The sequence below is a fragment of the Aquila chrysaetos genome, chromosome 3 (genome assembly GCF_900496995.4).
Source record: "Aquila chrysaetos chrysaetos chromosome 3, bAquChr1.4, whole genome shotgun sequence".
In the NCBI taxonomy this organism is placed as follows: domain Eukaryota; kingdom Metazoa; phylum Chordata; class Aves; order Accipitriformes; family Accipitridae; genus Aquila; species Aquila chrysaetos.
The window spans coordinates 24,129,914-24,233,721 of record NC_044006.1 but is presented as its reverse complement, the minus strand read 5'-3'; the positions used below and the strand labels follow the sequence as shown (position 1 = coordinate 24,233,721).

Below are 103,808 nucleotides of genomic sequence, written 5' to 3'. Positions count from 1 at the left end.
AGGAGCTGTCTTTTGAGGAACATTGCCTGTTTCAGTTATTGCCACAATGTTTGGGTCTATTAGCATCAGCTGTCAACACACCATCTTAGTAGGGCCACATCATCTTAATCAAAATTGTTTAATCAGACCATTGCCAGTGTAGAGGTACAAATACACCATGTGGCAGAATGGTTCGTTTCCCTTTCTTAATGGGGATGACATATTTGTACACCTGTGTACAAAGAGGTGGGTGGGAATTTGTGACCGGGTGAGATTTTGAGTGATCGGGTTTTTTGTCATCAAAAAGGTATATTTAGGTTGACTAAAATATCTCTGAAAGTGCCAAGTTGTTTGGGGGGGGGGGATTCCCCCCCTCCAAATTAGAGAAAAAAAAATGAGGAAGAGTCACAATACTTTATTCTGACAAGTTCCAGACAAAACACTGCCATTTTTCCTTTTTAAATGTGTCATTTTCAAATATACCTTTTTTTTAATAAATAACCTCTTCTTCTAACCCTTCTTCCTCAAAAACAGGCAGACTTCAAAGCTTAAAAAAATTTCCAGTAGAACTAAGATGTGTCTGTTTTGCTGATAGCAGACAGAAATTTTTATTTTTCTTTTCAGCTTGGTCAGCAAAAATATTGACACCCTCCACCAAAGTGGAGTAGTATTACTGTAACAGTGCTTGTGTATGCAGACATGTACAAGTGTGCGTACGAAAAACCTATTTGGCATTGCTCTGGCTCTCTCCTGCAGCAGATGGTCAGTGGAGAAAGAAAGGCTGTGAGCCAGAGAGTCCTCCAAAAACTTGCTGAGTTTGTACAGGAGAAGCAGCTGGAGGTGCTTGGTGAGGTCTGGATCAGCTCACTCTGCTCCATGCTCTGCTTTTCACTGCCGGCACCAAAGCCATACGGATTATGGCTTTGACAGCTGCGGCCTTGCACAATCGCTTAGTTTCACCAAAGCAGAAATCAGTGCGTTGCAAAACTCCCAGCAGGGCAACTCATTCATAACAACATCATCAGTGAGTGGAATTTTCTCACTCATGCTTTACGACAGTAATCATGGGGCAGAAAGAAGTAAAATACATCTCTTGTATATGGAGTGTTTGAGAATAAGACTATTCTCCATCTGTCCCTTATCTGATGCTTTTTTTCTCACCCTAAAACACTTAGGTTTTTAAGCCTTTGCTGTCCCATGCCTTCAGTACACAAGTGCACGGGCACCTCTCAGATAAGCATCTGACACTCCTTCGCCTAAGGGTGGAGAACAGAGAAGGATGCAAGCAAGAGTGAGTTAGAACAGAGAAATCACAGAAAAGAGGGCTGGATGGGACATGGGGAGATCATGTAGTCCATCCCCTGTCTTGAAGGCAGGGGCAGTGTCCCCCTGTGATTCTTGCCATGCGGTTGTTCAGCCTGCTCCTACAGCCCCTGCTTTCCCCTCAGCTCCTTCGCCAGACTCACTCCCCAGAAATTTGTCTTAATACTTAACCTAAAACTCTCCTGGTATGATTTGAGTCAGTTATTTATCTTTTCCATGGAGGAACAATTCCTACTTTCTTCTAGTTGCCTTAAAATATTCTAAGATCGTGTTTCCCTTTGATCTTAATAGCTCATATTCCATCATCTTTTTCCTTTTAGGTCATGTTTTCTAAAATGTTAATTGTAGCCACTGTTCTTCTTTGGCACCTGTCCAGTTTTCCTTAATCTTTTTTGCATCACAGTGCCCAAAACTAGACATAGAGCCCCAGCTGTGGCCTCACCGCTGGCAAAGCAGACTGGAGGAGTCACCTGCCTGGGGTGGCTGTCTTCTTTTGTGGTCACGTAGCACTGGTGATTCATGCTTCTCTTGTGCTGGATGCTGGCCCCCAGATCCTTTTCTCCAGAAGCGCTGCCTTCCCCATCCTGTGTTTGTGGTCTCGGCTAACCCTGCCCGTGTGCAGAAGCCAGCACTCGTCCTTAATGAACTGCAGCCCAGGCTTTTTAGTCTGTCAGGGTCCATTGGAGCAGCCATTCTGTCCCCCACTACATCTGCACCCCCTCCCAAGGTGGTGGCATGTGTCAAAATAGTAGAACCATGCACCAGCCCTTCATCCAGAGTAGTAACGTGCACGCTGGCTTGTGCCAGGGCAGAGCGCAGCCCTGGCTGCAGGACCCTTCTGGGCAGCTCTCCCATCTCTCCTGTCCAGCAGCAACCGCTCAGGAGTTTGACCACTTGTGCACCCACGTAAAGGTGGTTTGATACGCTCAGAAAGCTCGCTAGCCCCAAGGTACAGGATACCACTGCTTTGCCCAGTTGTCACGAGGCTGTAACTGAGGCTGATTTGACACAGCTGCTCCTTGACAGATCTGTATCGGCTCTTATGCTTTTTATTTTCTTGCAGGCTGCTTATTCCTTCTCATGCTTTCCAGCAACTGTAATTACACTGACTGGCACGCAATTCCCTCTCTGGCGTAAGCTGATGTTTCCTCACCAGAGTATCCTGTGCTGGCTGGCTGCCCAGTGCTTGCCGCCAGAGCTTGGCATTGGCCATACTGGTTCGGAGCAAAGGGCCACCAGAGCCAGCGCCCTGCCCCAGCAGCACACAGTCCCAGGTGCCCCGCTCTGCAGAGGGGGCAACCTCGCTGCCCGGCCAGGCAGCCAGCACCAAAAACCACCGCGCGCCTTCCTCCCGAGGCTCGGGGCTTTCTTCTCAGGGCTCGCTGACCCGTCAGGTGTGAAGTCTGTGAGCTCCAGCACAGAAACCGGGCAGGATTCCTGCCACTGCAGCCATACCGCCTAACCCTGTGCAACGCATTTTGGCTCTGTGGAATGCAGATAAACCACGTGGGGCTGAGGTGTGGGTGAGGGCACTCAATTAGTTGCTCAGTTAAATGGCTAGACTGGTTCCTGGCGGGGTTTGGGCTTGGCCCTGTTCACACTTTCTGCCCTCCGGGAGCCACGGCATGCAGTACAGACCACCAGACTTGCTCCTGGGTGCAAGGCCGGTGCCCGGCCGTGGCCACGGTACCCCTGCAAGCGCTCAGGCCACACTGCCATGGCTGCACCGCTTCTGCCTCCCAGCTGGCCTCAGGCTGCACCGGCACCGGGGGCTGCGAGGAACCGGGGGGGGGGCTGCGTGGAACCAGGGAGGGCTGCGTGGTGGGAAATTCCCTGTGTGACCACTGGCACCCACGACTGCCTCTTGAGCCCAGCTCAGCTCTCGCCGCAGGAGCCTCCTGTGGAAGCCGCTCTGGAGGCTTATCAGATTTTAAAAGGAAAAAAGGGTTTTGACATTCGAAACCACGCTCTTAAAACAGGGAAGCCTGTGTGGTTTAAGACCAGGATGGTGACTCGGGGACCTTGGATCCAAACTGGCACCCTGCCACTGGCAGCGGGTCCCCTCGGAGGGGTCGCGTGCCTTTAGCGACGTGCCCCAGGGCAGGCGGCTCTCGGCACAAGAGCATCTCGCAGTGAAATCTGGGCAACGGTCCCATCCCGCTGGCACTTCCCATCTAGACGGCAGTGGCTACGATCTCAAAGCAGATGTCTGCACAGTGTTGTCCTGTCTTTCGCATTTTCCCCCAAGGCTCTGCTCTCGCCTGGGGTGTGAAAAGAGGCTTTGCTGGGGTGACACACAACTCCCGCAGTGCTGTGGTCCAAGAGAAGGTGTGAGGAGAGCTCAGCAACGCTGCTGATAAATCTCTCTCTGAGCCACTGGTAAACAGGAAGCTGCTGAACAGCTTTATTCTTTTTCTCGTTTTTTTAGGTTCCTTTCGTCTGTTTTTTGTAGCTATTCTTTTTGCTTACTTCATCTCAGGAAACAGATTTTTCTGCCACCTCTTGCAGGAAATATGCAAGATACAAAAAGTGTTGAAAACCTCATGGTTAGCTCAACCCGCTGCACAAGAGGTGGTGGTGAGTCAAAGGGCCTGGCAATGAAGGCATGGCAACGAGGGCATGGCAACTGCACTGGCATAAGCTGGAAGCCCACAGGTCAAAGTCACAGTGGTGAAAGTAAGGCTAAAAGGATTTGACCATGCAGAATAGAGACAGACTTTTGTGCTATGATTAGATGTTGCAACCCAGGGGCTTTTCACCGGTATCAGAAAATGCTTTCAAACCTTTCTGATCTGGAGAGCCAGGGGCATAGCTCTCTTTCCAGAGCTGCAGCACAAGGCTCTTGGGGAACTCATTTTCGACAGCAAAGACTCAGCAGGGAGCCTGCTGTCCACACCGGGCACATCCACCACCCACGCCATGCCACGGCAAACAAGCGCAGCCACGCTGAGCCCACCTGCCAGAGCTTGCTGGGGGAGAGGGACGGCCACGCGCGCGCTCAGCACCTTAGCGTGGACCCAGCGAGTCGTCTGGACACGTCAGGGGCAAGCAGGACAGACAGTGCTGCTACTTAGCAGGTACCCTAGGCTTGCCCTAGGCTGCAGGCAGCAGCGCAGGTACAAAACCTGCAGGCATCAATGCTCGCCGTGTTTAAACTCTCTCCTGATCTTGCATGGCGCTGCTTGAGAAAACGAGCAGATAATGAAGCCCCTGCTGCTTACAAGGAGACATGCCAAGGTTTGCCAGCAGTAATGCTGGCAGGATAGGGTGAAGCCGTGGGCAGCGGGGCGGGGGACAGGCATTCCTCCCACCACAGCCTGGGGCCGCAAGCGTGGCTTCAGCTGCCGCATGGCTGACCTCGCACTGACAGGAAGGAGTTTGCTTTACGCATCAGCCCTTCATACCTGCTCTCCGCCTTAGCAGCGAGAAGGATCCCTTAGGCTAGCCAGGGTAAAGCAGAGCTTGCACTCCCACTGCCTACACTGTCCTCCTCTCCTGTGGGCTGGGAATGGACATGCACAGCTCAATGAAGGTAAGAGATACAGCCCCAAATGTTCTGAAAAATACCAGATCCAGCGAGAAGTTGGGTTAAAGAAAAGGAGGAGTGTCTTTCCAGTATGTAGATGCACGGGGAAGGTTTTCTTCTCATTACCAAACTGCAGTTTCATGTTTTTCTGGTGTACTGAAAGTACCAGAGGGGCTCTTGTGGGTTTCAAATGAGTGGGACAAAACTGATAAACTTTTGCCACTGCATAGGTAAAATCTGTATTTCCTTTTACAACACACAGAATTTCTTTTGCTGACTCTTTTCTTATACACTCTAATAATTCCAAGAACCATCAATATTTCCTACCTCCCCTCTTATAAGTTTGTAGGCAGAAGAGTAAAAAAGTCAGAAGTTTCGTTAACCTTTTGAAATCGCTAGGTGTGAATGTGTCTTTCTAGCCAGGACCAAACAGAAGACCAGCTTTTATAGACAAGAATAATAGCAATGTGCCTGCATTTCTTGGACAGAACAAAGGACATCTGAGAAATCCTGAAGTCAAGAGCTGAGCCACAATGCTTTAGGTAATCTTTGAAGAAAAAGCAAGCTTTTGAATTAATCTCAAATAGTATTGAAAAATGAATGGTTTAGGTGTTTGTTCTTCTTTTGCCCCAAATGCTGATCTGCTTCCTTCATCTTTATTCTGTCAAATACATGCAAAGCCAGTAATTCCAAAACTCTAAATTCAGTAATTCTGAAAACCCTTCCCGGTGTGAGCTTTCCTTAAGGAAGAGTCCAGAGCGCAGGCGGGAGCAGTCAGCACTGGGAAACCTTCACACCTTACTTTGCCAAGGATAATTGTCGTAAGTTAGGACAAATAAGGCTTTTCTTTTTGATTACTTAAGACTTTTAACAGTAAAATGGGTCTGAAGATGGAACAGAACAACCCTCATTTATTCTTACTATATCTCATTCCAGTTTTGGAAAATTAAAAACAGAAAGTTAGACCAGAAAGCCTCCACTGTAGTGCAATAAAATAGATCCACAGCCCAAGGCAGCAAAGTGAAATCACATTGTAAAAAAAAGATGCACAATGTTTTGGGGTTTTCGTTGCCTTTTGAAATGTGAATAGGTATTGAGATAAGATATGAACCAGCAGCTGACCACATATACCACAGGAGGTTAACGTTTAATGTACTTCCCAGTAAGGCATTCTATTCAACAATACAAGTGTGCTCCCAACATGATTTCATTTATCTTCTCGGTGTTAAGCTTTGCATAAAACACATCTTTTTACTACCCCATTGCTCAGGTAGAGGAAGCGACTGCACAGAGAAATTACACATTTGCCTCCAGGCTCTCTAGAAACCTGCGACAAAAAAGGGTCATTAAATCACTTGCTGTGTTAAAAATTCAGCCCTGGGAATCATCTACAAGCCTTACATCCAGACATGCTTTTAATACAAAGTTGGGGTTTGGTATATCTTAGGTCTAGGGTCCTAAACTATGGTCTGAGGGTGCTGGTGGCCAACAAGATCATGCAAGTGGCCTTTAGGTGTTACAGAACCATGTCAGAAGTAGCATTCATCACCTGTCATCAAAATGCTGATCCCAAGGGTGCTTGGTAGTCCTCCAAGAAACTCTTCAGGAAATAAATTCATGTAGGCTTTTGGGTATGCATGCAACCAATGAAAAGCTAACTGATGAACCTGGAAAGGACTCGGAGAGGCTGGTCTAGCAAAACATAGTCAAAACTACAGTTCACACAACTCCTGTTACAGCACATCTCTGCCGTCCCGAACCACGCATTACAAGGAGCACAACAGAGAGGTCTGCCTGCTGTGTCTGACAATCAATCTAATGCAAAAAGAAAAGGCATCCGATCATCCAGTAAACAAAAAGTTTTCAGCGGTGTCAGCAAAGTGGCCGGCTCACTGTGTGGTGACGCAGTGGCATGGTGCAGAGCTGAGCCACAGGCAGGGGGAAAGAGAAGTGGCTGGGCTGGCAGCCACTGCCCACCGCTGCCCGCCGCTGCCCTGACATCCCGCTCCTGCTGCATGCCCGCAGTGCAGTGCATGGGGTGCCAAAAGGACTGGCGAGGGAATTGCTGCACATGGAGAGAAAATCATGCTCTCATAAAAGGCAGCCAGCTCTGCTGGCAGGCAGGGATACCAGGGGTTATACAGAGGTCTCGCCTTTCATTTGAAGCGTTTTCAGAGAACCAGCCAGGTGAGAAAGGATCAGCCCTTTGGCCATCACCAAAGTGTGAACATGCAGCGCCTGAGCTGAAAACATCCTCTATGCTGTTCCCTCCCTAGCGTGCCCATGTTTCAAATCCTTTCTCATCTCTGGCGCAGGTGCTAGTGACAGGATTACCAAAGGTGAGCAGTGCCGCAGGGCTGACAGATGCACCAGGTCACTGTCACCCAGAGCCATGGGTACAAAAATACAGGGATCAGCCGGGGGGGGGGAAGGAGCGACCAACTTTCAGCACAGCCGCTTCCAAGACAGTGCAAATACAGCTGTGGGAGGAGAAGACATGCAGTGGTAATTGGGCTTCACGGAGTCTAAAAAGCAACAGGTGAGCATGAGAAGGAAAAGGACAGGCTGACCTAAAGACAAAATACAGCCACCGGTCAGTCCCCTTGTAGTAAAGTGCCAGGGTTTGGGCAAGTTTTCCTCAATGCTGGGTAGGTAAAACAAATTCCCACGCCTGCGAGCACTACCTACCTCCCAGCTCAGCTCTGCTTCAGCCTCCTCCTCCTCCTCCTCCTCGGCCGGCGGCACACGCTTTGGCAGGAGCGGTGCAGGAGCCCAGGACAGAGCAGCTTTCAGTGGCGTGGGGCAGCAGCTGCTGGCTCCTGGGGCTGCCGGGATGCACAGATGGTGGGAGCTGGAGGCTGGCGTGGGGACAGCACGGGTTGCTTTTGGGCATCGAGGCTCCCCCCCTCACCGAATAGTCAGATATAGTCCAGTTTTCTGGAAAGAGTGCCTCTGTATGTTTCAATATATGAGGGCCGTTGTCTCCCTGACTGCTGCAGCTGTCAGCCAGCTTCTCTGCCTCTAATTGCGAGATGGGGTGCTAAAGTGCCCATGGATTTCATGTTACACCATTAAAATGGGTAAAATGCTCTATGCTGGAGCAATGCAGGAAGCACAGTGTGGATTCCCCAGTCCGGACAGCTACATGTTAGGTGTTTCTTCCCCTTGCACAGCCTCTTGCCCTGTGCCCCATCTACCCCCTTTGGGGACCCCTTCCATCTCCGCTGAAGGTGTCCCCCCTCAGGCTCTGCCTCACTGGCCAGAGCACCCCCCCAGCCATGAGAGAGGCACATCTAAGTCTTGCTCTCACCCAGGCCTCAGACGTTGGTCCTCCTCTCCCTGGAAGCCAGCACCAACCCCCAGCACGCCAAAATGCCTGGAGGCAGGGGCTGCCGTGGGATGGCAGGGACCAGCACAGGACATCAGGGGGAGCCACGAGGAGAGGATGGCAAGGGGAGTCCAGGCTCACCAAGAAGAGCAGCAGGAGGAGGGATACAGACAGCCTGTGCTGACGGCACCGGTCCTGGAGCTCACCAGCCCACAGCAAAACGCAGCCGAGAGGTGCCTCTGCTGCCTGCAGCCCTCCAGCGTGGGACGTCTCTGTGGCGCAGGGTGACAGTCCAGTGAGTGCAGCCGTTCCCCTGCCAGCCCCTCACGGGTGGGAAGAGGGGGCTTCGTGTGCGTACAGCTGCTCTGCTGCCTTCATTAGCACGGGTTCAGCAGAGGACTCAAAGGGACCTTAGCTCCTCTTTTCTGTCATCCAGTGTAGCATGTCAACCACAAATTGCAGACAACAGGCAAAGAGCTGAGACGAACAGTGAACCTGGGTAAAGAAAGTGAAGCAGCAGGAGCAGAAGCTCGGGGAGTGGTGGAGATCCAGGGAGGCCAGGACAGGGTGGGATGGGCAGCACGGCACCGAGAGGGAAACGGAAAGCAGGTGATGAGGATGAACATCTTGCATGGGCCTTAGCCTTGGCCATGCTTGAGCTGATCTTTCTTTTTTTTGTGCCCTGAGGTGCTCCAGTGCCTCTTCCTCATCTGCTGCACTGCACTGACCCCAGGAACCAAGCTCTGCTGCCAGTGCCGCCAGCTGGGCATGGAGCTGGTCTTCTGCGACTAGCTAATGCTTAACTTTACCTGCTGTAAACCAAGAGCAGGATCTGGCCCCAGAGCATCCGGTTCCCCTTTGTGCAAAGCCTATTTGACTACGTGCCCCCGCTTCCACTTTTGGCATTGCAGCTGCGTAGCTCTCTGGCTCTACAGAGCTGGTGGCAGGACTCCCGCACACCTTCTGCTCTGCTACCAGCTCTTGTCAGCTCCTTCTCACACACCCTGGAATTGCTACTCCATGTCCCTCCAGAAAAGAGAAGTCTTCCAAAACATGCATGCTTTTTCCCATTGCCCTGTAGCTCTCCAAAGCTATGTAGGCAAAGTACTGTGAAGATCAGACCTGCCCATGAGTGGTGCCCAGCAGGAGACAAGGGACCTCAGCTAGGTTATGGTAGCTAAGGGTGTAATCAATCCTGGGAGCAAGCCAAACTCCTCCTGTATGCCTTGGCCCATGGTCTTTGTCTCCCGTCCTTGCATCTCACTCTCAGCCATTCATTCTGCAGTCATATTTTTGTGGCACCCTTAAGACATACTCGTTTCTCCAAGAAAACATTAAAAAAAAAGCCAAGGTATCTCAGGAAGAGATGAATTAAGGATGTCTTTGCAAGGCCTTTGCCTTCGGGGGACATTTTCAGCTCACACCCCTATCCAGGATCCAGCTGCAGTCCCAAGGAACAGCAGGACATGGGGGGCTCCAGCCCTGACCCCATTTCCAGTGGCTCAAATTAACTGAGGAGGAAGAGATGGGACAGCGTGCAAATTAGCCAGATTTGGAGCCAGCATCTGTCCTGAGGTCCTGACCCCAAAACCCACCCTATTGAATTACCCTGAATGTTCACCATGAGGCATTAGACCCCGACTGTCGTCACAGGGCTGTTTGTGTTGCAGCACACAGCACAACAAGGAGCAGAGGTTACAAAACAGCTCGTGGGAAGGAAAGGGCCAGAGCTAAGTGTGGAAGGGAAGCCCTGGGAAGAGGAAGATGTGTTAAGGCCCAGATCATTCCTGCCCAGATTGTCCGTGCCTGGTTTTATTTTTGTAAAATTAAGAATATGTATTTTTGATCATCATGATGGCTCCAATCCCACAGCAGGACTCCAGTTCGCTCCTGTGTATTTCTCCTCCCTTTTCATTTTTTCCCTTGCAGCTCAGCAGGATAGAGACCCAGAGGGTCAAATTCGGCTGCTCCACTGACCAGAGCGGGGCTGCTGCACAAAGCACCAGGTGAAATGCTCCAGAGATCTTTCTTTCTGGCCTCATGTCATCTTCCCACCCCTGCTGCAGATCATTTACACCAACTTAGTCTGATGTGAGCAGAGGGCTCTTTGGGTGACTGTATTCCTGAGACAAAGCTGCCAAGTGGAAACAGCGGATTTGGAAGTCAGCATGCGGATGTGTTTTATTTACCCCAAAGGTGAGGGACTGACAGCCTCACTGATCTGATCCTTCTCCTTAACCCACATGCAGAACTGATTGCAACCCCAAGGGCTTTTAAAGGGCAGGTGATTCATACCTGAGGTTTCAACTTTGAGTTTCTCATTGGGAAACAGTGATTTGCTGAGGACAGCTTTTATTTTCCAATCCTCAACTCCTGCCAGCAGAGATTAAGGTGTCCCTTCTGTCCCGTGCTCCCCAGCACTGCCGTTTTGGACTGGCATGAGACCCTCCATAGGGTCACATTGCTCAATGGTGCACAAGCACCCTCTGCAGTCCTGGTCTGAGAGGTCAGGGCAAACTCCCAGACATCACCCAGAGCCTCAGTGGGACCAGCCAGGCTTCCACGACCCACCCTCCCCCAAAAAAGCCAACCCACCCCATAGGGACCCACCCTAAAGGACAGGGGCAGGTCGGGTGTGGGAGCTCTGGGTGCAGCCGGCCCCGTCCTCCATCACCAGCCCCACGTGCACAGCCTCACACATCCCCGGAGGGGCGAGGGAAGAGACCCCACTGCAGGCACTGGGCATGTTTCAGCCGAGCGTCCCCGCACTCCGCTGCGGGACAGCCTGCCCCATCGCCTGGGCAGTCACCGACGGCCAGAGGCAAGAAACCTCCACTGCCAAAAACTTGGCAAGAAAGATGAAAACAGGGCTCCCAAATCTGATTACATCCTCGCTTTATTTAACTGCCCAGGCAGAAAAGGAGAGCAAAAAGGGATAAGTGAAATAGGGTTTGACAACAACACATTGCTACAATTACAGTGACACTGTGTCAGGTCCTCATGGTGTCCCCTAAACAGGGCATGAGTCCTTTCTGCCATCTTTGGCACCTGGGGAAAATGGACGGGGGAGGAAAATGGGGAAACAGTAATATTTCAGCTAATTCTGATGCTTGGTTTCATGATGACTTCACTAAAAGTGCAGGAAGCAAACAAAAATGTACCCGCTCCAGGAACACGTGGTGACAATTTGACTCAGTTTCTAGAAAAGATGAGTAGAGCATTTTGTCTTCAAGCCAGCTTAAAAGCAGGTTTTAGAGAAACCTCTATACAAATGGTTACACTGAATCTGATCTAAATGTGATTTATATTAATTTAGCTTACCTTGATGGGAGGAAGGCATGAAGCCGGTATATACATACGTATGTAGCCAGACTTAAACCAAGATTTCACTTGCATGGTTTTGTGGTGCTTTAACTAGATCAGCTGGTAATTACCACCCATTTTGTTTATGGTCAAAGCTTCGTAACTTTTTTTTGCAGCAGTTCAAATTCCTGCATCCAACCCCCTGTGCCAAAGCAACAAAGCGGGGTGCTCAGTGATGGCTGGCAAAGCTGGGCACTAATTTTACACCTTTTCCTCACCCATTTAAGCTGTGCCACCTGACCTTTGCACAGCTGTATCGGAGATGTGAGCACGTATTTCATCCCACCGTGGGGTGGAGAGCCTGCCCAAGGGTCGCCCACGACCACCCTGGAACGTATGATGCTCCATCCATTCTCCTCTGACAGGGCGTGAAAGCCCCCAAGAGCCCAACGGGCTAAAACCCCACCGAGAAACTTTGAACGAGAGCTGCAGAGGCTTCTTGGGGGGGTGCTTTCTTCAAGGTGTAGCTTTATTTTTGGCTGCTGCCATTTTAGGAGTTTTTCAGGCTTGCCCACTCTCTGCCACAGCTATACTGGGATTGAGAAGTCTGGTTTTAACTAGGAGAGGTCCCTGCTTCCCCAGGCTCAAACCTTTCTCAGCCCCGAAGTGGAAATATACTCAAAACTTTAACAAACATGTTTTCTCCGAAGTGTTCCTTTGCCATTCGAGGTAGAAAGATATTAATAAAATCAACCTACATGCAGGAAAACCACTTCCCATCTCAATTAGTCATATTTCATTTGCCAGATATCAGAAGATCTCCACGCTCAGCTGCAGAGCACTTCAGGAAAACCAGAAGAGTCAAACCTGCCATGTACTGTGGACGCAGGCAGAATTTTTCCCCTCCTTTTGGCCTGTATTTAAATTTCTGAACTTTCTTCACATATCATAAGGACGTATATACAAGCCAGGGTGCAAACTTTGTCATTTTTCCTCTGCCATCATTAAAAACAAATAGACGTTGCTCTTTCAGCAAAAAAAAGGAAAATTATACCCTGTTGCTCAGATACCTACAGGTACAGTCTCATAAAATCCTAGATGAAGAATTGAAACAAAAATACCTAAATTTCAAATAGTGCTTTCTCTGCATTACAAATTGAGATCTGAGACTTGGTTTTGTAACCAGAGGATCACAGAAAACAAGACTTCATCAGTTCATCTAAGCTCTCCTCCACTTGAGCTCCAGTTGACTGCAGCAGGGCTATTTACGTGTTATCTCAGAAATCTTGCTGCAGCCGAGGGGACTGCCCTTAAGTGGTAGATAAAAAGCCTTAACAACTGCAGCTCTGACAAAATCCTTTCATCCCTTTTTGCCAGCTTCTGCACCCTTCCATCACCTGCCTCATGGGGATATTTAAGAACAACTGTCATTACTGTTAATGAGCACCATGGATGCACCTGGGTGGAAGCCAAGGGCAAAGTATCAAGGGTGTCTCTGAGAAAGAGAACGTTGAAACCTAAGTATCATGTTATCACATTAGGTGGTTTTTATCAGATAAAGTGTGAAAGTGGCTGTTGGTGGGGGAGCTGCAATGAAAAAAGCATGCTATCTTCTTATCTAAAATTCAAGCAAAACCATAATGCTTTTGTCCATCAGACTTAGCAGGTGGTGCCTCTCAGTTCAGACTCCTCCTTTTTTGAAACACCGCGAGTGAGTCGCTTTGGGAGGAGTTGCAGGTGGACAAGCCTGTGTTCCTCCAGCCTGGGGGCAAGCTGGGGGACTGGGGCATTGAGGCACAAGGGTGCACGACCCAGATGATGGAGCAAGGGTGCCTTGCATCTTCCACGGGGCCAGGGCGGTCTTTGCCTGCTGGAAGAAGGGGGTTCTGCTCCAGAGGGGTGCCAGGGTCTGGCCTGGGCAGGCGGAGGTGATGGGGCAGCTCCCGGCCTGAGTCGGTGGCATCTGCCACTGCACAGCTGCAGCCCTGCCCCACGCACCGCTGAGCCATTTCCAACAGCCTTTGGGAAGTCAGGGCCGGTGGGCGACACACATTTAGCAAAATAGCTTCAGCTGGAAAATAGAAAGAAAAAAAAAAAGAAGGGGAAATGTTATGAAAAGTCGACGTGAGGTTTCAGCTTCTAAATGCAAGGCTTGCCTGCCTTTGTGTTCTGCCCTTTGCGGTTTTGCTTTAAAATGATGTTTGCACTTTGAAAAATGAGAAAACCACCAGGTAATTAGAGTGCCCTTCTGCCTTCCCCCATGAAACATCTTGGTCCCAAACAGATGGGTGTTTTTCTTACTTTTTCACTAAGAACAAACCCCAAACGTTTTCATTTCAAGTGAACCTGAAAATACCCTGTTGCTGCCTAGGTTTTGGTCCAGCTTGACAAACTGATGCAGATGCAGATGCAGATGCAGATGCAGCTGGTGCTTGGAGCCTCTCGAGCACTTTCGAGGAGAGACTCCGCTGCCTGGGGAAGACCACAGGTCCCAGCGACCTCTCAGCCAGGCAGTTTGAAGGCAGCAGGGAGGAGGAGGCGATGCAGCAGCAAGACAGGCAGTCCCAGGCTGCTGTGATGGAGCTTCAGCCTGGATGGGCGATCGAGTCCAGCAGGGGCCCATCGAGGGCGACGGAAGGGAGCAGGGGAATGGAGAGGGAGACAAAAGAAAGATCTTGTCCTAACACACCACCAGCACCCCAGTGCCCAGCAAACAGCACGAGGGGCCTGGACTCACCTACAGCCACATGTGAGACCTACTCAAATCTGACTTCCCAGCAGCTCTGCTTACCTGTGGCTGGTGTAGATGTGGATGTTACCTGCCTGCTGAAGAGCAGATGCTCAGCTAAGCCTCCCTTCGGGTGTCTGCATCCCTTGCAAGGCATTTCTGGGGCTTCTGGGGGGGAAGGCAGGGGTTAACCCTGTTCAAGTGTGACACCTATTGCTGACCGGCACCCCTGCACCCAGCCCGCACCCTGCTCTCCTCAGCAGAGCCAGTGCAGGCAAGAGGTGTGAGGAGCTCTTCTCAAATCAGCTGGTCCTCTTGCAAAAAACAGACAAATCTTTTGGCTCACGAGCCTTTTTATTTTTCCAGCTCTACTCATAGATCTAAAAAAAAATCGATAATGTCTATAAAGATGCAGAAAAACTTCCTTAAACAGGCGCACACCTCACATCCTTAAGCTGGATGGAGAAAAGCGGTGCTGCTGCTGAAGGGCACGGGCAGGGTGGGTTGTTGCCGGTCAGGACGGCTATCAAAGCAGACACCCCAATAACCTTTCTGGATCTTAGGGTGTCTCCTACACTGTGCACGTGGTCTAAGGAACGGCATTACACCTGAAGTCCAGGGAAGCACAGTGCTACTGGCTCTTGCACTTCTTATTTTTACAGACTGATAAATATATTTCTAATTCTATAGGCGCTGCTTTCATCTTTTTTTTGCTTTTTTTTTCTTTGTTCATTTCCACAGAATTACTTTTGACTTGTATATGATTTAAGTGACTCAGGTCCCTGATTATTTTTCCCAGCAGAAAGGCAGCAGAATATGAACATGATAAAAAAGGACACTTTGCTAGCTGCTAGGAATCAGAAGGGGTCTGTTGAAGTCAGAAAAAATGCTACCAATTTACTTCAGCTGAGAAGCCCCTGGTAACTGCCTTTTAATGGAGGAGCTGCCCCAAAGTTCCTCCAAAAGCTGCAGTTAGTTACTGTCATGATTCATCCATACTAATTCATTCCCTATAGTCAAGGCTCTGTTTTGTATCCTGGCCGACATCTTCTACAGGCTGAGAAAAGCCTTTATCAGCCAGACTTTACCTGCAGCAATAGGTAGTATCTTCTGCTAGAACAAAAGACATTGGTGGGAAAAGAGACAATGTGGTGGACTGAGAGCTGAGCTGTTTGATATCTCAGTCACAGACGAGAGCTTGAAAGTGAAGGACTTGCTGAGGCTCACCTACAAGCAGGCAAGCTCTCCAAGCATCTTGGTTTTTCATTCTATGTCAGCTGGTCTTTAAAACCAGCTTCAGCAAACCTCACTTTGCTCACATCAACCACCTAGGGCTCCTGTCAGTTTTATACACCACAGGCAGCAGCAGCTTGCAGTACAGCTCGGCAGAAGTCAGGCTTTTCAGTGCTGGGGGAAATTCCGAAGTAAGGGAGAATTGCATTTTGTTTCAGGAAAAGAAGCGGTAGTTTGTGACAAAAAGGAAGAAAACAGAAATTGCTCTGAAATAATGCAGGTTTCAATGCTGGCTCCTTACAGCTGTGGTGTGCGCTTCCAGTGGGCTCTGGCATCCAGAGCTGAATGGGGGGCTTGGCAGCGCAGGGTCCTGACCCCCCTTAGGGCAGAGTTACACAAGAACTGAAACGAAGCTCAGAAGCAGTCCATAAAGTTTGCTTTACAAAGCAAATGCTTGCCCCATTTCACGCGGCTGTGATAGCACCGTGGTTTGGCTGCATCTGCTGACAAAGAGAGGCCACCAAAGAGCCCCGGCCCCCAGTGCTTTGCATCGCATATGTCCTTCATGCTTGGCTGCCTTGCGCCCAGCAAAGGAGCAGCCACCGCAGGCACACCGGCTGCTTTTGCAAATGCACGCTGGGTCCTGCGGGCACTGCGCAGCCTCGCAAGTGCCTGCTGGAAGCAGGGGTGAAGGTTTGCTCTTTGCACTGCAGTCAGCTCGGCTCCTGGATGAGAGGTGCAGACAAGTACGGAGGTACAGCTGGTCACTTGGGGGTGGTGGCTAAGCTATGTAGCAAAATCCAAGAGATTTGTCTCTGAGTCTCAAAGCATTTGCAGGGGAACCTGAAAGCCCTGTGCTCCCCAGGGCTGGGACACCATGGAGCTGCACCCTTACCCACACAGGGAGTAGGTGGGATCGCGTCCTGGCTTTGAAGAACGGAAATGTATTTATTAATCCTGTGCCCTGTGCAGATCCTTCATGTCATTCATGGATAATTAGCCTGAATTCACTTCCACATTATCATCCACAAATGTATTTAAAATCTGTTTTAAGTAAGGAACAATTTGAAAAGGGAATGTGTACAAGGAGACTACTTTCTAGATTATTTGGCCTTTACGCAAGCCTGGAGACTCATGCCAACAGCTCCTAATTGCATTACTGCCTTCAGCTTCTTGCCTTTTGGTTTTCTGCCCTTTAATTTGGGGAAGGAGTTGGCCACACTTCCCCGCTCACAAACTTGATGTTCCTTGAGACATGCAACATTGGTTGTTTAACATGGTTTGAGCGTAGTATCACTAAAGAAGACAAATATACCTCTGCCAGGTGAATTGAACAGGACAGATGGCCTGAATGACTGGAGCTACCTCAGAGTTGACGTAGTGCAATCTAGGAGCTAGGGATCGTTTTCGGGGAAGAGCGTGACAACCCTTGTTGCATAAAGTATTGTCTGCCCTCACTGCACTTACCGCAAGATCTCGCCAAAGGACAGATGGCCGGAGATGTTATGAAATGTCTCAGGAACTGGAATATTAAGATTTTGTCTCGGTTTGCCCATGCTTCACACACAGAGCCCCTGATGTTACCTCCTGCTGTGGAATGTGGGCTACAGCTGACTTTTTGCTAAATAACAGCCTATCTGGCAGGACTTGCTGCTGCTGGCCACCTGCTTGCTCATACTTCGGCGTTGAAATATGGGCGCACAAACTGCATGGCATGGGAGATGGAAATGTGCAGGTGTCTTCTGCAAAGTGCCATGGCTGCACAGAGGTAAAGCGCTTTGAGCTGCCTCTTACAACAACAGCGAATGTTCAATATAAGGAAATGAGCAAAATGCTAGAGAAAAAGATCTGGGAGTGTGAAAGCAAGCCAGGTCTAGCAGGATCTTAACTGCTGGGCTCAGACTGAATGTTTCAGCCAGCTGTATTTCAGCCCAAACCTTTGAAAGGAACAGCTGTGCTCACAGGGGCAGCCAAGGGAAAGGATTTCTTCTCTGAAAAGGCTATTGAGAGGAAAGCACGCACTGAGTCTGTCTGCTGGGAGGTGGGTCTTACCCGGCGGCACAGACCAAGCGCAGTCCAGTGCCACCTGAACTGCAATCACCGCAGGATCAGCTCGAGAAGCCATTGCTGCCACAGTTGTTCTTAGGAAGTGGGGGAAAATATTTGAGGGGATGGGTTCCCCTCTTCAGATGAAGCTTTTGCAAACGCGCCTTGCCCAGGCCGTGCCTCTGGCCTGCGAGCAGACATGCCACACCAGGAGGAAGTGCTGGGGTTTGGGGAAGTAGCGGCTAAACCAGCACAAGGTTGTTTTTGGTTGCGGTCAATTTTTTCTGGTGCAAGTTATTAATTGCCTCATGGTTAACGTAAACAGTGCTCTGAATGTAACTAGGGTTTGGGGGTTTTTTTTTCCATTAAATGCAATTTATTTTGCTTTGGCTCATCAGTGTATCCAACAGAGAGTTGGGAAACAGCGGCTGTTCTCTGGAAATGTCCTTGCCCAAGGAAATTCCTCCAGCGCTGTCTTCTGTAGAAAACGTCATTTTAGTTATGAAAAGCTTTGCTTCCACTAGTCAGTTCTCTTTTCCCAAAGTCTGACTGAGTCTTGGACTCTTCCCCCCACCACCATTTGAGATGCCTTCAGATTATCAACGCGACTAAGCCTCAGGCCATTCCTCTCCCCCTTTCTCCCTTGCAATCCAGTTGTTTTAAAAGCTCTTCTGCACCTGACCACCCTGCATTTCTCTCTTTTCTCTGACTCCAAATTTAACCCAAAGAACATCCCCGGCCTTTGGTACTCTCCAGAAACAGAGCCACCAGGAGCAATGAGGATTTTTTGCTGTATATGATTTTCTCCAAGACTCAAAGGAAATGAGCGGTCAGTGGTGGGCAGAGTGGTTTCTGGTTTTTTTCTTTCACTGTTTCATCTGGTTTTCTAGCATCACCCTCTTCACGGGCTGCGATGAGGAGTGGCGATTTTGGGGGGGTCAGTAACTCGGTAAGGGGAGGGCAGCAGAGCAGCAGCGAGGCATGCCCAGACGCCCCGTACCTCCATGGCAGCAGCAGCGCTTCGGGTCCGCAGCTTCACCAGGTCTGTGCCAAAAGTTGCCTCATCCAAACCACCGTCAGACCACAGAGCAGTTGCCGCCCTGAGAAAAAGCAGGGACAACGCGGCAGCCAACAAAGTTAACCTGGTGATAAGCAAACGCCGTGCGGTGACTTGCCCGACAGTGCGCTGCCTTCTCCCTCTGGGCACGGGAAGCTGCTCGTACATCAGGTCTTAGTCTTCACAAGAGCTGCAGCGTGTCCATTCAAGACAGCAGCTAGCAATTCGGGGTGGCAGAAGAGGGGCTGGAATTCTATAGAAAAATACAACCCTGTTCTTCAAGTTGTCCCTGAGCGATAAAAATGAGTTCATGAACTTCACGTGGAGATGTGAGCTTTGCTAAGCTTTAGAGGGAAGACATGCAATTATTTCTCCCAAAAGTGCAATGTGCTCCTTTGCCTTGATCGTTGTCTTTATTTTATGACTGTAAGAATTCGTGAGAGAATAGAATCAGCTTATTTACACACATTTTACTTAACAGACTTCTTACACAGCTTTAAGATTGCTAATTAAATATATGGTGTGGTGTCTGGTGAGTTCTCTTAAAGACAGCCCCATCTCGCAGGATATCGTTGCGAGGATACGTGTACATCTACACACAGAGAGACAAGGGGTGCATGTGGCAACATTCTGTTGGCAGCAGAAATCTGCAGATATGTTCTGCATTAGTAATCAAAATAAGAAATGGATTTGCTTGGTTTCAACTGCCAACAAACCCAGCTACTAAGAACCAAAGTGATGCTCTTTTCATGGCCAAATAATGGAGCATTTATATTCTCTGTGGAGCAGATGGGAAAGTGATAAGTCATGTCACTGCTGTCTGGCCTGCGATAAATGCGCTGGTGTTTGGTGCCTGGTAGGAGAGTTGCTATTAAGACAAATCAGAATTACATGTCAGATGCAGAGATCGATGCAATCTCTTTGCAAAAAATACATTTAAAGTCTCGCTTGTCTACATTGTAGAAATAAACTGACAATTTTCCCGCTCAGAAAACCCCAGAAAGCTCCAGTTTGCTGTATCCTCCCAGCCAGCTATTACCAGAAGGACTATTTCTTCTCGTCCCTGGGGTGCTCGCTTGCTCATCCCATCCTTGCATGAACTACCAGGAAAACCATGGCCAAACTCTGCCCAGCTGCAAGCGGGGAGTGATGCCCTCCTTTGCACCATCCAGCCAAATTAAGGGGCTGGATTGCTCCTTCCCCTTGCCCTTGGGGAGCATGGGGAATACCCACAGCTGCAACCACACTGGCTCAAAGCCTGTTGCGGGCAACCACAGGCTGGATGCCAACCACCTCCGCTTCCAGGCAAGCCTCTTTGGCCAGGCCAAGGTTGCTTCTGCCTGAGTGTAAATGCCAGATTTTTTTTTCCCCAAAAAGACCTCTGGAACAGAGGAAGCTACAGCGAAACGGTGATAAAGGGCCCAGAGGGTGTGCTTGCAGCTCTTGGGAAAGGAGAAGCTGGAGAGGGAGAGAACATCATAACCTCTTCCTCATTGTAAAACCAGACTTGGCTGCTAATTTTACCCCCATGGTGACTTTGGATGAGGAGGAGGGCTGCTGCTTCAGCAGAGCTGTGGCAGCGCTTCTGAAAAACACCATTCTTTGCATGGCATTGATTCTGTGTGTCTATGTAGATAACAAACATAAGCTGATCCTGCCTTGGCTGTAGTGGTACATAGTATGTAAATTTGAACTCGTGTATATCTTTCAGGAGTGGTGTCCAAGCTCTTAATTTGGGATGTTTCTGCTTCCCTAGACTGAGGTTATCACAGGGCTGATGACCAGGACTGAGGAGCAGAGCTCGAGGGGGAGCAGGAGACCACCAAGGAGCTTGGGTGATCGCCTGTCTCGTACCTGCCTTGTGAAACCTGCGGGGCGTGGGTGGAAGCACTGGTCTCAGAAAATCAATCCAACTCAAGAGCAGGTTTTGCTTTACAATAGGGTAAGAGTTTCATTGAGGAGCTGGGCTTCTTGGGGCTCTGGAAAATTGAACTGGGAAAGGGAAGTCCTACTGACTTTTCACTTTACCCATGGCCTGAAAGAGTTTGTTACCATGTGCAAAACTCCTCTAAGGCAGACAAAAATTTGTTTCACCCAGCAGCACAGACCACACTGTCCGGAGTATGTTTGTGCTCTGGGCCAAGTCTACATCCTGAGCGTGACTTCCAGGACTTTGCTGTTCATCTCCTATGTGTGACTCCGAGGGTGTGCTCCAACACTGATACCAGTCATAGTTAGCATAGGAGAAACATTATTTAACATGTTTTAACTTCCTTTAAATAAAGAAAGGCTGCTCCATAAACCCGTTTGAAAAACTAAAACCTCTTCCTGCCAAAAAAAGTCACATCTGGGATTTTATTTCCTATCCCAAATTGGAACAAGAGATTGGTTAAAGAAGCACATACCAGATAAATTCTAGTTTAGGGGAATAGAAATTCATTTTCTGATTCAACCTGTGCTGCCTGGGTAGCCAAAGTGCAAACCAGCCTGCAAAGCCAGCTAGCTTTTTTTCTCTTTTTACCCCCTTGAGAAACCTGGAGAACAAGCTGTGAAGGCCGGAGGCTTTAGCAGGGGTTTGAATAAAGTGAGTCAAAAATGCTTTCGAGGTAGCTGCCATCAGTGCATGCCTTATGGTAGGGGGGCTTCTCTCTACTATATTCCCCTGGTCCTTTCCAATTAAGGTGAACTTAACCTCAGTTTGTCTGTGTAAATGCCAGGAATCTTCTCAAAAGGAGCTGTCTCAGCTGGTAGAACACCCAGTGAGGGGAGACGGGGCTCCTGTCAGTGCCCCCACTGACTGCAAAGGGAGCAGACAACTCCTCCCAGCCACTCTTTCAAACACTCAGTTTAAAGAAGAAATAAACTGATGAACAATATGTATCTCCAGCTGACAGAGGAAGTCGAGCTAAATTTTCAAAGAAAAACAAAATTGAACTAGAGGCCGCTGATAATAGCACTTCCCCATTTCTGTCTTGATATCCCTTTTCCCATGATGCTCCAAGGCAAAAACCAGCACTGCTAGAAAATGACGGCTTCTGGAAAAGCAGTTGTTTCTCGCCAAGAGTGAAATGAATGTTGAATGCCTTGCTGAGTGCTCTTCACAAGGGCAGGGATGACTTTAAACTGTAGGATGTGTTTTTCCTCTGTTCCTATTTGTCCTGACAACAGAAACTAAGGTAATTTCCATCTTTCAGCCAACTTCTGCTCTCACTTGTACCATTATATACATACTGAAAACAGTTGCATGTTTTGTATTTCATGTGTGACGCTAACATGTTCTTAGCCTGTTGATTCAATCACATCAATTTTTTATCTCCTTTGCATATGTCTTAACTGAAAATCCATGCACAGCGTTTCTCATCTGTAGAGTAGAAACGGGGGGAGGTAAAATACAACAGAGAAAAAATACAGGTTCTGATACCAGGAGTTTTTTACCGAATCTGAAGGAAGAAGGAAAAGATCCAAGTGCCTTAGCGTCCCACAAGGCGCTCCTTCCCATCACTGACCTGATGGAGGGCTGCCCAGCTGGTACAAACATAATATCAAAGCACATACTTAGTCCTGACCAGCCATCCAGGAGGTCTGATGATTTCTAGGCTGGAGCCTCCATCTGTAATTGCTTGGAGCCTGCACCAGGCGACACAGCACAGCATGCTGCATCGTATAGATCAAGCCCGCGGTGCAAAGCTATGTTCACCCTGAGGACGATGAGCCATCTCTGAGGGCAGATCAGCAGCGAGATCCTCCATCGAGGTCTCACCTGCACTGGGAGCACTTGCTGGCAGCGTGAACAATGGTGGTGCCACACCTGCAGTGCCTGACACCGCAGCAAACAGGAGAGGAGCCGGGACGCACTATTTTGGATTCCTCAGTGGACAGGAGGTGAAGAGGAAAGCTGAGGACACCATCCTGGGAAAGGTGCAATAGCTGAGGGAGGAAGAGCAACAGCTGAGGTGAGTGGAGGCATCGCCTCCTCTCCAAGAGTGAGCCGGGGAGACGATGCGACCTGGTGAGGACAAGGCACCTGGGAGTCAGTGGGTGCTTGGACACTGAGGAGCTGAATGCGGTGGTGGATGCTGTGGTGCACCTTGGCCTCCCCAGGCTCCCTGGATGCCAAGGTGGTGAGCTCTTGGCAGCAGGGACTACGCCTCGCCATGTAGCTTTGTGCAGTCACGTCGGTGGCCCTCAAGTTCATCTGTCTGTGGACAGAGTGTCTTTCTCTGCTCAAATGCGGGCTGTCCAGATTTATGGCTTTGGCAGCGACACCGAGGGGGAAATCGAAGACAGACAAATGAACTTGTTTTGTGAGCTAGGGCATTAGCCAGGAGCTAATCTTGCAGCACTAAGAAGCAACCAAGAACAAGCTACTTCACAGAAGCATTTTTCTACTTTCTCTGGACATGCTGAGCACAAAATCAGAGGGAGGACACCTGGCCCCATGCAGCAAGTCCTCTGGCTCCTCCCAGAGAGCAAGGCAGAGACTTTTGAGTCAGGTGGGTAAGATACCGCAGCACAGGGAGATCTGGAGATGGAAACGGCAGGAGTTCCTGGCAGGGTTTCCAGTCTTAGCTATGTGCCTGCCTGACTCAAATGCTTACACACTCAGCATCAGTGCTCTCAGGGAAAATGGACACAGGAAAATGGAGACTGTTTGGACTGTAGAAACAATTTACCACCTGACCTGTGAAGAAAATAGATGGGTTCATATCCTTTTTTAATTTGGGACTTGACTGTCATCTGACATAATCTCAAAATACCTTTGCAAAATGGCACTTTCTGCCTTGCGAGCGTTGCTCAGCTCCTGACAGCGAGCAGGAGGGTGAGCAATGCTCCACAGTGGGTACCTGGCTCTCTAACCACTGCCTGCCCTTCAGCAGGGGTGTGAAGAGCAGAATAACATGGCGGGGCTGAGGGACAGGATGTGTGCGGGTCAGAATAATTCCCAGGCAGAGGCAGGGATCGGGGCCGAGGTCTTTGCAAGAAGGTCCCAGTGCTGGCGGCCAGCAGTAGTTGCGGCAGAGGCGAGGAGCAGCCCGGCTGGCTGTGTAGCTGCTGGTGGGTGGGCAGTCCTGCCCGGGGGCTTGCTGGCACTGGGCTGCCAGCATGGGAGGAGAGTGTGAGCGGTGAAGGCAGTGGTCAGCACTGTCATCTCATTGGCCTGGTTTCAGCTGGGATAGTTAATTCTCTTCCTAGTAGCTGGTATAGTGTCATGTTTTGGATTTAGTGTGAGAAAAATGTTGATAACACACTGATGTTTTCAGTTGTTGCTCAGTAGTGTTTAGTCTAAAGTCAAGGATTTTTCAGCTTCTCATGCCCAGCCAGCGAGAAAGCTGGAGGGGCACAAGAAGTTGGGAGAGGACACAGCCAGGACAGCTGACCCAAACTGGCCAAAGGGGTATTCCATACCATGTGATGTCATCCCCAGTATATAAACCGGGGGGAGTTGGCCTGGGGGGTGCAGGTCACTGCTTGGGAACTAACTGGGCATCGGTCAGTGAGTGCTGAGCAATTGCATTGTGCATCAGTTGTATATTCCAATCCTTTTATTATTATTATTGTCATTTTATTATTGTTATTATCATTATTAGTTTCTTCCTTTCTGTTCTGTTAAACTGTTCTTATCTCAGCCCATGAGTTTTACCTTTTTTTTCCCCAATTCCCCCATCCTACTGGGTGAGGGGGGCAGTGAGTGAGCGGCTGCGTGGTGCTTTGTTGCTGGCTGTGGTTAAACCACGACACTCATCCATGGAGAACCTTTACTCTTTGCAAAGAGGCCCCTCTGCTCCCTTGGGACAGCTGCTAAGGAGGAGCGGTACCTCCAAGCCGAGCTGAAACGGGACACGATGGTGGTCAAGACCTCAGTCTAACCCATGTATTGCTTAAGTGTCATCTGTACCGTCAAGTAAAAGCAGAGGGGATGGCTGTCCGGGCAGGGACTTGTCCTGCATGCCTGAAGATGGCAGCATGGTACAGACTAAGGGCCGCAAGCACAATTTCCAGTCAGGACTGTGACTGCTGATGAACGTGCCAGGGCCCCTTGCTATCTCAGTGCTAAATCCCACACAGCCCTCGCCTCCCAAACTGGGTGACCACATCCCAACGGATAGCTGGTCCCTGGCCTGTGCCTCGCTCTGGCTGACCTGAACCTCCTACCCCCATGGCTGGCGTTAAAGGCAGCGCTCCCGGGCATGCATTCCTGGTGTAGACATAACCCTCCTGATCGCCTAAGGCAGCATGTCTTTTCCTGGCCATGGTGGGCAAATTCTGCCTTCGCTAATCCAAAAAAGGAAATTGTCATCGGCACAATTTTGGCCCGAGTCGTGGAGTTTCTTTCTTGCAACTGTACTTCCAAAGAAATCAGTGGCAGGCCTCTTACTGGCTTCAGTCATATCAGGATCCACACACGATGCCTTCATCCAGGATAATGTTAATTTAGACCCCAAAACATTCATTGGAGTCATTACTGATTTTTCTATACCTATTTTTTAGCTTAATTTCATAAAGAAATGAGGCTACTGTGACCATGTCTGTTCACCTGACTGTGTGCTGTCTTCCAAGCCCCATGTCGTGGTTTAACCCCAGCCAGCAACTAAGCACCACGCAGCCGCTCGCTCACTCCCCCCCACCCAGTGGGATGGGGGAGAAAATCGGGAAAAAGAAGCAAAACCCGCGGGTTGAGAAAAGAACGGTTTAATAGAACAGAAAAGAAGAAATGAATAATGATAATGATAATGCTAATAAAATGACAACAGCAATAATGAAAGGATTGGAATGTACAAATGATGCGCAGTGCAATTGCTCACCACCCGCCGACCGGCACCCAGCTAGTCCCCGAGCGGCGATTCCCCGCCCCCACTTCCCAGTTCCTATACTAGATGGGACGTCACATGGTATGGAATACCCTGTTGGCCAGTTTGGGTCAGGTGTCCTGGCTGTGTCCTCTCCCAACTTCTTGTCCCCCTCCAGCTTTCTCGCTGGCTGGGCATGAGAAGCTGAAAAATCCTTGACATTAGTCTAAACACTACTGAGCAACAACTGAAAACATCAGTGTTATCAACCTTCTTCACATACTGAACTCAAAAACATAGCACCGTACCAGCTACTAGGAAGACAGTTAACTCTATCCCAGCTGAAACTAGGACACCCCAGTAACTTTTGATACTGTTGGCCAATTTCAACCAACCACCCAGTTGGGATTAAACTCCTACCTGCAGACAGGCAGGGGGCAGCACCCCCCAGAAAAGGGGTCTGATGTGAACTCTGTTCCTGTCCTGTCCTTGAGAATTGGCACACCACAGAGATGCATGGAGCACCCAACATGGGGATGCTTCCACCACAGCTTGGAGATCTTTAGATGTCAAGCAACCTCAAGACGAAAATCTGTAAGAAACACGGCTTTTCCCATTCTTAGTGCTTACGCTTGTTGATACTGGTACTGCTCAGCTTTTTAAGTTTATGCAGTGCTGAACCTTGGTGACAAAGAATCATATATATGGTGAAGTGTTTTGGAATTTGATACCATTCCAGAAAACTTAAAAAATAGTAGCAGATCCAAAAGTCTTAGAACCTGAGATACTTACATTAAAACACAATGCACCCTCAACCTTCACGTAGTAGAAGCTTAACAGTTAGCAGTTGTCACCAACTGTATTGGTTTAGAAACATCTTAGTTTCTGACTTCTTAAGTATTTAAGATCTTGATGTTGCTTTGAGGGTAAATCTTTAGTATCTACCTGTTCATGCTCTAATCATAAGAGGAAATGACTCCTTTCTCTCCCTAAAACAGAACAAATAAGGTAGTTTCACTGCTTCTTTTTGTCCCTTAAAACAGAAGCCCCCACAGCGGGAGTTTAGTTATTGGGTTGATTTTCACAAAAATTTTGGTTTGATTGTTGCGGTTCTTCAAAATAGCTGCTGGAGAACAGTGCAAGGTTTGCACAGACAAATGGATGAAGACCATTATCTACCCGATTCAGATGATAATTACTCATATGAATATTCTTCTAATGAAAGCAATATCTGCGAAATGGGTGACTATTTTGTATTTTACACCCATCTCACTACTGTCCTCTACACTCTGGCATTTTTGCTCAGCCTGCTAGGAAACACTTTAGTGCTATGGATCCTATTCAAATATGAAAATCTTACATCTTTAACGAACGTCTTCATCATGAATCTCTGTGTCTCAGATTTAGTCTTCTCCTGCATGCTGCCCATCTGGGCAGTGGACCAGTCCTTTGGGTGGATTTTTGGTGAGTTCCTTTGCAAAGCGATGAATGCCGTTTTCTCCATCGGGTACTACAGCGGTGTTTTCTTTTTGACTCTCATGACTATCCTGCGGTACTTGTCCATAGTGAACCCCCTTTCGACTTTGAGATCCCAGACACAGTGCTGTGGTTTTCTGGTGAGCTTGGTTGTTTGGACTGGTAGCATATTAATCGTGGTTCCTGAGGTGATTCACACCACAGTGCAAGAAGACTTGGAAGGGGACAAGACCTGTGATTATGCTGACTGGAAATGGAAAAAGGTGGACATTTATCAGAGAAATGTACTCTTCCTGTTTTCCTTTGGGGTGATCGTATTCTGCTACTTCAAGATACTGCTAATCCTGCTTGGAGCAAGATCTCGCAGAAAGCACAGAACTGTGAAACTCATCCTTATTATTGTGGTGGCTTTTTTCCTGAGCTGGGCACCTTACAACATCCTCAGCTTTATGATTACTTTTCCACCACCTACCTGTCAGTATCAAAAAGACTCCAACCTTGCCTTTCACATCAGCCGTAAAATTGCTTTCTCCCACTGCTGCCTCAACCCTGTGCTCTATGTATTTGTTGGAGTCAAGTTCAAGAGGCATTTGTTACGTTTATGCAGTCAGTATTTACCCTGTGGCAATGGTCAAGTCTCCAGTCCCAGGATCTGCTCTCAAGGCAAATTCCACTATGAAGGTGCGTCCATCTACTGAAGTGAGACCTAACTATTAGCACTGATCCTGGATGAACTTTCCAATTTTAAAAGCCATGGATAATCTCTAATTCTTAGAGGCACTTCCTTGAGAAAGACACACAAATTTACTCTTTGCAAACATGCTGTGTATGGAAAGTGATAAAAAAATGTATTTGCAGTGGGACGGAGAGCTGACACTGCTCAGAAATTACTTCATTGGCCTGTAAGTCTTATCTTTATGAGGTTTTGTGCAGTGAGATGGATTTTCTCTTATTTATAGTTTCTTTTCAAAAGCAAAAAAAAATTTGCTTTTTCCTTTGGGAGCTAAAACATCACAGTTTAATGTAAATGGTATTGCATGTTGCTTTCTTGCCTGACTTAAAATACTTGGATTGTATATAGCAATGGACACATACGTATTTCTGTAGCTTTTAATGCTTTACAGTGTTTATCAGTGCCGAACTCATTGGTTCTCTCTTTTTGGGGCTCTCAGGATTAACTGTCTTGACAATAGCTACAAGACCTCACAGTCTATGAAGTTCTCAGTGCAAACTTCTTTTATCTGTTGGTAGATAAATATATATAAAACTAGCTTAGTGCAAAAGTAGTCTTTTGGGTCTGAAATGGAAAGTTTGGGAGAGCCCTAGAAGGAACACAAGCTGTTAAGCAGATACTTCACTAGGATATTAGTTTTTCTCCTGTTACTGCTCCTGCTGCAGGCACCTTCCAGTCTCTGAACATCCCTTCAGGCGGTTGCAGTGGATTGGCAGCCCATCTCCGGAGCAGCGCAGGAGTCTATTTGCCTCTAAATGCTCTCTCCCTCCTTTTCTCCTTTTGCCATGGTGCTGAGAAGAATTAAGTTTTCTAAAAAGGTTGTAGTGCTAGAACAAATGGCTTTTTTTAATAGCAGGATAAAAATAGCTTGCTTTATTTGTAAAATTAATGTTTGGCCCTTTTTTTTTTTTTTTTAAGGAAGCCAGAGCAGCAGGTTTTATCCTATATACTTGGATGCTTGCTGCTTCACAACTTTTTAAAAACTGCTTCACACAGATGTTTAAGTCTCTGCCTAAAACCTGATCATCAAAGTCAGCCATGTGTTTATTTTTTACGTGCTTCGCGTCTGTCTAAATACCAGATATGCTCATATCTCTTAGGTGTATGAGCATCTGGTCTAACCAGCTGCCTGGCCACACGCAAGTCTTTTGTTTCATGCATGCATCTCATCTCCATGGGCAGGTGGGAAGGAAAGTGCAAATATTTGCATGAACCTAGCTATGGAAATGTTGGTAAGAGGGCTAGCTGTGTTAAGTGCAGGAGTGTTTTTACATGACCACTAAAACATGATTTCCCAACTAAAAGCAAGTTAAGGGAATTCAATTCAACAGCACACATTTTTGCAACAAAACTGTTCACATTCTGATTACACCAATCAAAGCTTGTGGCATTTTTTCTCACGGAAACTGATATTCTTCTTCCTGATAGCTTGGTGGGTTTTTTTTCCTCGGGCAGTGTAACATGTAGTGCGTACTCCAGTGTAGCTGAATGACAAAGCCTCTGGAAACCAGAATATTTTATTTCCTAGCATCTGTATAGTAAGGCAAGGTAGCTTTGCAGTGGCACAAAGAAATAGTTTGGCAATGGTTCTAAGCAACAGTTTGGCTTTTTGGGCAGCCATCTTAAAATGTCTGTGTTGTTTCTGCACTATTTCGTTTGATCTCTAAAGATCATCTGGAGCAGACAACAGATTCTTCTCAGCTGCTGTGTAGTTTATAAAAAGCAGAAACTCAGACATGCCCATAGTTCGATGTCCTATTTCTGATCATATCCAGAAGCAAGAATACCTAGGGAAAAGCATAAGACTGGGGCAAACACATATGACATATCCAAATAGTCTTCCTAGGGCTTGCCCATAGTTTTTAGCTTGTGCTTCAGTTTAGCTGCCAGAACAAAGTGATCATATCTTGTCCCTTATCATCAGATGCTCCTTTCTGAAAAAGTCAGTCCTGGTATCCTATTACTACAGTTATTGCCTAAAACTTAAAAAATCATCAAGGTTATTTATTAATCCCAGAGGGAACTCACTTGTGTTCAGACAAACCATGGAAAGGTAGAAGTTGTCATTTGTCTGGTTGTGGAGACCAGCTTTTGGCTCTTGTCTCCTGATAAGAGACATTTTAAATGAATGTGGTTGCTTTTATGCGCTTCAAGACACTCTGGACTGGGGACTCAATTATGAAGAGGCAACCTACTGAAGGACAAATGAGTCCAAATTCTTCTTCTGTTCTGGTAAGCCAGGACCACTTCACGGGCACCAGCAAATCTCTACAAGAGGAAAATGCTGTGACGATGAGTAAAAGAAGGTCTCGCACATCATTTCAACTAACTGTCATTCAACTCATTGTCCTACACTACCCTGAAATCTTTGCTGTCCATACATTTTACATTTATCTAAAAAAAGTCAGGAAATATAACAAAAGTGCAAGAGATTGAAATGGTCCTGCTCTGCCCAGTTTTTAACAAGTTATTTATATCTGTTTGTAGCTTGAGCATATTTTGTTATAGTATACCTGAACGTGTAAAGGGAATGCTTAATGTTACCCAGTTGTACTGCTGCCTACCATAACCAAAGTAATTCAGCATGTGGAGATTTCCCCTCCTGATATAATGAAGTGGTACTAATAAATATTCAGAAATTCAGTGGAATAGTACACTGTGACTATTGTTCTCTGCCTTTGATAACCACCTTTTAAGGTGTTTTCAATTGAAGAAGTAATTGTGAATTTTCATAGACTAATTTAGCTTGGAAGAGACTTCTGGAGGTCATCCACTCCTCCACCCTGCTCACAGAAGTTCTATCTTCCCAGTTCAACAAGGTTGCTCAGGGCCTTGTCTCGTCAAACTCTGAAAATCTCCAAGAACAGGGACTGCATAACTCATTTGGGTCCCTGTTCCAAAACTTGACAACTCTCCTGGTGGCTTTTTTTCCTTCCACGTGGACAAAATTTCTTTTGCTGCAACCTGGTGATGATGCCTCTTCCTTGCCTTCTCTATGTCCTTGCACGACATAATGGAATAGACCCATCAGATCTCCCCTAAGCCTTGTTTTTTCCTGGGGCTAAGCAAACCCCAGCCAATCTAATCTCCTCATATGTCATGTGCTCCAACTCCCTAACCATCTTGGTGGTCCTCCATTGGGCTCACTTCAGTCAGTCAACATGTCTCTTGTATTGGGGGCCCCAAAACTGGATATGCTACTGCAGATGTGACCACACGAATTTCAGGTAGAGGGGAATAAAGGTTTCCCTCAACCTGATGGCAATGCAGGCTCACACACAGTTAGTCTTCACTGCTGCAAGGGCACATGACTGAGTTGTGTTCAACTTGTTGTCCACTTGAATCCCCAGATCTTTTCCAGCAAAGCTGACCTCCAGCCAGGTGGCCCCAGCCCACACTTTTGCAGGGGGTTAGGCCATCCCAGGTGCAGGACTTTGCATTTGCCATTGTTGAATTTGCACGGCTCCTGTCAGCTCATTCTTCAAGCTTGCTGATGTCTCCTTGCATGGCAGCCCAACTCAATGTATATCAGCTGCTCCCTCTTACTTGGTTTTATGCATGAGCCTGCTGAAGGTGCACCCTGTCCCATTGATAATGAAGATGTTAACAAGTATCAGCCTCAGTATTGACCTTCAAAGCATGCCACTCACAACCAGCCACTCATTAAGATGTCAAACCCTTGACCACTACCCTTTGAGCCTGATGGTCTGGTCAGTTTTTCATCCACTTTGTAGCCCACCCATTCAATCTATATCTCCCCAATCTGGTTACAAGGATGGTGCGGGGGACTTTGTCAAAGGCCTTGCAGAAGTAAAGGTAAATGATATGCCCAGCTTTCCCCTCATTCTCAGAGCCAGTCATCTCATTGTAGAAGACAGTCGAGTTGGTCAGGCACTATTTTTTCTTGGTAAATCTGTGCTGGCTATTCCCAAACATTTTTGTCCCTCCATCTGTCTGGTAATGGCCTCCAGGAGGATTTGCTCCACCACCTTCCAGGGCACAGGGGTGAGAATGACCTGCCTATAGTTCCCTGGATTGTCCTTCTTGCCTTTTTTGAAAATGGGCATGACCTTTGCCTTTTTCAAATCATCAGGGACCTCCCCTGACCACCATGGCCTTTAGAGGCAATAGACAGCACCTTGCAATGACATTGGGCAATGCCCTCAGCACCATCACATGCACCCTGCCCAGTCCCACAGACAAGTATATGTCCAGTCTCCTTAAGCAGTCCCAAAGCAACTCTCCTCTGCTGTGGATAGTACCCTACCCCTCTCTCCAAACTCTGCTACTAGGCACAGAGACCTGTAAGGCACTTGAGCTATATCCATTGTCAAGAGGAAATATGTTGGTGTAGCTGCCATCCTTGTTTATACACATATGTTATTAAATATCTATATTGCTAAAGCCACAGGATATGCCCCGTGCAGGTCTGGGGATGGGCAGCCTGTGCATCTCTTTCGTTCTGGGAGCTCCAGATGCTTGGAAAATACAGACTGCTCTGGGTAAAACATAATGCTCAGGGGACCTTGAATCTTTAATTTCACTCAATCAATCAACTATTATGTGGTCTAAGCAAATGCAGAACTGAGAGAAAGAAGTTCGTAAAGTGAAAAAGGAGAAATTAATTGCTTTTGGAAACCACAGTCTATCTGGGGGATGGGAGCAGTGTCAGATTCAGTGGTCACAGTACTGCAACTGTGGTACAGTGCCAGGGGTGCCTTTACACAGGATGGCACCTCTAACCCTAATTGCAAGATACAGTTAAATGGACATACTCTTGCTGCTCTGATTAAGTCCATATTAAGTTCCACCCAGTGGGAATGGGAGAACAACGGCTTCTCCCACAAGCAACTTGGCTGGATTGGGCCCTTCTCCCTACCTGTCTTTTCAGCAGGTCAACACAAAACTGAGCATCACTGCTATAGCCTGTCAGAGCTCCCATGAAATTCTATTTTATCTTCTCCTTACAGTTACCCAGCAGTTTAAAATGCTCTTCCTCATCCAGTGTTTAAATAGGAAGGCCCTCTGTTAAATGGAGAGAAGTCTGACTGATATTTGCTGTACTGATTAGATGCCTACATGTTCTTCAGGAAGCAATACTAAAGCAAGCACAAAAATTGGAAAGGAAAATAATGTAAGTTAGCTGTCAGTCAAAATGAGAACAGACGGTAAGAAGCACCAGTAAAGATAACCTATGAAGACCAGTTGTATATCATCATAAAGGAGGGACAAACACAACAGTGCTTCACTTAGCAGCATAGAGCTGTTCTTGAGATGAATATCTCAAGGATACAGAGGATACAGAGAAAATGGAGACAGACTCTTCTTGGAGTTGCACAGCAATGGACACGAGCTGCAACATATTTCAGTTAGGTGTAAGCACTTGTTTTTTTACAAGGGTAGTCAAATACTGGAACAGGGACACAGAGAGGTGGTTCAAGAGTCGACTGGACGTTGAGCAACCTCATCTTATTAGACCTGCTTTGAGCAGGGGTTTGGAGTAGAGACCTCCAGAAGTCCCTTCAAACTTAAACTACTCTATGATTTTTATGATTTGTAGCTGAAGCAACATTAAACCAAGTAAATGCTGCCAAAAGATTGTTTTAGTGCAGAATTCAGGCTGAAGAACATAGTCCTCTAAGAGAACTGAACACAAAATTCAAAACTGAAAAACTAGGTTTTGATGTGCAAAATCTTCACTGACCTGTGCAATGAACACGTAATGGAAGTGATTCCTAGATGAGATTATGCCTGTTAAAGGATGGCAATACTTAAAAAGGTCTCATTTTGCTTTTCTATGTAGGTATAGAAATGGCAAGGAATACAGTTCCTGGAATAATTCATTCATGGAGATGTAAACCAGAAATTCCTGCCACATAGGGAGCAAGCATGTTTTATTGCAAGGGTTCAATAGGTACCATACACAAGGGAGAGGGTTGAAAGGAAGCCAGCCCCTTCTGACAGATCGTGGGCATTTTCAAAGAATGTTGAATTTCATAGAAGTTTTAGGCTCTGTAAATGTTCAACATATATGCATCTTCAGTTTTAAATCAGAAGTGCAGTGTAGACAGAAGATCCTGGCTGGAGTGAAGCAAGGAACTGAGAATGACAAAGAAAAATGCAGGGAGTGGAGTACTCTCTCCATATTCAGGAACTGCCAAGATACCAAATCCAAAATATTTTTGATTTTGTTTCATTCCTCCAAACAATGCTGCTTTCTGAGGTCAAGTTCTGTTTCTTGATGGTGATATCCTTCCAGCTATTTTAACCAGCTCTTAAACTCCTAAGCCTTAGTATGCTCTTTATCCACGTGCCACACATCTGTGTGTATATGTCGTGGTTTAACCCCAGCCAGCAACTAAGCACCATGCAGCTGCTCACTCACTCCTCCCCACCCAGTGGGATGGGGGAGAAAATCAGTAAAAGAAGTAAAACTCATGGGTTGAGATAAGAACGGTCTAATAGAACAGAAAAGGAGAAACTAATAATGATAATGATAACACTAATAAAATGACAACAGTAATAATAAAAGGATTGGAATGTACAAATGATGCGCAGTGCAATTGCTCACCACCCGCCGACCGGCACCCAGCTAGTCCCCGAGCAGCGATTCCCCTGCCCCCACTTCCCCCAGTTCCTATACTAGATGGGACGCCACATGGTATGGAATACCCCTTTGGCCAGTTTGGGTCAGCTGTCCTGGCTGTGTCCTCTCCCAACTTCTTGTGCCCCTCCAGCTTTCTCGCTGGCTGGGCATGAGAAGCTGAAAAATCCTTGACTTTAGACTAAACACTACTGAGCAACAACTGAAAACATCAGTGTTATCAACATTCTTCACATACTGAACTCAAAACATAGCACCGTACCAGCTACTAGGAAGAGAATTAACTCTATCCCAGCTGAAACCAGGACAGTATACAAAAGGCTCTGGTTCATTTAAACTGCACAGTCCAGAGTCTGTGTCCTGGTTCTCCCATATCATTGCTGTTCAGTTGAACCAGCACCGAACCAGCTCAAAATCTTGGTACCGACTTTGTCCACACAGGAGTGAAATGCAGGCAGTTGTGAGCAGCGATAGCTCCTAACCCTGATGTGCTCAGGTGGAAGTCAGTCTCAGAAGCTGACCTGGTATTAGCAGAATATTCTCCCAAGCCCCTCAGCTACCTTGTCTAAAATGCCAGATTTGCTTCTAGAGGTTTTCCAGAGCTTTGCTGTTTCTTTTCATGTTGTCCACTTCCAGCTTTATACCTACTGACAATTATTTGTCCACCTATTCAAAACAGAATGCAAACAAATGCAAAAAGTGCTTCCAAAGCTTTCTCCCCGCAGTCACAGAAGGTCTCTGATGATGAACAGCAGCCTGTTGTTCAGTCTAGCTACAATGGTATGTTAATCCCCTGAGAGTGACCAGGGAAACTGGGAGTTTGCTACTCTCATAAAATACCTCAAGTGCCTAGTGGAAGCAAAACCCTCCCCAGCTATTATATAACTCAATTAACTCTTAAAAAAAATTAAAAGAAAATATGTAGCACATGTAACAATAACGTCAGAGAGATGGAAGGAATGCATCCAATGGACACGTACTCAGACACCACTGTAAAATATTCATGGAATCCAACACCCACAGGAGACATTTTTTCTGGGTTCTTTTGATAGACCCCAGTTATTTAAGAAGGTTTAGTAAAGACCTGCCTAGTCAATGAGGCACCAAAGTGGTGCCAGCATGAGATGACTGATGACAATGTATAACTTTACTTTATGACTGTCACAGGAGAAGAGTCAGAGACCACTCAGACATATCCGAGCCACTAGTTCTAATCAGTAAATTTAGGTATGTAAATTGTTTAGTAAGTACAGATGGATTGGTGGTTAATACTATTTACTACACTTAAAGTTAGTATGGGATACAAAGATTATTGCTTAAGCGTACTATATGTATCTTAAACATTACATGCATGCAGAAAATGCCATTTACCAACCCATCGATGTCTGGTGTCAGGTCGGGGATCTCTCAGCCTCGAGGGGTGACCTTGAGGGGCATCCCTACCTAAGGGGAGATCCCTGCTGCTCAGCCAGCTGTTGCGGAGGGAGAGCTCAAGGGGCCGTGACGGCTGCAGGTATCTATAGTGTCAAGTGGGTGATTTGCTGTCAGGTTTTCCACTGTGTTAATGCTGTTTATCAGCCCAGTCTCCGGCCAAACTGGTTTTTGGGGGTTTGGTGCCAAGTTCTCAGGGATAGTCTCACACGATAGGATTAACTTTGATTAGGCCTACTTGCTGAGCATCTGCCTGGACCAAAGTTCAGTTAGTTCAAACAGGAGGAGTGCATCCATCACGATGAGCTAGACAGTGTGAATGTAAATTGGCTTGCCTGAATGGAGGAAACTCTTCCTGCATGAAAATACTAGCACATTTATGCATCACAATTAAAACTAAAGGATTCTATATTTATTTGCAAACTTTGGATAGAAATGGCTTCCACCAAAATGCAAAAAAAACCCAACCCAAACCCAAACCAACCTACATTCAAATTGTATTTTCAGAATCACTCTAAAAGAACTGCAGCTAGCATTATCTTTAACTTCTGATGTCAGAAGTTGATTTCAGCCCTTAAATAGTTATCCTGGCCTACATTTTAGCCATATGGAACAAAACCTACAGCATGATCCTTTAATGATCCTTAATAGACGTTAAGTAGCAATTTAGTAGTTTTAGTTGATTGAGTTGGGTACCTCTGTGGCATACATTTACAATTACAAGGGTAACATTCCACCAGCTAATGAAAAGATTTTACCCAGTGTCCTGGTTTCAGCTGGGATAGAGTTAATTCTCTTCCTAGTAGCTGGTATAGTGTCATGTTTTGGATTTAGTGTGAGAAAAATGTTGATAACACACTGATGTTTTCAGTTGGTGCTAAGTAGTGTTTCGACTAAGTCAAGGATTTTTCAGCTTCTCATGCCCAGCCAGCAAGAAGGCTGGAGGGGCACAAGAAGTTGGGAGAGGACACAGCCAGGACAGCTGACCCAAACTGGCCAAAGGGGTATTCCATACCATGTGATGTCATCCCCAGTATATAAACTGGGGGGAGTTGGCCTGGGGGGGGTGCAGATCACTGCTTGGGAACTAACTGGGCATCGGTCACTGAGTGGTGAGCAATTGCATTGTGCAACACTTGTTTTGTATATTCCAATTCTTTTATTATTATTGTCATTTTATTATTGTTATTATTATCATTATTAGTTTCTTTCCTTCTGTTCTATTAAACTGTTCTTATCTCAACCCACGAGTTTTACCTTTTTTTTTCCCTGATTCTCTCCCCCATCCCACTGGGTGAGGCAGAAGTGAGTGAGCGGCTGTGTGGTGCTTTGTTGCTGGCTGGGGTTAAACCATGACACCCAGCAAAGGCTTTCCTTTTGCTGGGATGACTGTCATTGCCTTTCCTGAGCTAGGAAAATTGACAATAATTCCCATCCAGCTTATCATAGTTTAAGAAGTTAATCGATAGACTTTATTAGAATAAAAATAAAGAAGAGCAAGACAAATGGAGCAAATAATGCTTTTTTTTTTTTTCAGGGCAGCTTCCAAAAACCAAAAATCTTGAACCTCTTTTGTTCCAAAGAAATGAAGAATATAGAAAATTCTAAGGAAGCATTGGTCAGCTACAGACCTAGTTGGAAACAGCATGCTTTTCTCTGAAGAAATTGATGTCTGTATAAACAGGCAATAACTCAATAATTAATGTCAATAATTAAACATTTCTGTAAGTAAATTGTCACTACATAATTAAAAGGAGGGATTAAAAGGGCAAATATTTGCCATGGCCCTAATCCCGCTTGCCCTTGTGTTGGCAAATCTCCAGCGGACAGACAGGTAGAGTTTTGCTGGCACATGGGGTGGCTGGGTCTGTCTCCAGAGCAGATTATTGAGTGAGAAGTAAAACTGCACAAACACTTTTTGAAAACATGTAAAAAAAACACCATTGCAGTGAAATTATCTGGGATTTATCATTATTTGCAACTGATGACCCTGAGGTTACTTTTGGAAAACACCCAGTTGTCTACAGACCAATGGAAAATGAACATTTGTTTTCAGCAGATGCTCCTGGCCCAGTACTGAATGATGCAGCAAAGCGGGCCAAGAGAAGTCAGCCTGAAGATTGCTTCCAAACTATGCAAGACATCCCATTGTGTCTCACAAGTCATGTGCCCACAACATCCTTAGCCCTATAACCTGCACTTCTGAGGGCATTAAAATGCTTTTGAGCTATTGAAAACCATACATTAGGTGAAGATTAGTCACCAAAACTTAAGGCCACTTAGTCATCCTGAAGTTGAGGATGAAAAAATGAGGATGATGGAGACATGTCCGTGACTGTGTACTACATATATTTCATCAAGTGTCTTTAAAATATGCTGCTTTGATCTTATGGCTGCCTAAGCTGAAGTTTATGATGCTAATATAGTCACAAGCATTGTGGCAAGAATTGATGGCAAACTGTTTGGTCACAAGTTTTATTTAAAGTCATTTATTTACCAAAGCAATGTGGAAAAAAAGCTAAGGAACTTAAAGTACACTTCCAAGTGCAAAACCAGCACAGCCTATTTCATATGCTGTGAAAGAAATGCCCTTTCAGAGAATCATATGCGTTATGGAAGGGTTAAATTTGAAGAGTGGAAGTGGCTTGCTTGTAGGAGCCTGCTGCTGGGAGATGGCGCGGGAGCCTTAGGAGCCCTGTGCCCCCCGTAGCCCCCCCACCCCGCCTCAGGAACGGACCTCTGGTTCCAGTTTCACACCCGCTTTCTCCCAGTCTCTTACCGTACGTGGCCTTTATTAATCCCTACCTACGTCTTTCAGCAGTGGAAAGAGAATTTTCCTTTCATCAACTGACGCGGACAGAAAGGAGAAATCTGCTGCCTATTGGATTTATCGAGCCTGGCTTTCATATTCACTTCAGCCGTCTGTGCAAAGAGCTTGATGAACTGATGTGCAAACAAACAAACAAAATTAAAAAAAACAAAACCAACAACATAGTGAACTGTCCTAAAAGCAACAGTCGGTACGATATTAAAAAGTTAACACTTCCTGACAGTAGACCTTGTTTGAGGGTACCAGAACCACCCCCCGCCCCGAGAGGAAACCGCCCCAAGCCCGCAGCTGGAGAGGAAAGCGGCGATTTTTCCCGCAAAGACATTTAAAACCCCTCTATTGTCACCACGGTGCTTTCCCTCAGCCAGGCCCTCCGCGCCCCGCTGAGGGGACAACGGCGGCGGCGGCGGCCGGGCCCGGCCGGGAGCCCATAGCGTTGCGCGCAGCCACCGCCCCGGGGTGGGGGAGGCACCTCCAGCGGCCTCACGGGAGTTGTAGTCGGCGGGGAGCGGCGAAGGGCTCCGGAGCCTCACCCCGACCCGTCTCTCCGCGACATGGCGGCGGGCCGCGCAGGTAACGTGCGACACCCGCCCCCCCGCCCTCGCAACCCCCTGAGGGAGCGCGGAGGGCGGCGGGGCCGGTGGGGAGCGGGAAGTAACTTCAGCGGCTTCCACTTGTTGCCGCTCGGAGCTGGGCTCCGAGGGGAGGAGCCCCGGCGGGGACGGAGAGAAGGGGGGGGAAGAGAGCTGCGCCGCGGCCCCTCACCGGAGCGGCCTTGGCGGGGGGGAAGCCGGGCTCGGCCTTATGGCGGGGTGAGGGCGGGCCCGGCAGGGTCACCTCAGCCCGCTGTGGGGTGACCGGCTCCGCACTCAGAAACCCTTGGGGTGGCCTGGATGGTGGCCAGCGCCTAGGCGAGGGCAGCCGCTATCCAGGCCTGGTCACCTTAGATGTCATGGTTTCCACCTGGCCATTGATGGTTTTAGGCCAACATAAACCCTGCTCTCTGTTTATTCCCCTGTCATCCAGCCCTCCGAGTCCTCCCCCCCAGTCACGGCAGCTGCAGGAGGAGCAGAGTCACCCGGGGTCCTGCTAGAAACCAAATACCCGCCCGTGTCTGTGCCCTCACCCGCTATAAAGTGCTGACGGGCAAATATTTGCCATGGCCCTAATCCCGCTTGCCCTTGTGTCGGCAAATCTCCGGCGGACAGATAGGGAGAGTTTTGCTGGCACGCGGGGCGGCTGGGTCTGTCTCCAGAGCAGATGCCGGGTTTGCAGCTGGCCCTCCTCCGGCTTACGTTGATCCCGGTAATCCAGAGTGAGCAAAGGAAAAAAAAAAAAAAAGGCAAGGCTTTAGTGAAATGGTCGTCCACGGCCTGTGGGCTCTGGATTCTCCTCGGGCAGAGGTCCTGTGGTGGTGAGTCGGGCTGTGGAGGGGCTGTGCTGTGTTTTGGAGGCTGGTGAGTTTGTTGCTGCTGCAGCTGCCCGTTCAGGAGCTCAGGGCCCTAGTGTTTTCTGCCTGCGGGAAGAAAACCCAGCCTCCTGCTGATTTTTGCCTGTGCAAAGGTTTGCTTGCTGTATGGAGTTGGTCAGCTGTAGGTGTCAGCTCCTGGTTCAGCTTCTCACTTGAAACCTAGTTACTTTGCAAGTGTAAACAAAGAGGGAAGAGTACCAGGCCTTTGCCTTTTTAATGCTGAAGAGTGAAAGTGGGTGTTTGATTTTATCCAGCTCTGACTTCCCGTGCCCATGGAGGCAGGCTGGAATGAAACATTCAGGGTAAAACATGGACTCTCTCTTGTCAGCAACATGGCGAGATGTTTTCTATTGGTGTTTTTCTTGTTTTCAGTTCTGGTAAGATGTTGCAGAACATGCAACAGCGGAGATAAAGTGTCTTGCAGTATTGAATTTTATGTTTTCCAGATATTATTGTTTACAAGGCAATTTCCTGAAGTCTTCCAATGATCCTCATGGGAGTCCTTGAATTTTAAAAATGTTCCAGATGTTCCAGTGTTTCCAAACATTCACATTTAGAAGACAGCACTGCAGTTAAAAAGTTGTGTCTGAGATACTGTGATGGAAAACAAGTGATAGTTGATTTTGCCTTTCTTGTTGTAGTATATATACTTGACAGTGTTTGTTGTGAACATGGTTTCATTACCTCTTCTGAAGAGCCAGTTAGTTAGTTATGGAGTCTGATTTTCATGTATAAAGGAGCCTCTTACGTACACCATCTGGTAACAGTGAAAGGGTGTATTGTATTTGCAGTCCCTCTTTCCACTGCTAGAGGGTTACATAAAAGGAACAGGAATTCGTACTAATATCCTGGAGGCCAGGGTCTGCTAAAACTTGGTCCCTGGGGGATCCAGACCTAACAGAATGACTAGGGAGAGAAAACTATCCAAAATGTAAAGAAAAGTGTGTGAAAAATTGCAGAAATTATCTAATAGACTCAAGGAAAATTAGTGCTGAAAATTGTTTTTAACTTGGATTGTTATTTGTTTTTCTTAGTTGATCACATTTAAAAATTAACAGTTGCCCATTTGTCAAATGAACACTGAACTCTTCTAGTATTTTTTAGATGTTGTTGAGATTATTAAACTGAAGGGAACTGTAAGACCCCTAAGTATTGTTACACATTATTACTTTTATTTATATTACTATGGTTTTTTTTCTGTTTGGTTTTGCTAATGCAAAGAAACTTTTTTTAGCAGCTTGTATCTAGCTTGTTTCTTTTTCATATTTTCCAGTAATAATTCCAGTTTGTCCAGGGAGTGGTGGTTGTTTGTGTCCAAAATTGCATAATAATAGTAATTTTAAATATTTTGCCCAAATGTATTCAGAAGAAGGCATTACATTTAGTAACACTGCTAAAAGGAGCAGAACCTTTTATGTACAGCATCTCAATCTCAGTGCTTGGAATAGTGCTAGGAAACTGTTGCTGCACAGGGCCTTGATTCGTACACCCTTCCCTTTGATTTAATACTTTCGTCCATCACAGTATTCTCTGGTTGCTGATGGGTATAGTGATCTCAGCAAAGATATTTGTAAACAGTTAACCCCTGAGTGTGTTCACCATGACATTTAATTTAGTGCTGGGAAGGAGGATGGGCACAGCAGAGGTCTTGCTACTGTTACAAGGCAAGTTGGGTTTTGAAGGTGAGCAGGTTGGATCAGGATATCCCCAAGTAACTGGGCTCATGCCAAGCCTGCCTCATCTGTGAGCCTGTCTGTTCCCAAGCAGCTCAGCAGTGGCAGTCTCATACAGGCCTCTCTTCCAACGGCTTTTAAATCCTTGGGGTTTGTAACTCTGAAATTTCCCCTTCCCCCAAAATGGTGACCTTCACTGGAAAACCCATGAGAAAAGAGGGAGAGAAGAAATACTCCCTGCTTCCTGCTGCAGAGGAAAGAAAACAAGAATTTTTGCTGTTGGCTCTGGGGTAGCATGATGCACTCAGTGGCCTGTCAGTTTGGGTTGTCTCAGCGTGGTTTTTGCTTAATGTGCTTGCCTCGCCTCCTATTTGATCTATGAGTGCGTGGCTAAACCCCATAATTTTCAGTGTTGCTTGTTGCTAGTTCACTGGGAACTACATATAGGCCAGGATTTGCCCTAGGGAGCCACCACTGCTGTTGGCTGGGTGGAGGGCAGATAGAGTGCTACAGATGGGCAAGTTTCAACACCCAGCCACCAAGCAGCCTTTTCAAGTACTTCTGAAACCTTGGCTTGGAGGGACAGTGTGGAATGGTAGATACAGAGGTAAAAGATCCTGCTAAGGAAAGGCCCCATTCAGAGTTAGGACGTAATGGTTGTTGCTTTTAACTATCCCAAAGTCTCAGGGGTGGCTGAGATACCTTAGTCAGGCCAAGCTTGCTGAGGAAGTTGACAAGGCTCGGAGACCAACTTCGGAGACCTGAAAAACATGAGATTTTTTGAAGACTCCAAGCTTGTACAATGAGCGAGTTGAGTGTCACGAATCACCAATGCTCCTTTGCAGCTGGAAGTCCTCTAGTGTTTCTACTTCTGTAGGAATCTATATGGTGCTCCTCAGAGTAGCGTCCAAGCATCAGGTGCCTGGCTTGAAGAACGTGTAAGAGATTTAAATAGCTGGGTGAGTTATGGAGAAGGGAGCAGGTTTTGTGGCAGGGAGGGTACAGAGAGACATGAGGAGAATGGCTTGGAAGGATGAGAGTGCGAAGGGGAAAAAACCTTTTCACTTTTGAATGAAACCTATCTTTTAAACTCACCATACAGGCACTGAGGCAGCAGGGGTACCTTTCCCCAGGGGGAGTGAAATAGGATGGGAGCAGTTGAGGAGAAGCAAGTCTCTGGGAGAGTTACGGTTAGGTTGATTTGCAGATGCTAGTAAACACAGTGCAGCATTCCTGACATGGGGCGAGGTCTGGCATGTCCTAAGGAAAAAGGGCAGATAAGTTTGTTAAAAGTGATACTAGTGCAATTCCTGTTATCAGAATAGTGCTCTTCTCCTTGTGAACTGACTGCTTCCTCAAATGGGCAACTTCTCTCATCATGAGACGGGGCTGATACAGGGCTGTCTTTGTGAGTTACGTACAAGCTCATCCCTGTGGTGGTGTTTGTGGAAAGTGGTCATTTGAGTTCATGTTGTTCAACAGTTACTGATGTAAGGAGTATCGGAGACAAAGTGCTGTGTTCTCCAAATGAGGGAACTGTGTCCCTGGTCTAACACATCTGTCCTGTTTGGCAAAGTTCAGTGTAGTGTTTTAAAGGGGTTTAAGTCAGTCAGGTCTTAGAATGGAGGTCCAATTCCTTAGGTGCAGCATTAAAAGAAGTTGTTAGGGTTGCCAGCTTTCCCCACTCAGGGTTAAAAATTAACTCTGTCTCATGGAGTTCTTATCGTGCCACTTGTATACTGGTATCTGTTGCTTAGTTTTGATCCTTTTCTAAGAGCAGTTTGCAAATACAAGGAATGGCGGGGGGGGGGGGGGGGGGGGGGCGGGGAATGCAGGCCAGTTGTCCACAGAATAGGGAAGTTTGCACAAAGATTATACAAAACTTTACTGATTCTTTTGTGTCAGTATCTCCTGTCAGGTTAGGGGTGCAAGCAGTATTTTGTGAATGTCATTAGTTTGTCTTCTTATGCTGTAAAACACAAATATCCCTAGATCACAAGGGCCTCCCCACAAAAGGGATTTACTGTAAGGAGTCCCTAACTATAAACATGCTACTTTTCTGCCAGGCATTTGCAAAATATGTGAATGTTTTTATGCACTTCATCTATTCTCTTCTGCTATGCTCTGATACTCTGTGAATTTGTTTTTCTGGACACATATTTTCTGCAAGATGTGTTTTATTACTAAATGTTTATACACCCGAACACTTCAAAACAAGGTTTGTGTGTATGAGTGTGTGGGAAATCCAGCAAAGGTTTGCAGCATGGTCTCCTGTTTGAAATACTGAAAGAAAAGGACAGGGACTTTTTACAAGGGCATGTAGTGATAGGACAAGGGATAGTGAACTGAAAGAGGGTAGATTTAGACTGGATATAAGGAAGATATTTTTTGACAAGGGTGGCGAGACTGGAACAGGTTGTCCAGAGACATTGTGGATGCTCCATCCCTGGAAGTGTTCAAGGCCAGGCTGGATGGGGCTTTGAGCCACCTGGTCTAGTGGAAGGTGTCCCTGCCCATGGCAAGGGGGTTGGAACTAGATGATCTTTAAGGTCCCTTCCAACCCAAACCATTCTATGATTCTATGAAATAAAAAATATTCCTCCAAAAATGTATTTTTGTAATTGAAATGTGAAAGTTTGTCTGTGTAGAAAATGAAGGGGGAAGATTAATTTAGCAAGAAAATTTCACTTCTCAGAATGGAACCAAGCTTTAAAACTCTGAATGGAAACCTTAGCTGACATTCAGGCTGTGCCTGCCTTTTGTTTTTAATCGCCCTATTTAATGTAGTCCAGTGTGCATTTTTATCAGTGTGCATTTACCTTTATTTGCAGTGTTAAAGCACAAAGGATTGAGTTGCCCAGTAAAAGCATGTGTGTGTGCATGACAGAAGAGTCACGCTCTCTTTTTTGCAGTTTGCCTCAGACCCTTATTTCTAGCAAACAGTTCTTTAGCTTTATGGTTGTGTAGCTTTATGTATCAGCATGGTACAAAGTGAGAAAAGCTAGCAGCACAGCTGCAGTAAATTCCACTGGGACTCTGTGTTTCCTGCAACAACAAAGTACAAAGTACTTTTTCCAGACAATTAGTGGAATGAAATTGTTTAAGTCAGTGGTGTTACAGTCCTGAGTGGTAGAGACTTCCTTTTCCCCGTTCTTCCTTCATCTTTGCCATGAGGTTTGTGTTCAGTGTTCTTTTGTCAGTGTGTCATTGTAGCCAACTGTAGGTCATTTATTCCACATGCTTTCCAAAAGCGTGCATTGCAGTTATCAGTCAGTATCTACTTTTATGGGACAAATCATGTTCACGTTACACAAGGGAATAACACAGTTAAAATTGGTGTCACCCATGAATGTAGGATTTGGCGCAGCATCCTTACTTGCCTGTTTTGCTTCATATAGAGTATTAGAATAGGTATAGAATTGTGGGCACTAAATAATTAAAGGTCTTGTGATACCAGTGGGGGTCATGTGATGAAGTGCCCTTGTTTGGAATGGCTAGACCAGAGTAGTTACGTTAACATGAACTATTTCCATAAGCAGTCGAGAGTGGTGGACCTTGGTTTCCACTGAGTTTGTCTTGCAGTTCCAGTTTATTTTTTAACTGAATTGCCCCAAGTCTTCAGTGTGAGCTCTGCTCTTAGTGTATGCTGAAAATGCACTTGGGTGGGGAGTGGATTCTCTGATACCAGACTATAGCAGAGGTCTCACTGCAGCCTTTTTATCAATTTATCACTCTGCTTGTGGACTTCCTCCCAGCTTCCTGTTCTGATTGCACGTGGAGGAATGTAATATTTTGAAGACTTCTACCTTCTGTCAAGATGGGCCAAAATTGACTAATGAGTTAAAAAAAAAAAAAAGTAGTTGCTGGAGATGCAGACATGCCTACAGTAACACAAAGAGGAATTTTATGAAATCAGATTAAAAGTAGGTCATTGTAGCTACCCCACTAACCAAGTTAATTACAGTCATTAAATTTTCATTACTGTTTTGTATGCGTCACACTCCCCTTCAGGTAAATCTTTTCTTTTCCTGTAAGTGGGCTGTTTCCTTTGCTTCTTTCTTTAATCTCCAGGATATCCTCCTCTGTAAAGAAGATTGTCACCCCCACACTAGTACTTATAGCAGCAGGAGAGAGAGCAGCCACCTTCAGACATCAGCAGGCACAGCCCCAGAGTGTGAGGAGGCACTGATGACATGCCCTGTCTTGCCTTCTCTGCTGTACTCTGTGCCAGGTCCTTAGTGTAACTGCACTGATGTCATTGCAACTCTGCAGCGTTGTGCAAGTTAGTGCCGTCAGCCTTAGTCAAATGCTATTATATAAGAAGTAGTGATGCATCATCTAAAAAGCTTTTGACCCAAAGCAGGTCACTCGTGCCTGGCACATGTGTAATGCTGTTCTCACATAGCAGATATTTGCAGGCATCCATAGTAGGATAGTAAATACTGGAGGAACAGGGTTGTGCTCTAAACAATCCTGGGCAGAATGTTCTGGGATCAGGAAGGACTAGATCAGGTGTTTACAGAAGCTCTTCCTATTTTGAAACCTTGGGAAACCAGTTAAGGTACATTGTTGGCTTGCTTTGCCATAAGAAGTGAGAGCTCTGCACCTTTCTGTGGGATGGATTGTGTTTTCTAAGAACACCTCTGGAAGGACCATGGAGGAGAGAAGTACCTTTCTCCCCATTTTGCAAAGGAGAATGCAGGTAGAAAAAGTTTTGGCACATTCTCCTTGTGCAATAGTCCAGGTCGAAAGATCCCCTTCACCTCTTGGAAGAATACAGAGTAAATGCATGTCTCATGGGTGGGAGCTGATGCAAGGAAGGGGGAAGCTGTGAGACCTTGCTCCCTGTACTGAGGAGGAAAGGGGTAACTGGGAGCAGAGAGAGAAGAGGAGCGGGCTGTGCAGCTACATGCCTCCAGCTGAGTTGTGGGCTCTGTTCAGGGTTCCCACATTCTGCCTAGGAGATCCTGACAGGAATAAAGATGCATGTCTTGCGCATGCTTTGGCACAACAGGATCAATCTGTTGGGAGCATGCTGTCTTCCCTTGCACACTATCGTTGAACTGTTGTGCATGCAGTAGTCATTTATCTGTGACTTCTGGGCAAACGCAGTAACTTAAGCAGTGCTAGTGGGGCTAGGGCAACTCTAAACTGCCTTAATCCTCCCCCAGTAAGTATCTGCTTGGGCAGTCTGCCAGGAATTAGCACTTGACAAGGTCCTGTGCTGTGCCTGTCTGCTGTAGAATGCCCCATGTCCTGCTCCGTGCTGGCTGTTGCAAAATAAGGGCTCAACTCCCAACTGCCTTCTCTTCCAGGCTCTCTGTACATGCCTGCAGTGGGCCTGTTCACTGTTTTCCTAGCATGCCTCTCACATAGTCTTTGTGCTTCTGGAGCCTTGAACTGGATCTTGTTCCGGCCTGTCGGAAGGACAGGCAGGATCCCCTTGTTGGTCCTTGCTCTTTTCCCTGTTTGTGTGAGGAAGAACATTTTGTTTGGCCGCGCATTTTGGTTTTCCATTGCCTACATTGCACAGTCTTCTCACTTAAGCTCCTTTCTGTGACATTTGCCAAACTGAACAGATATGGCTGATATTACTGTGTGTGCCTAGAAAAGGAAACATTGGCTCACTGGGTTTGTTATTCTTGCTTTTTTTTGTTGGTACCCAAACTCAGCAAGTTGCCAGCAAGTATGATAATTTATATGATCACTCAGTAGAATCAAGACAGGAATCTTGGGTATGTAGTATTGTTGATTTGGGGTAAAGAAAGTGTGTTTGTGTTTGGCCAGTGTATGCTGTGCTGGCCTTCTCTCCCTGAAGCAACACAGCTGCAGTGGGGATTTGGCAGGCCACGGCCCTTCCCCAGACAGCACATGGTCCATGTGACAGTTGTGTCATAACATAATGACTACCATCGAAATACGGAAATGGAAACTAGCAGGTAACAAAACACAGGTATTAAGAGAAACATACTAGTAAGCCTAGTTTCAGAGTTTTCTTTATACCTACCATGTTTCTGTCTCTATGGCTTTGTTAAGGTTTGCTTTCTTTTAAAAAAAAGAATACGGGATCGCATCAGGACCATTTCCAAACAATACCTCGACACATAGGGTAGAAAGAGGGTCCATTTGATTCATTCAGACACCTACTTCATGCCAATTTAGTTATTTTGGGAGTGAAAGAAAGAAAAGAGAAAGGAGATATAATAATTTGACCTAACCACATTTGTATTTCAAAAGTTTGTAAGATTTTAATTACAGCTTAATTTCATTGTAGTTCACCTTGAATGATAACAAAAGCACAGAAGTGTAACGGCTGATTTTCTAAAGATTCAGTACTTTGGGTGTTGTGCTTGCTTTAAAAAATTGGCTGTACCATTGCAGGCAGAATTCTTTGAACAGGATGCTTAGTAAGTTCCCTATGCAGTTTCTATGTGGTTTATTTTGAACGATTGTTCCCAGGTTAATGTTTCAAAGTTTGAATCCCCAGGCATGGTTTAGTAAAGTGTTTGAGGCTTTTAATTAATTTTAATTCATTAATTTTAATTAAGGAAAGATCTTCTACGAGTGCTAGGTACAACTCGCTCACTTGTCATTGTTCTAAGCAAGGGAGGTAGTGCAAAGTATATTTATCCAGCCAGGGATGCTGTAACAGAGCTTAAAATAAAGTGGTGTCCTCTTACATGTGTTAGGAACAGTGGGTTCTGAGGAGGGGATGAGAGATGTTTCTTGTGCTAAAACCAGACTCCCGTACTAAATCTTTCAGTAGCTCTTATGAGTTAAAAATATGCTCCAATGCCAGAGAATCAAACATGCATCGTTTTTTTTGACTCCTTGGCCCATGCCTAGTCCGTGTCTTGAAAGTCTCCCTGAGGTGGAAAAGTCATCGTATCTTTTTACTCTGCAGCCCGTAGGGAAGATCTGGCAGAGGGTTTTGGGAGGGAAAGTCCCGTGTCATCAGAACCTCCCTCAGGATCACAAGAGGAGTTGCATGAAATGCCAGCCTGAGCTGGGCTATAAGACTAACTGTGTTGTAACTCCAGCGAGAGAAAATTGCTCTCTGAGGTTTGCTCAGTAGTTTTGAAAGATGTAACTGAAAAAATAACTGAAATGGAAGGGGAAATCTAGAAGGAAATACAAAGGAGGTTCCTGGAAAAGAGTTGGCCTTTTGGGAATTTGTTACTAAACAGGATCTAAAATGCCAAAGCACCTCTCTTCTGCTCATTTGAGATGATAAAGACTTTCATTTTCTTTTTGACTTTTACAGAATTGCAGGTGTCACAGAGAAGAATAATCTTCGTCAGCCCAATGGTCATCAAGGATATGAGCTCTGCAGTTGTTATCTAGATGGATGAAAAAGTTAACAGCCCAGAAGAGGAGCTCCTTTGGTTTTCAAGATGGCAGCAACTAGTGGCGAAAGCCAGCTGCAGCGGATTATCAGAGACTTGCAAGGTACAGTGCCATGCTGACAGATTCATTCTGTAGGCTGGACTGCATCCTCCATGTTTTAGATAACAGAGAGTAGGAGTTGTGTTTTCGATTGGGTAACACTTTTGTGCAGCAATTGTAGCAGCATAGTTCAAGGTATGTGATGTGCTCAATAGAGATGTGACTGATGTTTTTTGAGAGATGTGCTGTACCTTCTGCAGGATCCTAAATTCTTAAATCCTGCAAATTTAAACATACAAGATGAGAAATAAGTTTTACAATTTAAAAAAAAGTGTATGTGGGGTGTGAATTGTGAGCTAGGACTTTGTTGGTATGAATAGAGCTATGCTGTTACAAGACTTCATGTGAGATAAGGAGAAGGCCTGATTTTTTAGACCCGCCCTTGATAGGAAGCTGTTGTGGAGTTGCTGCTAATATGGGAAGGGAAAAAAACAGGAGGCCAAACCAAACTGGGAATGGAGACTCAGAGGAAGAGTGCTGGAGAATTGGATCTGCTGTTCTTGCTGCAGTAGAACATGCTTTCTGTGCACCAAGGACAAGTTAGTCCTTCACTAGCAGGAGCCAACCTCATTTTCCACAGCTCTGTTGCAGGCAAAATTGGCAGCAGAATCATAACTGTTTTCCTGCTCTGTCTCTGTCCTGGTCAGCTGCCTATACAAAGATCCAGATATTTTTTCTTTTAATTTTTATTAAATATAAGGTATGATATCCACCAAAGCTGGAAATCTAGATTTTCCTGTAACATAAAAAAGGAGATCTACATGCCTGCTAACAAGTAGAGATTTTAATTCACAAAGGGTATCCAGTGGGTCTAGGAGCTAAGGCTCACTTAGGCACCTGAAATAAGTACAAAACCATGTGGAAAGCAAGCTCAAAATCAGTAATTTTTGATGCTGGGAAGTACACCCTTTTGGGGCCAGAGTGTCCAGGGAGACAACAGAGTTTGCTTTGAGATTTCCTCACCCACTATGGGTATAGGTTTTAGGGAAGAGGAGTTGCTGTATGCTTATTTTTATGTAAATTATTTTTCCCATTTCTGTTTGTAACCAGCACAAGCTGAACCTTCCTGAATAAAGCGTGGAGAAGATAAATGTGCTGACTGAACAACTGTTCTCGTGTTACTGATCCCCTTTAGCAGATTACATGCTTTGTCCTTTTTAATCAGAATTCTGTTTGTTCTGTGGCAATACCTTAATGTGCACATGAGACAGCAAAAAGTTAGTTCTCTTTCCTCTGCTGAAGAACCAGTTAGCAATTGTCTGTTAGCAGTTTTTGCTAAGTGTCAGAAGGAGGTTTTGCTCTTTTTAAGAAGAAGAAATAGTCCGTACAACAGATTGACATAACTTGAGCTCTAGTTTTTTTATAGGTGGTCTTAAACTGCAAGCATATCAATAAGTTTTTTGCACTGTCATTAAGACATTTCGACTGAAAGAAACTGAATACACATGCATAATGTCCAGGCAGAAAACCCACTTATTTAGTTGTTTATGGATTCAGTGCTATATATCTCTTGCATTAGTTAACAATTTTGGTGTCTTGTTTTAAAGATGCTGTGACTGAATTAAGTAAAGAATTTAAAGAAGGAGGGGAACCGATCACAGATGACAGTGTCAACTTGCAAAAATTCTCGTACAAGCTTGAGTACCTTCTACAGGTAAAAAAAGTGATGTGTCATTTATAATCCACCATCAAAGCTAGGCCTTGTTCTCTTTTATAGCCTCTTCAGTATGTGGGGTTTAGCTGAAATAATCATAAACATCCAATTAAGTCCCTCCTTTTTTTTTTTTTTTTTTTTTTGTTGGCAGTAAGTGGACTGAAATGTGTGCTGCTTATTGGACTTATTTCAAGTGAAAGTAAATAAATGTAATCAAAAGCCAGTGCTGGCAGTTTGATTGAAGAATGTAAGGCATTTTTTTATTGAACTGAAAGATCTGAGCTTGATTTTAAAGATATATCCTGCTAAATTATCTTGGAAAAACTGTTGTAATGAGATCTTGACCAACAGTTTAATGCAAAATAAATACTAGTAAGCTGTTCATGGTGCAAATATAGTAGTGTGAGTAATTTACAGAATTTTTAGCAATTTCACTTTGGAAATTCATTTTTATTGCATGGAAGGCTTAATGCAAAAGGCTGGTTTTTAAGCTGGATTTCTGCTTTTTGTCCATCCTCAAAATTTAAGTAAAAGGGGACACCGCTGGGCAAACCGAAATTCAGTTTGGGTAGTCTTGTGTCTACACATACTGTAATCATGTCACTGATTGCAACAAAGACATGCTAATCTGGCCTTAAACTAGGCAAGGGAGTTTTAATTGGGTTGCAGAGGCTTCAGCAGAGGCTGAAGAATCCTTTGGGATTTGAATGGTCCATGCTGCAGTCCACACCCTGGCTGCATTGCTGCTCTGAATGTGGTTTAGCTAGAGCAGGTTTTTCTGGTACGTACATGTGTGCTATTTCCACACTTGATTGCAGATCTCTCAGCGATTGGTTGTTAGTGCATTGCTCTTGAACAGCTGCTGAATCTGCTGCAAATCTTTGTTTCGGCAGTTTTGAATGAATGTCTGTGTTTTAACTAGACCCAGAACATTATTATCCCCAGAACATTATTATCTGTTATGTCTGTAAAGTAGCTTTTGTAACTGCTGGATTGCATTAGTACAGTACAGTATCTCTTTCCTTTGTGAATACATTGGCTTAAACTAAGAGGAGTCATGAATGCACATGTTGCTGGGAGAGGAACAAAATTCCAAGTAGCTATATATAAGTATATTTAAGTTTTGCTCATTGCATTTTTTTTCCTTGTTTAAGTTTGACCAGAAAGAAAAAAACACATTGCTGGGGAACAGAAAAGACTACTGGGATTATTTCTGCGACTGTCTGGCAAAAGTCAAAGGAGCTAATGATGGAATCCGCTTTGTCAAGTCTATTACGGAAGTAAGTATATCAGTTAAGCATCATCATATGTGGTTTATGTTTTGGTATGTCTTTTCAGAGAGCAGTAGAAACTAAAAGAATATAGACTGCTTTTAACATATGGCAAAAAAAAGTTGGGAATTTTTATTTTTAATTCTCATGTAAAGTATAAAAATGCAAGGTTCCTCTTTTTACTAGGGCACTAGATTATATAGAATTAGATAGCCTGACTCTTACTTAATTTGAAGACTGTTTACACAAGTGAATGGTCTTGTTTGTCTCTGGTTGTGCCCTGCTTTTTCATAAACTTAGTGCCATTTGCTCTAAAAAGGAATGAAAAATTAAGTGAAGGGTAGAGACTACCATGTTTAGCACAGCTTACAGCAGGACTTGGCTTGAAGTGTAAGAGGAAAGATTCACCATATCTGACATTTCTTAATACTTTTTCAACGGGTCAGTAGAGTTGAGGAAGACTGACTGAGAGCAGCATTTAATCTTCTGTCTCAACTTTGTTCCTCCACATTAAAATGCATAACGTAATGGCTCAGGATGGTTGTCATTATTTCCTCGGCTAAGCTGTCACGAATAGGACAAAAAGCTTTATTTTTATTAGATGTAGTAATAAAACCTTAATCTTGTAACAGCCATGTTATGTCTTCAGCTCAGTGAGTGGGTGAAATAAGTGCTGTGAGAAGCTTTCTGTGCTCATCCTGTCTGAGTCTTTAGAATCATTTGAAGAAGAGCTTCCCTTGTGGGTAAAAGAGGTGGTGGTGCCAGCTGGCATTGTCCTGATGCTCAGCTCTGTTATCTGTGAGCAGTGCTAAATTGTATTGGCAAGTTACTACTTACAGCAGATTTCCCTATTCTCTTAGCAATTCCTCCACAGCAGCTCTAGGTAATGTTTTGAGCCATCTGAAAGACAGCCAAGATACTCTAGCAGAGGCAAGCTCTGTGTTCTCTACCTCACTCTCTTCTCTCAGCAACTTAGGCAATATTGAGTTGTGTTGTTCCAAGGTGAACAAGCCAAAGAAGGGCTCCAGTCTGTTTTACCACTGGGAAGGGAAACAGGGGAGAGCCATGGGAATTGGGTTTGACTTTCTCACTACTTCCAGAAAGACTGGAGAAGTAAGGACAGTGACTGCTGCTGCAGGAAAGGTCCTCTGACTGTGGACACTGGCCCCTAAATTCTCAGTAGCAGTAGCCAGTCTGATTTCTCTGCAAAGGTGACTGTGCTGTAGCCTTCAACAGTCTGTTCCCTGTAGTGTCACCTGTATATTACCACATGTAAAGGCTGCTCTGCTTTTTTCTCCTTCTGCAGTACCTCTGACTGTTTAATGGTTAGCATGATATCAGAAATTATTGTTTGGAAGAAGGATATTTTCTATTTCAATTTATGTGCAGCCATAGAAATTAGCTTGTAGAATCCTTCTTTTAACTTTATTAGCTTGTAGTTTAGGAATATGAACTCTAAAAAAAATCACTCAACCATTTCAGATAAGGGAGCTGGCAGACTCAGGTCCAGAAATGAAATGACAGAAAAACATATTGGTTATTCTCCTTCATTACAGGTGGAAATCAGCAGCCAATTTTTGAACCTAGCTGGATAGAACATAAAGGTTTCCAAATGTCATTTATTTTCTCACTGAACATTTATTTTCTCACTTTCAAAGATGGAAGTGAACAAGGAGGAAAGAGTAATGGCAGTTGCGTTTTAAGAATGGTCAGACATTTGAGAGCATAATGCCTCCTGTCCTGCTTTGCTTGCAGTGCTACTAATACTAGGATGCAATGATATGCTAGAGAGCAAGGAAGCAAATAGGAATACCCTGGAAACTACCCAGCTGTTAATTGAACAGAGAGCTTTGTCCTTGAGCAGGGAGTTCTGCTAGTTCCCCTTTCAAAAGATGATAACGCAGAATACACATCTTTCCAAGTCTTTACAGCCATACATGGCATGTGCTAAGGTGCTACAGCCATACATTGCACCTTAGCTACAGTCTTTGCATTTTACATGGTAACACTGACAATACCAGACACTGCCTGCCTCCCTGAATTCTAGCAGGGCTCTAGCAATAGGTGGCATGGTTTTGCTTCCTAGTCAAATAGTCTTTGGCTACTTGTAGCTGCGTATATATAAATATTTTCCTCTACTTCTCGTCATGTCATTTGTTCTAGTATCTCCATGCTTAAAAAAGGCTTTGCTATTTAAATTGATAAACCAATGGCAGTAAGGATAGGATTAATTCAGTGGCTTCCAGTCTTATTTTTGGCTATTCTTAAGATACTCACTAAATACGCCTAGTTAGGAAAAACACTTACAAGCTTCTGTGCACAGGGCAGGCATAGCATCTCCCTGAAGAAATATTCAGACATCTACAGGGTGAATGAGGCTGAAAACCAGTTGGGCAATTAAATTTGCTGTTTCTGGGGTACTTAGCCTTTGGGGACGATGTTATTTCACACTGTGTCCTATAGAATTCAAAACAAAAAGCAGTAAAAGGTGTTGCTTCCATTGGTCCACATTTCATCATCCTGTTTATAAGGAACATTTTTGTATATAATGGATTGCTGAGATAAATGAGGAACCTGTGTCTTGCTTGAGCGTAGAAGCCCAGTAACAGCAAAACCAAGGAAACAGAGTTAAGGTATTGCTCTCACTTCACTACAGTGTGGAATACTGATCAGGAAAAAAAGCTTGTGTGGCCTTTGAGCCTTCTTTCACACTAACTTTTCAAGCAAAATTTACAGTAACCTACTAACTTGAGCCTCAGCCCCTCTAATATTTTTTTTGGCTGCTATTTTTAAATCATGAATATATTTGGTGTGTGAGTTGGATGAGCAGTTTGGTTAGGAGCATGGCTGACTGGTGAGAAATTCTTTTCATCACTTTCATTTTCCATTCCTAAATTGATTGCTGATTTTGATGGAAAGGCGAAATGAAACACTACTGTTTAGTGTTTCACTATTTTGCAGAACAGCAAATAGTTCAGATGTAAAAGACAAAACAAAACATCAATTCCCCAAGTCAAAAGCTATAACAAAATTTAGTGTTGAGTTTTGTGATCCCCCTTATGTTGATTTAACAGCTGTCTTCATAAAAAGAGCCATTAATTTCAGTCATGCAGCTGCTCTTGGTCTGAAGTAAGAATTAGATTTTTGTCAACTTAATGGCTAAGTATTAAGAAAGGCTTTTTGCATTGTCTGGGGTTACTGTGTCCATGGGGATGTATATTTGTATACGTGTACATCTTTGTTCTATGACTAGATCTGCCCTAAAGCTCTTCGCTGTGGCCAAATGCATCTTAAGTAACCTAAGCAGTCACTTCTGGCTTTGCTGGGCACATTGAGATTTTGCCTTATGTTGGGAATCATCCTTAGCATAGTCTGTACTCACGTACTCAGTGTATTAGATGATTCATTGGTCCGGTGATGCCTTTTATATTACTATAAAATGGACAACAGCCAGCTGTACATACAAATTCATCATTCAAAAAAGATTCCACTCAATGATGGTCTTGGGAGAAAGTGTCTCTTGGTGGCAGTTCTAACTACTTCCTTTACAACTAGTGGCTTATTGTGAGGGTTTTCTGTGTCGGTATGTAGACTGTTCTGGCCATGTGTCTACATGATTACAAATGATATTTAGGATTTTCTTTTCTTGTCATTTCTCCCTTCCAGCTACGAACATCTCTTGGAAAAGGAAGAGCATTTCTTCGTTACTCCCTGGTTCACCAAAGGCTAGCAGACACGTTGCAGCAATGTTTTATGAACACCAAGGTGACCAGGTGAATAGCAAAGTACCTTGTTAACTAACGGGCGTTTGCTCAGTGTGATCAAGCAACATAGCCTAGTAGCTATTGAAAGAAATTGAAACCCTTCCAAATGGTTGGCTTAGAGACCTGGTAATAGGATAGGAAGGATAATAGACCTTTTGGCCTTGGTCACTGGTTCATACCTATCTTAGGCTGGTAAAGGTTGAAAGTTGTTACAGCTAAATATGTATGGAGTGGGTGGTGCTGATGCTTCTATATGTTGATTTCAGCAGTGACATTTTTATAAGCATTGAAGGTCCTGGGTTTAATCTGCTGTGCTGTACATCGTAAGGGAGGATTACTTTGGATGTGTTGCGCAAGGCCCCAGAAAGCATTTGCATATATCTCTGGGTTGGCGCGCAGAGGAACAGCTTGCCCTGGCCAAGGAACACCAAAGATAGCTTGTAGTTGGTTGGAGGGGCACTAGTAGGGCTTTTTAGAAACAGTCAGGTATTTGCACAGTGTATTTAACTCTATTTGCTGCTTTCTGTCCCTCATTTTTGATGTATTAAGTGTGTGTTTTAGGTATTTACTGTGTGATTATCCAGTGTATAACAAATATGTTGTCTTGCCAGTGTTTTGCCCAAGCGCTGGAGCAAAAAATATTTGCTCCTCTAAAGATATGTATGTGGAATTCATTGAAGCTGTTTAATTTCATTCACATCAAAGGGATGGGATGTTGTTTGGTGGGTCTGGGTGTTTTCAGGTTTGCATTTAGAATAACATATCATAATTTTTCTGGAGTGGAGTGAATAATGATGTTGTGGGGTTTTTTGCAAGTGAAACTGCTGTTCTATTTTACTTATTCATAAGTATTACTTCTTTTTTTGTTTTCAAGTGACTGGTACTATGCAAGAAGTCCATTTCTGAATTCCAAAATGAGTTCTGACATTGTGGGACAACTCTATGAGCTCACTGATGTTCAGTTTGACTTGGCATCAAGAGGCTATGATTTAGATGCTGCTTGGCCAGCATTTGCCAGGTAAGATAGAACCACTTTGTCATTTTGTATTAACAGGGCCATAAAACATCTGCCTGCTACGGAATCTGTAAAAGCTTCTGCTTTTGAAGGTAGGAATACTTGTGTTAGAGCAGGTATACGCTTTCTCCATGTAATTAGTCTCTGACCAAATTGGCCTTTTTTTCCTTCAATGTACTGTATACCAGAGATCAGAGTTGATGCTTTTTAATGGAGTACTTCCAGTAACTGCAGTGTAGGCCCAGATCCCAAGCTGTTCTCATCTTCACAGGCACAAGAAGAAATGTTCTTAGCTCCTTCTGTTTTGAGAGCTGAGACGAGTAGTGACTGAAGAGCCAAGCAGTGTGCTTCACTTGCAGCAATGGTAGAGATGACAATATGCGGTCACTACAGCCTGATCCCACCTCAAAGTGGGGGATAACAAAAACTACTAGGTCTGATCCAGATCCATTTGTATCAGTGGGAGTGTTCCAGGGCTGCATGCTGCCACCATCTGGTTGAGCCGCCACCACACAGGAATACAATTTCTTAGAGCAAAGCTGCATTGGTTCTTGTGGATGTGGAAAGTCACGGCTATCAAACCCATAATCTTTTATAGGTGCCTTTGATATCCCTGTTTTGGTTTCCATCAACTTCAGTGGTTGTTGGCCCAAACACCAGGTGCAGTTATGTCTTTTTGTATGTGGTAGTTACAACTAGACAAATCTTACACATGTATGTGTGTGCTTAGACTTCTCTTGTATATTGTTTCTCTGTGTGATCAACAGGAGGACGCTGTCGTCGCTTGGATCTTCAGCATATTTATGGAAGCCCCCAAGTCGCAGTTCCAGCATGAGCAGTTTAGTTAGCAATTATTTGCAGGTAAGCAAATTACAAATGTTTATATGGCACAGTAGACATTTAATTAATGGAATAGTTCTGGAGAGCTTGGTAGTTTTACGGTGATTATGACTCTTGTAGTGGTAAACTGCAAAAACAGTTCTTAATTAAAAGTAAAGGGAATTGTCCAGTAGCTGATTCAACTGAACATGCAAATCTTGCAGAGGAAGAAAAAAATATTTTCAGAAGACTGCCTGCAGATAGTTATGTTTTCATTTATCTTTTGTGAAAACAAGCCCCATTTCCTACAAGTTGATATCTTGTAGTGCTGTGAACGCAACATACAATGTCACTGTGCATTAAGAACCTGAACTTGCTCTCATTGGAGCACACCATTTAAATGCATGTTTAATACTTCTTAAATTTTCTGGTTTTCCCGTTCTGTTGTTTAGGCCCAAGAGTTTCCCTCCAGCCCTGATGCAAATAGCTCACTAAATGTTGAACACCTTGAGGGCTTTGAAGAGATGCGTGTAGAACTTGACCAGGCTGAGCTGAGGCAGAGGGAACTTCAAGATCGTATTCACCAGCTAGAAATGGAAAACCAGGAGCTCCAGGCAGCTATCAGCCTTCAGAAAGAACAAGTACAGGTAGAAAAGGAGAAGAGCAATAACTACAGCGAGGAGAACTCCCGGCTGACAAAGATGATCACAGAGTTACAGAAGCAGCGTGAGGTCTCGCACTCCACTCAGAGCACTGTTCGTGACCTGCAGAAGTGCTTACAGTCACTGGAACTGAATGCAGTGGAGCAACAGAAGGAATATTCAACAAAGCTGGAGCAGCTGGTGACTGGCAAGGAAGACTGTGCCTCAAAACTGCAGGTGCTGAATCAGGAACTGGAGGCCTCTAGGGCTTTGGTTGCTACGAAGGATCTTTGCATTGATGAGCTCAAAGCCAAGCTGAGTTCCACAGAACAGAAGAACCTCAACCTCCTTACAAAAGTTGATGCTGCCTTGGAGGAAAAGGCCACAGCCCACTGTGACTCTGCCCTCCAGGTACGGGCACTATTAGAGAAGCTTCAGGAGACAGAAAAGGAAAAGGCAGATATGCAGAGACTCAATGACGAACGTGCATCTCAGCTGAAAGCAGCAAGGGAGGAGCTGCAGCTGAAAGAAGAGGCACAGAAGGAACTGGAATCCAGATACAATCGCCTCACTGCTGACTCCAAAGAAGAGAGTGAAAAGCTGCTTGGGAGCCTGGAAACCATGGCAAAGGAAGTGGATGCACTTCAGCAGGCCCTGACCCTGAAAGAAAAGGAGATGGCTGAGCTCCAGACCCAGGTAATTGGGTCGCTGGCTCAGGTGGGGTCAATGGAAAAAAATCTTGAGGAAGCAAGGAAAAAAAAAGAGAAACTTGAGGAGGAGTATGGTAGGAGGGAAGGAGCACTGAAGCAGGAAGCCCAGTCGCAAGCAGAGCAACTTGAACTACAGGAGAGTCGCTTAACAAAGGTGAGTCAGACTGTGTGTAGCCTTGAGGAGCAAAACTGGAAACTCTTGGCTGAGAAAGAGCATCTCAGCCAGAAACTCAAGGAGCTGGAGGAGCAGATGGAGCAGCAAAACTCTGCAGTGAGCGAAATGGGTGAGGAGAGCAGGAAGCTGAAAGTGGAGAATGAAAATTTGCACCAGTCCAAGAAGAAGATGGAAGGGAAGCTGAAAAATTTGGAAGCTTCTAAAGCTTCCCTGGAATCTGAGGTAGCCAGGCTGAGAGCCTCTGAGAAACAGCTTCAGAGTGAGATAGATGATGCCCTGGTGTCAGTTGATGAAAAAGAGAAGAGGCTCCGTGGTGAGAACAAACAGCTGGATGAAGACTTGCAGAATGCCAGGAGGCAAAGCCAAATTCTGGGGGAGAGATTAGAGGCTCTGCACTCAGACTATGAAGAAGTAAAGCAAAGAGTAGAGACCACCAAGGAGTCTTATGCCTCACTTGAAGGACAGCTGAAGAGTGCCAAACAGCATAGTTTACAAATGGAAAAAAGTTTAGGTACCTTGAAGGAAAGCAAAGAGTGTCTCCAGTCACAGCTTGCAGAGAAGGCAGTAGAACTGCAAGGCATGGAGAGCCAGTGTGAGCAGCTAAGAGCAGAAGCTGAAAGGCATAGAAAGAAAGCAGAGACTATCGAGGTAGAAAAGCTCAGTGTTGAAAAGACATGCCTTCATCAGACAAAGCTTATTGAATCCCTCACATCAGAAAAGGAATTGGTGGAAAAACACCAACTACAGCAGCCGGCTTCTCTGGAGAAGGAGGCAAAAGAGCTGGCCTCCAGACTGGCCATGAGTGAAGAGCAGTTGGAGGTCAACCGAGGTGAAGTGTCGAGGCTGCAAGCAGAAGTCCTTGACCTGCGAGTCAAGCTTCAGCAGACCACTGATGAGAGAGAGCAGATGAGAGGTGAGCTGGCAATCACAGAGACTGTCTTGAGTGAGCAGAAGGTGCTTGTCCAGCAGCTGAAAGAGCAAAGTGAGTCACTCAACAGAAACCACGTGCAAGAACTGGTCCAATGTAAAGAAAGAGAAGCAGCACTGAAAAAAGAGCAGGAGACAGCAGCCCATCAAAAAGCTGAGCTGGAAAATAATTTGCTGAACCTGAAGGAAGAGCTATCCAAGGTTAAGCAGTACTTGGAAGTTGCTAGAATGGAAAATGAAGAAAACAAAGATCTCCTCCACAGGACCAACACAGATATGGCTGAACTTGGTATTCAGATTTGTGCCTTGACCTCTGAAAAGGTGGATGCAGAAGAGCAGTTAGCCCAGGCCACAGAAAGGCTCAAAGAACTGGAAAAACAAACAGCAGAGCAACAGGAGAAGCTGAAGCTTGATGTCTTTAATCTGAGACAGGAGAACAATATCCTGCAAGAGAAATTAGAGGAGGCTCAAATATGTGCTGCAGCTGTCCCAAGTCTGCAATTGCAGTTGGAGACGGTAAAGAAACAGGCACAGAGTTTCCAAGAAGCGAGCCAAGAAGAGCTGTCTGCAATAAAATTTCAAATGAGCACAGAGATTCTAAATTATCAGACAAAATTCAAGGTAAATTAATGTGATTATTATAGCTGAGGGAGCTGTGCAGGATTTCCCCTGCTTTACCGCCTGCTGCAGCAATTACTGCGTGAAATCCTGAGGTTTGTGTTGGTCAGGCTCTCAGACTAGCACACAACTAACCTTAGCCTGGGAATCTGAAAATGTCTCTACAAACATGACCTAAGCCTATCTGAGGTAAAATAACTCTTCAGAGTTTTTTGGAGATGTATAGTATGGCCATCTGAGAGGCCAAGTGATATGGAAAAGGCAGCCAGTAATGGAGAGGGTGGTGATTTCTTATGTTGGCACTGAAGGTGGTGTCTTCTGTAACTTTTCCCTCTGGTCACAGCTGTGATTTTTATCCTTTTTGGTAGGAACGTTGCAAGACCTGTTACCCACACCCGTAACACTACTTCTCCTTAAAACTGATTTTGATGAAAACAAACTTAGACTGAGACCAGATACTTTTGCAATTAATTCCCTCACGTATTTTTGCTTTCAACTGCTCAAGGTAGCAGCCAAGAAGATCAAAGTTTTGCTTCCAGAAAAACATGAGTCAGCCCTGTAAATGTGAAACAGCACACCTAAAGGCTGAAGATTTTATTGTGTTTGTTCTGCCATTCTGAGATAATGTCTAAGACTGGCAGTTGATCAGAGGCTTATGCCACTGGTGATATGCAGAAATCCCATGAATTTGAGAAAATAGCATACATTTGTTTATGTTTCATTTTCATAAGGGCTTCTTAAACCTCAGTATGATTTGGGCTGCCTCACTCTCTTGAGCCAAAGCATTTTGCAAGTTGGGCCTTCTTTTTGTTGAGAACTGTAGTGGCCCATAGGAAGTTAACAGCAAAACACAGCTGGTCTGCCACCACAGAGGGGAGTTTCCTTGAATCCATGAGTTGGGTGTTTCTTTAGCTGTCTTTCCTGAGCCTGATAGTGGTGCTGCATTTATCCCATACACGGCAGTAAGAGTACTCATGATTCACAATTGGGAATTTTGTAGATGAAGGTATGGCTGCTAAAGGAATGCTAACTGCTGGCTCAATCTCTCTGCTAGGCTGTCAGTGAAGAGTGTGGGAAAGTGAGAGAGCAACTTGAGGAGCAGAAGCGACAACAGCATGCTGCAGAGGAAGAGATTGCAGAGTTACAAGTAGGTGCTTGATCAGATTAAAAGACAGAGGTGTTTGTGTCAGCAGGCATTAGTGTTATAATTAAGAAGGCAGGCAGCATTTCTGATGACTGGCTGTGGGTCTGAGAAAGCCCTTGAATAAATACGGGTGCTGCAGACAAAATACTCGGCAGCTGAAAGTTAGCCACTGAAACAGAGATTACGAAAAGCACAACGGCACATAGGATTTGTCCTGCTTTGAAAGCTAGTCAGGTTTTATGTAAGACCTGGTTATGTGTACACTTCTTAAATGGGGGTGCAGGTTTAAAAGGTGTCTGTCTTAGGCCCTACATGCCCACTGCACGCAGCCACGTGTGTGGATCCAACTGTTTGCAGGCTGCAAGGGGCATTGAATCAGAGAATTAATCTGACTGAGAAATAACACAGCCGGAAAAAAATAGTTTTTTCACAATGCATTAATCAAACAGTTGAGTTAGGAGGGTCATACTGAAGTGTAAGGAATCCAGAAAAAAGAAAGTTAAGGTTTTTGAACCTAGCCCTGCCTGCTAGCAGAAATATATGTACACCTTTAGATGCAGTTAGGTATGTTCCCTGAGGACTGAGTTTGGCAGACTTCTCTGGAGAGGCTAGCTGTGAAAGAAGTTTTTACTTCCATTGTCCTTCATGTTCCGTATAGCTTTAATAAACATTTTCCCCATTTTTAGGGTTTTTTTTTTTCTTTTGAAAATTTTAGGTGGTGAAAAAACTTTTAGGTCGTATTTTGCCATTATCTTTGAGAGATTTTCCCTGATAAGGAGGCAAAAGCTCAACTGATATGGACTAACAAGAATTACAGGCTTAATACTGTCTTACTTTAGAGTCTATCCCTTATTCAGTGTGACAGAAGTAATCAATCACTAGTACACAACTAATTAGTGTCTGCTTATACAATAATATCTTAATTGGTGGTTTGGCTTATCTGATTCTTTTAAAGCATTGTTTAGGTGTCTTGGTAATTGTCCAATGCTTGGTAAAGTGTTGTTTTTATATGTAAGGAAATACAGTAATTTATTTCACTAGGCTGCAAACACGAGTTTGTCTAGAAAGCTGGATGAAGCAAGAGAGCAGCTGTCTGAATCGGAATCTGCTCGGCTGCAGAAGGAAAAGGAGGTGACGTCTCTGAGAGAACTCTTGGAAAGGTGGGAGTTTGGGTTCTTTACACAAGCCGTTAATCATAAGCCAAGCAAGGGGCCAGTGACCAAGGCATATTGAAAATTGCTGTGGTGTATGCAGTAGCATATGCCACGGGGTTTATATAGGGCAAATAGTGCATGGGCACTGGCGGGAAATATCGGATTGACACTTCAGATGAGAAATATGTAAATTGCATAGCACACATGAATGCAAGGTTTAGGTTTTATTGTATTGTTAATTTAGCTGATGACATAAATTAATTATATGTCTTCCTTTATGAAACTGAACGACATTTTATAATCTCCTTTTACCTTATAGGTTAGTCACAAAATCAAAACACCAATACTGTCTCTTTTTTTTTTTTTTTCATAAGGAATGGAAAATTTGTGCTTTTTGACAGTTTGTTTTTTCTTTCTTCTCCATGAAGTTTCAGGGAATCAGTAAGAATTATTTGAATTGGACCACATCCTGCATGTCTGTCAGGTTTCTTACCAGTTTCAAGTATCTAACGTAGGCTGTGTTTCCAAGGTCTGTAATGTGCGCCTGTGTGGTGCGGATTATCTGGCAGTCCAAAATAGATCTTCATGAGACATGGGCTCACACAGAGTCTTAACGGATTAGCCGAAGCCTATGTATTTTTACATTTTTGTGCTGATATCATCTGTCTTTGTGGGAAGACTGATGATTCTTTATCTATGCTGAAGGTTGTCAGTACAAAACCTAACTCATCAAAATACTTGAATTCAGCTGAATTGGCTGAGTGAGTTCAGACCAGCTCAGCCCTTCATGTTGTGTTGCTGGAGCATTTTTCATCCATTGCTAGGACTCACAGTACTGAAATTACCATATATATTGTCAAGCCAAGACTTAAATTCTTGGAAGCTTCCTGGGGGCACTTCTTTCCACTGACCGTGCCATGAACCGAGTTGTCCTAACCTTTAGTTTTTTAATTGCATCTGTGCTAGAAGAATATAGTGAGAATCTGGTTTGTTTCCCTTTTGTGAACATGAAGGCTATGGAGGAGTATGTGTTCAATGGCCTTTTTGTGTGCTGTCTGCAACTGCTGGGCAACCTGTGGCTATAGGACTTTCCCTGTTTAGCTCAGTTTGCAGCTGATGATGATCTTAGCTTCCAAGGACACTAATTTTGTTCCCAGTGTGGTAGCTGCCATAAGCTTCACTATAAGCAAAGCATCCAAGAAATTGCTGACTGTATTCACCAGATAATGGATCTCTGTGCACTTTCAGTGATGCAGAAAACTGGAGATATTCTGGCTAGCTATAAAAAAATATGTACACTGAGAACAATTTCACTGAAACTACCTGTTTATCAGGGTGGAGGACCCCTTTCTTCCATGGGGAAGACTTGAACGCACATAAGCTAAAAACAATTCTTAATTGCCATTGTATTTGATCAGGATCCAAAAAGAAGCTGATGAAGCAAAGGAGAAGGTCCTGGATTACAGTGAGAAGCTTAGCAAGGTGGCGGCAGACAAAGATAGCAGCGACCAGAAGTTATTTGCTGAACTGGATGACCTGACAAGAACAAAACAGTTCCTCGAAGAACGTTTGATAGAACTTATCAGGTTGGCATCAAAATAAACAGCAAGCAGAAATTAAAATCCTAGCTTAGGATGTTAAGGGATACTGCCTAGGTGGTTCAGTCTTGTATTCCTGAATTGAAGATACAGGTAATGGCCACGTTCATCAGCAGTTGAAATTTTGCATTTCCATAATGCCATCAAAAATATAACACCCAATATTATCTCCTCCTTAATTTACTGTCTGTTTTGCAAAAATATGTAGTTCTCTGCGTGGCATGTGTTTTTTCTGCCCTCCTTCCGAAGACCTTTGGTAGGTTTCTTGATCTATCTATATTCCTGAAAGCTCCTCAAAAGTTACAGCAAAGCAATTTTTACTGTGAAGCTTTCACCAGCATTCAAATTGAGGTTGGTTAACAGTAAACCAGCACTGATAATTTCTATATGTTTTTCTTTCTTTTAACTGTGTCTCTGCAGAGATAAGGATGCTTTGTGGCAAAAATCAGATGCTCTGGAATTTCAGCAGAAGCTTAGTGCAGAGCAAAGGTGGCAAGGGGACACAGAGGTTAATCATTGTTTGGACTGCCAGAGAGAGTTCTCATGGATGGTGCGCCGACACCACTGCAGGTCAGTTTGTTGAACTCCATTACGCTGTGCAAAAGCAAAAATCAGTATGATTGTTTACATGGATGAAATACTTCTTAATGTTCACAGTTCATTGGTCAAAATCATTGATACAGGACATTGTACAGGCTGAAAGAACACATGAGCTCACAAGGGGTTAAAAGACATTAATGGAAAGGTCCCTGGACATGTATTAAGGCAAGGATCTGGATGCAACTCTGACTTGGGGAGTCTGTCAGTTTCTCGTTTCTGGAAACAAAGACAATCACACCCTACACAGTGTGTTTCTTTGAAGGGCTTTGTTTTTAATATATTTATTATGCACTGCTCTGTGCATGCTGTAAGCGATATTCAGTAAGATGATTTTGCTAGTGTGATAGAAGTATTCCAGAACAAATCCAATATGCTGTGCAATTATAAATTTGGTTGCTTACACTAGGTATGTTGAGAAATAATTACTGATTGTGGAGTAATCTTTTTTAAAAGTCAATATTAAATTATTTCCTATACAGTTAGCCTGGTTGGAGTTATTAGTTATCCTATCTAGATTTATTAAAATATATTTAAGTGGATGCATTTAAGGGTCTTAGTGATATGTTTATTTTGGCTCTTTACTGTTCTTTATCCTTATGACCTGAGTCATCGTGTAAGGTACGTAGTACTGGCACTGTTTCAATTACAGATGAATGTAGGGAACATTCGGTGGGGATTAATGAATAGTGAAGTCATTTCCGGTAACAATTTCCAAATTACTCATTTCTACTAAAATCTGTGAAAGCTGCTCGTGTTTTCATCTACTAATGATTTAAATGATTATGAAAAACAAAACCAGTGAGGCTTCATGAGTAACAGTCATCCCTGCTGGGTGCTTTTCTTCATTAAAATATTAACAAGTTTATTAAAAAGTAGTTGACAGGTTTAATACTGAGAGACTGCAGAGCAGAGAGGGCAGGAGGGATGAATGTACATATATGTGTCCAATATTGTTTTTTCTTCCCTGTCTGAAGGGGAGAGGAGTGATTACTAAGTAGAGAGATAACAGACATGTTCTTACAGTCCTTACAATCAAATAGAGTTTTGCTCTAACTGAGGATGAGATTTGGCCTGTGTAATATTATTAAGTACATTTCCTTCATATGTACTTAATATATGTATTATTTATTTGTATTGCATATTTGTGGGTATTTAATTGTTTTATGTCTTTATATTTAAACGTGGGGGGGGTGTTTAGTATTTTTATGCTTTTTTTTAGTTTTCCTATTCATTAAGTGTGAATGTGAATTTCTGTCCTGTGTTTGTCAAGAAAACTTGCTTCACTTCAGAAAGCAGCACAGTCTGCATTATGAGTTCTGCTGTGGATGTAGCATTCAGGCTTTTGCAGAGAACAAGACCATTATGACAAAGCCCCAAACTCTGTCACGTAGATATGTTCCATCTGTATGTGGTACTATTCTAACACCTTTGGTTTCAAATCATTTCTAGAATGTGTGGTCGCATTTTCTGCTACTACTGCTGCAACAACTATATGGTGACAAAGTCTGGTGGAAAAAAGGAGCGTTGCTGCAGAGCTTGCTTTAATAAGCCTAGAGTCATTGTGGACAGTACAGATGACTCTGGATCCAGTGCCAACCAGGAAGGTTCACCAGTGTCATTGGAATCACCTGTGTCGCCATCCGAGAGGGCTTTTGGTTAGTGTGTTGTTTGCATGCTGTGGAGAAATAAATAGGGTTCTTAGACCTTCTCCAAGAAACCACATGGTCCCCTCCTGATCCAAGGACCTGCATGTTCCTGGAGTGTTTTCAGGGTGGGACTGGTCCCATCTTTGAATTTGATTGGTATTGACAGAAATTTGCATGTATATTAAATGAGTGTCAGTCAGCCTGAGGTTTTCAGCTGGTTCTAGTAGTTACCTAATGCTTCTGTAAAGGTAGAGGAATGACCCAGTCTTCCCCTTTAAGGGTTTTGCTCATTTGTTTTCCAGACAACCAGCTAATACTGTTTATGTTTCTTTTCATGTCCTTTTATGGCACAGTTGCAAGTGAAGCCTCTAAACCACCAGATGATGCTGCATTTGATATAATCACTGATGAGGAGCTGTGCCAAGTACAGGAATCAGACTCTCTCCACAATGAAGGTCAGGTGGAGGGAGAGTCTCTGGATCAAAGTGTGACAGACCTGTGAGTAAACACTGCTTCATGGAGAGGGGACTCTTTTGGGTTTTGTTTGGAGTGTTGGGGTTTTTTTGCATTCAATGAAGATAGCCAACCTCTGCATAAAGAGAAGACACTTCTAGTCCCTGCGACATGTTCAGTAGACCAGCACAAAATAATTTTGGCCTATTTGCACAGTCAGCATCTAATCTAGTAAATCCAAACAGCTCCATCCTCTCCCTCCACCTACTTCACCACAGCACAGAGGAGTAGTCCCAGTTCTGTGCTGTCATCAGGCCAGCTGTCACCATTAAAATCAGCTTGCAGGCCACACTGGATCACTGGTCATTCACACTTAACTGATAATGGGACCTAAGCAATACTCTCTGTCAGACTCACCATTACTTAATATCAAGAGAACAAGGAGGTAGGGAAAAGATAAGAATAGATGTGCTCTTTTTATGATGGGCTTCATTGAACTGAATGTGAAATAACTGGTCTGTGTCTGTAAGATTCCTTACTACTTTAAAGATAACAGCTTACAGCAAAGAAAGAGAACAGGAATTGCGTAGCTAAATCTGGCACAAGTTTGTTCTTTTTTTTCTTAAGAAAATGAGAGTGAATGCAGATTTCAGTCTTTTTTTTTTTTACATCTATTTCTACATAAATTAGCAATGAAGAGGATCTAAGGCCATCTAATATCTGAGTACTTGGTTTGCAAACTTTGTTGCAGTATTATAGTTTAATGTATATCCATGTTTATACAAGACATTGTTTTACTATTCTTTAAATATTTTCAAATATTTTCCAAAAATTCTGTTCTGTAAAATATATTATCTTTCAAAAACTTTTATGTATTTGAGAAAAAAAAAAAAGGCACTTTCACCTAAATTCTGTACTTGTTCTGCTTCTGAGCAGAAAAATAAGCGTGATAAATCTAACTGAATGCTAAACTGAAAATAGCCATAGAGTAACCAGCCTCCTGCTGGGAAAGCAGATCTAGACTCTTTTGCTCTCAGCAGACCTGTTTCTGGCATAAACCACAGTAATTTGCAATTTGGGTAGAAGGCAGACTGTACAGATTTGTTTATTTGGAAAAAAAACTTTTCAAAATTCTACATTTTAGGGTTTTGGTAAATAAATTCTGTGTATTCTGCCTATTTTGTGTACGGTTGACACTGACAGTATATTCATGTTTATCATGTGTTGGGCAGACATGAACAAACTGAGCTTCATAATGCTCTTGTGAAGTTAGTACTGCCTTTGTTTTGCAAAGAGACGATTTGCAGTGGTGGATTTTTGTTTGTTTGTTGGTTTTAAGAAAGAAAAAAAAGTGTAATGTACTACTACTTTGAATTCATGCTGTCTACAGAGGAGATATCACAGGTGAGTTAGCTCTGGAGAATACAACCAGGAAAATAGAAATAAGTAATAATTTTTCAATTTGGGGTTGGGCTAGATTCATCTTGTCCCACAAAGTATTCAAGTTGGAAGGAAGGATTGCCACTAACGATGGAATACTATTCTTGAAGGGCACCCATGCAACATCCTACTCGCACCATGTAAACTTTTAAAGGCTGTCCATCTCCTGTTGTTCACAGATTATAGGCAGAAAAGCCAGGAAATAGTGTTTTATCCTCTGTTGCTCTTGGTTCATCAGTTTTACAAGCACGGGGGGAGAGTCTTACTATAGTCATGCTTTGAGCTTGAGACATACTTTGCAGGGAATGCAGACCACACCTGCCCTTCCCATGACACTTGTAATGTTTGAAAGGTCTCACTAGCCTGAACACTGGAGAGGGCAATGGCTGCCTTACACAGTGGATGACTTGAGCATCTCATGTTGATTGTGTGGTTTTGTGTTACGGGAGAGATCTAGAAACTGATACATGAGTCGGATGATGGTGTGGCATCTGTGGTACGTGTTGAAGAAAAAAAGCAGAGCACTGTGTTGATTATGACAGCACAGAAGTTTTCTCACTTGTTTCTGTGGTGAGGAGTGTATGTGTACCCAAAGCCTGAGTGTAGCTTAGCACGCGAGCAGATAATGCGACATTTGATGCTGTGGGTGTTTGATGGTAAACATGCCGGAGCCCCTATACTGAATATGAGCGAAGGTTCTGCTGACCCTCTGTCCTGTCTTTGGCAGCAGCACATAGCAGATGTACTGATAATTTCCTAGTGTTTTCTCCCACCTTCTAAGGATCTGCACTTCAGGGCCTTTCTGGGCTACTGGTTTCACTGCTGCAGATTTCTTGGCTGTACTGGACTGGTGGACCGCCTTGACTTCATATAGACCTTTGATCTTCTTTTTGAAAGTGTCCAGTGAAATGTGGCCTGATTCCTATGTGGAGACTTCAGGCAGTCTTGAAGTATAAATAATAATCCACTGGCATCCCAATAACGTTCTCTTTGCATGACATTGAATATATGGGGTAGAATTTGCTTTGATATTGTGCCTGGGGAAGACACAAAGGATGCAAGATCGTGGTTGCTAGATGCATGTCTGAGGAATGCATACAAATAAGTAAGTTTTCAGGCCAGACTTCTTTATTGGGATTCTACAGAAAATAGTCCAAGCTATTCATTTTTTGCCGGAGATTTGAACTAATTGGTGCAGCTCTAAAAGAGAGGGAGGTGAGCAGCCAAGAGAGGGAAGAGAAGGGAGGCTGGCCGGTCCAAATAGAGAGATCTGCGGTAGACATCCTCTATTGACATAGTTTATTAAGGTCTTTCTCTGGCTGAGTGTCTGGCTGAGATTTTCACACTGACCTTACCTTATTCTAAGTGTAAGTCCTTGCTGGACTGGAAATGCAAGTTGGTGCTCAAAGCAGTGAATTATCTTAAAGGACATTTACTTTTCCATTTGTCCCCCTTTTGGTGTCCACTGTACTGTTACTCTGGTTTTCGCTTGTTCTCTTCACTTAACCCTGCCCCTGTAGTTCTTTCCTTGAAGTGACATGAAATGATTATGACAGCATTACTTTATAACAGCAAATGTTGAGAGACTGCCTTTATTGGTATGGGTCAGTTGAGAACTAAAAAAACCTCATCTTGGTCATGAGCTGCAGAAGTATGTGGCAAGGTAAGATAGATGCTGTACCGGTATAACTCTGTCTGACCTTGAAGCAGCTCTTGCCTAAAGGTTAGGATTAGGCAGCAGTCGCTTCATGCTTTCAGGTCTATTATGTGAGTTTGGAGCAACCTGATTGAAATCTTAAGGTGAGAAGCTGTGCAATTGCGGTACATCCTGCTACTTCAAGGCTTATGGGTTCTCTTTTGAAGTGTTGTATTTTTAAACTCTTTTATTTCTAAAGCTTTCACATTTGCAGACTGTGTTCTAAAACAAAGGTCGGGATATTGTATAGCACTGGGACAAAGTCCTCAGAGTAAACCAGTGCACTGTGTTTCCATTTTAACATACTGTAGAACTTACATGCCTGCAATTAATGTTGCAGCAGCAGAATCAAGATCATAGACGGCAGAAGTGTTAAAAAAAAAAAAAAAATTGACACTATCCTGGTACGGAAACAAAGAGTTTATTCAGACCTTTGTACTGCTTTTGGTAGAAAGGACATCTCAGCCTGTCTGCACTGTGGTTGCTTTGGTTTGGATTCTTTTTTTTCTTAATGACTCATAACACTCTTTCCTGACCTAATTACAACTCACACAGCTGGGCAGGGTGCCAGCATAGCCAAAAGGGGGAACTGCATGTGGCCTGAAGCATTTGCTGCCCTGCGCAGAGAGGACTGGAACCGGAGCACCTCTCGCCACCCTCTGCTGGCAAAGCCTGCCTTTCAGCTGTGTGTTGGGATTGCAGCTTTACTTGCTACACAGATGTGGAAGCCCAGCACGTTCCTTCCTAGTTTTGTTTTTAAGGGTGTTGCACCATTTCACTATGGGAGAAACGAGAGATTGCGTAGTAAGGAAAGGATTGCCTAAGCAGCTGTTTACTAAGCAGAAAAAGGTGATGTGGACACAATGGTGCCGATAAGGGTCAGGTACCACTGAGCTGCAGTGATCTGGCAAGAAGCACTGAGTGTTAATGGGCAGAAAAGGAACATCCAGAGTGAGCATGGTTATTGCAAGAATGGTTTGAAACAGGTTAAAACTGGTATTTCAAAGCTGTAACGCAAAGGACTTAGCCTTTGGGCCAGACCCAACGCTGCCTTCACCATAGGCAGCCCACAGCTGCATAAAGCCCTCCCTCTGCTCCTCTCCAACATCTGTTCTTTCTTCTCCCTACTCCAGTCTCCACCCCTGTTCTGCTACTCTCTGCAAGAGCTTTCGTGTACTTTCTGCCCCTGTCTGCACTGCCCTCTCCACACCTTTTTGCCTCCCACTGGGAAGTGAAAAGGCCAGAGGTGGAAAGGAGGGACTGCAGGAACAAGGAAGGTGAACAACTAAGGAGTTTCATGGCAAGGGAATTAGGGTGCTGAGGGGATGCCAGGAAAAGCAGACTGGAAAGATGTCATGGTGCAAAGAATGTGTGGGAATGAGGGTGTGGGAGTTTGCATCTAAGAAAACACTGCTCAGTGTTAGAGCCCGTGGGTGGTATGATATCCCTTGTGTTGACAGGGGTCTAGTCATCTGGCAACATGAGCTCTGTTATCAGAAGTAAGATACAAAGATGTGTATGGGAGATTTAGACCATGAACTTGATAATAGATGGAAGGCAGATGAAAATAGTGCTTTATTACAGAAATTTTAGATGAACGCTAAAGGAGTGTGCAAGGAGACCTTCTCCCAAGTGGAAAAATATAAAAAAAACCCCAACCACACATGAAACCCAGCATGAAGATTGAAACATGTACGTCTTTAATCCAGGAATTCTCATGAAATGAATGACCTGAACTAAAATTTGTAATATCTTTGAAACAAAACTTATAAAGTCTTTGGTTAACAAACACCTTTCATGGAAAACCAGCAGGCCAGAGGTTTGGTGAATGTCTTCAGCCCCTCTGGAGCCATGAAGTCCAAGTTAGCGTTGTCATGAAGAACTAAGTTTTATCTCATTGTTTCTTATACCTTTTTAAGATCTTCTGCACAGTTAACTCAATTACCAGCTTTGTCTTAGAATCAGCTCTGACCAGGAAAAGCAGGAAACACTGAAGTATCATGATTAAGATGTCTTTACTAATGGGATTGTATTTTCTCTTTCATGCGAGCTACCTATCTCAGTATTTACAAAAAAAAAGAAAAAAAAGCAAGCTGTAAATAGTTGCCAGATTTTCTAGGCAGTTTTATAGCTGGTACATGCTTGTTGCATCTGCATTATTTGAGGCAGTAAAAGTTTTAGAGCCTTCTTCTTCAGTGGTTTGCCGCTGTTTAGCTATAATTTGCCGTTTGACGCATCTTGAATTTTTAATAATTTTCTGTAAGTTCCTCCTGAATTTCACCCCCATGAAGAAATACAGAACAGGATTAAGACAGCCGTGGAAATAAGCAAGAGCTTCTGTTATAATGATTGCATATTCAAAGCTGCTGTTCAGGTTAAAGCTCCAGTCTATGATCTTTATCAGTCTCAAGAAAGTGTAGGGTGACTGAGTAAGAATAAATATAGCAACTACAGAAAATATTTTCTTTAGAGATTTGTTCTTTTGAAAACTCCTGGCATGCAGTAAGGTTCTAATAATTAGTGAGTAGCAGATGATCATGGCTAGCATGGGAATAAAATAGCCAAGGGTCACTTGGATCACTTCAAGAACCATTTCTGTGTGATGGTTTGGGTATTCTTCCTGGCATATTGTCTTATCAATACTAAACACCTCACTAAAAATAAACTGTGGTGCAGCAAATGCTAGTGAGATCACCCAGATCAAGACACAGATTAATTTGCCCCATGTCATTCGTTTGGTTTGACACATACGTGCTTTGGTCGCAAAAGTAATAGCAATAAGCCGGTCAAAGGTGATAGATGTTAGAGTTAGCATTGAAGTGTAAAAGTTCAGAGTATACAAGCCTCGTATAATACGACATGCCATGGTGCCAAAAGTCCACTCCTGAGCAGCAGAATATGCCCAGAATGGCAGCGTCCAAAGGAAGACCCAGTCAGCTATAGCCAAGTTCAGCAAAAATATATCTGTTAGCATCTTCTGTTTCTCATAGAAAGCTAGTATGACAAAGACAAGTGCATTTCCTGCTAGCCCAAGGATGAAAACAGCCGAATACATACAGGGCAGGAAGACTCTTGTAAATGTGTGAAAATTCTCACTTCCATTTTCGTTGGGATCAATGATGGAGAAGTTATAATAAAAGTTGGCAGCATCTGTAGTTGCCATGTTGCCTTCTTTTTAAAGGCAGCCTGTAAGGAGACACGTTGAGATTTTTTTACTCATCAAATAATTAAATCCTAATGCATCCAGGAGACAGACAAAATCCTAAGTGCTAACAGATAAAAGTTGTAGTAAAGCATCCATGACAGACAAAAGCAAATATACTCATTTGCTGAAGAGGATTGTCTTGACAGTCAAGACGCAAACACAACAGCTGGTGGATTTAAATACATCATCTGTTACCAGATTTATACTGACGGGGACTCAAAACAATAAACAAGACAATTACAAAGACGCTTCTGAAAGCAGAATATGGATTAAGCTTTCAAATACATCACTGGTTCAGTGTTTGGATCGAGGGTTTCTGGGGAAACCGATGAGAGAAACAGAATTTGTTTTGCCAAATTCAGCCTTTAGGCTCAGGTTGCAGGCTCTAAGCATCAGAGTTGTTTGGCTTGGGTGGGACCCGTCGCAAAGTAGGGTTTGAGTCTCAGTGAGCGAGCACTTTAGAGCTTGTGGTTCAGTTCAGCCTTAGCTCATTGTTTAGATGTTAGTCACATCATCAGATGGCGGCACTTCTTCCTTTCCCCTTCTCAAGTGACTTACTGGAAACACAGTGGATTTTCATTAATGTCTCTTCCACGTTTGATTTTGGTAAATCTGTTTCAAGCATTTGTATTGCTGTCAGAGAGAGGAGTGACCACTTCTCTGTCAACCCCCCTCCATCACAACCCCCTCGAGAGCTGCTGCAGTATTGAAGTGTCAGCTCTCCTTGGCAAGGGTCTGTTTTCTGTCAGGGCTGTGCCAGCACATAAGAGTAATGGCCGTAAGAGTAATAACCAGATTTGCAAGCTGTTTATCTTGTAAACAAAATCTTTTGTGAGACAGGTTAATGGGGTTTTCAAAGATCTAGCCTAAAGTTAAATGTCCTCTCTCTTGAGCTATAAAGAACATGTTTCTGTAAGACTAATCCCACTACAAGGTATTACTCAGCCTAAGATTAGCAGAATTTGCCTCTGAATCATTTAGATTGGCTGAAAGGCCTCGCCTGTGTGAGTTATAATGTACAGCAGATTGAACGTTAACCGAAAAAGTAGTTTCCGTGGGGCCAAGAAGCAGAGCAGGTGCAGTCTGTTACTCACCAGATAAGTACTATAAGACTGCATGCCCCTTTGAAAAGTTACTGGCTCCTTATAAAATAGTTTACTTTTCAATTCAGATGGAGCCCAAGCGTAGCATGAAGATAACAAGCAAAAGTTAGGCTCAACAACATCAAGGAAAAGTATACTGAAACAAATGGAAGCACTGTGTTTTATTTACATACCCTTTGCAACAGCAGTCAGCTGACGTTTCTTGCCCCTTTCTTGTAAAGGAAAAGTGTTTTCCTCTAAGCTGAAACAAATTACTAGGTACTCAGTTATGTAGTTTGACAACATAACATTACGTTAGTAGCCTTACTAAAATAGTACAGTTCTTTCTGGTTGCCAAGCTTACTGGAGATTAGCCTTTAGGAGAGTCTTATTGACTCTTTAAAAGAAGAATTTTTAATACCCGCTTTTAATCCAGAATAGTTTTTTGCCGTACAGCATTCATTCTCTGGACAGACCAAAATATTTTAAAATTTAACTAATTTTTTTCCTATTACATTAACGTTCTTCACAGGAACTTTCAAATTCAGGCAGTAATACCCTAATTTGGTTTTGGTGAAAGCAGGTGGGAGTGTTACTATGGTTTTCATGTGGAAGCCAGGCTAGGATAATTGTTGAGCTCCCACTGTGAAGGATTTTCTTCTATACAAATAGCAGGCACTGGCTTCTGATATTCTTATCTCCCCCACATGCTGACATGAGCAGATCTGCATATCGACGGAGAACAGGATGCTGCAGAAGAGATCTTTCTGAGTTAAAAATGTTTAATATGTCATGTGCTTTATATTTCTCAGTTAGCTGGGCTCCTAAACTCTGAATTTATGGATCATGTTTTAGGAAAGAGATGAGGTGACTGACACCATCAAACAGATAGCAAAGGATTAATGGGAGTCCTTGAAAGTGACCTTTCAACTGATGCTCTGGAAATTTATTTTCTTGTTACATTCTTGGAATCTTAAAGGTCTTAAGCCTTCTTTCTTTTCCTTCCTTCTCTTGTCTGAATATAACCATTTAAGTTCCTTCTTGGTTTGACAGCAGGAGAAATGAGTCTTAAATGCCTGACTCATTACCAACTCCTCTGCCAAAAAAAAAAAAAAAAAATCCTACATACATAAAATAGGTTAACTGCAGAACTGTACACTCATTTTTGAGGCAAAGTCAGGTGTGGCAATTCCTAGCCCAAATATTTTTTTTTTTTCTTTTTTATGCTGGAGAGCAATAAGGAGCTGAGAGAGCCGCTAAAGCTGAAAACTTTTTAATCTCAATTGTTGCGTTCCAGACAAGCTGAAGTTACATCTCGGAGTTGATCAAGAAGGCTCTCTTAAAAGCTGATCCTGTATTATAAGGCTGAACAGTTTCTGGATCAGCTGACCACCCTTGCCAGATATTCTCAATCTTTGCTACTGAAAATGTGCCACAAGTGTGTATAACGTGGTATGGAAGTTAAAAACGTAGGGGGAGATCCTTATCTTCTGCAGACCAGCCTCTACAGTCCACTAAAATACAGATCAATAAGCTTTTTCCTTCCTCCCTTCCCCCCCTCCGCCAGTGGATGGTAAATTTTAAGAGTCCAGCAATTTCCTTTAAAAAAGTTTTCATTTATTCATGATGCATTGTAATTATGTTACCTGATATTTTTCTAGCTAGAAGCTCTTAAAGTATCCTGCTTGTTACTCACACACCTAAGTTAGAATCCAGATTGTATGTTGTCTCAAACGTCAGTGCTGTTACGCCTAGTAAGACTGTTCATGGAGTTATTCCAGCTTTCCTCAAAGGAAAGAACAGTAGTAATCCTTCTACCTGAAGTGAGATAGTGGGAAAGCATTTTCTTGGGGAGGGATGGAGGAGGAAGAAGATTCCCTGGTCAGGAGACAGAAAGCAGGTGAGTTTATTTGCAGGAAAGTGTTGTTACAGTTTGTATGGACTGAGTCTAGGTTCTAAAAAGGTTTAGAAGTCTAATAGAAGCTTAAATTGGATAGGAACAACATCACGGGTAGAAAAGTGAGCTAAAGAGAGCCATGCAGTGTCCAGTGTGTTAATACAGGATTTGCTTTGGGGTCTGGTTCTCTTACAGTTAACTCTCAAACTGATGAAATGGAAATGCAAGCAAGTAATGGAGAGTCAGAACATGCTATTCTGGTTTGCCCCACTATGCATAGATAGATAATTGTCCTGTCACCAGAAAAAGGCTGCTTATCATTTCTACCACTCTGGGAACTGGGTGTCCCCAGGAGCTGGTAGTCTCAGTGTTACAGGGTTTTTTTCCCCTTTTGGTCTCCATGGTCTAATTTCTGTTGTGCTGATCAGCTATCCTGCTTTAGTAGCTACACCTGAAAAGCAGGGTGTAAAAAGCAGTAATAATGATCTTGCCATTGGTTCATTTCTGTTGTCTCGGGCTTCCAAACAGAAAATCCAATATATATCAATCTTTTTAAAATAAATCTAAATAAAAGTAATTTTAGCATATAATAATAAACAGTATAATTTGCCATCACAATAAATACAGACTATAAACAGAAAAATGGCAAATAATGCTCGTCAACGTCATGTGATATGCCTTACTTAGAAATAAACATTACAAAAGGGTTTTGCGATTGTAATCAGAAAAGGTGAAATTATCTCATATATATATTTGTTGGAAGAGATGAGAGGTTTTCAAGCACATATCAGTTGGAAAAACAGATTCTGGAGCATAAATGGAATGGAGATAATTAACATATACCCTCTGAGTTCCAGATATCAAAAAAATTTGTCTAAAGGTCTTTTTCAAAAACTAGCAAGTGTAAACCAAAGAGCTACTGCAATAACAAGGCATTGGGAAAGATTTCATAACAAAATTAGAATGCAAAATCAGTATCTTCAACAGTCTGAATGAAACCCCATACTTTCTCTTAAATTTTGCATATCAGGATGGATATCTATGATACTAACCAGATCTTTCAAGTTTGAATATTTCTAAATGATAAAGCTTCTTTTCTTTGTTATTGTTTTTTTAAACTGTCTACCTATTCACCTGAAGTCAAGAAAATATGCACTTACTAGACGATGTCACATCTTGGGGGAATGCAGTCATCTTATCTTCCAAAGGAAATACGAAAGCAGCAGTTTGCTTTATTTATCTGTGCTGAAGCTTCTGCCACTGCCTCACAGCTTTCGTAGTTGTTGCTGACCAAAGCAACATGATGTGAAGTTACTCCTTTGTTTTGATTCTTGAGTGATACTACTACAGACATGATAGTATGAACAAGCTGTCCTCTTAAGATCCAGTTCAAATTCACTTACATGTGGCCAATTTCTGAAATGTCCAGAATCAAATTGATTTTTCAAAAATTATTTGCTGAATTAAAACTTAAGCTGTATTGACCACTTACCTTTTTTAACCACTCATATGTTTTGCGACAGTACTGGATTTTCCAATTCCTTCTAGTTTTTCTGGGCCAAAAATACTCTTAGTGACAATTTTCTCTCAGGTGTTTTGCCCATCTGAGATGAACTAGAGATGGCTAGAAATATATTGTGTTGGTGACCATCCCCAAGTGAGTTTTTTACCTTTTAAGGCAATCTCAGCCCTAGTTAAAATTAGTACATGTGCTAAATTTTCTTTCAGAGTCAATGGAAGAAGCTGGGAGGGCCTCTATACATTTACAAGGGAGCCGGAGGAGGCCTACCCTGCGCAGGGGTGACTGTTTTCACTTGCAGCAAAGCCAGGGGTGGGAATTGACTTACAGCCTATGGGTACAAGATTTGGGAGAGAAATAGTTCTGAGGAGGCTCTTGAGAGGGTGCGGGGAAGTAGAGGTGCCTGGACAATGCTGCTCGATGAAATGATACAGTACTGTAATTAGGGACATCTTTTGTGCACTTCTTGTAACTAAACTACATGCCTGACCATCACCACAACTCAGTGTGAGCTGTAGCTTTCATTTAACCTTCACTGTGGTATTTCTTCATAGGAGGAGCCCAGTACCTGCACATCCCATAAAGCAATGCACTGCAGGCAGTGTATGTAACATTTCAGGTGGTTTCCTTAAATGTGTTTCCTAGCTGTGTTTATCAGCTGTGCGCGCTTCCCTAGTGAGCCTTGCTGCTCTTGATAGCCTTTGGAGACTTATCTTCAGGAGCGGTAATTAGTGTAGAAAAGTAGAAGTCTTACTTACAGACAGATTGTGCAAGAGAGAGAGGCAGTATTCAGAGAAACTAGCCCATGCCGTTAGATCTTTGCAGAAGCCTGTGGTACAGTAGCTGAAATGCTTCTGGGGCTCTGTCCTGTAGAGCAGTATGCTTGTACCTCTGAGTACTTGAATTTGGTACCTGCAAATGTGTATAAAAAAAACCCAACACCAAATTTGACTTAACCCTACAGCATCATTTGCTGAAAGAAGACTACTTAACACAAGAAAGGTAAGGCCCTGTAATGCTCTTTAAAATTGAGTTCTCCCTTGTGCTTGCTTCATTGCGTGTGGTAGCAATTCCTCTGTCTCCAAGAAACAAACCTGCAGCAAGGGGCTAAATATTCACAGACTGTTCCTGTCAAGGAGGGGAACAATAGGTTGCAACAGCCACCTGCTTTTAGCAGTTATTTTCAGATGCAGAATGGGGTATGAGGATGATAAAGCAGTGGCAAAGCTACTTGGTAGCATATGTACCCTAAACTGGTGTGAATGTCTGCCTTGAGAAAAGCTAAAGTTCCCACCATGTTGCAGAGGGCCAGCAATTGGCCATTTCTGCCAATGAGGCCCATTTAAATTTCTTAAAACCAGAAAGTGTTCAGAGTCACTTTTGAAATGTCTTAATCATGCATTTATGGAGAGCTCACTTGAGCTACTCTGTCAGCCTAGTTCACAGTGACCTCATTGCAACTGCTGCTGCTTCAATCACCAGAGATGCTCCTTTCTCAGACTATATGGGCAGGGATGGCCTTCCCATGGAGACCAGTACCCTCCCAACATCCATTTGCCCTTATCCATACACGAGGAACCCTGGGATCACTTCTGTGTAACTTTTAATAAACTCTGTATTGAAGAAGACTGCAGTGTCAGCTGTATTCAACCCTTTATCATGCAGTCGGGATCAAAAAAACCTCAGAGATACTTTATTTTGGCTTCCTAGCCTAACTGTAATTTGACCTCTTTCCTCCTTTGTTTCATGAACTGTGTTTCCGTAAAATATTTGTTGATGGCCTGCTCAAAGAAGCCCTCTTCAGCATAGGAATGGTGAGGGCTGCTGCTGTGTGTGTCTGCATACATGTAGCTCTGTAAGACTGGATGGCCTTCCTTGGTTTGTCTGTGGTATACCTATTCTAGCATGACTGAATTATCACTGTAACCTAGGAATTATAGTAAAAATAGGGGTGGGCTGTGTGAGTTTATCTCAGGGAGAGGGCTAGCTGTTACTCCTGGACAGGTCAGTCTGAAGAACGTTTAATGGTATAGTTGTGAAGCCCCCTGTGTGCAGAAACCCCACCACCTGCCACGAACCTGCAGGCCCTGGGATGGAGCAGCCTCTGCAGAGGTATAGGCTGGGCAGCAGCTCTGCTGAAAGGGCCTGGAGCTCCTGCTGGTGTGAACGCAAGCCAGAAACTGCCTCTGCTATACCTCTCCTATAATTCTGCCTCAGTTTCCCTGTAATAACCTCTAAAGAACTGTGCAAGGAGAAAATTCGAAGATATCTAAGAAAAAAACAGCTCGGTTTTGGGAGCAGATACCTCACCACTGAAAAAAGCTAGGGTTACCCATAAAGCTGGCTGTAAGCATGGTGACCTACAGACTGTGCAGTATTTAGGATCTTTGGGGGAGCAGCTTGCCAGTATTTCTAGTGTTGATTCTGGTAGACATCTGTTTGCTGCCTCCTGCTGGGGAGGAGACTTGAGAGCACCCTGGTAATCCCAAATTGCTTATTTCGAAACCTGTTACCTGAACCTCTTGCAAATGCAGCATTTGACTGACAACTGAAAGGTCTTCATCTCAGAGCCTTTGCCAAACCTCTTTCATATCACAATACTAAAAAATCTCAAAAGATTTTGCATGTTGTCCCTTGGAGCACAGAAATATCCTTTGTCATGATTGTTTCCCTAGCTTGCTTTCTCTGTATGCACTGGTTGCCTCTGGTCTTACAGATAGAGAGTAACCAATTTTAAGGCAGGGGAGTCCTTTTGGGGTTTGTTGGGTTTTTTCATACAGGATGTAGCATAGTTAAATCGTACTTTTTTTTTGAGAAATGGCTGGGATTTCCAATGTACCAAGATGCAGGTCATCCACAGTGCATAGTGGTGGATCTTCATGTCCATCCATTATTATTTTTTTCATCAGCTGTCAGCATGATGCTTTCCCATCCCTATGTATGTCAGGGTTTGCCCATGATTTTTCCATCCCCTTCCCACCCATACACACTCCTTCACGCAAGATACTGTCTTGCGCCCTGTTAAGCACTAAGTGAACTCTGTATCCCCCATGCTCCATCCCAAATCATGCCTCTCTTTTTGCCCATGCCAAGGGCTGTCTGTGCATCCTTTCTTCTGATCCTTCACCATCCTCTTTCTTTTTTTTCTTTCTCTTGTTGGGCTGGAGAGGAAGGCTGATAACTAAGTTAGGGTGCCTGGGATGAGTATGACCTGCTAGGTAACAGCAGGCCCACGAAATCACTGGTGCACTTCAGCATAACACCTTCAATTGTTTCTTGGCATTAAGAGACATTTGCAGAGGTGCTTTCTGGGCTAAGCAGCTGTTAGGGGCTCTGTAGAGCCTCCACTCTCTGTTTCAGGTTTCTGGCTTTCACACAGTTCGGTGAAGTTCTGGCCCTGGATGACTGAAGTTCTCTCCAGAAACCATTGCACTGCTGACAGGCAGATGCTTATGGGATTTCATTACTCAGCCTCTTGAACGCAACACCTCAGATGCATAGCTACAGCTGCCAGAGCTCAGGTGTTTATGAAAACAGAAAATTGTTGAGGGCAGAGTTGAACTAGCTTTCTTCGGGTTTTAATTCTGAAAGGGACTTCTTATTTCTAACTCCCAAAGCCATTCATGATGTTGGTCACAGTATTTTTGGTATCATTTGTAAGAAATGCTTTCCATATATAAGAACAGGCACACTGGACCAGACCATCCAGCTGAGGGACAGTGACCAACAGCAGATGCCTGAGGAAGAGCATAAGAACAGGACAAGCATGCTTCTTCAAAATGCTCCACCAGCCTCCAATGATCTGTATCTCCAGGATTTGCTGAACCAGAGCTGTTCTCTTCTTGCTGTAGTGTCTTTTCCATGCTTCAGTTCTTCCTGCTTTTCAGCCCCACTTCATTTCACTCTTAAAAAGAAGAGAAACAGTCCAGACTGTTTTAATAGATACACCAGAGGGTGCATATTTATAAGCTGGGGACCTGGCAAGCTGCAGGATCATCCTTAATGCTGCCACCTAGTGTGAATAGGTTATGCAAGAATAAATTCTCCTGTCAGGGGGACAAGAGCTCCATTTAAATCGTGAGACTGTGTTTCTTATATTTTCTACGTAGGCTACCAGACCTCAGTTTAGACCGTTGGACTCAATGGGATATCATAAAGAGAAGGAGGATTTGCTTTGTGATTGTAATGCGCTTGGGTTTCAGAGACAAAGTAGGAGACCTAGTGTTCCCTTAGTCTATAGTGAGTAGGTGAATTTATTGGTTAGAGCAGCCAAGTGGCAAGCTAACCACCTAACCGAGTGCTAGGTTGCAGCAGCAGGAATAAGGAAAATCACGTTAGAGGGGAACGTGAAAAATGTATTGGTCCTGGGATTTAATCTACATTTCAGAGTCCCAAAAGAAAGGAGAAATTAATGGATTAAATAAGGAACTCTAATGGCATTGCATAATAAATCATGGAGTTTGACACTTCTGGGAAGCCTGTAGTCCTGTAGTTCTCTTGGTCTGTATGAATTCAAGGCTGTGAAATCAAGGCTGTGTACCTATCATGGTGGGAAGGGATGGTTCTGTGGATCACAGCATGAAGTCTGTTGCTGTTCCCACTGTGGAAGCAAAATATCTGTATAGCTTTACAAGTTAAGTTTTCTAGGTTTTTTTTCAGAATCAGTTTTCTTATATAGTTGTATAAAGATAGTTAACAATTAAATTATTTGTATCACTCTCTAAGTATTTGCATAGATGTTTTATTAACCTTTATTGGACCAACATGTACTGTGTCATTGCTACACTTCAGTCAGCAGGTAGTGCTTGGTTGTAGCTGAGGTTTTGGCACTTAGTCACAGGTTTGAGTCTTCCCTGCGGGTCACAGCTGTCTCCTTAGTGTGTTAACAGTAGTGGTATGACTCTGAAGAAGTCAAAAGTTACCCAAGAGGCTACAAGAATAAGAGAACATGAGTTCCACTGATAACAGTGCTTTATGAGTTCAGGAAACATGTAAACAGTGGGTGCAGTTTAATTTGCAGTTATAACGGTAAATTCTTCCTGTTTCCAAACAACAGTGTCACCCCACTAGACTCGCACGTGGTTGCATGTGCTGACACAGTATATTCAGATGCTGCTAATGACCAGCTGAAGGTGCTTTTACGTGGAGATGTTTTCTCCTGCTCTTCTACTCAGCAGTGCTGCTTGTAGAGCAAGGTCCTGTAGGATTTTAAAGAAAATGCTAAACTGTGCATTGGTTTTCAGACTTTGGTCTACAGGTTGTGTGGCAATTATGCCCTTGCTACATGATTACACTTGATGGTTCAGAAGTGCATATAAGTGATGTTACATTTTATTAGATTCCACTAGTTTTTGGAAGGTTGGTTCCCTGTGTATAAGAATCCTTGGTGTTTTTCTGCGAATGACAGCCTAATTGTCTCAGTTATCAACCTGCTGAGATGCAGAGAGGCAAAGTAAGTATCAGTTAGAGAAGCTCTAACTTACTTGGAGACTACCAGCATCTGTTTACTCACTCTCAGACTCATTCTTCTCTGTGTCCCAGCCCTGTAATTCATAGCTGGTGCTACTCCAGTGTTCACCCAGAGCATGCACCCTTTTCGAGGTAAGGTTCTTCCATCTACTTCCTCTGCTCTCCTGGACACATCATGGTGGGGAGGAGCCATCCTGCTTCATCTCGTAACAGCTTCTTTGGTGTATTTGTGTTTGAATCATCCAGTATTTCTTGTATGAAAAGAAGATAAGTGGTGGTGATCCTACAATGGTAAAATATGTTTTGTGTACCATTCTCAGAGTAAGGAACCGGGTAATATGTTTGTAAAACACCTCACAGATTAAATGTAGGGCAAATGTCATATCCCTGTGCAAGCTTTGTTTAAGGGACAAGTCCAGACTCTTTTGCTTGTGTCTGCCGTTGATCAAGATTTCCACCTGCCAGGGAATCTTTTTAAAAGCTGGCAGTGTCTCGATAGGCAATTTAAGAATGTAGAAGAGATGTTCTGGATGTACGTATTCCTCTTAGCTCATGGAACCAGGATAGGAACAGTTTTACATTTGTGTACAATGGTTAGCAGAACAGGGCTGCAGTTTTGCCCAGGCAGTTTTGTCACTACAATGTGCAAAATAAGAATTCTAGAATTTGGCATCATGACTGTCAAAACGTTTCTATTTTAGGAAGGGGTCAGCATGCAGATGGTATTTGACCACATACTACTCAGAATCATGGCTTTCCTTTTTTTCCCTGTCCTAGAAACAGCACGTGTAATTCTTCAACCTTTGATGAATCAGAAGAGTGGCAAGTTGCTCAAGATGCTGAGATATGCTTGTTGAAGTCAGGAGAAATCATGTAAGCAGAACAATTTCATTACTACCAGGCTGAAAGAATAAAGGCTGAGCTCAGATATCAGCTATGTGAACACAGGTCTTACAGACTCCTGAAAGAGCTGATAGCTTGTGTGGCACAGTAGAATTTGGGCTGAGGAGGAGCAGAGAGTATAGCTCAACTACGCAGAGCAGCAGCAATGAGCCAGGTACTCTCCCTTCAGTCCTGCAAAGCTTTAGTCGAAGTGGGGAATAAGAAGGGAAGATTTGGGTCCACATCACATCACAAAACCCTCCTTCCTATTCTTATTGCAGGAGGTGCTGTGAACAGGAAGGGGGCTGAGAGAGAAGGCTGTGTAGTTCTAGTAGTCTCTGGAAGAAACTGCAAGGGCAAGTCAGGGAGTGCAGTGCTAGTTGGACCTTTGTCATGGGGAGGGAATTCATGGCCTTTTGGAGCATGTGTCTGTTATTTATTGGCGGCCTCACAGAAACTGTCTTGCCTGCTCTGGTTGATATATGCCATAGCATAAAATGTTGTAGAGAAGTTGTGGATGCCCCATCCCTGGATGAGTTCCAGGCCGGGTTGGATGGGGCTTTGAGCAACCTGGTCTGATGGAAGGTGTTCCTGCCTGTGGCAGAGGGGTTGGAACTAGATGATCTTTAAGGTCCCTTCCAACCCAAACCATTCTAGGATCTATGATCTATGTTTATCTGAGCCTTTGCTCAACCTCTGTGAACTGTGTGTGCACAATTCTCTGCACATATCCTGCTCTGAAATTAATAGTTACATGCAGTAGCAATACAGCTTGTCACTTGCACAGCCAAGGAGGGAATCTAACATATGAAAATGCTGTGACTTGGAGAAATTCCCCTTTGCTCACTCTACCGTTAAGTCTAGCTTTGAGATTTTGGCTTAGTTATGGGGAAGGTTTTAAACTTTTGACTGCAGGGAGATAAATTAATCCATGTTTCAACCTTGTTGCTGCTGTTCAGAGAACAAAGTGAATGAAGCAGTAACTAAAATCATAGCTGGGCTGTAGGGCAAAACCAAGAGTGATCGTTGGTTTGATCACCTGAGACATCCCAGCAGGTACTTCAGCTAAGAGGAAGGTGTAACAAGGTAAGCAAGACTTAATGTAAAGCTTCCTCTCTGGCCAGAGTACAACAGTTATCATAGTAAATCAGCTGTGATCCCTAACCACTGTGTAGTCATGGTTTGAAACTGAACTCCTCCTTACTCTAGAACAGCAAATCATCATGGTGACTGTGTGATACCTTCTGGTAAATGTGTTGATTTTTGATAGCTGCTGACAAACAAATCACAATACTGTGATTTACTGTGAGCTCATTGATTTGGAAACAATTTATTTGGCCTAAAGAGCGATATGTTAGATGAGTTTTACTTAGGGTAATGTAGGTGAGATCCACAGCTCTTAGAAATTACAGGTTTCCCCTGAAGAAGGCAAGCAGCATTCTCCCATTTAAGGCCCTCACTGTTCACAGTCTGAAGTAGATATCAGAAGGAGGCACGCTAATATAATGCTTCATGACTTGGGATCATCTGGGTGCTGAGAACTTCCTTTTTAATTGGAAGTACTTTGAGTCAGCTTTTACGTAGCAGACCAAGCTGTAGCATTAGGTGCTTCAGAGGATCTAAACAGAGCTGCTGTTCACATTCCACCCATCTGTCCCCTCTGTACTGCTGATCCCTATTTCCTGTACAAATGATACCTGGAAAGGCGAGTAAATTAGGTGACTAATTTTTATTTAAAAAGAACAGTAGAGGGCAGCAGACTTTTTTTTAATCGTAATAACTCTTTAAAGCTTTCTTCAAGCACTAGATTTTTCTAGTCGAAATGAAATAAATAAGTGAATAACATCCCCATTTGCCAAAGCAGTGAAAGTGCTTGATATCAGTCATCTTTTCTGTAGTTCATGCTTTCATCCAAGGCTGAATTTTTCCCACATCTTGTGGACCTTTCCCAAAGCTGCTGTGGAGTCTGCCTCAAATAGATGGAAAACAAAAAGCAATGATTATTGTTTCTGTCTGAGTAAGAACATTGGATCTCTTCAAATAATTGTATTTTTCTCCTTCACAGGATCAAATTACCCCTTACAGTGGAAGAGATCTTAAATTTTGGGGAAAGTAACAGAGAGCTGTTCATTAAATCCAGCACCTACAGTATCATTCCCATCACAGTGACAGAGATGGGGCTAACAATTAGCTGGATCTTTTCATCGGACCCTAAAAGCATATCCTTCAGCGTCGTCTACCAAGAATCAGAAGACACACCGCTAGATCAGTGCAAAGTAAGGCCTTTGTTTCTTTACTACCTTAGAGATTGTAGTATACTACAATCAGCTGCCTAGAGGAATCAGCAAGTATAGCTAGAAGGTCTCCACAAGAGTGGCAGTTGCTATTGCATTAAGGACTTGTTTCTCCAATTAAGCCACAGTTCTCCTGAAGGTAGAGCTACATCTTGAATTATTTGATGTTGCCTGCAAAAGTTGAGTTGAAAAGCACTGTAGCTTCTATTGGTTGCATCTGAAATTCCCCCACTGTTATTAAGCAAAAATAAAAGTCCAAGCCTGCAAAATTCTCCTTTTTTCCCTCCTCAGTATTACTTAATTTGTAAGCTGCCCAGAGCTGATCTTGCCAGGCTCTTAAGCAGGGGCCACAAGGAGGCAGATACATTGATTGGGTTACCTGCATTTCTTACAGTGAAGCATGTATTTAAGTGCCTTGATGGTGTGCGAAATCACGTTGCCAGTGCCCAAGGTACCAGTTTTTATATGCGCTGTCCATATTTCATGAGGATTATGGATTAAGTGAATCTATGTTACTCAGCTCATTGCAGTTTTAATGAAGACAAGGCAGCTGCTGGTTTAACCAGCAGGTGGTAGGGGGAGCCCTAAGGCTGTGATTTTGCTGGGGGAATAAGACATTTATTTAGCATGTGTTAATTCACTCCAGGGTAACTAACTCCACGCAAAATCTCCTTTTTTCTTCAGCTGAAGGCTGAATGAAGAGTGAATGTTGCTTCCATTCTGATCTATCTATTTGATAGAACATTGGTTTTTATAGGGTTGTCCTTGATCTACGTCAGCTGCTGTTCTGACAACTGTCTCTGCTAGGGTTTTACAGTAAGATAGATGGTTACACACAGTTTTGCTGTAAACTTAGATAAACAATTAAGATTTTCTGAGAAAGCTTATTTTTTTAATACAGAGAGTATAAAAGCATATATTAAAAGACATATTTAGCTAAATTGTGCTCTTGGATATATTTGTGTAGATTTAATGTAGCACTGCTGATGTTAGTAAGCTTGCTTAGATTAACGTTAAAAAGATCAGGATTTTATTCTATCTCTAAAGCAGAGATTTATAGCCATAGCTTAACACTGTAAAGAGGTTCTCAAAGGAAAACAGATATCTCACTGTGAGACTTGAGTTTGGGCAAATTTTTAATGCTAATCAGTGAAAATAGTTTTGCAGGCACATATGCACTTTGGGAGTTTCAAGACTGCTCAAGTCTAAATATTTTTCTGAAGGCAAATGTCAATTTATAGAGCAAATAGCAAGTTTCATTTTGATTTCTATTGGATTCCAGGTTCTTATTCCTATGACCCGCTGCAACTCTCATAAGGAAACTATCAGAGGACAGGTGAAAGTCAGAAACTCTGGAATCTACACACTGATATTTGACAACACATTCTCTAGGTGAGTGTAAAAGGATGAAATAAGCTTGGTTTTACAGACGGTGGAACTGATCAGATATACCATTATTCTGTCCTTCAGAAGTAAGTATGAGAAATTGGTCCTGGCTTGCCCAAAGATCTTCTGCCTGAGTTTTGGTTCTAGTTCTTGTGGTTTTTTGTTCCTTCCATAGCAGAATTCCACTCTTCTATCTCAGCCTCTGAGAAGGTAAACAGAAGCGAGTAATTTGTGACTCTTTCCAGGACAGTTTAGTCAGGATTGTCATCTTACTCATAACAGACCTGACAGCCCTTGCGCAGGCATACTGCTTTTTAACACCAGTCTTTTTTTTGCCTGAGTATAAACTGAAGGATTGAGTACACTTTTAAGGCTTCCTGTCTAGTTGACTTCAGCTAATGTGATCATCTCACTCTCTTTTGTTTTTTGACAGGTTTATCTCAAAAAGAGTGTTTTATCACTTGGCTGTCGAGCGACCTGTCATCTATGATGGAAGTGATTTTCCATAGCCTTGAATATACTGTGTTATTTTTAATTAAATTTTTAAGAAATGCTATTATTTATGTACATGTAAGCATTACGATTACCACTGTGTTTGAAGACTTTGAAACTATGCAATAGCTATAATGCACTTAGAGAACATGTATACACTAAAAAACGGAAGCCTTTTTAGGAACACTAATGGTTCTGTACTGTGTACAGATTGCTCAAAAGCCATGTTGTTTGATTTAACAGGTCAAATAATGTTCCAACCAAATTTTTTTCAGTGGGGAGAAAAATAAGTGTGGGGTGTCTAAATGCAAACTGAAATTCTGTACTGAAAATTGAATTACTTTTCTTCCAAAAATACCCTTCAAAAGGAAATTTAAAGAAAAATGCATATTTTTGTTGACCTCTTCACTGAGGAGTAAACATAACCATTTCTGTTCTGCTCTAATGCTCTTACAGTCAGAACAACAACTATGCAATGCTTCAGTCTTCACAGGCATATATTGTAATCCATCTAGAATTTTTTATCTTTTCCAAGTTTTATAAACAGCAAACATAGGGTTTTTTTACATTTTGGGCTAAGATTTGGTAAGTCTTAACTGGCTTTTACAAATGCTTTGGTACTGGATACCAGTTACAAAACAATACAACACGAAGCAGCAACTCCTTTCACTTTTGCTCACCGTACTCTGTAAGTTGGTCCACTGAAACCAGTTGTTATGGTGTGTACCAGTGACAGAATCAGGAGTATTATTTGCAGAATAAAGTACCACTCACTGTCTGATATTAGGAAGAGGAGCATTCCTTTTTCCTGCTTTAGCACCTTAGTCATCAGCATTCACAGGAAAGCACAGTTTCTGAGGAGGTCAGCAGTCTCTCTCTCTAGACCGCATCGAAGGTAGCAATAATGTTTGAATTGGTCTGAAAAACTCCATCCAAACCCAAATGCATATCCAGCCCTGATGAGCTCTCCACCCGGTGTTAGCGTATTCTGTCCCTTTCATAACCCTTGCAGTTGCCCAACTTTAACTTTCCATCTCGAATTTGGGGACAGAGCTGGCTGTAAACGCTGCCTTTTAAGGAAGACTGGGTTCTCATTTATACAGAATTTCCATGCAAACCATCTGCTTTCTATACAGAATTTCAACTTTTTGTCAAAATATCTGAAAGGAGATTTTCCTCTTAAAAATTCCTATCTTCTGATGGAAAGGCAAAACATTTTGGCAGGAGAAAGGAGAAAAGCTCTGTCTCCCAACCAGCCCTCCTCATCATTTTAGGTGTGTCTGATTTCTAATGTTATTGTTCTCCCAGGGAAACCCCAGACCTGGAAGGTTTTAGTGCAGCAGTTGGTAGCAGACCAGCTCAGCCTGCCAGGAACCCTGCAGACTCTTGGTGGCAGCTGTAGCTGGTATACAGGGGTCATGGTTGGAGACAGAAGATAAAACATGAGGGGAAGGAAGAAAAAAGGGCAAGCACAAGCTGAAGCAAATGATTTAGGAGAAGGGAAAGAAAGCACAGGGGAAAACTTGTAAATGTAAAAACAAGGGCAGGGAATTGGAGGGATCAGCTTGATGAGGGAAGGAAGTCAGGAGAGTCCGGCTGGTGCTTATGTGTTGCTGGTCCAACCCATTACCTGGAGGAGATCTCCTTCTACAGCAAAAGGCTGGTTGTTTAAAAGATGGAGATCACAAGACAAGTGTTGGACATTTACATAGTAGCAGCTGAGGTGGAGGGAAATTGCTGATAATGGGAAAGAAAAGAATACTGCAGATGAAGCTAAAGGTTGCTAATCATTCATTCCAGTTGTTAACACTATAAATACAGTGATCTTGAAAAGGACTGTGAAAGAATGACTACCCTTCATGGAGCACCTAGATTTTAGGTTGCGTGTAGAGGGCTTTCTAACAGAGCAAATTTTATTCTCTGGGTGGTGTCAAGCTGACATCAGGTGGACTTTTCAGCTAGGATGTCTGGCTCACCGGTAGCTTTCCCTTCCCTTCAGACGCCTCTTCCACGTATTGGTGGTGTGCTCCCCAGCCTCTGTCAGGCAGAGGGGTCAGTGGAAGGTGCAAGCTGGTTTATTCCTCCTCCTGAGGGAACAGGCTGCAATGCAGTTAAAACCCTTACCTGGCTGCATGCATGAAAATGAGATGGACAAGAAACTGAAGTGGGCTCACGGATCAGTTCATGACTTATGGCATATTTCAGTGTTGAAGCTATGTTTTATATTTAATTAGGCAAGAAGAGATTATTTATTGCTTAAAAATGGAGTACTGTGTACCATATGCTATGCAGTTTCACTGAGCTGTTCCTGAAGTCTGCTGTAGTTTTCCTTTAAGCTTTTAGGTGTGGTTTTTAAAAGCATTTTGCTGTTGTTTTAGTTAGAATACTAATCTTACTAGGATATCTTTCTTAAAATGCCAAATGTAAGGTAAAGGGACACTGTCAAGTATCTGAGGCCAAAATATGACAACTCTGCTCAGAAGTATTTGAAATATCTCCATTCAAAATCATTTGACAGACTTGCCTCTGGATTTCCTCTCTGCATCCCAGTTCTTAACATTTTTTCATCCTGTGTCAAATACTTTTAAGCCACTGTTTATGTAGCTCTTAAAGTAATTGGCTCCATCTAGTAAGCCAGATGTTTCCCTGCCAGTTGTTCATGTAGACAGTCCTGAGACTGGCTGAAGCATATGTTTGGGAGGAGGGGAATAAAAACACTGGGTTGTTTTTATTTAGCATTTGAGTCTTTATGGTACCTTTTCTTTAAGTTTTCGTGCCCCATGAGAGTAGTTTTATGGCTGTTTTCCTCCCTGAAAGAGGACTAAGAGTGGGAGCCAGAACCTGTAGAAAAGAAAAGGTTTGCTTCTAACCAAGGAGAGTATTTAAGAAGGAGAAAAGGTTTCAAAAGAGGAAGTAATCAGACTGGTAAGGTACAGGAGTGCAACTGTTCAAATAGGCTGTTGAAGAACAGGAATCCCATCATGGAGTCTTTTATACCTCAGAGGCTGTGCAGAGAAGACAGTAAAGAACCTGTCATTAGTACTGACCTTTTGTTTGAATGTCCCAGACGGTTTATTACTGGGGCCATGGAAACCCAATAAAGGACTTGGCACAAGTGTAGGTTTGTGCGAGAGATTATTTCATTCAAGCCCCTTTTACCTCCATTCATAAAGCACTTGTTAATGTGAGCTGTGCCAGGAACGCTGATAAATCTGTTTGTTTACAGGTACTCAGGAGATTTGTTGAATTGGGCCTTTTATTATCTGCAGCAATGCAATTAAAAGAAAACAGATACTTAAAATCGATCATGAAGTTAATTTAAGGGGATGTAACACTCATGGGACAAAGAGAGTATGCATCGTGGTCAGTATAAGCAATTGGATGTTTTTTCTGGGTGCTGGAACAACGGAAGGTAGTATTTTTTGTTATGCAGCGGTTTATGCGAAGGCAAGAACATAGTTGCTTTAAGAAGATGACAGTGTTCCTTTACTCAATGTTCCTCAATGTTGCTTTATGAAAAATCACTGAGATGTATTGCACAAGAGTGTACCACGTTACAAAATAGCAAAGCTACAAAAGCCTGACTTTGCTCCTTTTTTAAAATTGAAATTGCACTACAGTTTTAATTATGCTCAATCACTGAGACTGTAACTTGTTCAGAAGCATCTTTTGGTCTTAACTGCCAAAGAATTGCAAACCCCATTCACATCAAGCTTCACGCTCCAGATAGGGGAAGAAGAGATTTATGTATACCAGCGTCTGGTACAGTTACAGAGATGTAGATGGTTGTGTACTGGAATGTTTCTTGATGCTTTTTTTTTTCCCTTTTTTAACCTCAGGAATTAAAAAAATAAAGTTCTGTATCATTGAGAATGTGTCCCTTTTCTGCCTCGTAGAGATAGCTTTGTCTGGAAGATAAATCAGTTGATTGTATGATGTACTTCTAAGCAGGAAAAAGTTTTACAAAATACGGAAAATAGAAAATAATTTGTCATGCTGGTGGAGAAAGGCCACGTCTGTACAGTACAACAGAGCAACAGCGGACATCCTTAAATAAGTACTAAGTAAGCCGGTTCCTAAGCTAGAGGACATATCACCCTGTCCTGGTGGCTCGGAGCAGCTGGGCCTACCCCAGCAAGAGCAGAGCCCTGTGGCTGAGAAGCACCGTCGTCCGCCTTTGCTTCCCCTTGGAGGTAAAAACAAAGCAGCCCCAAGGACAGCAATTATACTCGCTGTCATCCATGACACCAATCAGCACTGTCCTTCAGCTCGGGGCTCCCATCTGGTTTTCCCCAGGTGCTGGCCGGGTCTCTATGCCTGGGTTACGTTGCGTGGCTGTGGGAGGGAAAGAAGCGCTGTGTGGGTCGCAGGCGCTCTTCACGTGTCGCTGTCGCCTCCGTGTTTGCATCTGTAGTCCCAGTCCCGGGGAACGGGGCAAACGTGTAGGCTTGTCTGCACTGCTGTGGCCATCCGAATGGGGTCAGGAGGACGATGGGCCCCATCGCAACCAGTCATCGCTGCTTTTATCGGTGATTTCTGTTTCTTCATGGGAGTTTCCTGCTGGGGTGGAGGCTGTGACGCTTCCCCTCCCCCTGCTCCAGCAGCAGCACCAGCCCCTGCTCCATGTTCAGAGGCTTGTTGCTGGGACAGAGTTTTCGGCGAAGCCTAGGCTGCAGTACAAGAGACCTGCAGTACATGTGTCAGTGACCACACCTTGCTGTACAACATCTCTGCAAGGGAGGCTTTAGCTGTTGAAAGCTTTTGTTTACATCTCCAATAATCCATGTTTAACCATACCGGACGATATCTCCTCCCTTCTTTGTGCTAGGGGCAAGGCTCTTCCAGCCCTAGTGCTGCCTTACGGAGGGTCTTAACCCACCTCTTCCTTGGCCTGTGCCCCAAGAATTGGCCTTGGCACACTCAGTACAACATTCTGCTGTGGCAACCATGTGAAGCTGCCGCAAGACAGCAGTATCCTCTCTGTTAGCCCTTGAAATGTCACACGGACACTCTGAAGTCCAAATACAAGGTTTCAAAACACATATGGGCCAGGAGGCTTAGAAAAAACAAGCAGCACTTGGGGGGTGCTGGGATGACAGTGTCTGGTCAGTTCAATGATGGATAAGTGATCCAGATCGTACTTGGAAATGGTGGGTTTGCACACACCGAACTCGGATCGATGGTTCTGGTTTTGGGCTACTCTATCTACCATGACCAGTGATTCTTGCAGCACCAGTCTCTCACACCTTTCCATCGTTTTTCTGCTCTCTGGAAGAGGCACTTCTATAAAGCACGTCTCTCTCTCTCAGGCAGGAGCAGGCATCAGTTAGGCGGGTTTGCCTGCAGAGAGTGAAAGTTTCTCATCGGTTCTCCTAACTTCCTCTCTTTGTACCACAAGCAGGCTGGTGCCACGCTACGTGACTGCCTGCACCACGGTCGCAGCTACCTCTGAGCCCTTGACCACTGCGCATCGATGACAACCTGAAACTACTGCCATGGCTGTCCCCGCTACAGCTCAGCTCCCAGCCTTTGCATAGTTTGAGTGCGTTATGCCAGTGGGCAGGTCTGGCCCAGTTCCCCCCCGGGCAAAATCTGGGGTCCTGGCACGCTTATGGCTCTCTGAAGTCTGAGATGGGGACTAGGAGTTGAAGTGAAGGGTCTCAGGGTGACGATGCAACGCTCAGGGCAGAGACAAGCCGAGCTGCTCCTTCAAAGAAAAGGGACAGCAGAGGAGACTGCAACCCAAAACTGGGAATATCTGGGAAAAAAATGACCTTAAGGAGAGGGGAGGGGAGCTGTGGAAGATCTTAGGCCTCTCCTGGAATTTCCAACAACGGCTCGGTGAGTGTCCTGCTGGAGCTGTGGGTAAGGCGCAGGCAGCGTCCCACGGGAGGTGCGAGGGGCTGTGGGGCAGGGGAGGCAACACCCCTCACCTTCCGGGAAACCTCCCCTCCTGGGAGACAGCATCAGCTGAAGCCTGGGGACACCCTAGGGACGCACAAGAGGGATTTCGGTGGGATAAATCCAGCTAAAACCTCGGGGCAGAGGAGCCCTGGGAGGGCTTGGCCACAAGGAGCTGTGCTGCTGGCAGACAGAGGCCCCCCCAGCAGACGGAAGAGGGGGTAATGGCAGCAAACACCTCCGCGACCGAGTCCCTGCTGTGTAGTGGCCGGCAACAAGGGACCCCACGGGGGGATGAGGCTGCAGCCCGAGGGAAGCAGCTTCCCTGCCAGTTTGGGGGCTGCCGGCAGCCTGGGAAGCCACCAGTGGCTGCTGGGCCACAGGCAGCCCTGGCGGGACAGACCCCACGAGGGAAAACCCACCCTAGGGGGGGGCTGGTCCCCTCAGCAAAGCGGTGGGGAGCAGCCTGACTCAGAGCGGGAGATGTGTGACCCCGGGACGACCCTGCCGCCCCAAACTGCTGAAAGTTCATCACCGTTTCACCACCCTCAACAGTTTCACTCGCCGACCAAGCATGAAAATTTCCCACCGCGTTTTGTGGAGCGAAGAAGCTTTTACCTTCTCTGAGAAGGCCCCAAAATTCAAGTTCCCGGGGCTGGCGGGACGCTGTGCAGGGAAGAGGAGCTCAAGGCCACCGGGCAGGACCGCAGCTCGGCGGCAGCAAAGGTTTGCACGCCTGTTTGTTTGTTTGCATGACTTGAGGGCTCTTTTGGGGCCGGGAGGACCCTCTGGGTGGGACCACCCTCAGCCCCAGGAAGGGTTAGACATGTGAAGTAAACCCCGTTAGCAAAGTTTTCCTTTGGCCTTTTTCGGGAGGGGTAGGTCCCATCATTGGAAACAGGTTATGTGTACGGACCCAAACCTGGGAAGGACGTGTGGGCAAGAAACAACCAGTTCATCCCCTTGCTGTATGTGGCGGTGCCTTTATTTAACGGAATTTCAGCTTCCGTTCGCACTGAGCTCGACACAAATTGCAAAAACCCCCCAAACCCTTCTTACACCTATAGTAAAAAGTACATACAACTTTCACCTTTTTTTCCTCTAAGGAGAAGGTTAAAAATTTTTTTAAAATCCTAATAAACATATACAAAACTAGAACCTTGTCTGCTCAGATGTACCCTATTAGCTAGAAAAGCAGCCAAACCTTGCAGAAAGCTTGTGTTTATTGCCGCGCTTTAATGATTAATGCACAATGAAAATACTATCTTCCTGCATGAAATAATTACCAGGAGGCAAACTAGGTTAAATGTGATTATTTAAAAGAAAGCCCCCTGAGCACTACAACTTGCGATGGAAGACTGGGAGGTGCAGGCTACAGTCGGGCAGGACAGGCGATGCCACGTCCCTGGGAGGGGACGAGCGAGGGGGAATGGCCACGCGGTGCCCTGCAGCCTCAGGTTAGGTTTGACAATTCATTACTCTCTGTCTTACTGGCCTCATGCTAAATATATTTTCTAACCATTAGCAAAGATATCAGTGCATAACCAGTGGTCTGTTGAACCATGGGTTTGGGTTTTGCATTCTGGTTTACTGTGGCTTTGCACCATATGGCAAATATCTCCGGGACAGACAACTCGACGTCTTTGATGCCCTTGAATTTTTATTGTGAGGTGCGATTTGTCAATGCAGGGAACCGCACAAAATGCCAGTATCAAAACAGGAGCCGTAGCAAATAAATTGTGCCCAATTTCACCTTATACCACACAGCTAAAATATAGGAGAAAGATAGATCTAATTCTGTAATGACCACTTTATGAACGCGAACGATTGGCTTTCCTTTGCAAGAAGAACCACACGTGCAGCAAAACAGACTTAATGTCTGCACAGGCACAGAGAGCAGCATTTGACTGTTGCAATAAACCAGCATAGGAGCTAAAGACTGTTCTCCTTTGCAGCAGAGGGGACCTGGTGTGGGAGCTCCCAGATCCGGCCACCTCTGTAGGAGACCCTGGCTGGACAGCAAACGAAGGCTGAACCCCCTCCTGCTGCTTCCTATGGACGGGATGGGTGGTTCATCTCGCTTCATCTGCCTCTGTTGCTGCCGAAGCTGGGCTTGTCACCTCTCTGCGAGGCCTGTTATTTCAGGCTGTGGTCTGAGCCACAGGTGGGCCGGGTATTTACAGCTGTCACAAAGATAGCTTTTAAGCTCTATCAGTTCTGCTTACAGTAAGTGTGGCTGCATTTTGCTGCCCTGTGCCAAAGGTTTCTCTTCCTTTCAGCCTGCAAGCCCAGGCTGGGTCCCGCACGGCAAGGACGGGTTGCGCGAGGAGCCCCCAGCCCTCCCCGCTCCTCTGAGACAGTCTTTGGGGTATACGGACAGTTTCCAAAGAGTTTGGTGCTCCTCTGGCGGGGAGAGAGAGGAGGGACTAACTTACAAGAGGACTTGGCAAGGTGGGGGCATACCGGAGGAGGTCAAGTGGGTGCTGAGGGTCAGGGAGCTTCTCACCTGCTGCCTGCCCAGCATGGCAAAGGACCAGTTTGAGCTGTGCTCCTGACTGTCGCAGGCGGAGGAGCACTGCTCTTGGCCCCTGCTCCGGCAGCAGCTGCTGCTCTGCATCATCCTGCCCAGCGCCGTCCTGAACCGCTCTCCAGCAAAGACGTAGAGGAAGGGGTTCAGGCAGCTGTGGAGGAAGGCGATGCTCTGGGTGACCTGCAGCCCGATGTCCAGTCGGTTGGCAGCCTGACAGCTGTACGCCACCCTGGCGTAGGTGTTGATGGCTTTGACCAGCAAAACAATATTGTACGGGAACTGAGAGAGGAGGAAAGCAGTGATGATCATGGTGATGATCTTCAGCGACTTCTGCTTTTGGGATCTTTTGGCTTGCAGGAGGGTGTTGATGATAAGGGCGTAACAAATAACCATCACAAGGAACGGGAAGAAGAATCCAATTGTGACTTTCAAGGCCAGGACAGTAATTCTCAAGATCGTGCTGATGTTTGATGGGTATGTAATTTTGCAAACTGTTATGTCACCCACCTGCATGCTTTGGCTGTACAGGATTTCTGGGATGCACAGGCTCATGGATGTCAGCCAGACAGCCAAGCACATGAGTTTGCTGTGCAGGAGCCGCCTTTGCTTAGAAGTTTTAGCTTTCATTGCCTGGACAATAGTGATGTACCTGTCAAAGCTGATGCAGGTTAGAAACAAGCTGCAGCCATAGAAGTTGATCTTATACATACTGTTGACGACTTTGCACATGAAGTTCTTGAAGATCCAGCCATCGGAGGCAGCCTTGGCCCAGAAGGGAAGGGTGAAGAGGAGGAGCAGGTCTGCAAGGGCCAGGTGCAGCAGGTACCGATCCATCATGCTCCTCCTGAAGCGGTATTTGCAATAGACGAGCACAACCAAGGCATTTCCCACTGTGCCCACAGAGAAGATGAGCCAGAAAAACACTGGCAGGAAGGCTCGAGCGAACTGCCTGACCTGCCTCTTGTCGCACGTGAAATCTGTGTCATTTACCAGGTTTCCGTCCAGGGACAGCACCATGCTGTCATTCGTGTAGTAATCCAGGCTGGTCTTGCCAGGGTGGGTGACCTGCAATGGGTCATCAGGTAAATTTGTGTTGAGAGGTGGCTCAATAAAGCACAAATTTGCCCCTCTCCACCAGATGCAGTTGAAGATCCCCAATGTATTCCATTTTAGATGGGAAAGTGCAAAGGCTGCCAGCGAAACACAGTGTGTTTCAGACTGCTTGAAGTGTGTGGCACAGCAGAGACTTATAAAAATGACCTGTTGAGCAACAAACTCTTTACAAAAGAGCAGTTCATCACCTCCAGCCAACTTCAGTTATTAAAATGGCAGGTGGTGAAAGCATTATCTCTGTCAGATCATTCAAAACACTGTTGGCTTGTCAGCTTCAAATACATAACAAAATGCAAAATCCTCAACTCGGAAAGAGATGGGGAAGAAGGCTTTGTGTTACTGCTATGGTGGGATGGCACCATTGGCAAGAGAGAGGCAGAAAACTGATGGAGGCAAAGAGGGGAGAAAGAAAAACTGAGATTACACAGCAGCATCGCTGTATACTCACTACACTTGCAACTGCCATCTTCAGCCAGATGTTTACTCAGTCTTAAAGGAGGCTCTGTAACCTGGAGAGGAAAGATGGGGGAAAACAACTGATTTAAAACAACTTTGAAGAAGAACTATGACTTTTCTTTCTTCTTATTATTCTTATTCTTCTAATAAAAACCTCAACCCTTTGAAACGAGTCTGGCCAGGAGACGAACAAACCACACAGAAATTGATGTTGCTAGTTTGAATTATTTAGCTGCTTCCATTTTACAAATTTACATTTAGCCTCCATTAGGTCTTCAGCTTCTCTATGGCCCTGTGCTGATTAAGTTCTTTGATGTACTAGAGTCACTGTGATCTCATTTTTAATAAGATGTAGACTCCCCAGTGCGCACATTAAAAAAGAAAGTCATCTGAAAGCACCGTATCTTCCAAAAGTTTCGTGAGAATAAATGAAATGTGTCTCTTAAATTAACAAGGAAAAGTACCTGCCTTTAGTATTAGTTTGCAGTGTTAAAATATTTGCATCCTCTGCAGCGACTGATAATCTCTGCCTGCAACATCTCTTTCTTATCTGTGAGTTTAAGTGCGATGCTCATTGCTGTTGGTCTGCAAAGCAGTTCATTATGCCTCAGTAAACAAGAAAATACTGTTTTTCCCTGCTGCAGGTTGCTTTTCAAGTCAATCTACCATCTACCAGCACCAGCACCAAAGATAGCTGAGCCTGGTGGGCTCAACGTAAGTCACACAATGCTAACCTTTCAACCTGTTCTGCACCAGCCCGACTGTGCTAGTGCCTGGGGATGAAGCCCAGGGACAACATGAGGTGGGTCCTGTCGGTGCTACCGGGGACCTTCAGCTAGCACGGACCTTTCCTCTGGTCATCAGTGGCTTCAAAAGCAGGTCAGACAACTGAGAGATCACCTCGCAGAGCCAAACTTCTCACCACAGCAGCAGCTGGACGGAGCCGAACCTTCCCCACGGGGAAGCAGCCCATGTTCACGCTCTGCCTTCCTTCTGGTTGCTCGTTGCGCACTGACTAAAAGCCCCTTCCCTGGTATTATTTGGGGCACAAACTGACGCACCATGCCGTTCGCCTCCCCAGCCTGCCTTAGGGTTCGCTGAGTTAGCAAGTTCATCAACAAAGCCAGTTTAATGTAAGCGGCTACTTTTAGGGTTGGTGAGTGCGTTTGCAGCCACGTCTCTGTTTGTGGCACCCACTGGCCCCATCTGCCTTTGATCCCTTCGCCCGCTCTCAGTGCCGAAGTGGACGCTTGCAGCAAATATTTGCAAGGCTTTGGCATCTGGTCAAAAAAATTTAATGCAGTTGTTTTCATCTATTTAGAAATGAGTGTGTTCAGAAAGCACAGATTAGGGGCTAATCCCTCCATTGTTTATCTTCATGAAGCGACTTTAATGAATATAAATTATTTAGGAGCAAGGCTGGCAGCATGAGATCTTTGCAATAAAAGAACATGAGTCTAGGTACAGAGTGTTTGCTTAAAAATAGATCAAAGAAATAAAACCAGTCATAAACATGTGCTCTTAGTTTTTAAGTTTTCTATCAGGATACAGGTCTCCACGCAGAATTATGCTGGTCCCTGGAGTTTCAAGTACAGATACAAATTTAGTACCTGGCTTTTAACAGTGCCACCTGTACTCTGTATTTAGTAGTTGAATTTCTGATACACAAAACTCAAAATGCATTTTTATTTGACTTCTTTCCAAAGCAGACAACCAAGGAAAGTAAACAGCCAAATGATACTAATGCTACAACGTGGCGCAGAATTTACACCAGTAAAAACATGCAAGCAGACAGAAAGAAACCACCTGTATAATACCTATAAATCAGATATACCACATGTAAATACTAAGATGTAGAAATTAAGACCAGTCATAGCCATGCATATACAAATGATGTTGGACAGGTCTGCTGAAACAAGTGGAAAATAGACAACACAGCAAAGTCTCTGGCGACAGCAGCCCCACAAGGGTTTTTCCTTGTCCCCGTCCCCGTCCCCGTCCCCATCCCCGTCTGGCTCCAGCCCAGGCAGCAGTGCGGGCGCAGCAGCGGGCCGGAGGGGTGACCGACCCCGCAGGGTGCCGGCAGCGAGGGTGCACCCACCCGGCCCCCTCGTCACAGGCAGGCTCCTGCGCATCATGGTGAATACAGGGCGAGCCGAAAGCCGAGCTGGATTCCTACCGAGGAATTCCAGTCTGAGGAGCGAGGTGTCACGACCTCAGCCGCAGCGCAGAGGAGGCAGCGTGCTAACCACGGCGGCCGCCTCGTCTTGGGGTTTTGCTTTGCCGTTGCTGCTGCGCTTGTTACGGGCTATATTAATAGCAACAATAATGTGGGGCCAGAGACAATGAGCTTTCTGATGTTCTAGCCAGCACCTGACTTTTTTCACAGCACGCTAAAAGTTGACAAGCAACAGCCTGTCCCTTGAGATAAGGAGGGGCTGCTTATTAATCAAAATTAATTTGATCCCTTTTTGCTTATTTTGGGGGGGGGGGAATGCGGTTTCAGGAATTGCTGTGCTAAGCACATGACTCATCCTTCCCTGCTACAGGGCAATGTCAGACCTGCCGTGCTCCACCTGCTGCAATGCCAAGCTTCAGAAACTCCTCAGCAAGTTGAAATCTCAAAGCAGCAGAGCCTTGTCCCCCTCACAACAGTGCAAAATTTGGCTGTCGAGGCCAAGACCTGCCACATATGACCCAGAGGTGACTGTGGCCAGTGGCAGGCAGGCAGCGAGCTACTGCTTTCTCCCTGGTACCCGTTTCCAAAACGTCATTGCAGCATCTGCTGAAGGATGCAGAGCTGCGCATCCCCTGGGGCTTTTTTATGTTATTTTCTTTTAGCCATCAGACATACCTTAAATTGCAATCAAAAAGATCATTGCAACTGGGTGAGTTCAATGGCAATTTTTTTTTTTTTTTAAAAGCAATTTGTAATTCGGTTTCCTTTCCATGGAGGCTGCATGTGGAAAGACAGACATGAACAGTGGAGGAGGGGACTCACCGGGACAGTCGCTGCAGGGGGGTCAGCCTGGATGTCACACCCAGCAGTCGCACCACCGCACACGGTGTTTGCTCTTCGCACCCACGTTTAAGCTTTGGGCTTTTTGTAGGCTTGAGGTGGGTGTGTGCTCCCAGGACCCCAGCCTAATTAGCCCTCTCACAGGCTGTTTTGTCTGTGGTTTCCATGGTTTAGGTGGCTCAAACACAGATGGCAATCTTCTCTTCCTTTATTTTTTCTTTGTTTTTTTCCTGGTAAGCTCTTTCGATAGCAAAGGGAAGACCTTTCATACCATCATTTTTTTGCTCATGTGGATCATCTAGTGCAGGGCAAATCAGAGGCTGCTCCTGGTGTGGCTGTGTCCTGCTGGAAAACGCTTTCACTGGGGAAAAAAAAAAGTCCCCAAACAAGAACTGGGTCCCTCTGGACACCCACCAGTGTCCCCTGGGGAGGCTGGGACAGGAGTGAGGAGCCAGGTCTAGTGCTGCCCACTCCAAGCTGGCCCCCAGGCACAGCTCCCCACGGCTGCCCACCATGGCTGCAAGCAAGCAGGGGCCGGGATCGCAGGGTCTGCGTGATGCCCCGCAACACCAGGTGCTTTGCCAGCAGAAGAGAGCAAAATGAAAGGACGTCAGCTTCAAGAGCAAAGGCCAAGCTATTCTTGCCACAGAAACTGGGGAGACCCAAGGGCAGGACTGCAGGCAGTCACATAAAGTCCCTGCTGGTGGCATGTCCTACGTGACAACCATCCAGAAGAGTGTGGCAGGACACATTTTGAAGAGGAAGGCAGTGACAAGTGTTTAATAAATATGTGAAATCGCACATCTTATGTCTTCTTCCTGGCAAGCTGGCATGCAAATTACGGTGATCTAAATTCCCCTCTCTTGCAGGAGGTCCGAGCACCATGGGGTTTTGCTTAAATGCTGGACGGTGTTCAGCTGTGACCAATGCTCGTTTGACTCACTTCAAGAAAATTTCCAAATTGCAGTTCAGGCTCAGTTCTAATTATGGAGAAAACAATGATTCGAGCTAGGTTTTAGGTTGGACTCAGCTGTCACTTGGCACCACACTCCAGCGTGGCATCCCCTTCCAAGTGGAAGGAGCCCAGGGTGCTCCACACTCCACTGCAAAACCCCCGCTAAGGTGTCTGCGTATCTTTAATAATTAGTTGTCATCCTGAAACTCTTCCTGAAACAGGCATATGTTTGTATGCAATGATACCTCTGTACGGCATGTGGCCTCTCTCGCCTCCTGGACCCCTGGGTAGGAAAACAGCGGTGGGGGAGCAGCTCTCAGCTAAACCCTGGGCACCTGCTAAGGAAAGCATAGGTGTGAAAGCACAGGCATAGCCTCTGGGCTCAGGCACAACTTACTCCGGGCTGGCAAATGGCTGCCTGCCAGCAGATCCATGGTAATTACCCCTAATTCAGGCTAGTTTGTCCATCGGTGTAATGCAAGGTGATTGAGCGCTGGGAGAGCTACATTAACTGCAGTACGGTAAAGGCATGCCCATGGGCAAAGCCTCTGATGCAAAGGGTCTTCACATCCTTTGGTCTCTCCTTCATGAATGTGAGCCCTCACGTTCTGGATTTAAGTGACTTTAATTAGACTTAGCTTAATTCTCCCTAGAAGCAAAGTAATAAGTATAACTTAACCTACCCAGTTCACACAGCCTGTTCCACTGTCCTAGAAGTCCCTGGGCAGATAAATCTCCAGACCAGAACATGGTCAGCTGCTCATCCTGTTTGTTCTTTTTCTGCCACGTGCCATTTATTAAGTGAGTGTCACTGACAACAATGGCATTTTTGTCCCCAACAGTAGGAACAGAAGCAGAACAGCCTGAACCTTACAAATCCTTTTGCCAAATTTCTGCCAAACCGGTTCCCTATTTGCATCCTTGCTCAGTGCTGTCCACGGTTAATTCATTTTGAACCAAAACAGAGCTGGTGCGGTCAGTTCTTGTGATACCAGCACGAATTGTGAGATAACCTGTGATTTCCCTCCAGCTCATGTCATTACAAAACTAAGCATCTCTGTTTTCCTTACAAATATATTGCTTTCATGCTTGCCAAGAGAACTTGCAAGAGAAACACTTTTTTTTTTTTGTTTGTTTAAAGTAAGTGGGAAAATGAAAACCACCAGCAGTTCTTAGATGTCTTCTTTTTAACTTCAGGTTGTTTACTTTTAAGCACAACTTGGGGATGATTTTTTAAGCTCCTCATTTAGTGCATGTACTAATGGCAGAGACATACTCAGCTTGATGTGCTGATCAGGTGCTTGGAAA

The 103,808-nt window shown here is 44.5% G+C and overlaps 5 protein-coding genes across 14 annotated transcripts in view; 2 read left to right on the top strand and 3 right to left on the bottom strand.

Moving 5' to 3' along the window:
* Nucleotides 1–8,025, bottom strand: part of LOC115339927 (C-C chemokine receptor type 8-like) — an 18,016-nt gene extending 9,991 nt beyond the window's left edge. Inside the window, exon 1 of the mRNA XM_030010568.2 lies at nt 7,517–8,025. The gene's annotated coding sequence lies outside the window, so the exon portion shown is untranslated. The remainder of the gene's footprint in view (nt 1–7,516) is intronic.
* Nucleotides 8,026–26,456: 18,431 nt separating this feature from the next.
* XCR1 (X-C motif chemokine receptor 1) lies at nt 26,457–28,369 on the top strand. Its single transcript, XM_030009569.2, has one exon. It carries the CDS (start codon nt 26,469–26,471, stop codon nt 27,483–27,485), a length of 1,017 nt encoding a protein of 338 aa, XP_029865429.1. The 5' UTR covers nt 26,457–26,468; the 3' UTR covers nt 27,486–28,369.
* Nucleotides 28,370–38,846: 10,477 nt separating this feature from the next.
* FYCO1 (FYVE and coiled-coil domain autophagy adaptor 1) lies at nt 38,847–92,396 on the top strand. Of its 8 annotated transcripts, none has more exons than XM_030008202.2 (18): nt 38,847–38,958; nt 48,794–48,978; nt 50,523–50,629; nt 51,784–51,909; nt 55,567–55,673; nt 56,539–56,682; nt 57,447–57,540; nt 57,951–58,835; nt 61,624–61,716; nt 62,755–62,873; nt 64,286–64,453; nt 64,886–65,035; nt 66,515–66,720; nt 67,065–67,209; nt 84,250–84,345; nt 86,420–86,630; nt 87,931–88,040; nt 88,468–92,396. In XM_030008202.2, exons 2-18 carry the CDS (start codon nt 48,924–48,926, stop codon nt 88,541–88,543), a joined length of 2,892 nt encoding a protein of 963 aa, XP_029864062.1. In that variant the 5' UTR covers nt 38,847–38,958; nt 48,794–48,923; the 3' UTR covers nt 88,544–92,396. The 8 variants fall into 8 exon arrangements, with proteins under 8 accessions (XP_029864062.1, XP_029864060.1, XP_029864053.1 ...); XM_030008200.2 differs by having other exon boundaries at nt 57,951–59,003; XM_030008193.2 differs by having other exon boundaries at nt 57,951–60,572.
* Nucleotides 71,858–77,696, bottom strand: CXCR6 (C-X-C motif chemokine receptor 6). 3 transcript variants are annotated; one of them, XM_030008203.2, is made up of 3 exons: nt 77,645–77,683; nt 74,782–74,849; nt 71,858–73,486 (listed from the first exon to the last, which is right to left on the bottom strand). In XM_030008203.2, exon 3 carries the CDS (start codon nt 73,461–73,463, stop codon nt 72,426–72,428), a length of 1,038 nt encoding a protein of 345 aa, XP_029864063.1. In that variant the 5' UTR covers nt 73,464–73,486; nt 74,782–74,849; nt 77,645–77,683; the 3' UTR covers nt 71,858–72,425. The 3 variants fall into 3 exon arrangements, with proteins under 3 accessions (XP_029864063.1, XP_029864065.1, XP_029864064.1); XM_030008205.2 differs by lacking the exon at nt 74,782–74,849 and having other exon boundaries at nt 77,645–77,696; XM_030008204.2 differs by lacking the exon at nt 77,645–77,683 and having other exon boundaries at nt 74,782–75,780.
* Nucleotides 92,397–95,473: 3,077 nt separating the features above from the next.
* On the bottom strand, nt 95,474–101,570 carry CCR9 (C-C motif chemokine receptor 9). Its single transcript, XM_030009717.2, has 3 exons — nt 101,528–101,570; nt 98,519–98,579; nt 95,474–98,022 (listed from the first exon to the last, which is right to left on the bottom strand). The coding sequence occupies exons 2-3, from the start codon at nt 98,534–98,536 to the stop codon at nt 96,859–96,861; spliced, it is 1,182 nt and encodes a 393-aa protein (XP_029865577.1). The 5' UTR covers nt 98,537–98,579; nt 101,528–101,570; the 3' UTR covers nt 95,474–96,858.
* Between the last annotated feature and the right edge of the window lie 2,238 nt (nt 101,571–103,808).

What these genes read in the sequence shown, in the direction of transcription:
- FYCO1 (XM_030008193.2), top strand. Translation starts at nt 48,924, where the DNA reads ATGGCAGCAACTAGTGGCGAAAGCCAGCTGCAGCGGATTATCAGAGAC. An exon ending in TTGTCAAGTCTATTACGGAA is followed by an intron (nt 51,910 to 55,566) that starts GTAAGTATATCA and finishes TCTCCCTTCCAG; the next exon opens with CTACGAACATCTCTTGGAAA. An exon ending in ATTATCAGACAAAATTCAAG is followed by an intron (nt 60,573 to 61,623) that starts GTAAATTAATGT and finishes TCTCTCTGCTAG; the next exon opens with GCTGTCAGTGAAGAGTGTGG.
- CXCR6 (XM_030008205.2), bottom strand. Translation starts at nt 73,463, where the DNA reads ATGGCAACTACAGATGCTGCCAACTTTTATTATAACTTCTCCATCATT.
- XCR1 (XM_030009569.2), top strand. Translation starts at nt 26,469, where the DNA reads ATGGATGAAGACCATTATCTACCCGATTCAGATGATAATTACTCATAT.